The following is a 125,263-nucleotide window of genomic DNA, read 5'->3' as shown; positions in this document are numbered from 1 at the left end:
CCACTTTTACAGCAGCGGATGTGTTCTCATTTCTAATTCCTTGCTTTTAGAATCTGGGTTGGGGTGGGGGTGGGGGTCGGGGGGTGCTTCCAACATTTCCTATTATATGTAGATTCCTTGGGAAAATCATTACAGTCAAGAAATAATTTATAGCTGATAATTAAATGAATATATTTGCCACAGTGGGATTAATAGATCTAAAGGTAGGTGGTTTTGTGTTGCTAAGTAACCCCGGGAGTAGAAGGAATGGGTAAGACCCGCTGAGTGGTGCCTGCCTGAATGTTTGTGTGTAGTGCCCACTGTGGCCAGCAGGCATCAGTGCTCAGTTGATCCACATCGAGCTCTTTCTATGAGAAGCAATTCAATCCGGAAATATCTCAGCAAAGGCAAGGGCTCCTTTCTATTTGAGATCTTTATATTTTATGAAGTAATGTTAATTAGGGGATGATGGCTCACCCTGTAATTGCAGAACTTGGGAGGCTGAGGTTGGATGATCGTGATCAGGAGTTCAAGGCTTGCCCAGGCTTCATGAGATCCTGTCTCAAAAAACAAGGCTGGGCAAAGTGGCATATGCCTTTAATGCCATCCTTTAAGAGGCAGGAGCAGGTTATCTCCATGAGTTCTAGGCCAGCCTGGTGTACGTAGCTCCAGGAGATCCAGGATTATATGTAGAGAGATTCCTTCTCAACAACCACAACAACCCACAAAAACCAAGCAAACAAAATATCCCTCTCCCCAAACAACACCAAAAGTCAAACTAAGATATTTATTTTTTCCTCCATAACTTAGCATTGGCCGCTGAAGCAGGGAACTAAGAAAAATCTTCTCTAGAACCCGGTCATACGCTGGGCATCACTGGCCCGCTGGCCTCTGTCAGGTGTTGGTTTTAAATAGCGATAACTCATGACGCTATGTGGCAGGCTGTGTTCTGAAGGCTTTATACGATTACGTCATTATTTTCACATAAGCCTAGCAGATAACAACTCTTATTTCCTGTGAGGGACACTGCAGATGAGGATGGGGGCCGAGGACAGATGATCTCTGGGACCATCCTAGGGAGGCACAAGGGACAGGGTGGCCCTTTTGGGTTGTCCTTTCAGAACTTACAGCCATTGGACACACTGTGTGTGTGGCCTGAAAGCCCTTCTTCCTCAAATCTGGAAAATTCCTCAGTATCTTTCAGTGTTACCCCTCCTGGCTTCATTAGGTCTCTGCTGTGCCTGTCCCTTGATCTGTCTGTATGACTCAGAGGCAAGTGCCCAGTGAGGCCTCTATCCAGGGTACACCACAGGCCTGGCATGTCAGAGATGCCCAGTGCCCATGGACTTCTGATTGTTATTCTTCCTGCTCCATCTGCTCTCTGCCCCCTGGACTTGTGGGAAAATCATCTAAAAAGCAGACATACCCTATCTTATTTTAATTAATGTATATGTATATGTTGGTGTGCTGGGACCTGAATTCTGTTTCTCCCATAGAGCAGTAAGCTGAGCCGTCTCTCCCGTTCCTCTTTCACATTTTGTTTGGATACCCAGGCAGGCCTGGAATTCACTCTGTAGCCTAGTCATGCCTTGGACTTGTGGATCCTCCTGCCTTAGCCTCTCCAGGTGCTGAGATTACTGACGGAGAGGTGGGAAGACTTTGAAGAGTCAGCCCAAGCCCTCTTATCTGTCTATAACATCCTTTGCCACTTTTATCAGTGGCTACTCCTTTACAGCCCCGTGGTTCTAAAGAAAAACGCCAGTCACCTCAAGGTCACAGACAAGACCATCTGACCAAGCAGAGCCAATCTTTACATTTCTTTCCCCTGTGTGCAAGATATTTTGGTCCAGGATGGATACACCATTCCAGGTGGACCAGTCAGAGTCCTCCCTGCTACTCTGGGATTTTCTCCCCCATCTGTGTTCTTCCTTCTGATTGAAATCCCAGGGCTAGTAGCAGCAAAGTCCTTGACTTCCAAAGTATGAGAGAAAGAAACTGAAAGGCAAAGAGAATGAAAGGGGAGGAGAGGAGGGAGAGGGGGAGGGACCAGATGCTCTGACTGCCAGGCCTGTGACTGTTTCCTTCTGCGTCTTCCTAATATCATTCCTGAAGGCTTTCTCTTCATTGATGCCAGTCACTCTTGGCTTATCTTACCATGGACACTACACGGTAGAGTCTTGCTTCCCAGAGTCCTGGAGACTGAGGCAGGAGGAATGCTGAAAGTTTGAGATCTGCCTAAGCTACCGTAGTGAATTCTAGGCTAGCCTGAGCTACACAGTGAGACCCTGTCTCAAAAAACTAAACCAAAACTAACTCCAGAATACCTCATTGACCCCAAGAGAGCAATCATTAGCATCAGTGGCTTTGGGAGTACAATCTTTATTCTCACCCCAGAACAGGGCTTTACAGAGCTCCCAATAGCTGGGGTTGCCGCTCCTGGATGGGAAGGTCCCATGAACCTTCCTGTCTGTGGTGGGGGTGGGGGTGGGGGTGGTGCCTGGCCATCCTCTAAAGGAGGCCTAGCACTCACACAGCAGGAGCCAGACCAATCCTGTTATTTGCTCGGTCAAACACGGTGAAATACAGCCTTAGGAAAACATCCCCCAGCACCCACATCTCAGGGTCTGAAGAGTCATCTAGGCCTTCTTCGAAGTTGCTGGAGCAGATGTGTGAATGACCCTAAAAAAGAAAGGCACTATATGAACCCAGCAGCCAACTGCTCAGCCTCTTGCCTTTTTCTTTTTCTTTTCTTTTTTTTAGCCAGGGTGTCATGTTGCCCACTTTGGTTTCATACTCCCTATGTAGCTGAGGGTGACCTTGATTTCCTGATCTTTCTACCTCAGCCTCCCAACTGCTGAGATGACAGATGTGCATACCACGCCCACTTTATGCCGTGCTGGGGACAGACCTTGGGGCTTCCTGCATTCTAGGCAACAACTCTACCAACTGAGCTACACCAGCTTGGTGTCCTCCCTTCGTGGAGCTGTGTGGCTCTTCCTGGCTGCTGCTGGTGGCTCGCACAGCTGGGAGAAGAACCACTTGTAGCTCCCTTCCTACACTGCTATTTCATATTGGCCCAGCTGGTCCCTCTGCTGAGCAGGCCTTTCCCGCTCTCCGTTGGGCAGTCTCTGGATGGTGCACAACCATCCTTTTCAGCCACTGCTTCCTGGACTGGCACACTCTCCTCCATGCCCCTGACCTGCAGATCCATCTAACCCAGCTGCTATTTTCAGGATTTGAAGAATAGCCCCACTGCCAAACTCCTCACCTTCCGGATGTAGGCACTGGCTGGCACCGGGTAGGTAACACCATTGATGGTGAAGACAATATCAGGTAGGGTGTTGATGGTGTCACACTTGAGGACATACTGTCAAAGAGGGGAGGCTGGAGGTTAGCCCAGTCACTACCGACTGCATCAGTGTGTGGAGAACCCAGATGGCCCTCCCACGTGACCCTTTACCTCGCCATCACTAGAAGCCTTGGCACCAATGAGATTCTGGATGTTAAGGATCGCATTTCGGGGGCCAGTCAGCAAGGAAGTCCCTGTGTCCATAATACCTTGGCAGCCACCTTCACAGGCAATGACCTCCCCATTCATGGAGATGCTGAGAGGCAGGAGCCAAAAAAGTCACCAGGATTATCATACAGCCCACACTCCCCTTCCGTGACTCCAAAACAGCCCTTCAACTCTCCACACCCACCCTCCTGCTTGGTCACTTTACCTTTTTAAATTTGTTTATGGTTAGTTAGTTATTTAGAATAAAGGCCTTACCACGGTTTCTGAGCTTGTCTCCAATGTCCTAGCTTAGACAATCCCCCTGCTTCGGCCTCTCCAGTAGCTTGGACTACAGCTGGATGCCACCACATCTGACTTTCCTTTCAGTTACCTTGTCTGTTTTTTGTTTTTTGTTTTGTTTTGAGACAAAGTCTTATGTAGCCTAGGCTGGCCTCAAACTCACTTTGTAGTCTGAATGGCCTTATACTTCTGATTCTCCTGCCTCCACTTCCCAAGTGCTGGATTACAGATGTGCCCCATCACACATAGTTTATTTGATGCCGGGTTCAAACCCAGGGTTTCCCACATGCTGGGCACGCCGGCTATCAACTGAGCTCTATCCCCAGCACCATCCTCTTGGATGATGAATGCACTGAGTTGTTCCTTGTCTCAGGGCCTTTGCAATGCCCCCTTTGGCTGTCTAGTTCCTCATCATCTCCCAAGTTCCAGTCTAATTGTCACCTTTTCCAGCTGCAGATTCAACTCAGTTCCTCTCTTGGTCCCTTCCATCATCCCTTATGCATTTCTAACAAATAGTGAGTCGGTAGGCAGTGTTTGCAGGACTCCCCGCTTCATGTCCACTTGCTCTGCTGGATGGCACACAGTGCTCCCACAGGGATGCTCAGTATGTGTATGTATACATGATTAAATGAATGAACCGAGGAAAAAAGGAACAAGGAACACTTGTGCCCGACCAACTCCACAGCTTCGGAACGAAGGCAGGCCCCTGTGGGCATCAGACACTCCACAACAGGGAGAAGAGCCGCCATTTGCTCATAAGAAGCCATTTCTCCAGCAGGCTGCCTCTGCTGATGCTCCCATTCAGGCAGCATCCCAGGAAGCCCACACAGATGGCCAGGCTGCCCATGTCCCTGAAGGAGGCTTAAGCTACCATCTGGTGACTCTATGCAGTCTGCTCAGTTTTTATTTCCATGTGCCTAGGTGTGGCAGGTTCCCAGGTGCCCCGTTCTCTGTCCCGCCCCCTACCCTGCTGCTTGGCTGAGATGTCAAGGTTTCAGATGCAGAATGGAGACTTTTCTCTGCTCCTGTCTGTTCTCGGTGTGGTGATTTCACTGTGGGCCCAGGATTTCACCTACTTTGGATAAGAAGCCCCAAGTCCTGGGCAAACCAGGATGGTGGTCACTTATTGTGATTCTTTTCAGCACTGTAGGTCCATTCTGCGACTACCCCCCCAATCTCACTTTAGGACTTTGCATGTTCCACCTAGCCCACTCTGCGTGGGCCTTTTCCAGAGACTCCTGCCTGTTCAGGTCTGTAGATGCCCTGTCCTTTGGTTAGTGCTCTAGCCCCAGGCCTGACCTCCCTTCTCTGGCTGAGATTCTGAGAGACCTGGAGGGGTTACAGGTGTGTGGCTTTGATGGGTGGATCTGCTGGAGACTGGATGTCAGTGTGTGGCACTGTTTGCATGTTTCTGTGGTTGTACATGTTCAGGCTTCTGTGTTTGTATGATTGTCTTGTGACTTCATGTGTCAGCACAAAGTCAGTGCCTGACTTTGCATATGATTGTATGCATCATTGCAGGTGCAGTCATGCATGGGCATGGGCCTGTGTTACTCCATTTGTGTGTATGTGTGTTTACATGTTGGTGATAGTATTCAGGATCAGGAATCAGGTATGTCTATGTGTTTATGTGTGTGTGTGTGTGTGTGTATATGTTGGAGATATCATCCTGGAGCAGGAATCAGGTATGTGTGTGTGTGTATGTGTGTATGTGTGTGTGTGTGTGTGTATGTATGTATGTATACATGTTAGAGGGAGTATCCAGGAGCAGGAATCATATGTGTGTGGATTGTTTGTGTGTGTGCGTACACATGTTGGAGGTGGCATCCAAGAGCAGGAATCAGGTATATGTATGTGTATGTGTCTCTGTGTACATGTTGGAGGTAGCATCCAGGAGCAGGAATCAAGTGTGTGTGTGTGTGTGTGTGTGTGTGTGTGTGTGTGTGTGTGTGTGTGTACATGTTGGAGGTAGCATCCAGGAGCAGGAAACAAGTGTGTGTGTGTGTGTGTGTGTGTGTGTGTGTGTGTGTACATGTTGGAGGTAGCATCCAGGAGCAGGAATCAGGTAGGTGCTTACCTGTCCAGAGTTAACTGCCAGTAGCTGGGTTTGGACACAGGCACCCAGTGAAGGTCTCCACTGTAGTAGGAGGGGTCCACTCCACCCAGCATCAGCATGCTGCCCTTCTCATCCTTGCTGGAAGGAAGAGGATGGGGAAGGGCTTACTGTCTGGTACAGACTAGTGGGCAGAGTCTCTTAGACTTAACAGCACACCTGATCCTACCAGCATTGCTTTATGTTGCTGGTATACACACACACACACACACACACACACACACACACACACACACACACACACAGCCCTGCTCAACAGGCCTCTTGGGAGTTCCATGAATTCATGGACAGGGAAGTTAAGGCGAGGAGGGCCGAATACCTGCTTTAGGTCAGCTACAGAGCTCACGAGTAGCAAAACTGAGGTCTGAATGTGGATAACTGGCTACAGAACTGGACCCAGGACACCCTGTCATTCTGTGGAGCACTTGGGCCCCGCTGGAACCTTGAGCAACTTTATGGTTAAAACATAATTTGTCAGAGGTGTGTGACTTCTACCTGTCTAGACAGTCATTTTCCAGAACACGGAGGCCTGGGGCAGCTAGGAGTGTGCTTTCTGGCTCACACAGGGCTAGCTTCACCTCAGGGAGCCCCACCTCCACCTCAGGCCAGTTGGTTCTGTCTGATTTATTGTTGTCACAGACAGTTACTCCCCTGGCATCTTTTCCCTTTACTGCCTGCTTGTCTTCTGCTCCCCTTTATCTGTATCCCTACATGAGGTGCATACAGAGAGGCACTCGGTGCCTAGCAGCTGCCTAATGAGAAGTTGTTGAATGAATCATTGTGGAGCAGATTCAAATGTTCACAAGGGCCAGAGAAAGACTGAACTGCTTGCTTAATGCTAGAACTGCTTGGTCATGCCAGAGAGCTGAGATTCCTGCAGCTCAGGTTCCCAAAGATCCCAAAGCCATAGAATAGACACACAGACACACACCTGCCTCCCCTCTAACAGGTGGGATCGACTCCCACACTTGGTGGAGAAGAGACCCTGCCACCTGTGCTTTGCCTTCTCGGCTGCCCTCCTCTGGGTCCTTAGCCCATCAGGAACTTCGATGGAGCTGAAGCGCTGATGGCCTGACTGCTGTCATGGGGAAGAACCCTAAAGGCTGAGTTTGAGACCCGCTTCTCTCAGCACTAGGGCCATCCTGGGCAAAGCCCTTCTCGGAGCCTTAGTCTCCTCATCTCTGACTGAGAAGAGGGACTAACGGAGTTAGCAAGTTTTCTGTAGAGGGGCTAGCTGTTTGCAGTGGAGGCTGTGCACACTGGGAGACATCCACCTCTGCTGAATGACTCAGTGCCTTGCTGCTGCCCCAAAGCAGCCACAGGCAAGACGGAAATGGGCAATCCCATGAAACCTTGTTTACCGAAGCAGATTACGGGCCAGATTTGGAGTCCAGACCATAGCAGGCAGACACCTGGACTAGACTATGTCTAAGGAACCTTCAGGATCAGAGGGTCAACAACTTCTAGATTAGTTTCTAGCCTAGAAAAAGGGCCAATCTGGCACAGGCTCACCTGCTCAAGTAGAAGGCAAAGAGATTCTGGGGGATGAGGCCTTGCAGCCACAGGTTGTCAAAGACAGGCAGAATTCCCTGAAGGCTGAGGTCAGGGTAACCCAACCCCAGGATACCATCGAAGGCCGCATATTCCATGAAAGTGCCAGGCTCCTCCAGGCTCAGGCCAAATGCCTGGGCCACCACCATGAGGTCCCCAATCTGTGAGAGAAGAGGGTGTCTTTACATAAAGCTCTGAAACCGGGGCTATGGTGTGGCTGGGCTTTGGTGGGAGTGGCTGGGGAGATGGTCTGACCCACAGTGTGTAACTGAGTTCTGACCATGCCATGGGCCACTTGAATGTGAATCCCAGGCAGGGGTGGACTGGCAGGTCCTCTCTGGTGCGGTGGGGTATCACCAACCTCCATACCCCGATGCCATCTGATTTTGTACTCTTACCCAAATGGGGAAGCTGAGATTTTGAAGATGAACGGAGAGCAAGGCATTTTCAGGGAACTGCCCATGGTGATCGTCTCTGCACCCTTAGGAGGCAGGTGTTTAGCTGAGTGTAGTTTTGTTTTTAAGACTGAGTCTCACTATATGTCCCTAGCTGTCCTAGAACTTGCTGTGTACACCAGACTGGCTATGAGTTCACAGAGCTCTGCCTGCCTCTGCCTTCTGGAGTGCTGGGATTAAAGGCCTGTGCCATGCCTGAGTAAGCCACCAGGGTTCTTAGGAATATTTGGACTGTGAAAAACGTGTGTGTGTGAGTGTGTGCGCATGCATGTGTGCGTACATATGAACACTCAGGGATCTTGTTAATTCTCAGGTCCTTCAAGGCCTCCCAGGCTAAGAGCCTTTTGGTGGAACATGGCTCGCCTGAATCTGTGCTCTGCTTTTCCTGTCTGGGAGCTCAAGGCCCCTTCCTTGAATGTCCCCAGAGGCCCAGACCACAGGGCTGTCCCCTGAGAGCACTTCTCACTTGCCTGTTTATTCACACCCCAGCTCTTTGGCTTTCCAGCTGTGTGACCTTGGGCAGGCACTTGCTCTCTCTGCTCACTCAACTGGAGAATGAAGCCCTAGCAATGCCTGCCTTGGACTTGTTGAGCAAATTAATGGAGTTATTTTGAAGAATGTGCCCAGGCTATTGTCTGGAACAATGTGGGTCACGCAAGTGACTTATTTTTTATATACTTCTTTTCCTCGGCTACTGGCAGAACCAACTTGTGTTCTCCTTTGGGGAAGGAGCTGCAAATCTGAGCCTGGGACATCTGTAGCTGGAAGAACTCACAGTTAGGGGAAGGTTACTGGGGAGGGGAGCCCCACAAGGTGGGTGGCCAGCTGGAGCAGAAAGGCACTCCCAGATGACGCTGCCAGCAGTGTGCACACCCAGAACCCTGTGGTAGCCCCCGGTTCCCGGGTTACCTTGACAGTATCATAGGCAAGAAATCCTGACATCTCTCCTGAACCGTAGGCGACATTCACAGGTCGGCCTGAGACCAGGAAAGTGGAAGACCGCAGAGGGTTGAAGACCTTGTGGTTAGCTGTAGGACACAGGCAGGAGGCGACCGACCCTCAGGTGTGCTGGAATAGGAGGGGTGATGGAAGGCTGAGCAGGGCAGGGCAGGGCAGAATGCTCACCGCAGGCTGGGCTGGAGCAATAGATGGATGGTACCCATAGGTAGGCAGAACCAGTATCCAAGACGACCTTGAACTCCTGAGGAGGCGTGCCGATGCTGATGATACCAACATAGACCAGCTGCAGGAGAGGAGGGCCATGGCCAGGGCTGGTCTGGCTGCCTTGTTTGTTCCCTGGCTTCTGGGGTGCCTGCCTCCATGGTGAAGCCTCTGCTCACACCAGGGCTTCCTTTTAGGAACACTCCATTCTCTCTCAAAGGTTTTAAATTCTTTCTACCTGTCAGGAGCCAGCTTAAATGCTTCCTCCAGGCTGCCCTCCTGGGTCACTCCAGGCCCCAGTGCTCTTTGCTTTCTCCAAAGTCAAAATAGTCACTACCAAGACCACTCAGCCAGTCCTTTCATTGGGCATTTGTTTACACTCCCTTGCCTTTCCCTCTCTCCCTCCTTTCTTTATGATAGGTCTTCCTATGTAGCTCGGGCTGGTCTCAAACTTTTGATTCTCCTGCCTCAGCTTTTGCTGGGATTGTAGGCACATACCGCCATGCCCAGCTGACATTTATTCTTTACCCATTTCTCTGGCTAGGCTGTAAGTACTGGAAACGGAAACGAAGCTTAGTCAGGTGTGGTGGCGCACACACCTTTAATCCCAGCACTCAGGAGGCAGAGACAGGTGGAGCTCTGTGAGTTCGAGGCCAGCCTGGTCTACATAGCAAGTTCCAGGTCAGCTGGAGTTACACAGTAAGACCTGTCCTAAAACAAAAACAAAAACAACAAAACAAAAAACAACCTGAAGCAATTAGGCTTCGCTTCTTAGAAATGACAGCCTCGTGCTAGGTGACCTAGGTGACCAGTGTCCAGCCCATCTCAGAGCTCACAAACTAGTCACTGGTTGAGATCTGAGTCTGCAGGGGTGGAACTCCTCTACCTGAGATACCAAACTTGATTTGCAATTGTATTTGCTGACATTGGGTTAGATACAGCTCGCCCTTGCTTCGGGCCCAGGGATGTGTGTGAATAAGCACAAAAGTCCAGTTGTTCAATAACTTGTCATCAACGTAGAACAGAATGTCCGTGTGGTAATCACTGGTCATTGCTAGGTGCAGTCAGCCAGCGCAGCCTCAGATGGGGTAGGAATGTGGTCTCCTTGGCGTACGGGATGGGGAGCAAAGGGGGTGGGGCACAGGTCCCTGTTCCTCACCCATGAGTTTTTTCTTCCATGTGTGAGTGTATGGTGTATGGGCGTGTGTAGGTGCAAACAGAGGCCAGAGGAGGATGTCAGGTGTCCTGCTCTGTCTCTCTGCACATTATTCTTTTGAGACAGGATCTCTCACTGACTATGGAACTAGGCTGGCAGGCTACAACCCCAGTTATTCTTTCTGCTCCGCCAGTGCCAGCGCCATCTGCATCTAGCTACATCTAGCTTGTGTTTTACGTGGGTGCTAAGGATTTGAACTGAAGTCCTCACACTTGAGCAGCAGGTGCCCTTAACTGTGGAGCCATCCCAGTCCTGACTTCCCACTCTTTCTGGCTTTAGGAACCCTAGCCCTAATGCAGTATTCCCCAGAGGGGCCACAGTGCTGGGCAGTAGCCCTAGGGGGCACTCGGGAGCCCCAACTCCGGCAACACTTACATCTAGGTAGTTCCTCATGGGCTCATAAGTTACTGCTGGGTTCCTGCGCTGCTCAAGGAGCGCGTGGGCGCGGCTCCGAGGGTACTTCTCCAGGTAATCCTTCAGCATGTCACTTTCCCGCAGGTTTTCTCGCATGGACTTAATCTTCAGCAGAGGGATTCTTTAAATGAGCATTGGGAAGGAAACTAAGTTGTGGGGGGTCAGGGGACACACACACACACAGAAACAGAGAGAGAGAGAGAGAGAGAGAGAGAGAGAGAGAGAGAGAGAGAGAGAGGCAGAGGCACCATGGGGCGCCGAAGCAACACGCAATGGCAGCTGCGCGGTGGGTTTTCCAAAGACCATGACTGGATCAGGCCCGCACAACCCAATGGGAAGCGCATGGCAGAGTGTCTGTTTCCAGTCCTGGTCTGATGTTCTGAGCTTTAGCTTCCCTTTCTGTAAAGAAGATGGGACGTAACTCTCCTCACGCTGACCGCTGATGGGGCTGGAGTGATGGATAGGGGGCACCTGGCATCTGGTAGGTCCTAACAGTGACACCTGTTGCTGTCACTCTTTCCCGAAGCAGCCTGAGAAGACGGATGGAAGATCTGGGCATGTGATACCCGGTTTCCTTTCCTTGTGACTTGGCTTTGGTCACCATGCTGGTTACGGTCAAAGCTAGGCCTAGGAAGTAACCCCCTTTTTGTTTTTCGTGTCTTTTCTTCCTGAGACAGGCTCTTCTGTATCAAACCTGATATATAACTGAGGATGACTTTAAATTTCTGATCATTCATCTCCACGTCCCAGAAGCTGAGACTACAGGCAGGCACCACCGTACACGGGAGGAAGTAGTCCTCTGTAGCCATCTCGGTTCAATGAGAAGTGAGGGATGAGAGGAAAACATGAAATGCAAGGGAGCTAAAGCAGGGGCTCGGTTAGGAAAATGACGAGGCCTGAGAAACAAGAACCCAAAGACAGAGAAAGAGAGGTCTGTGGACAGAGACACTCAGAGGTGGGAAGACTCAGGGAAGATCTGTAGACACAGCCATGCATGTTGAGAGAGATCTAGAAGACGATGGAGAAGACACACCCCTACAGTCGCACAAGTTGCACAGTGAAAGATTCCGGGGAGTGGCATCCATAGAGCCCACAACGTGACTGGTACCTTTGGAATTGGGTATCCTGAAGACTTGCCTCAAGACTTCTGGGCCCTTCCCATGCTCTTGACAAACTATCACTGATGAATGGACACCTGAACTTTATGAAGGCCAGGGAGGATTTTATTTCCTTCTCCAGCCCGGGATGGGCAGGAGACCAAGAGGGTTGAGAGGGAGCCCAGGGGGACAGCTGCTAGCATTCACCCTATACTTACTTGACCAAGCACTCTGAGAGGGCCACAAGCCAGAGGACCCCAAGCCACTTCATGATCCCTTCCCAGGTTCAAGGCGCTTGGAAGAAGCACGTTCTGGGCCTGAAGCTGTGTGAACCGCTTGTTAAATAGGCCTGGCCTGCTCGAAGCTCTAATCAGCCCCGGAGGGCCACTAATGGGGCTTGATAAGAAACGCAAACTTCCCCAAAGCATCTTTACCCTAGTAGGGGCTGAAAATTCTCAGAATCCAGGGCGTTTAGAGGCTGAGAATGTAGCACCAAGCCACCCGACTTCACTCTTGCTATCTTGGTGATAAAGACACTGTGAGTCAAGTGGCAAAGTAAATGCCAGGTGCCGTGTCTGCCCTTCAGGTCCCACGCAGTCCCCAGCTGGCCATGAGGTGTGTACCGCTGTCTCTACGGTCCTCATTAGAGAGCAGGTTGCTGAGAGGAGTAGAAGGCCAAGTCTGACAGCCCGAGCTGGGTATCCAGGACCCACATGGTGGGAAGATAGAACTGACTTCCACAAGCTCTTCTTTGACCTCCGTACACCACTGTGGTGGCACTCAGATGCCCACCCACCCACCCGCAGAAAATACGAAACTGTAACATTAAAAAAATGTAAAATGTATTCATGATAAATGAAAGACTTTTAAAAAGTTTAATTTTCTCCAAAACCAAAGAAGGACAGGCAAAGCAGTCCTTGACTTCATGGAGCTTACAGTCTGGAGCAAGGTGGGCCTGCTCAGGACTTAGGAGGTAAAGTGGGTATGAGGCTGGGTGGCCATGCTGGGCATGATGCTGCATTGTCTCACCACAAGGGGGCAGCCTTGAGTCAGCTCTGACCTGTACCTGCCAGGCTGGAAGGAAGTCATGGTGACAGGTTGGGCACATTTTCAAGAAAAGTCAGAACCTGGATATTTATGTGAAATTCCTGCTCTTTAAATGTTAACTGTTGGGATATTATGATGGCTGCGCTTTGGTTTTCATACACTGTTCCCTGCTCCTAACTTCTTCCCTGCAAACAGGTGACAAGATACTCTACATCCCAGCTCCACACACAAGTGGGAAGGATTTCTGCGGGGCACCATGAAGAATGTGTTAGCCGTAGCGCTTACCCTTTCTGTTCTGTCACATTTTTTACACTCTTTTTTTGTTTGTTTTGTTTTTTGTTTTTTGAAAAAGGGTTTCTCTGTATATCCTGGCTGTCCTGGAACTCAATCTGCAGAACAGGATCCAACTCACAGAGATCCGCCTGCCTCTCCCTCCTGAGTGCTGGGATTAAAGGTGTACATTACCACTGCTGGGCGACATTTTTGACATTCTTGTTGAGGCCCTCGTGGCAAAGTCTCCATAGAAAAGCAAATGGGCAGGCTTTGGGGGAGCTTATCAACTGGTGCAGGTACCTGTAGTGTGCTGTGCACTGCAGACTCTGACTCTGAAGCTCGCCATTTCCAGGGGATCCAGTGCCCTCTTCTGACCTCCGTGGGTACCTCCCCCCCCTCCCGCCACACGCAGAGAGAGAGAGAGAGAGAGAGAGAGAGAGAGAGAGAGAGAGAGGAATAAACAAACAACCTCAGAAGAGCTCGCAGGAGCCCTGACTTCTATCAGCTGGGGAGAAGAACAGAGAACGTAGCATGAGCTGTGGGCTGGCGTCCAGGGCACAGTGCAGCCTGGGCCTGAGCCTCGCTGTGGAGTCGACGGCAGTCTGCAGGTTAGACAAACCCATGACTTAAAAAAAAAAAACAAAACTTCTGCTTGATGAGCACCTATTGCAACTCCCCCGAGAGGACGCAGGTTTGTCTGCACATCCAGACATGTAAATAGGAATCTATTGTCTTTTTTAAGCATTTTTGTCAGAAAAAACACCCCTGGGAGCTTTTGGCCTGGCCTGGGAAACACATGCTCACCTCCTTAAGCTGGTACTGTAGTATAGACCATAGAATAATATGGCCCCACCCCCAGGAGTCCAGAGCCCTTGTGCTCGTCACGGATCCTGGGGACAACACTGGGCGGGAAACCCAAACAGAGAATGGATCCTGAGTGATGTTAAAGGTGATGTTTGGGGCTGGGACTGTAGCTCAGCCGAGTGCTTGCCTAGCAGCACCCTCCGTGATCCACCTCTGGACCACACATGCTAGGTGTGTATTGAAGATCAGTAACTGGGGGAGGGAACATGGAGGGTCAGAACTCCAAGGGCAGCCTGGATTATAAAGTGAGCTTGAGACCAGCTTCGATTATATAAGATCCTGTCTGAAAACAAAAAATAACTGAACAAATTAAAATTGAGCCCAGGTTGGAGGTATCCATGTGTAATGCTAGCACTAGGGAGGCTGAGGCAGGAGTCTGTGGCCAGTCTGGGATCCATAGTCAGTTTTGGATCAGACTAAGCTGTGTAGTGAGTTCTGCCTTCTCTTCCCCTGGTAAAAAGGCAAAAGAAGTGACAAATAAAAACCCCAACAATCCTCCCATACAAAGTGTAATGTTGCTTAGAATAAGAGAGGTTGGGGTTTAGGTACAGACATTTTAAGAGCTCCTAGGTCCTGAAGATGAACAAAAAGCATTTATGGTAAAATAACACTCCTGTTAAAAAAAGTCTGATTAAAAAAGAGATAAACATTTTAAAAGGGGGAATATAGGGCCTGGGGGTATAGCTCAGCTGGCAGAGTGAATGCCTAGCACACATGAATCTCTAGCACGCATGAAGCCCTACACACATGAATCCCTAGCATATATGAAGCCCTGGGCTGGAGCTCCAGCACTGAATTAAAAAACCAAAAATGCCCCCTCAAAAAGCCAGGTGTGGTGGTGCACACCTGCAATCCAGGCAGTTGAGAGGTAGAGGCAGAGAGCCACAATTTCAAAGTCACCCTAGGCTACCTGGGGAGTTGGAGATCAACCCAAGTTACGTGAGATTCTGTCTGCAAAAAGAGGAGCGTGTAGCTGAGAACCTGACACTGTCATTATTCCTGCTGTTGTCATGGGATACCAGTAAGATCGACTTTTAGGTTTGAAATTCTTCCGTCATAAGTTGAAATGTTTCCTGTTTTTGGATTTTTTTTGATTTTGTTTGAGGTTGGGTTCTGTAGACTGACTTGAAACAATGCCATACAGGCCAGGCTGACTTCAAACTTGTGATGGTCCTGCCTTGGTCTCCTAAATGCTGGGATTACACTAATGTGCTGCTACACCCAGCTGCATTTCCATCAAGAAGTCCTTGTCCTCAGTGATATGTCCAGAGGTCCAAGAAGGGAAGACTTGGGCATCCTGGCACTGGCTCTGGAATCTCCCTGTGCCCTGCTCCATCACCCCAGGGCTACCTAACCCAGTTTGCAACTTTGATGAACCTAGGGCAGAGCTTAGAAGTAGGAAAGATGGGGTGATTTTGAGAAATAACAAATTGAGGCTCTTTCTCTCTTTGGTTTTCTTGCCATTGAGATCATCTGCAGGGTAAGGGAAATCAATCTGCCTATGGAGGGAGAGCCCAGACTGGAGCAGCAGAATGTTCTGGAGGGTGGTGGATACACAGTGAGTAACAGAGAGGAGAGAGTTGTTGGTGTGGGATACAGGAGGGATCAGATGGGAAAGGGACCTTGGAAGGGAAGCAGGGGTTTTCAGGGTAGGAGAGGTGGTGAAAGGGTCACTTAGGGTAGTGTGGGTCACATAGGGTGAGCCAAGGGCTTAAACAGCTCACCTGGCCACAAAAAGCAGACCTCAGACTGCAGCAGCACCTACGAGGAGTCTGTCCCACGTGTGTCTTCTGGGACACGGGTGCTGGAGGCTGGATCTGATTCTTTATGCTCCGATTCCTGCTTCAGATGAGGCAGCCTGAGACAGTGGCTGCCCCTGTGGGACAGGAAGGGGGACAGTTGCGCCGGTGGCTCTTTGATGACTCTGAGTATTGAGGTCACCTCAAAAGCTCTGGACACCTAGAACATCTCTCATCTTAGAATTCACCTGCCCCTCACTGGCACGCCTGGAACTCAGAGTCCTCTTCCTGTCTTCCATCCTTTAAGGGAGGTGACTTCTCCCCCGGATCAAGTTTCTATTGAAGAGTCCTCAAATTTCCCATTGGTAACTTCTGCTTCATGACATCTCATAGACTCCAAGTGGCAGAGTGTCCCATGGAACACAAGGGTTCTTTGGTTCCTGGTGGCAGGTAGGTTGTGATTTGGGTGGGTGGCGCCTTGTCTGCCTTCTTCATCCTGAGTGCTAAGCAGACATCACCAGTTGATCCCAGCACTCCTGGCCTCTGGATGGAGCCACAGGGTCCTGAGTGGCATAGATCCTCTTCAGACAAATGTCCTACTAGGCAGCGTTGGCTCTTGGATGGGAGTGACCGAAACTTATTTCCCAGGCCTATCTCCTTTCTTTGGAAGAGGGAACACTGAGACCTGCGGCATGTGACTTACCAGGATCTTGAAGGTAAGGCAGAGAAACCTGGAATCCAGGGCTTCTGGGCTTGGGTAGTCTCTTCCTAGAGTGGGGTTGGGGATAGATGCTGAGCGCCTTGAGAAGGGGAGACAGAGATGCTCAATGATATGGGCAGCTCTCAGGGGTTTGCAGCTGCCCCACATTGAGGTTCTTTGCCTGTCTCCTCAGTTCCAGCCTCAAATCTGTATCACTAGATCCACAACCTTGGAGCAGCGGGAGAGAGTCAAGGGGCCAAGGACCACAGGGGCAGCTGCAGCTGAACTGGCAGCAGGAAGCCACAGGTGGTACAGGTTAGCGCTGGACCATGCCCAGCCTGGTAGCTCACAGCATTTCCTCCTCTCCTATGTTAGTACGGCACTGGCTCATAAAGTTACAAGCGCCTTCTATCTGGACTTTGCCAGCAGGAACCGATGTCCTATGAGGCGTGCAGCCCAATACAAAATTGTGAACTTACTCAAAATGTTACAAGACTTTTTTTGTGTGTGGTTTTGTTGTATCGTTAATCAACCATACAGTTCTTAGGTGTGAACTTTGAAATGACATGTTCATTTCATGAACATTTGAAATGACATCATGTCACAGGGTTGGAAGCACATTGTAGTCTTTCTCTGGGGGAACCCATGGTTGAGTTGAGCAGCTCAGACGAAGTTGAAGTCCAGGGCTTTTTGTTTCTGCTGCTCGAGAGCATCCTTGGAGCTTTGAGTACCCTAGAGAGGGAAGGAGACCACACATGTTTCTTGAGGACCTTGTTACAGGGATCTGGTTGGGAAACAGGACAGGCCACTGGAAAAAGCCAGGCCCTTCTCTGTTCCAGTGTCTGCCAGACATAGGCCTTGGAACAGGAGCTGATGAGAGAGAATGCAGGAAGCAGGAGCTGCCAAGGGTGGGGCCATCATTGGGTGCCACATGGTTACACTGGGGAAGATTAGATAGAGTATTTACTCTCTTTCTCTCTGGCCCTATCAGGGCCTGGGTGCACCTTCCAGAAAAATGGGAGAGGGCAGACAAAAGCAAACCAAGAAGGCAGAGCCACTGTTACAGGTAGACGTGACATCGTCAGTACTGCTGAAGATAGCCTAGCCATGTAGCCTGAGCCCAGAGTAAACTTGGCTTTGTTGACAGTCCTGACTACCCTAACTCAACCACACACAGACTTTCACTCTGAGCCAAGAAATCAAGCACGAATGAGGCTTTAGGTCATGGTGTATAATGAGGTACAGAGGTCCCCTAGGTGATAGTGTTATGTTCAAGTACAGAGGGAAGGCTACAGGTGCGCAAGCAGCCATTTACTGAGCTTTGCTATCTCAGGCCCTTGCAATTACAAATCCCCTTCTCTGGAATGTTTTTCCAATTGTGGTTTCTTTCTTTCTTTGAAATATTTTATGTTTATTTTTACTTTTTAAATTGTGTGCAGAGTGCAGGTGGCTGCAGAGGCCAGAAGAGGGCATCAGGTCCCCTGGAGCTGGCGCTGGAGATTGTGAGCTACCTGACCTGGATACTGGGAACTGAGCCTGGGTTCCCTGAAAGAGAAATGCACACTCAACTGCTGAGCCATCGCTCCGGCCCCACCATGGAGTATCTCGAAGGAGGATGAGTTCTGGGTCTGTCCCTGGTATGACACATAGGGATCAGAGTGCTAGAAAGCAAAAGGGACTGGGTCAAGGTCAGGAGGTCAGGATGCTTTAGTGGCATAGCATGAACTGGGACTTGGAACTGGTCCTGACAAAGAATCTTCCATCTTCCAGCTGTGAGGTTGAGTTAGTAGCTGGGACTGGCCATCTGCAGAGTCGAAAGGATGGCTTTGTGGCCTCCAGGCCTAGTCTGTGGATCCAGAGGTTTCTTGACCTCCAACTAGTCCTGGGCTGCTTTGGGGATTCTGCGAAACCAAGTCGAGGCATCTTTCCTAATGCATCATCTCCCAGGAGACTGTTTTCTGCCACCAGTCCCCCCCCCCCCCCCCGTCATACTCGAAGTTGGTTACTCAAACAGTCCCCACCATGACTTGGCACTGGGGCAATGCTTGCAGAGAGGATGTAGCCTTCCCCCACACCATACTTCTGTCCAGTTTTCAGGTTCTGGTGGCTTGGGGTTTAGCTTAAGGAGGTTCCAACACCTGTACACCAATACCATGGTGCACAAAATGGAGTCTCTGCTTGCCAGCTAAAAATAAAAATTAAAAATCACACAGGATAAGAGTTGACAAAGACAGTCAAGCTCACCTGCCCCGCTGGCCCTCCCGACCCTGGAGACACAGCATCAGCCTGGCTTTCTGGAAGCTGCTGTTAATAGCCCTCACTCTGACCTTATAAGACATTTGCAAAACAAATAGCATTGAGTCCCTATGAGGTTGGCTGGCACCGAAGAGTGGGCAGCACCTCGCATAGGTAACTGACTGTCTTCTGTGCTGATTCCTTCTGCAGTAACTGTGCTCCAGGCTGGGGATGTGGCTCAGTTGGTAGAGTGCTTGCCTAGCATGTATGAGGCCCTGGCTTCTACTTCTAGTATGGCATAACACTGCGTGCATGGCAGTGCACGCCTGTAATCTTAGCACTTGGCAGGTAGAGGCAGGAGGTCATTCTTGGCTACTTTGACTTTGAGAGTTCTAGGACAGCATGGACTACCTGAGACCTTGGAAAGTATGTCTCAAAAAAAAAATAAAATAAAAGTGACTGAGGAAGGTGGGTTACATGACCGGGCAGCCCATGAAGTAGTGAAGGGGAGGGTGCTCTGCCCAGTGGGAACAATGAGGATTATCTTAAATCTAGAATCTGAAATAACAAATTTGGGAGCTCCTGTTGAAAATGTGATGGCACAAAAGAGAAAAAGATGTGAAATTGAAGTTGCCTTAAAAAAGGGGGGGGCTACAAATGTGTTTATAAGGCTGATGAGTGATTGGCGCTTCTTGATTGCAGAGTTGGAATGCTGCAGGCAGAGGGTCAAATTGTCTCAGAATTATCTCTAGTCTCCTTGATAGCCATTGTTCACCTCTGTGCCTGATCTCACATCCTTGTGATTGTCAGGTAAAACCTTTTGCAGTTCGTTAACCCAGCAGACCCTAGCTCCACTGACTGGAAAGTGAAAATGTATCCAACAGCTCTCCTACCCAAGCAGAGATTTCCCCTGATTTGCTGTAATCCACTGATGCGATGTTCCCAGAAATGTATTTGAAAAATGCCTTGATATATGACTTGCTTTTGTTGTTACAAACTTCATGAAAGCCCTTTTACTTTGGAGGATGTTATTTAAGGCAACCTGACTCTGTGTCCCAAGCCATGGTCACTCTTACTTGACTCAGAACAAAATGTCTTTCATTCCCTTTGAGATGAGCGCTGTTTTGTGTGGCCAGAACTAAGGTTCAAGTGAAGGAGCAGGAGGCTTTGGACCAACCACACTGAGCCTGTTGTCAAAGCCCTCTGGACTTTCCCCCTTAGCATGACCCAGCAATTCGTATTTTGCAGAAGCCGGTTTATGCTGGTCTCTGACACTAGCAACGAAGGTCTAATGTAAAGCAAAGCGTGGCATCCAGGTGTCATGGCTTTCTTAGGCTGGAAGTTATATCTACCAGGGTCCCCATCGCCACGACTGCCGAGAGGGCAATGGGGAATGGCGTTCACTTTTCAGGGCTGGTTTGTTCTTCCATGCCGTCCTGGGGCGTATCACTCTGGGCAAGTGAGGATGAATCAGGTCCGATGTTTATACAGAGCTACTCATCTACAGAGGACTAAAGTGTAATCTAGGATCCTAACAAAGGGTGACTTTTAAGAAACCGACTCAGCAGCTGTTTACTTTTAGGAAATAGATTCATCTGTTTGCAGAGTCTGAAGGGGACACTCGGGACCGCAGTCCTTCTAATCCTGGGGCCAAACTATGAACATAAGTGTGGGGGCAGGCCAGGGGCGCCGCAGTACAAATAAGTAGCCCTTATCTGGGCCTCCCTTTGAAGATTCAAAGGATTTAGCACTCAGGACCCTCAGAGCAGTTTGAAATGCATGCCTGCAAGTCTGCGCAGGCGTACTCGCTATGGGCGGAGTCCGACCGCGGGGGCGGGGCACCCCCGCGCGGGCGGGGCCGAGTGGCCCTCCGCGGGTGTGGCTCTCGACTGCAGTCAGCGTTGTGTGTCGGTATCTCGGCAGCTCCGAGGCCCACGAGGCGGGACGCCTGAGGCACGGCGGAGGGCCAGCGCGGCCGGTTCCCGGCGCGGACTCGGGAGGGAGTCACATCCGGCGGGGGCGGGGCTCGAGGATCCCGGAAGTGCGGGCGGCGACTGATTGCCCGCGGTGGCGGCGGCCCCGGCAGGTGAGCGCCGCTGGGGAGGGTCCCGGGCACTGGTGGGCAGCAGTGGACGGTGCTGGAGGCGTTGCCGGCGAGCTCAGAGGCCCCCTCCGCCACCCGCCTGCCTGGCGGAGGCTGGCGATTGGGCGCAATGGGCGCGTGACTCCCCGTGGGCCTGCGCCCCTGCATCGCGGTGGAAGGGCTGGAGGGTGGGAGGCTGTCCTCTCCGGTCGCTTCAGCTCCGCCCCCTCCCACCTATCAGCTAACGCCACGCAGCCCTTCACCCTCTGTAGGAGCATCTTGTGGTCAGTGTGTCATTAAGGGCCACTTTGCTCTTTCTACGGATGGGGAAACTGAGGCCCGTGTGATCTGACTTGCCCTAGCGGCGTAGTGGCGTTAGAGGGACTCTGGCCTTTGACAGGTGGCCTGTGTCTTTCCCCAGAATAGCAAGAGGTTGGAGTTCTGTTCTTCCCATTTCTTCTGACCCCCGACTTGAACTGTCCAGCGTGGCCGAACTGTTCCCGTTCCTGAGCCTTCTAGGTGCAAAGGACAGCGATGTATGGTCCCAGCATGTGCCTAGTTTTCCTTTGTTTCCCACCTCACAGCCGGTTAGGGGTGTTCTTCCACTTTTCGGGTGGGGGAAGGCGTTTCCCAAGGATATACCTTGTCTCTCATCCTGGGATTGCTCACCTTGAGCCAGGGAGCCTCACAGAGGCCCAGGTCTCCTTCATTGCTCCCTGCCTCTTATCCAGGAGTCCACTCAAAATGTGCCACTCCACATTTAGTGACTGTCAGCCCTAAACTGGAGATGATGGTGACATAGGGACTTAGGAAGTACTCTTATTGGTTGGGGCTCAGGGAGGGACCTGATCTGGGCTGCTGGGTGCAGTACTGAACTCTGAAATGAGTCTTTGTTCTTGGCCTTCATAGTGCCCAGAAAAACCCTTTTTTTCCTAAGATTACCTTGGAAATCTGGCCTAGTGCCTTTGTAATTTCCCCTCCATAGAACCCATGATGGGCTGCTTCAGGGGGTAGTTTTCCATTGCTGTCCTGCCAAGCAGTGGTTCTGATTGCTTGTGTGGCTGTCCTGTGCTGGGTACTGTCCTTGGGGTGTTTTGAACATACTGTACACAGAGAATACCTCTGAGTGACTGGTGATCCCAGTTTATGGAGTTGTTGAGATGTTAGGTCATTTGGCTGGTATCAACCAGTGAGTGGGTAGCTGAGTTAGGATTTTTAACCCTCTTGTCTCTTTTCAAAACAAATACATTTAACTCTTAATACTGCCTTCCAGATGCGTCAGTTGCCCTAATGTGTTGGAGTTTAAGAATGATATATGATAATTTTTGTTGAAAATACAGACAGAGCCCCATTTCTGGAGTGTTGTGATGTTATTTGGAGGGGACCCCAGGAGTCTGTTTTTAATACACACATTGGGTGATTCTGATCTTAATGCAAATTTGTAGGTTTTCCGGGCCACTGGAGCTTGGAAATGATGGTTACCCAAGATTCTTGGTGCCTTTTGCTTATTATTTTGACATATGCTAATGTTCCATTAAAAGGGTTTTGAGGTAAATAGATACTTGAGTCATTCCTGGACACTGTTGGCTAGTAGTAGTGGGGTTTTTCCAGACTGACCAAGGAGGTCATTGAAAACCTGTATTAGTGCAGTTACTTTGCTATTGTGGGGGAGTTGTGTTAGAAGTTTCCTCTTGGGATCTGGAGTTTCCAGAAGTTTCTAACCTGTCCCCACCCAGCTTGCCCTGTAACACAGATTTCAGTGATGGCCACAGTCTTTAGGCATGATCCACATATCTGTCCCCCCATTCTCTCCTCTCTGTCAGCTTCCCCTCACTGTCTGGAAGACAAGGAATATCAAACAGGTTTGCCTTGATTGAGCTAGGGCTGACAAGTGAGGCCCTGGGGCTTAGGTTGGGCCAGGGACGGGAGAGTCTCCACCGTGAACTTCAAGACAGCTAACTTCAGCAGAGTAGGCCTGCGCATTGAAGCCCCATGAATATGTTAACTCCCACGGTGAGGTGTCTCAGCAGGTTCCTCAAGCAGCTGGAGGAGCAGACAGGATTGTGCTGCTAGTTCATCCTACTGCCCATGACCAGCAGCTTCCTATTTGATGTCCCTGTGAACGGAGCCCTCCTGTGTTGGTGCTCTTCTTGTTGCCGTGCTGAAAGGAGAAGGGGTCCGCTCAGAGTCCAGGATACATACCTTTCTTGTAGGGACATGCTGGGGACGCAGGAGCTTGAGGTGGCACTGTTATCAGGAAGCGGAGAGTGACGGATGCTGTGCTCAGCTCATTTTCTCCTTTTGATTCTGTCTGGGACCTCAGCTTATGGTGCTGTCCACAGTTGAGGTTGGAAGCCCCACCTCAGATAAGCGAATCTAGGTAATCCCTCACAGGCGTGCTCAGGGGCATGTCTCCCAGGTGACCAGAGTGCCTGCCTAGCTGACAGACCATCACGATTACTTTTCATTTAATTATTTTTAGACTGGGTCTCATGTAGCCCAGACTGACTTTGACTTGCCATGTAGCAGAGGGACCTTGAACTCAGTTTCCTGCTTCTACTTCCCCAGTGCTGGATACAGGAGTGCCCCACCACACTGAATTTACGTGATGCAGGGGACCACACCCAGGGCTTCATTTGAGCTGAGTCGGCACTCTGCCAACTGAACCAGGCCTTAATTTGAATTGTTTTAGATTTGCCTTCTATTGTGTCAAGTCCATCCTGTTGGGAGTGCGGGCTGCTTGTCTTCTGGGCCCTGCTGACTTTCTCTTGTTGTCTCGGAGAGAGGGCACCCGTCACCAGTCTGTTGGTCTGTTGAGGCCAAGGGTTCTTTTGCTCTGATCAGATGGAAATTGAGAGCGGGTGAAGTGTAACTGGTTCCTTTTGGCTCAGCTGCTCTGAGCTTGGGGTGCCTAGCACCCCTCATTCTGAGTGTTATAGCTTTAGGTGAGTGACCTAGTGCCCACTGTCCTGTGCGACAGCTCTTAACTCAGGGTGCGGGGACCCTCGGCTCTCAATGTTACTTCTCCGAGATTTTTCTCAACAGCAGCAGCTAGCAATCTTTAAACTCTCCCAGCAGTGAAAGCCTGCAGCCTTCCCGCAGTCCCAGCTCCATTCTCTCGCCTTTTGTCGTTTCTGTTCTTGCTCTCCACAGCTCTTGACCCGCAGTCTGCTCTGCACTGCCCGTCACCTTCCCCACACTTCCCCAGTTCTTCATCTTTTCTCAGTCTCTGTTCCTGGCAGGAAGACTCTTCTGCCACCTGCTAAGTGCTGCTGGGTGTGGGATCCGGAAACCCCGGGAGTCACCTGTTCTTCATACAGTCAGCTCAGCTCACTCTGCTCCTGGGCAGTAAGACTCCTTGGGGCCTATGCTGCAGCATGCATGGACAGCACAGGGGAGCCAGCTTTCCCAGACTGCTGCTAGGGAGGGAGAGAACAGGCTTTCTTAGCTGGCCAGTCAGTCTCACAAGCTTACTAGCTGTCCTGGGTTGGGGCAGAGCTTCTCCTTGACTGGGTTGAGAATTTGCTGCAACGAGGTCCCGTGTGATGAGGTCAGAGTAGTAGCCATGGACTTGGCTATCTGGAGGGCAGCCCTTGATGCTGCCTTGGCCTCAAGAAGCCAAGCCTCCCCAAGTAAAGCCTTTGATGGGTTAGTGGCTTTGACAATTGTGTGATTCCTTTTGGCGAGAACCAAGTCCCCGTGGAGTGACTGGGTCTGGCTTGGGTCTCCTACAGGAGATGGTGGCTAGATTGGAGTCTTGCCAGCCATAGGGTTTTAAAACAACTTGATTGTCAGCTTACAGAATTGCAGAAGTGACTACTTGATTGGCAGCTTATGTAATTTTTATGAAAATGGGTGCTGCCTAAGTGACTGTCCCTGGTGAGACTTGAGGAGTGGAGGAGGCCTTGGTGTTCCTTCCTGACCACCCCCATCTCAACCTGGGAACAGGAAAGATTGACAGTAGCAGTTCCCATCCTCCGCTGTCCTTGCTCAGCCTAGGGCACTTGTCCAAGCACCACTCTGGGTAATTGCATCTGTCAACTGCTGGGAAGAAGGGTCTAATGGCCATCAATCAAATCCTACTCATGTCTGATAGCTTCTATGATTTAAAAGAAAAAAAAAATAAAGGATGCTTCTAACAAAGATCTCTTCTGAAATTAACACTAACATCCTTTTTTCTTTTTCCTTCCTTCCTTCCTTCCTTCCTTCCTTCCTTCCTTCTTTCCTTTCTTTTCCTTTCCTTTCCTTTCCTTTCCTTTCCTTTTCTTTCTTTTCCTTTCCTTTTTTCTTTCTTTTGAAACAGGGTCTCTCTATATATCCCTGGTTGTCCTGGAACTCACTGTGTATTCCAGGCTTCCCTTGAACTCACAGAAATCCATTTGCCTCTGCTTCATAAAGCTTGGGATTAAAGGAGTGCCCCACCATACTCAAAGTCTTGTGTTTTAAAGTTAGGGTTAGTATAGTTGACTTAGACTGCAGAGAAACTCTACAACCCAGTAACAAAAGCAGCCAGGTCGAAAGTGGATGGAGTACTTGACCAGTATTTCTCCAAAGAATATACAAATGACCAAAAGTACCTAAAATGATATATCAGGGAAAGTAAGATTAAAAGTGTCAGCACGGCACTACTCTACTTGCTGGATAAGCATTAAAAATAGGAAATAGCCTGGGTGATGACTCAGGCAGCAAAATGCCCCCCATTGCAGCATGAGGACCAGAGCCCCAGAACCCATGCAAAGACTGGGTATGGTGCTGGAAGCCTAGATGTGTGAGGTAGAGACGGGAGACTCTGAAGCTCATTGGTCAGCCAACCTAACCATGTTGGTTTCAAGTTCACTGAGAGACTTTGTCTCAACAAAATAAAGATGGAGAGCCATGGAAGAAAGATGCCCAGGTCAACCTCTGGCCTGCACACATACACGTGCACATGCCAACAAGGATAAATATCACACTCACCACACACATACACATGCGTGCACACACTAAGTAAAAATAGGAAATAAGTGGCAAATCGAAGGCTTGTGTGTTTTTGGTGGGAATAGGAAGAGCCTCAGCCACTATGGGAAGCTGCCCAGTGATTCCTCAACAAGTCAGTTAGCTGTATGACACAGCAGTTTCTCTGTATCTATGCAGAAGAAATGAAAGCAGGAACTGCAGTAGCCATTTGTGTATGAATATAGTTGCGTTGTTTATGAGAGTCCAAAGAGCCACGCCCACAGAGTCCATGAACTGGTGTGTGAATGCCCGGAGTGCAGTGCGTATACCAGGCAGCCAGAGTCCACAGTGCCACATGGATGATGCCCAGACAGCATGCTGTGAGATGTGATGGACAAAATGTTGCTTTGTTTTGTTTTTGTTTTTGTTTTTTTGAGAAAGAGTTTTTATGTGTAACAGCTCTGTCTGTCCTGAAACTCACTCTGTAGATCAGGCTGGCCTCCAACTAACAGAGCTCCGCCTGCCTCTGTCTGCATGTGCCGTCACTGGCCCTTCCTTCCTTCCTTTCTTTCTTTGAGACAAGGTTTTACTGTCTCGCCTACGCTGACCTGGAATTCACTGTAATCTTTCTGCCTCAGTTTCCCAGAGTACTGGGATTCCAGGCATGAGCCATCACACCTGACTGTATGGGTTGTTTTTGTTTTTTCCTAGGTTAGTCAGATTCATTGGTGGTGGTTGCCAGAGTGGGGACAGGGAGAATAAGGTGTCAATATTTAATGGGTGCAGTGTGGGATCATGAAAAGTTCTGGAGATACAACAAAGTGAATGTATTTAAATGTCAAAAAATGTGTACTTTGCTAGGTGATGGTGGTGGTACAGGCCTTTAATCCCAGCACTTGAGGAGTGGGGTTGGGATGGGAGGGTTGGGGGTGAGTTGGGGGTTTTAGAAGCAGGCTGATTTCTTGATTCCAGGCCAGCCTGGTCTACGTAGTGGGCTTCATGACAGCCAGGGCCGCACTGAGAAGCCCTGTCTTGAAAAACAAAACAACAAACAAACAAAAACCTGTACACTTCAAAATGGCTGAAACCGGGCTGATGAGATGGCTTAGTGGGTAAAGGCGCCTGCCTCCAAGCCTGACGTCCTGAGTTTAATTCCCAGGAGCTACTTGATGGAAAGAGAGAACCAACTCCTGCAAGTTGTTCTCCGGCCTCCACACATGTGCTGTGACACACATGCACCCTATACATACACATACGCACATTAGAAATATAATGAAAATTTTAAAGTGAGTGTTGTAATTAGAGATTAAACCTATGGCACAGCTTTAAAATCTTGTAAACTTTTTATATTGAAAATGGATTTCTCATAGGCAGCATATATAAGGGTGTTGCTTTAAAAAAATCAGTCTTAGAATCATTGCCTTTAAATTTTAAATTTTATGTGTGTGGGTATTTGGCCTGCATGTGTGTGTGTCTGTGTACTGCTTGCATGCCTGGTGCTCTTGGTGGTCAGAGGAGGGCATCAGATCCACTGGGACTGGAGTTAGAGGTGGCTGTGAGCTGCCTGCTATGTGGGTGTTGGGGACCAAACCTGTGTCCGCAGGAAGAGTAGCCAATGGTTTTAATTGCTGAGCCATGCCTCCAGCTCCTATTTGTTGCCTTTTAATTTGGGTGTTTAGTCCATATTGCTGTGGTGGACTCTTGCTGTTCTTTTTCTACCTGTCTACATTTTTTTGCTCTTTTCTCCCATTTTTGTGACTTCTAAGGCACTGAGTAGTTTTCATGGCCTTTCATTTGCTTGCTGTGTTGGTGTAGAAGAGGAGCATTTCTTTTTAGCAGTTGCTTTAAGTGTGCAGTGTGCAGTTTTCATGTATCAGCCTGTTTCAAGGGCCCTGTGCATCTTCACCCTCAGGGCTGAACCAGGAGCGCTTAGAGTCATCCCCCAACTTTCCTATTCCTTTTCTCCTCATTCCTCTTCATGATTTATTTCAAATAGTTTCTGTTTGGATAATTTTTTTGCACTACAGAATCTAACCTGCCAATTGTCTAGTCTGATACACATTTAATCTCATACAGTGCTTTTTATCTCTGTTTATCTCTTTATGAAACCATTGTCCAAGTCTGTATTTCCTGTGCTTAACCTTTTAGAACCTGTGCTTTTTGAACACACCAAATAGAAATCTTATTAGATTACACCACACACATGAAGTATGGCTGCTATGTTAATGTCATCGCTTGCCAATTCTGTCACCTGTATATATGCGTCCATTTGTATTGATTGTTCCAGGTGCTGTTTCAGTCTTTTCTCTGGTAAGTTCGGATTGGAGATCAAATGTCAGTTTTACCTTGTTGGACATCATGTATGTTGCCACACATCTCTGGATTGTTTGCAGGCATATTGCCATTTGGAACAGAACCTTGAGAGAGGCCTGCTAAGCTTTGTTAGCTGTGATTAGACAGCTTTTAGAGCGGAGCTAGGCTCCCCTACTACTGAGATAATGCCTTCTGTGGAACTTTAGCAGCGGCTGTAAGTGTGAGGCCTTCCCATTGCACTGACCATGCTAGTACTGATTATCTTCAGCAGGGATGACTGGGACCTGGGGGATCCTCTACACATTTCTGGGATGTTCTTTGTATGTAACTGCTTGTCCCCCTGGTTCCCTGCTCTGTGAGTGCTGGCAGCATTGGCTTTCCTGGACTTCCAAATCCCTCTTTCCAACTCCCTGTGCCACCTTGGAGACTGTAGGAGTAAGCTGGGGAGAACTCCATTTGTCTTGTTTCCCTGAGCATCATTCTTCTAGGCTGCCTGGTATCCAGTATTGGAAAGCTGTTCTGCATTTGTCTTGTCTAGCTTTCTAGTTCTTTGAGGTTGTATGTGCATGCATGTGGTAGGATCTGGTCCATGCTCCGAAAGCAGAATTCCCTTAAGCACTCACTGAATGCCTGGTATGTGTTCATCAGTGACCCGCATTGTGGGATGCAGATGTGAGCGATGCATAAAGATCTTAGATTCTTGCTGGACAAGCATGCTATTTCCTAGCAATAAATGCTGCATGGCGTTTTTATAGAACCATGAGAGGTATGGATTCTTTAGGAGGAATGAGCAAGAAAAGCTTCATAGAGATGTTATATTTGAGGGATAAGCAGGAAAAAAGGCGAGACTGTGTGTGCTGTATGTACAATTTCTGGAGGGCTGGATCTGGGTCTCGCTGTCATTATTTATTGAGTGATGAGAAGTGTGTTCTGTGCTGGGAGGTTAGGCAGGGGGAGCTGGGGTGAGCAGAGCAGCTCATGGGTGGTGAAGGCCTCAGGATTAACTGGAAAGGGAAATTGAGGGTCAGCAGATCATCATGTTCCAAGTCAAGGAGCACAGAGTTGAAACACGACACCAAGACACTAGGGAGCCAAGGAAAGTTTCATAGCAGGGCCGTGAGAACTCTGAGTATTCTCTTGAGGTTTCTGGGCATGTGGAAGAGGGCTGAATCCTTTAGAACCCAGTAAGTCGCCTCTGGAGAGGCTGGTTTGTGGCCACAGCCACCTTCCAACTTGGGTAATGGCCTCCATCCATCCTTCCAGAGTCAGAGGTGGGTATGAAGAAGCTCTGACTCAGTTTCTCGTTTTCTGTGCCTTTCCCATTATCCCCAGTGGACCCATCTGCCTGCTTATGACTCTGTTCATCCCAAAAGTTTATGTGACTGGACTTAGCACTGGCTAGAGTAGGCTCTGCAGCCGCCCTGTGTCCTACCAGCCTGGGATGGCCACTGACCAGCCATAGAAGTAGTCCCATTGTTGTGGACTTTGAACAGAGGCACCTCACAACCCAGATATGACCTCCATCCTGATCTTTCTGTAAGGGATGATAGATGGTTTGCTCAGCTCTGAGCAGCCTGAGGTGTGGGGTGGGAAGACAGACAACTGCCTTCATGGCCTTCAGAGACAGTGGTCCGGACACAGCCGAAAGGGCTGGAAGCCTGTGTGTGGTCATTGAAAATGATTTTCTTTTGTCTCTGAGCCACAAAATTAGGAAAGGAAGAGAAGGAAGAGGCCCTGACAAGTGTCTGAGTATCTCTGTCAGCAAGTTTGAAGGACTGGTTGCCTATTTAGACACCTGTTTCTTGGCGGTTCTGTTGACTGACGATGAATGCTATTGATCCAGTTAGAATCCTGTCATCCGGTTCTGGCACTCTGTTGACAGGAATCCAAGTTCCTGTTTTCAGCATCCACATGGGGAGTGCTGAGGGTAGAGGTATGACTGTATAACTGGGCACTGTGCCAACGTAGCCATGGTGAGCCCTGTCCAAGAGCAGGGTGGTAGCCCTTTCAGACACTAACATTTCATTCTTATTGAAGCCCCCTCTAAGGGAAGAAACTGAGGCATGGGGAGATTGTATTGCTTGTCCAGGCTCCCCAGCCAGTGAAGGCTGCTAGCCTTCCAGATGCTAGTCCTGCCCCACAGAGCTGATATATGGGTGCTCTAAGTGGCACCACGTCTCTGGGCACTATGGCCGTGGCTGAGGAATTTGGACTTTAGCCTGAGCTCTGTCTGGTAAAGGATCGCAGGTCCCATACTGTGTGTGTTGAGGATTGTGTTGAGGGTTGTGAGGCTTCTGAACATAATCTAACAGGCCTGTTCCTCGGGGCCTGTCTGAAATCTGTCTGTAGTAACCATCCTTTATTGAGTTTGTCCCAGACACTGGTGTACAGTCATGTTGAGGTGCATAGAATATGTGAGAGTGTGGGCTAACTCCTTGGCTGTCCATGCTGAGCCACAGTTCCTTCTTGTGAGGCTGTGGGAGGACACAGAGTATGTTGTAGCCATGTTTTCTCCTCCACAGAAAGAAGAAGGGCCAAGGCCACACCATGGTTTACCAGATTGCCTTGGATGGTGCTTTGTACCCAGTGAGCCTTTATTGAGAGCTGTGGGGACTGGCATCAGCCTGTTTTGCTGCTGAACTCATCTTGCGGTTCTAGAGAGGAAACAAGACATAGATGGTTAGCCCAGTATGGCCCCCTCTTTGTTCTCTTGTAAGATACCACAGCCAAAGGGAGCAGAAGAGTGGGACTTGGGACGGGGAGGGTCAGTATCAGCAGATGGGGTGAGTTTAGGATGGTGGTCTCCAGGCTTCTTCCTGTTTCCAGCAAGAGAATGGGAAGGAACGGCTGGCACCCAGTGGATGCCAGTGGGACCCAGTAGGCTTAGAGAAAGATCAACCCAAAGGGGCTGAGCGATGATGGAGAGGAAGAGGCTTTGGAGATGGAAAATCATCTCGGAGGGCAGTGGTGACTGGATAGTGCTCTTCAGAGACTTAGGAAGACACTTAGACACTGACTAAAGGAAGATTGGTGGTTGGCTATTGAAGGTGAGTGCTGTCTCTGGCCTGAAGTGGCCCACCCAGGCATTGGGGTGACTCTGAGAAGCTGATTTAAATAGATGGTGGCTGGAGGGAGAGAGAAGCTGGAGTCGGGCATCTCAGAAGTGTAGGTAGAACGCAGCAGCTTTAGGAGGCTCTCTCTAGCATGTGGGCTGGGTCTTGAAAGGAAAGCAGGGAGTTAGCCAGAGACTACAGGTTGCCTTTGTTGGTGAGGTGCCCAGCCAGCTGGTGACAGCCTAGGAGTGGGCAAGCCTGGTTGGTATCAGAAGTCATCTGCCGTTCCCAAGGGCTGGGCTTACATGGGTAATGCCTTACATGGGGGCCCTGTCTTAGTCAGAGTAGGGAGTTTTTCCAGTGGGCCTAAGCAACAGTGGGCCACTGTACAAATATACATACAGGAGGTCTTATCCTGAGGGATTGCCTTCCCCCACTTGATGTGTCTATGTGCTTCTATTTGCAGACTTGTATTTGTGGGCTTTGGTTCACATTGATGTGGAGCCTGTTCAAGAAGGCCACATTTGGTTGCTTTGCTTTGATGTGCGAGCTGGAGTCTTGGCAAGGTTGAGAGGCAGAGTTGTGTAACCATAGGTGTGAAAGTGTGTGTTGAAGTTATCGTGACCCAGTGGCTGCCTAACACCATCAGAGATTGTTTTCATTCTCCTCAGGGCCTTCCAGTCCCTTGATGTTGAGAAGCTGGAGAAAAAGACGGGATAAGCAACCAGACAGGCCCAGCTGATTCAGGTCTATGTATGCTTTGCCATGATGCTCTGATCTCTTTTTGGGACTGGAGGCTGGAGAGAAACCTTCTGCCCGCAGTCTTAGCACTGCTTAGAAAAAGTGAAAAGCTGGGCAGCCAAGATGGTTCAGCAGGTAAATAGGCTTGCCACACAAGCTTGGTGACCTAAGTCTGATTTCTGGAGCGCACATCAGAGCGGAAGGGGAGAACCAACTCATGAAGTTGTCCTCTGACCCCTCCCCCACTCTCACACTAATAATAAAGTTTAAAAAGTAAAGAGTGAAGATTAGGCTGGGGCTGCTGCTCAGTGGTAAAGCTCTCTCCTAACTTGATGGTTCATTTTGATTTCTGTCCTGATGGGATTTAAACTTGCCACAGAAACACATTTCTGGGCTTGCCTGTAAGGAATTATCTAGACTAGGTTAATTGAGCTGGGAAGACACACCCTAAATATGGGTGGTGCCATCTCTGTGTCTTTAGCAAGGATGCCTCCAGCTCCTGCCACCATACCCTCCCTACCCACAAGGGACCATACCCCTGGAATGTGAGCCAGCAATTCTTCCTTCCTTAAGTTCCGTCAGCTGTGTTATCTCGGCAGTGACACAACTAACACACCTACTCATTGGGAGGCCTTGGGTGCCATCCCCAGAGTGGTAGAAATGGCAGTGACTACCTAAGCCCCCAGGGGTCTCCCTTCTGTGACTTAAATTCCAGCTTTTCAGATCATAGGGAGGATCATTTCCACTTTGCTGTGGGTTATGGAGATGCTTCTCTTGTCTCCCCTGGGAGGCCGGGACCCCCATACTTGGGTCCAGGGCTGAAGTCATTCTAGAACAAGACATTAGACTGCAGGATTAGGAAGGTCTCCAAAGCAACAGAAGGTGTCTTTGCTATTGGGGATAGGACAGGTCTAATTCCCTGTAATATGCACTTTGTAGGTTGTTATGGTAGCAACTTCTTCCCTTGTGTTTGGTTCTGGGGAAAATTTATGGGAAACTGAGGGGCGTCAGCTGTCCTTGCAGTGTGATATTAGGCTGGCAAGTAATGTTGACTGGGGAGGGTTGGAAACTGAGCCCACAGAACCTCATCATAGGAAAGAGTTAGGATTTAATGATGCCAGTTACTTGCTTCTCTTGCATCCCAGGCTTTCAGGAGTTGCCCCTCACCATTACAGTACCTTCAAGAGGCAGAGTGAGCCCAAGGGGGTTAATAAATTTCTGCCCATTTCCCAGCTGAGGTTCAGAGGCTTGATGGAGCTCACGTAGCAAAGACTGGTGGGATTGAAGCAGAACCCCAGGTTAGCTGTCCCTAGTTCTTCTTTTGTCTGAGTCCTGTGGAGGACAAGCTGGCATGAATCTGTGAGAGCTGGGGGGCAGTTGTACTTACCAGCCCTGCTGTGTGCTGCTGTATGATCTGAAAAGAGCTATGTGCTCTGCATGGCGCATTTTGGTTTCCTTCCTTGAGTTTGTTTAGGAAAGGACCCCAGGTTGCTTGCAACTGTGTTTGTGCTGAGCAGTCATAGCAGAACTCCTGGAGCGAGGATTGCAGTGTTGTTGTGTTGTTGCTGTTGGGGACAGATCTGTTGAGCCCACCCAGCACCCCTGTCTGTGCCTTCTCCCTGAGCACTTCTCCGGCCACCTCTGCCGGAGTGGGGTGTGGCCACAAACAACAGCCAAGTTGGCCCAAATCCACTGGTTCTAATCTGGCCGATGGCCTTACTATCTGGGTCATATCGTGTTGCCGTTGTTCAAAGCATGTGGGTTGGTTTTGTCAAGATAGGAAGTCACAAAAAGAAGGTAAAACCAGCTACAGGGCTGCTGGCCAACAGTAGACTACAAGGCCAAGGTCCCCAGGAAATGCGCCTCCTGGGTCTCGAGTTCTTCACTCTCTGTTCCCATCCCATCCGCACTTGGGGCACTAGAGCATGTGAGGTGGCTTGGGTCTCCCTCCTTCCGTCCCCCTGCTTTCCCACCCCTCCACTTTTCTGCGATCTGTCATCTGCACGTGTATGGACACTAAAGGACATAATGTTAATTTTCAGTTACAGAACACAGCCCTGGGTTTTGTGGCCCACTCCAAACGGGGCCATGCATCTTGACTGGGCCTTGTAGCTTTCCTGGGAGCTGGCTTGGCACAGCCATCACCCTTTCCTGTAGGAGGGTCTGGTGCAGGGTCAGAGTCTGTGGCTTTACCGGGGTTCGTGGTCCTCATTCCATGCTTGGCCTCAGACTTGTGGGCCTGGTCTCTTCATACAAGGGTGTAGTTGTGACCTCTAGCAAAGGTAAAAAGAACAGAGGAGGCAAAAGTTTTAAAGAAAGAAAAAGGCAGGGATAAGATGGGAGCGGGGAAAACAAAACCAAGCCCTATCCCTTCTTAGCGCAGGCAGCAGGGACCGGTTCTCGCCTCCCTCCCTGCCTCCCCCACCACTGTGGAGAAGAGCAGCCTGGCTCCTGTGCTGTTACTTTCCCGCCTCACTGGCAGTCTGGTCACCTCTGAGGTGTTGGTGTCACCCTCGGAAGACCTGTTATCCCTCTGTACCTGTGACTGCTGTGCCGCTGCCTCACTTGCCACCAGCTCCCCTTGTAGGGTTTGCAGTGGCCCCCACAGGGCCTTCCAGATGAGCTCCTCTCTGGCCTTTGCTGCTCCCAGCTGCCATCCTTCCCACCTCCCTGTCTCCACCTTGCTTCACTGGTCTACACCTCATGCCTCTTCTTCCCTGTGTTCATGTGTTCATAATGACTTATAGGACAAACTGAGTTCTAAGAGAGGAAGAAGAAAGGTGTTTTGTTTTTTAATATGTCTGCTGAACCAGGCTCATAAAATTCAGCATATTTACGTATTTCCTTCTGCTGTGATGTGTATATGGTCTTGCATATAGTAATTGTTTAATAATGCCTATTCCATAAAGGGATGAAGACATGAGGGAAGGCTTGAGCAAGTGGGAGGATGGGCTGTTCTGCCTCTGCACCTTGTTGAACTTGTCCATCATCTGGCCGACCTGGTGTTTCCCTTTTTTCCTCCACTCTTTCTGGGCTCTTTCTGAATTGCCTGTGAGCAGGTCTGTGCCAGGAACTGGGAAGACAAAGATGAATGCCCAGGGCCTTACCAGTTCTTACATTGCCCCCAGTTCCCTTCCCCCAGCAGTCCCTTGCGCTGTCCCCAGGGAGTCACCCGGTTTCTCAATGCCATAGCAGTCATGGGAGGGAAAGTCAGTGTCAGAGCCCTGGCCCCAAGGCCTGAGGAAATTGGACTTGCCAGCTCTCTAGAAACAAAAGCCTAAGGACTTGTTCCCTAAGTAATGTGTTACCAACCCCTACTTCTCTCCTCTGTGACACCCCTGCTGGTGGTTTTGGTCACTCTGAAAATCTGTCTGCCTTGTTGTCTGGCTGGTGGTAGTTAGATGTTGCTAGCAGCAGAGGCCCAGGCCACAGGGCCACAGTTTTAGATAGCTGCTGCGTGGATCTCCAGTAGTGTCCCCTTCTCACCTTTTCCAAGTGGTGGTCCTGAACAAGTACGTGTTGCTCTAGGCTCTCTGGGTGGCTCTAAAAAGTAGGGAATATCTGACTTGTGAGGGACCAGCCCCTGTAACATCCAGTGGGTGATGCTGTGAGGATTCTTGCAGAGCAGTGTGTGCCTGCTGGGCCAGGGATGTGCTGATGATGGTAGGAACCATCTCTGGCCAAGAGGCAGGAATGGCAGCCCTGGGGTAAGCAGTGCACTGCTTTTGTGGGTTTATGGGCTTGTGGTCTCTCCCCATTTGGGGCTTGGTCTTCATCACACTCTTGAGGCACAGCAAATGTGCCAAGGAAAACCTCAGAAGACAGCCCCAAGAACTCTCAGCTCTGTGCAGGGCTCTGCTGAATGGACCTCTTTGTGGGGAAAGGTCCTGGTGCTGCTGGGGTTGCTCCAGTTGGCACTGCTGACCAGTAGTTTGTGTGTGGTTAGCCAGCTGCCATCCTGGGCCCCCAGGATGTAAGAGCGGCAGGCACTGAGTTTAGTGGGTGGGACTGTGCTAAGTGCTGCCGTTGTGGCCCAGTGAGTACTTAACTGAGCCACATAGGAGGCCATCGTGATCCTGCATAATTTCTGTGGTGTTGAAATCTTTGGTCAGCATTTGTTCTGGTGCTGAACATGGATCTTGTGCATTGTGTCACTGAGCCTGGGAGGGAGGTGCTGTCATTCAGTCCATTTTACAGATGAAGAACCTGAGGCTCCCGGAGCTTCCATTTGGGTGATATAGCTGACAGATGAAAGAACTGGTCTTATGCTAGGTCTACGTTACTAAGTCTGGACTCCATGTGTCTAGGTGTATTCAGGTCTTTCACAGTTTTGAGACTGGACTTGAACTATGTAGTCCTTGCTGACCATGAACTCCTGATCCTCTGGCTTCTACCTTTCTGGAGTACTGGGGTCGCAGATGTGTGTCACCATGCCAGGTTTTATACGGTGTTAGGGACGGAGTCCAGAGCTGTGTGCCTGCTGACAAGCACTCTGCAATGACGCAAACTGTGCTACCATCCTCAGCCGTTTTTTTGTTTGTTTGTTTGTTTGTTTTGTTTTTGTTTTTGTTTTTTGAGACAGAGCTCATAGAGCCCAGGCTGGTCTTGAACTCCTGATGTCCATCTTTCAAGTGCTGGGGTTATGGGCATGTACCACCATGTCTAGTGAGTCTCAGGACCTTTAAAGTGCTGTCTTCTTCACTGCAGGCGCACTTGGGTTTTGGTGGAACAGTATTATTTCTCCTCAGAGCTATGGTCTAACCCATGGCCGCTGCTCCCATGCTCCATAGCAGCATGTTCTGGCTGCTAGACCCATGATTTTGGGTAGCAGTGTGAAGTATGCACACAGTCCAGGATGGGATTTTTGGTTCCCTTCCTTTGGGTCTTTTCATTGTAAAGAATCACTCTGTAAGAATTTCCTTCCTTCCTCTCCTATGTATTTGTATGTGCATGTGGTATGTGTGTTCACACATGTGTGGATGCACATATGTGTACATGCATGTGTGGGCGTAGGTCTAAGGTTGATGTTCAAAGTCTTCCTTTACCTTCCTTCCTCTCTACCTCATTCACTGTGACAGGGTCTCTCTTAAACCCAGAGGTAACCATTATGACTAGTTTGACTAGCCAACTGGCTCCTAGATCCTTTGACTCTTATCTTCAGAGCACAGGCCAGCAGCCATGCCAAGCCTGAATTTGCATGGTTTCTGGGGATCCAAGTGCCTGGGTGATGCAGTGTAGGTCACACTGTAGATGCCCAGAATCTGTTGCCTCCTGCATGATATAGTAAGTCTGGAGTTATCCTTTCTTAGACCAGCTGCATCCATGTCCCCAGGACGGACTGTGGGCTTCTGGTGCTGAGGCTTGGGTGGGGTGGGCACTTACCTCATGATGAATTTCCATGTTATTTAGAGGCTGGGCAATGTGGAGCCCTCAGGAGACGATGGCTAATACTACTGCCCCACTTAAGTAGCTCTTCAATAGCAGGGTGGCTATGTCATTTGTTCTTTAAACCAGGACACTTGGAACATAAAAGGAGACAAGTCAGGCTAAAGCAGGGTGAGGACCTTGACAAGAGGAGCTTGCTATCATTGCTCATTTCTTTCTCTCCTCACCTAGGGATGCCATACCCTTCCCATTACAGATGGGAAACAGACCCAGAGAAGGATGCTTCTGTTACCTTGACTCTTAATTTTCAAAAGCCTTCTTGGTTGAGTCAACAGCATGGCCCCCAGGCAAACTCTACAAAAGGAGGGGAGAAGCCTCGTGGTGGTAGCACTCGCCTTTAATCCTAGCACTTGGGAGGCAGAGGCAAGCAGATCTCTGTGAGTTCAAGGTCAGCCTGTTCTACAAGAGCTAGTTCCAGAACAGGCTCCAAAGCTACAGAGAAACCCTGTCTCAAGACAAACAAAAAACAAACAAACAAAAGGAGGGGAGAGGGCCCTTTATTTCCTCAGAGCTATAATTTTCTGGAAATAGCAACCTTTATGAGATCACTCAACGTGCATGCTCTAAAACCTGCATATATAGGAAGAATGAGAAAACGTAAGCATCAAGGGTCCTTTCAGCAGAAAGAAAGAGGATTCCTGGCTGCCCCAGACTTTCCCCCAGGCCAGGCTGTGACTTGTCGTACAGATGACAGAAGGCCTTTGGGAGAGTGATGGGGAGGACTACTGACCCCGCTCTGCCAGAGTAACCTCCTGTCTGGGCCAGTTGCTTTCTTTCCCTTATGACTGCCCATGAAAGTGATTTGATGATGATCCTCCCCACCCCATTCCAGTGAGGACGTAGAGGTGGCAGTTTGCTTTTGTGACACATGGAGAGGACTGCAGTTGCAGAATCCGTAGGGAGACCTGAGATTGCTAGAACACTAAATATAGCAAGCAGGGACATAGTTGGGCCTGTAGTGTTGAGGGCTGTAAAGCCCTGTGGTGGGGGATGGGTAGGCAGCAGGGGTGTTTAAATCAGGTTCAGACAAAAGGAGTCATGTACCAAGGCCTGGAGCTAAATTTTGTCTGTGTCCCTGTAGCCTGGCCCCTCTCCCGCCTTTTCCTGTTAGCTCCATGCCATCTAGTCTTGGCTGTCAAGTAGACAGATCTCTCATCTGTCTCAGGGTTTACCGGGGAGCAATGGCTGGGGCTCCAGGAATGTGTCACAGGCACCCTCACATCTCCTTGGGCTCCTCCTGTAGGTGACTTTCCCTTAAACTGGGTGTTGCTTTATGTTTCCAGGGGAAGATGGAGGGGCTGAAAGATAAAACCCTGCAGGAGCTGGAGGACATGCAGAATGACCCGGACGTCATTACCCGGCTGGCCTTGGAGTCTCCTGAGGTACAGGGAGGCCGGCAAATGCTGCTGTTGCTGTCCCTCCTTCCTCTTCCTCTTCTTTCTGTTCCTCCTCCTCTTCCTATTTTTTTTAAAGTAATTAGTCACTTAATGTCTTCAGCAAATGTATTTATTTTACTTTATGTCTGTCTGTGTGTGCCTGATGTGTGTATGTGTACCAGACACCCATAGAGGTCATCCATCTGGAGTGACTGTGAGCTGTTGTGTAGGTGCTGGGAACTGAATCATGGTCCTCTGCAAGAGCAGCCAGTGTTTTTAACTGTTGAGCCATATCTCCAGCTCCACGTAAGGTGTTTTAAAAATTTCATTATATTAAGAGTGTGTGTGTGTGGTACAACTTGGAAGAAATGATTCTCTTTCTAACAAATGGGTACTAGAGATTGAATTCAGGTTGTTAACTTGGTGGCAAGAGCCCTTACCCACGAGCCATCCCACCCACCCTATCAAATGCATCTCAAGGATGCTTGCTTAGTGGGAGCTTGAGCCAGGATTCACCTTGCTGTCCACTTCATTAGAGGAGCCCTGAGGTTTCAGGCCAGATCCTGGATCCTCTGGGAGCTTAGGGAGTGGTAAGAAGTTCAGGGCCCACCTTGGACTAGGAAAGCCAGGGACCCAGATGGCCCAGGAATCTTCATACTGTTGTGGCCTGAGTCTAGAGACAGCTCCCTGATACACTAAGGAGGGGGAGCGAGCCCATTTTCCCCCCCCCATTGCCTGTGAGACCCTGTGTTCTCCTATGACTCTTGGACTGAAGAGATTTTCCTTGGCTGGCCAAGATTTCTATTGCTCACTCATGTTTTATGTTGTTCCTCATTGTAGCCAGCACCCCATCCCTCAGCTCCTAGTCACAGGGCCCCTCTACAGAGCTTGACTTGGCCCTTCCTGTCACCATCCTCTGTGACCTTCCTGTGAAATGGAGGTCAGGTGACTGGTTGTGGCCACCCAGCCAGAACCCCCACAGGTGCCCCAAGAGTGGCTGCAGCTGGCTATTTGCCTGGAAATGCTGTCCTCTGCCTCTGTTTGAGGGAGAAAAAGGAGCACAGGTAATGGTGGGCTCCTCAGATTGGCACTCACGTCTTCCCTTCTTTCCCCCGTGAGCAGATGTGGCATGTGTCTATGAACTCACAGGAAGTTGCCCATCCAGCATCCCCATCCGTCATCCTGGAGCCCCTCCCCTGCTCCACAGCCGCACATACTACATGGCCCTGTTCCCACCTCTGCTGTGCTTTCTGCTGCCATCTGCTTGCCCGCCCTGGTCAGGCCTCTCTGCTGCCCTAGAGATGACCCAGGGCTGGGTTTGAAAGGCCTCCTGCTAGGCAGGGAGTAGGACAGGTCTTTGTGTGGCTGGTCTCACAGCCCTGAGGCAGGAATGACCCTGTTTTAGCAGCATGAGAGCTCTGACCTGGCACATTCATTTGTCACATAACAGGCTGAGTGTCCCTTACACCAAATGCTTGGGTTGAGAGTATTTCAGATTCCTTGGATTTTGAAATGTTTGTATATATTTACTAGTTAGGTATCCCTAATCCAAAAAAATGTTAAGTCGGAGACATTCTGAAATCCTGAACTTCGTGACTGTCACATTGACACTCTGAAATCCAGAACGCAAGAGTGTCATTGAGAAAGGTCTGTGTCTTAGATTTTGGGGTGTTTGATTAGGGATTCTCAGCCATCAAATTCCAAAAGTCTTTATTTTATCCTCTGTGCCACATCACAAGTGTGGAGGTCAAAGGACAACTTTCAGGAGTTGGTTCTCTCCCACCACTGGGAGCCAAGGGCTCAAATTCAAGTCAGTCAGGCTTAGCAGCAAGTACCTTTACCCACCAAACTATCTTGTTGGCCCCAAAGTGCTTCTTCAGTTAGTGAAAGCAGCAGAATGTTAAGGGAATTCCCAGGCTCTTTCCTGAAAGGAGTGGAGCTTAGCCAAAGCAAGTCTGTGCTAAGTTCTTCGTTGCTTCCAAGCTGAGCAAGTTTTCTCCCTATTGGAAATGTGAGGACTGCAGCCTCCTGGCCAAAGGGCAGATTGAACATGACTGAAGAAGAGAGTTGAATTCTCTGAGGGGTAAAATACTGTGGGATAGGCAGAAGCAAAATAGGGCAAACTACTTAGATTTTCAGAAAGCCTCTGCCCGGCGGGAAGGCAGCAGTGTGTCACCGTGGGGAGAACCAACAGAAAGAAGAGAAAGGTAGTGGGAATGTTTCTCTGTAGAGAGAGTGCAGGGGCTGCAGCATGGGGAGCTCTGGGGAGCTGTAGAACTCCACTGGCCTCAGAGTCATGATTTGTAAGAGGTGGACTAGCAGGGAGACGTGGAAGTGTGTAGTCAAGCTTAGGGAGGGTGGCATGGCATGGATGTAATGCTCCAGACCCAGGGAAGAGTCATGGATGTGTAAGGATACCCAAGGGTGTGTGACCCAGAAAGGGCAGGCTCCACTCTGAGTTCACCACACAAGTAAACACAAGTATCCCAGGCTTTTTTTCTTTTTAACAATGTATTTTTTGTTATGTGTATTGATGTGTGTGTAGATCTGTGCATGTTTGATGCATTGCCTTTGGAGGCCAGAAGTGTCTGTTGGATACCCTGGAGCTGAAGTGGCAGGTGGTGGGAACCACTTGACGTGGGTACTGGGAGCCAAACTCAGGTCCTCTAGATGAGCAGTATGTGTTCTTAGTGCTGAGCCAGCCTCTAGCCCCCTTGGCTAACATTCAGACTCACCAGTTTCTCTGCTCCAGTGCCAGTGAGCTTGTCCAGTGGTGTTTCTGGGTGGACAGCAGACAGTCTAGGTGGAGGACTTCTAGACCCGAGCCCTGGCAGCCTTCTCAATTGGGGGATAACTGGCAACATCCCTCTTTCTAATAGGCAGCAGCCTGCTGTAGGCTGCAGGGCTTGAGACCCTGAGTAGGGATCAGAGCAGGGTCGTCCTTCTTGAAAGTCCTTATCCAGGATGCTGCCTGGCTCCCTGTGGCTGCTGTAGAGTAAGTCCATCTGGTCTGGTGTGCCGCAGCTAGTGGCCAAGGTGGAGTTCTGTGTTGGAGGACCTTTTGTTCCCCCGTGGAAGCTGGTCTTGCTAACATCTTTCCTGATTTCTGTGGCTAGTGCTGAGCCCCCTCTGCTGGTGTCAGATGGTATTGTGATAGGATGGTGGCCTGTTTCCAGCTCTCCTGAGTGAAGCAGATACCTTTCTATGTTAGGCCTGCTGGACAAGGTTCCAAGGCTTCTGCCTGCCTGGCATTTAAATAGGGGCCTAAATGAGGGCTCAGTGATGCTGACATGGAAAGCATTTCCAGCAGAAGGCATTCAGGGAGTATCTATAGTTCTCTAGACCGTGGATGACCTGGGAGGCAGGGTTGTCTGTCCTGGCCCAGAACCCTGCCCCCACCTCTCCCTCAGTACTTTTGGAAGTTCATAGCGTTTTTAGCTTGTGATCTGGCCCGGACCACCTGAGTTCTCTCTAGCAGCCTCTTTGTGTGCATGTGTGCATAGCGTGCGTGTTCATATGTCTTCTCACTTTGAAGCTTGGGGACCAATGACTGGGCCCTGGGCCCTATTCCTTCCTTAGGAGTGGACCTTCCTTACCTGTGTCCTGCCCAGCACAGAACCACCTACAGGTGCTTGTTCTTTGAGAGGCCTTGAATAGGTATTTAGCCTCAGTGCCTATTTCCCATGTGTCAGCCTCACAGGCTCCCTTGATCACAATGTCTTGTATGGAGTTTAAACCCAGACTCCTGTGACTGTGGTTGAGGGCCGAGCACCAAGCTGCGTATCCCCAGGTGAACATTGAATCCAGAAGCTTTCCACCCCTGCCCTGTAAGGTGACCAGTGACAGTTATGTTTATTGTCAATTGTCCTACTTTCTTTAGGTTCAGGACCTGCAGTTAGAACGAGAGATGGCACTAGCCACCAACCGGAGCCTGGCAGAGCAGAACTTGGAGTTCCAGGGTCCCTTGGAAATCAGCCGCTCTAATCTTTCAGACAAATACCAGGAGCTGCGGAAGCTTGTGGAACGGTGCCAGGAACAGAAAGCCAAGCTGGGTAGGAACAGCTGACATTGGGCATGCACTCTGGGCATCTCCCCTGCTGACTGACACAGGGTTCCTGTTCAAGGAAGGGCAGGGTGGCAACTGGAATAGCATGGAAGTATAGATGCCCAGGACAGGAAAGGGCCAGCAGCTGTGTAGCCCACTGTCCTCCGTGCTCTGGGCAAAGTGCTTTGCATACTTTTACACAACAATGTGGAAAGGTGTAGGTCCTGTGGTTAGTCTAAATTTTTGAGTATTTATATTTTATTAGATAGCTTGGTAAAGTGTGTGTGAGTGTGTGTGCGTGTGCGTGCGCATGTGCATGTGTGAGTGTGTGTGTGTAAAGTGGTTCAGATATTATAGATGAGGAAAGCAAGGCCTGGAGAGATTCAAGGCCTTGCCTGAGGTTGTGCCTCTAGAGCTGGGTGGAGTTGGGATTTGCAAGTCTAGCTTTTAACAGCTGAGCATCTATCCAGCCCTGGAATTGGGATACAAATGTAGGCGGCCGGTGTCTTTGACTGCCTTTGCCAACTTAGCCATCTTAGCCCCGAGCTTTGCAGAGCTAGCCCTGTGGAGGTAGGAGAGCTCCTTGGACAGTTGTGCCCATAGGGAGCGACTTGGCCATGACCTGGGCTCTGACCTTGAGCTCTTCTTTACTCAGGACAGCAAATGCCTACAGGAATCCAAAGGGTCCCACAGAACCAGCTGTAGGGACTCTCTGGTGGGCCCTGGTGTGGCTGAATCCCCAGTGCTCTCAGAACCAGCTGTAGGAACTGTCTGGTGGGCCCTGGTGTGGCTGAACCCCAAGTGCTCCCCGAATCAGCTGTAGGAACTCTATGGTGGACCCTGGTGTGGCTAGACCCCAAGTGCTCCCAGAACCAGCTGTAGGGACTCTCTGGTGGGCCCTGGTGTGGCTGAACTCCCAGTGCTCCCAGAACCAGCTGTAGGAACTCTATGGTGGACCCTGGTGTGGCTAGACCCCAAGCACACGGAGGGCATGTCATGTGCCTTTGCTGCAGTTGGAGTCCTCAGATTTAACTAAAGCAGTGCTTTTGATATGTTGACCTCTCTCCCCTTCCTTCCAGAGAAATTTTCCTCAGCACTGCAACCTGGGACCTTGTTGGACCTTCTGCAGATCGAAGGCATGAAGATTGAGGAGGAGTCTGAGGTGAGGTGGGGAGTGATACCCTACTCCCTTAAACAGGGTGGTAGCCCTTGGAGCCAGGTCTCATGGTAGGCCCAGGAACCACAAAGCACAGAGGTTTGGAATGTAGCTAGAGTAGATGGCACCTGGAGTCCCAGTGGCGCACAGTGTAGGGACACATTCTAAGACCCCTGGCAAGCACTTGAGACCACAATTAACACTCACTTCTGAGTAGACAGTACTGTTTTTCCTGTACATGTATGTCTGTGGAAATGTATAGTTTATGAAGCAGGCTCAGTGAGCAATTAGGAACAGTAACCATGGGCTGGGGATAGCCCAGTCGATAAAGTGTTTGCTACACAAGCATGACATCCTGAGTTTGATCCTCTGTACGCATAAAAAGCTAGGCTAGGTGGTGCACGCCTGTCTTCCCAGTGCTGTGGAAGAGATGGGCAGATCCCTGGGGCTCCCTGGCAGGCAGGCCAGCTGAACTGGTGAGCCTAGAGTAGAGACCCTGTTTCAAGAAAGGGGGTGGACAGATCCTGAGGAACAATACCTGATGTTGGCCTCTCGCCTCCACATACACACATGTGTGTGTTCATCCATACACAACCACACCAGGGCCCACCAGAGAGTTCCTACAGCTGGGTCTGAGAGCACACATACATTCACACATAAGAATAGTAACTAATAATGGATCAGATATAACAGTATTTTATAATAAAACTACTTAAAACTTATAGATTATTTCTAGAATTTTCCATGCAATGACTTTGGACCACCAGAGGATCTCTAGTAACTGGAACCGTGGATAAGGGGGTATTACTATACCAGGGCCCCAGGTGAATCAGGGATGGGTGACTGACAGCAGGCCCCAGGGAACTTGCAGATGTGGGTGGATGATGGTACAGAGGACACCACAGCATCTGAGGCTAGGCTCCTGCTCCTTGTCTCTCTTGCTGCCTCCTCTTTCTGGATGTCCCTTTTGTATTTAGGGCAGAGACTTCTTTGTGTTTTGGATGGAGGCAGCTTGCAGGTGTTCAGCCTAGGAGCCAGCAATCAAGTCACTTGCTTAGGCCCAGCTGTTGAACAGACTTAGAGTGGCCCCCAGGGGCCTGGCATAGTGTTGGGAAGGGGACAGTGTGACCATGGAAGACATGGTCTTGACATTGAGGAGTTGACATTCTGGTGAGGGAGCCATTCTGAAGGGGGCCGGGGAAGGTTGTGGAAGGTCTCTGTTGCCAACAGGTCTTGTGTCCTCTAGGCCATGGCTGAGAAGTTCCTGGAGGGTGAGGTGCCCTTGGAGACCTTCTTAGAGTCCTTCTCCTCCATGAGGACACTGCTGCACCTGCGCCGAGTCCGCGTGGAGAAGCTCCAGGACGTGGTGAGGCGGCCCCGGGCTTTGCCGGAGTTGGCTGGAGATGCCCCTCCACCACGTCCACCGCCCCCACGCCCAGCGCCCCAGGCGACGCCCCCTGTGACTGACGAACAGCCTCCACAGCCCTCTGTTGTGACTCCCTACCCTTTGCCCTACAGCCCATCCCCAGGCTTGCCTGTGGGCCCTACAGCCCAGGGAGCCCTACAGCCAGCCCCCTTCCCTGTGGTGGCCCAGCCTTCCTCCTATGCTGGGCCTCTGGGTCCTTCTTACCCAGCACCTCAGCCAGGACCTAGGGCTGCTGCAGGCTACTCTTGGTCCCCACAGAGGAGTGTGCCACCCGTGCCTGGCTATCCTGTGGTCCCAACTAGCACCTCTGGTCCAGGATACCCCTTAATGGGAAGCCGAGCTCCTGCTCCTGGGTATCCCCAACAGTCCCCCTACCTACCATCAAGAAGCAAACCTCCCTACCCAACACAACCTCAGCTCCCAGGCTTCCCAGGACAGCCACAGCCTCCAGTGCCCCCTCAACCTCCATATCCTTCTGGGCCAACCCCTCCCTATGGCTTTCATCCCCCGGGACCTGCCTGGCCTAGATACTAGCCCTGATCCCTGTCCACCTTCTTCCTTCCATCTGCACCATGACCTCTGGCCACCATCTGCTGAGATTCGAGGTTGACACTGGAAGTGGGGCCAACACTCCCTGCAGAGTAGGGACACAGAGGCCCCTGAAAGTCCCTGGACAGTGCAACATGGGTCCTTCTGGGAGCTCCTTTTGCCAGGGACCAACTCAGCACATCCTGAGGTAGCCTGGTATGAGCCCAGGGCTCTCCAGTGTCTGCATGAGCAAGTGTGTTCGACTATGCACAGCTTCCTGCGCTTGCTCCCTGCCATCTGAACCAGTGCAGAGTGATCTTGATGACAGGCAGGCTCTCCCTTAGAACTTGGCGTGATTCATGTGGCACCAGGTGCCAAGGGTCACAGCTCTGTCTGTCCATTTAAGGATGGTCTATCTCATTTATCACAGTTGGGTCGAAGGAAGTAACTGTCAGGAAAAACAGGGACTTTGAGTCCTAAAAGCCATAATTTAGCTGCTGTGCCAGTGTCAGGCTAGTATGTTCTGTGTCCTGGTTGGAACCGCAGCAGCACTGATGAGGGAGCTGGGGAATGCCAGGGGAAACCCAGGCCTCACTTGTATGCTTGGATGCCCTAGGGGTCACCCTGAAGCCTCTGGCTGGTGTTGAGGACCCGGGTTACCTCCCAGCCACCATTTCACTCCTGGGGCCCTCTACTTCTGGCTGGCTTTTTCTGAGGTTCACCCATCCCTTCACTCCTTTAGTGCCTTGAATCTCATTTACTAGTAGCCCCTCTATCCTTGTGTAATTTCTTCCTGTCCCCAATGTTCCTGCCCTCACAGAATATCCCAGTGGTGCTCCCAGGCATCATCACTACATTGGGGTTGATTGCTCTACACTCTCTTGTCTTCAGAATGTAAAGGGCAGGGATTGTGAGTGCAGCCCCAGTACTTGGTGGGGGCCAAAGCTGTTTAGTAATAAAAGTGACTACAGTATCCCAAAGGGGCTGCAGCAGATGATGCATCAGTGTGGCTGGTCCAGATGTGAACCAGGTCTCAGGGTGGCCCCTGGAGCTGTCACATGTTTGAAAGTTGTATGTGCCTTGAAACATCCCCTGCCTGGGTACCCAGCCTCTGGTGGACCAAGGTGCTGGGGGTCAAGAAGGAACCCCATCTTCTGGTGCCACCCTGCCCACAGGCCACTGCCCAGGGGTGCATTACCAACTCTGTTTGCTTCTCCTAAGTTATTTATAGAAAGGAATCACTAATGGAATCTGGTTGACTGCTGCTGAACTGAATGAATGGCCGCCTGTTTGTTTGCGTAATTGCCGTAATAAACGTTGATGAGTTCCCAGGTGTGTGGTGTCTGATGAGTTTGAGAGCAGCCGCCGCTGCTTGTGGGGCAGTGACTCCTGCAGCCTTAGACTATAGAGCGCCTTCTTTCCATGGCCACCTCTTGATTCCCCCGCCCACCCCACTCTGCCAAAGGACTTGGCTCTTTTTAGCATTTTCTTCTCTGGTTTTCCTTAGCTGTTTCTTGAAGCCTGGAATGCTTGCTTTGTCCTAGGCCACATGCATGGCCACTCAGTACCACCAGGGGGCACCTGTGTCTCAGTCCCGGTTGGGAGATAAGTGTTCCTGTTACACCCTCAATCTGGCTGTGGTTTATCGCTTTCTTACCAGGGTTGCAGAGTATGCTAGCAGGGACAGGGGATGCCGAACTGCTTCTGGGACCAGGTAGCCTTCTATGGACTGGGCTGCGCTCTTTACAGCTTCCTCCAAGCGCTGTTACAGGGTGGTTACCCTGAAGCCGCGGAGAATGTGGGAGATCAGGTTCCTGACGGTTTCTCAAGTCAGTTCTCTGCCTTTTCTCCCTGGCAAGGTGACAGAGGTAGATGCCTATGGCACATGCCCAGAGGTGCTGACAGTCACCAGGAATATGGCATGTATCTCCTAGGATCCTTTCCACAGCCATCTTAGCCCTCCTAGCCCCAGTTTTAAAGAGGAGGGAGACCTTGGAGTGGTGCAGTGACCAGGTTGCACATGGAAGTAAGACTTGGTTTAGATCCACACAGTCCCAGCGCTGCAGGGTTCCAGCACTATGCATTTGTGGTGCTAGAAGTCCCCAGGACACACAAGAGTCCCCAACTTCAGTTTGACTTACTTCCCTTCACTGCCAGCTATGTTTGAGTTGCCTGGCAGGAGCTGGGGCTGGGTGCACAGGATGTCAGGGTGCCGGATGATGTCAACAGCTCTTCAGGAATAAGTTGCAGATCTCATTGTAGCAGTTAAGTCCCCTGCTTTGGGCTGTACCAGAGTGGTGGCAGCTGGGGTGGGGGATTAAGACAGGACTTGGAGAGCCGTGTGGTCTGGTCACTGCACAAGGCATTCTGGTTCTCTTCCCTTCCCTCGGGCTGCAGAACTGAGAAGGCCGCACACACTGCCACAGGCCCTCCCTACCTCCTGTGAAATATTTACCACATCACATAGGCCTCTTGCTGTACCGCAACAGTGACAGGCCCTGGGGACAGAATGTGGCTGGAAGAGATCTGGCCTAGAGACTGCTTCGCTGGCTGGGGAGAGCTTTGGAATGTCCTAGCTCTGAGGCAGGGATGCTGCTTGGTCATCTAAGGGACTACCTGTTGGCTTTTAGTTTCTTTGACTTGCTGTGAGAATACACTAGGATTAGCTTGTGCACAGGGTACTTCAGAGGTTGTCCAGTAACACTTAGAGAAGTGGGCAGGAAGATAGGGGACCGAGGAGTGGGAGGGCCACATCCTACTCTGTTCCAGTGGGCTGCGATGTATAATGGAGTACCCAAGGCAGCCCAGGTCACAGCAGGGCAACCTTGGTGACTGAGGGACATGTTTGACATGAATTTCCCAGTGGAGGAGCAGTGCTGGCCTGGGGACCTGGGGGTCAGACCCTCCAACTGAGCCTAGAACTTGACCAGAGCCGTAAGGAATGATACAGTTTCTACTTGGCTGTGTGACCGAGTAGGTCTTGCTGGGATATACCACCCAGGCCCACAAAGCTTGCGAGTTTTATTGTGTGTTCCTATGTGGAGAGCAGAGGTTGACGTCAGGTCTTCCTCAGACATTCTCCACCCACTTTTTGAGACAGGCGGGGCCTCTCCCTGAACCTGGGCTCACTGAGGTAGACCACCTGGCCAGGGAGCTCTAGGGAGCCTGTTTTTGCCTCCTCTGTGTGGGGATTTGAGATGCTCGCTGCTGAGCCTAGCTTTTTGTGTGGGAGCTAGGGATCTGAACTCTGATCCTCATGATTGCATGACAAGCATTTTGCCGACTGAATCATCTCTGAGTCCCACAAACAGTTTTCTAAAGAGTCCTTTTTATTAAACTTTTTGGTGTGTGTGTTTCCTGTAAAATAGGCTGTGGAAGCTTTGGTGCCACTAGGAGGCAAACTAAAGAGCTCTTACAAGAAAGACACCGGTGGGGGGTAATGGTCGCCTTGGATCCCTCTTTCTAGTTACAGCCTCATAGCTCCCTTTGATGGCCCCCCCTTCCTCCCACTCTGTGTGAGCAGGTAAGTGGCAGACCCCGTTTCTGGGTTCCTAGCAGATATGTGACTGTCCTGTTAGAACAGAGGCCTACGGCTGGAGAGATGACGCTGACTACTAGTGTATACCGCTCTTACAAGTGAGCAGAGTGCAGTTCCCAGTACTCGCATCAGGTGACCGTCCAGTTTCAGGGGATCCGACCCTGTACATTTCCACACAAAGACATGCCTATACAAACTTAGCTAAAATGAGAAAAAACAAACGGAAGCCTGGGTGGGCAGGGGGTGTTGTAGGAAGGGCAAATTACTTAGCAGACTGTTCTTGAATGAAGGTGCCCCTAGCTCCCTGGTCCCCCTCCCAGTGTCTTCTAGTGACCCCTCTTTGCTTTCCCAGAGTTGTCTGCTGTGGATGGATCACTGATACGTGTGTGCCTGAAGGCTTCATGACTGAGACAACCTATCCATGGGTTAGACCTGGGGGCTACTAGGTAGATGCCTTCCCTTGCCTGTAGTCAGGAAACCTCTAGAGAATGTCTTAGTTGAAGGGAATTACGTAAGCCCTAGGAACATACCCAACCATGTTCTCCAACTCCTCAGTTTGAAGGTTAGCTGAAAATATCCGAGCTGGGATTTCTAACTGTTGTGAGGAATAAGAAGTCTAGTGACTGAGGATTGGCTGGGTGCTCCTTTATGCTGGGCTCTGGTGGGGGCAGGGTACCAGTGCCTTGCTAGCCAGCAAGTCTTGCACTCTGGAGGGGAAGATGTGTTTGGATGAGGGCTGGAGAAGGTGGAAGGAGGGAAAACAAGCGTCTCTTTGGCTCAGGTGTGCAGCCTGAGACTATGGTGGCTACACAGGACTCAATAAGTCTCTCATGAGAAGGATCTGGAGGGTAGGGCCCTGCACACAACAGACTGCAGTACTCAAGTTCTTGGGAAATAGAAAAAAAAACATTATTTACAAAGAATATATTAAAAATACACTTGAGAAGTAAACTCCCACACAGGTTTGTGCTGCCTTGTCATTCTTTCATGGCCTCCGAGGCCAAGGAGAAAGCTGACCCCACTGGTCACTGCTCCCCAGAGGGTGGGAACCCCCTGGATACTGGAGTCTTTGCTTGGAAGGATTGGTTGATTCGAGGCTCTGTTGAGTGTTGGCTCTTGGCAGCCAGGCTGTCATGGCTCTAGGGGGAAATAGGAAGTGGCCTGCCGCTGCAGGGCCCAGGAGCTTTTCCCAAGGACCTTGGCCTCTGTCCAAGTGCTGGCTGAGGTGGAAATAGGGGTGGTGCTCCAAGTGGCAAACTCTTCCTCAGGACAGAAGGGACCTACTTGGCCTTTTGTTGCTGGTTCTGAGATCTGTGAGGTGAAAGGACACAAGTCAGAGCATAAACGTGGCCAACATGGGCTCCGTGGAGGGGAACCAGTGACGCAGGGGTGTATCCTTGCCTCGGGCTCAGTTTGGGAAAGCTGCTGTCCTGTGCCTGGAAGTTATCACTGCTAGAGGCACGGCGGGTCTGAAGGGTGTCACTGTCACGAGCCCTTAGGGTCTTTGTGTGTGTGTTATGGGAGTACACGTGTGCACTTGCCTGTGGGGCTCAGAGGGCCACATCGGGTGTTGCTCTGGAGGCACCTTCTACTTTCTTTTGGAGACAGGGTCTGCCATTGGCCTGAAAGTTTGCCACATAGGCTAAGATAGCCAGCCAGCAAACTTAACAGGGCTGCCTGTCTCCACCTCCCATCACACCATGGCTAGGATGGCAAAGTGCCTACCATGACAGCCACTTGTTTTTGTTGTTATTGTTGTTTTTAAATATGGATTTTGGATGTGGAACTCAGGTCTTCCTGCTTGTAAGTCTCTGCTATACTGGCAGCTCTCACCCCAGCTCTCTCAGGTATCTTTCTCGGTGCCTTTTCATGATGGAACTTTCCAGGATGGCTTTAGGATTGATTCTTCTGCAGTTTGCCCGGATGGCTCCACTGTCTAAATTGTGGGGTGGGATGGTATGGGGTGGGTGTGGGGTTGCTTGCTTGTTTGTTTTTTGAGACAGGGACTTGCTGTGGATCTCTGGTTGGCCCAGAACTAGCTATGTAGACTAGGTTCACCTCAGACTTGTGACTCTGCCTCTGAAGTGTTGGGGTGACAGACCTAGCTTAATCTTCCCCTTTATATGAAACAAGAGGCTAGGAGGCGCTATTGTGGACAGTGGAGAGGCTCGGTCCCCAGGGCTGGATGCAGGTCCTATGCAGGTCCTGGGTGCCAAGCACCATGCAGGGGCAGACTCACCTTTTACAGTCTCTGAGCCACTTGCAGGTCATAGTCGCTATCAGAGGAGTTGTCAGGCTGGGTGGAAGAGCGGTGTAGGGCCCCTTCCAGAGCTAGAGAGAACAGACTGATTAAAGAAGTCCGGAGGCTACAGGAGCTGAGTGGGTTGCAAGATCACAGAGGCTCTCTGAATCGGTGACAGCCCTGTATCAGTTTTGATCAGACTGGCCAAGTGTTCGCTAATGATGCTAAACTCCAGACCCCCTGGGACTTAATTGTGAGTGCCTGTGAGAAGCCAAGTATTGGAGGCTCCTGTGGACCACTTAATGGCTCTGTCCTGGCTCAGAGAGATCCTAGGGGCTCATTTATCATCCAGTTCCTCAAGGCCTGCAGGCAAACAGGCCCATTAGGTCACAGCAAGGCTGGGGTTAATGGCATCTATCCAACTGCATTCTTCTCTCTAGATGAATGTTTCAAGGTCTCCAAGGGACAGCAGAGACCTGTGAAGGCTGTCTTCCTGCCGCCACCCTGCTGGAACCAGCTGTCAAGCAGGCAGTTTCATCCTCTACCCCCTGGAGCCTCCCTTTCCCTCTTTGGACAAGCACAAAACTTCAAGGTTAGCGCTTAGCCTGCTCCCTCCTCCCCCAGCAGCCCCCTGTGGCTCACCTGGGTAAGCTGACAGGTGGGAGTTCCTGGGAGGCTGACTGTATTCATTGTCCACACGAGAGACTGTTGGGTTCTCAACCTGGGACCTTACAGTTGCGGTGTGGCTGCGGTGGAAAGACACTAAACAGACACGGGAGGCCATGGCATTGTTAGAACCGAGGTGCTGTCCTTCCCGAGCAGGATCCCATAGCTTAGCTTCCTGGCTCCATGAGGTCATGGGAGAAGGGTAGTACTTTCCAACCCTTTCTTTCTCTCTGGGGAGATTCATGCCAGCAGGGGCAGCCTCAGACTGTCAGAGCAGTCTGATTGGTCAAGAGAGCCTCCAGTTGCTCAGTGGATCATGAAGCTTTTACCTAGCAGGCGGCTGGAACATGGATGCCAGGGAGATAGGGAGACGTACGTGCTCCTGTGCATCAGGAGCTGCAGGCCTTTATAGTACTTAAAACCAAACAAAACAGAGAATCTTTTAGAGAGATTTGGGCCTGGACATGGAAAGGGGAGAGGAATAGAGGGCATGTTCTGTCTGTTAGTGTAGCCCCGAATACGGCTGGAAGGAGAGAATGAAGGTTAGGGGAGGACTTGGGCTAGCAGAATCAGTATCTTCTAAAACTGGCCCTCTGAAGTTGTTCTCTGCTTAGAACTGGCTTGACCAGTCCTTTGTCCTGCCTTCCCACTTTGAAGAGGAGCCACACAAAAGGTTCTTGTAAGTTCTGAACTAAAGAACAGTGCACGGGCTTGCTTAACCCTGCTTGACCATGGAATAAATAATCCCCATGAGCATCTGTCAGTCATCAGGTTGGGGAAGGCTGCCCAGAGGGTGAAGGCCGTGGGGGCCCCCGACTCTGCTTAAGTCAACCACAAGTCAAGAGAGCAGAAATACCATGGTGTCTGAGGCTCAAGAGGCAAAATGCACAGAACCGCCTGCCCCTAGAAGAAGCCTCAGCCTTCTGTGGTGTGGGTACGTCTGTTGGCCACAGTCACACCTTGTGAAATGTGGTGCAGAGCTGAGTTCTCTAGCCACTGCTGTTCAGTGTGCTCAGCAGATTGACTTCTGTGGCCTAAGTCCTAGGGCTGAGGGAGACCCGCCTCTGGGAACACTTACCGTTCTGGTTCACTCCCGTGGGGCCAATCCACTGACGCTGTTTCTTCTGACGGACTGGGCAACAGACAGGAAGCTCATGAGGGCCAGGTGATGATTAAGGAGGGGGTGGGGGAAGGGAAGGCACAGATGACCTAAAGGTAAGACTGATGGGTATCACTGCTATGGGCCTTCTGCCTCATTTCCTAACTGCCTAGGGAGGGAGACTGGAGCCACTGGGTGCAGGCAGAAATGATCACAGGGTTTGTTTAGAACCAGAATTGCTAACCCAGTGGGTTAGCGCAAGGGACCCAAGACTGCATGCATGCCTCTGTTCTCACTCATCCTCCTTTGCCTCTGGACAGTTTCTCTAAGGTCTGCAAGGCCAGGGAGGCAAGCCCCCTCATTCATAAGGTATGCAGCTGTTCACTTAGTAAATGGGGAAACTGAGGCTCAGATAGAGGCAGCAGCACAATCAGTGCCACTGGTAGCTATGGAGTTGGACTTGGGTCACATCTTGTGACATCAGAGGCTGTACTGATATGTGACCATGGCCTTTATCAACTGCAGTAGGATTTTGCCTAGTCCAGATAAGGACCAATCAGAGAGTACAATTTGTCCTGACTTTCTGATACTTGGGCAGCAGGGAGAACTGGGTGGTAAAGGAGAAAGGCTGGAGTTTGGCACTTACATTTTTTCACCAGCTTCTTGTAGATCAGAGGCCCACACATGACCAGCAGCACCACCAGGAGGACAAGGGTCAGGATGATGCTTGCCACAGTGCCTGCGGCCAGGCCTGCTGGGTTTGGGTCTTGGCCTGGACAAGGGAAGTCTTAAATCAGTCCCAGCCCTGGGGAACAACTTAGAGGGCAGCAGCTGCCTGGATTTCCCTGGTACCTTGGCACCTCCTACCAACCCACCGGTGTGTTCAGAGGGGAGCTGTCTCTCCGGCCATCTCTAGGAGTCTTTAGTACCCATACATTTGTCTACCATTTATTGCCTTCAGTGACCATCAAGCTACTGTTTGCCACTCTTGTTATTGACTGATAACTTTCCATCTTTCCTGTTATGACCAAACATATGACTTATGCAGTCATCTGTCTACTCATTTGTCTGTCTGTCCATCCATCTATCCACTGACCCATCCATCCATTTATACATCCACCCCCCCCCCATTCATGTTACCCATCCATGTACCTGTCTCTCTTTTACCCATTATTCAATTGCCACTTGTGTAGTAAATATGTCCCATCCATCCCCTGGTTTTCTAGCTTGCACCCTGGCGAACAGGAGCTAGAAGGGAAGAAAGAGTTCTGGCTTCTGCTAGGGGCCTGACAGTGATCTGCTTGGGCCTCGCCTGTTCCACTTATCGTTGCTCCCAGAACCCCATTTACTGTTCCCTTTCCAGGACCTTTTATCTGCCTTTCAGATCTGTCCTCTAGAGATGTGCTCCCTGACCAGGTCCTGGAGGAGAAGCCTCTAACTGTTCTCCACCCGCCAAGGGCTGCAGTCAACTCACATGTGACGAACACCCTCTTGCAGGTGTTCCTTTTCTGAAGCTGGTAACACCGAGACAGCTTCTCCTGGGTACAGATGAGCCCAGGGGTGGTCCTGTCAGCATCCAGCGCACGGAAGGAGAGGAGGTTGCCGCACTGCTGCTCTTGACACAGCTCCTCCCACCGCACCCGACCCCTGGCCATAGAACTGTCACACAGAGCAGCCCACTGTGATCCCTGGCGCACTTCAGCGATGCCCTCACACACGCTGCTGCCTCCCACCAGGCGGCTCTGAACCTTGGGCTGGAAACCTGCAGAGGGGAAGTGATGATGAGGTGCAGGCTGACCTGGGGGCCCTGGCAGTGATGAGCACTCCAGGGAAGATGCTGTCCTTTTTAAGAGCCCTCCTAGTATCCTCCTCAGCCATTCCCCTGAGCAAGCTCTGGTCCCCAGGAGCTCTGGGCAAGTGGTGGCAGCCTCCTCAAGACAGCAGTGGCAAAGAAGCTGACAGGGTGGCCAGGCCTTCTTACTCTCTTGCTGTTCCTTAGGAAGAGGGAGAGCTTTTTAGAAGGAGGAAAGTGAGACCTGGGAACGAGGAGGCGCTAGTACACTCCACGGGTGGGACAGAACCCAAAAGTTTTACTGCCTGGGGCCCTGAATCCTGTTGATTAGGTTTTTGGCAATGAGGCCAAGTACCTAGTGTATTCATGCCTGCTAACCGGGGTGATGCTTGGGAATCTGTGGCAGAAACAACTGTGCTTGGTTTAAAGTCAATAGTGAGCTCAACAGCTTAGGCTAGTTTCCATGGCAACATCCACCTTCAAAGCCCTAGTGAATCTTGTATTTAGAAGAAACTTCAAAGCAAGACCCTGGGCACAGCTTTTGCAGGTTGTAGCCTGCATGAGAGCTCAAGAGCTCATAGCTGAGGGGTGGGCGGGACTGGAGTCTGCCATGGGCCTCTCATTCTGGTCAGAGAACCTTGGGGGCTGCTTCTGCTTCTTAGACCAATTTGTATCAGCTGTCCAGAGGAGTAGGCTGTCCTGCGTATTCCTTATAGTTCAGAGCCACGCATCCTATATTTGGGCAAGAATCCTGAGGATCTGCTGAACTGGCTCTTGCTGGATGCGTGAGGAGTGCTAAGATTCTCTCCAGGTGGCATGGATGGTGCCCGTCTAGGACCTCACCTTGAGTGGTTCAGGCTTAGAAAATAGGCTCTGGATTGACCCTGCTGGAGGGCAGATCTCAGCTAGTGCTCTGTGATACTGGGAGGAAGCCTTGGAAAAAGAGAGTAACAGTAGTTCCCACCTCCCAAGGTGGGGATGAAAACTGAAGGATGCCAACACCAAGCAGTCTGTTAGGGACAGAACACAGAATGCAGCAGGCACTTCTGGTGACATGGACCCACCCCTTCCCTGGCGTGGGGGTTATTCTGCCTTGCTGTGAACTGTGGTTTCTTCTGGTCTGTCCCCAATCCTGATTTGACCCCATCGAAGTCCCACAGGTCAGCGTTCCCTCTCTCCCCACTTCAACTACACCAGCACTGCCCCATCTCTTATCGCTCAGGACCCAGGAAGAGCATCCTCTGTAGCTGCTGCCTCTGTAGCTGCCTCCTCTGTAGCTGCGCTCTGAGCCGGACATTAGGGACCTCCCATACCTTACCATTCCTCCAGCCTCCTTTCTAGAGATTTGAAAGCTCCCAATTGGTAAAGGCCACCTCTCCAGTTGCCCCCCAGGCCTTTCCTAAGCCTCACTCCCAAAACCTTGTTTCCTCTTCCTGCTAGGATCCCAGCTGACTCCACTTCTCCGAATGGTAGCTCCTTTGGGCTGGCAGGGGTTGTTTTGTAGATGCTTGAGACTCCCCTCATCTAACTTGTCCTATCTTTTAGAGGAGGCCATGGGCTCAGGCTTCAACTTCTCTTTCATCCCTCTCAGGCCTCTCATAAAATCTGAACATCTACCAGGGGACCCCACATCCCCACTCTAAGGCAACAGATGGCCCAATAGCTTGTGCTGAGTTTCCAGCTCACCGGAACAGATGACCGAGAGTGCCCGGCTGCCCTCCTGGGGCGTCGTTTTCTGGAAGCACTGCTCCAGCGAGGCACAGCTCGCATTCTGCGCCTCCCATCGAACTGGCAAGGGCTTGGGGCCCTTCGGCTCTCCAGGAGCTGGCGTTCCTGCTGCCTCTGGCCCCGACAGATGTGTCAAGAAAGATCCACACTGCAGAGCATTACAGATAAGGTTCCCCAGGCCCAGCGGCCTGTCCTTGGCCTCATAGAGGATGGTGCCACCTCTGCTGCCATTGTAGAATTCCACCACACCCGCGCACCTCAGGCCCTTGTATCCCGGCACCAGCTGCAGTCTGGGAGGAGCTGGAAGGGGAAAAGCATGGCAGAGTTTGAATGATTTTTCAGAATGCCTTGCTGCTGAGCACCAACACACAGATACTTGGGAGGTGAGGGTCCCAAACATTGCATAGGACACCCCTGAATCTTTCCCACTGGGATTTAGATGTAACTGGGCCTCTTGGTTGTTGTTTGTTTTGGTGACTCAGTGAATTTAATTAGGGCCATTTATAGGGACATGGGTACCTTACCAGTGGCCACAGCACTGAAGAAAATGCCCCCCCCCCCATTAACTGCTTATGCTTCTTAAGGGAGGAGTGAGGTCTCATGGATACCTCCTCCCTCCATCAAGGAGTGTTGACAACCTAATCTTGTTCAGCTAACCACAGCTCCTGTGAGTTCAAGGGTGCAATGGCTATGTCATACCGGGTCCTTGGGTCTTTATTGTCTCTTTCAGTCCCTTCCCTGTCCTGCCTTCCATGAGGCCCAAGAACCTTCTTACCTGTGGGCTCCGGCATGGTGGTGGGTGGAGCAGTTGTGGGTGGAGGTGTCATCCTTAGGGGCTCTGCAATGAAACACACAGACAAGGGTGGGAAGTGGGGAGTGGAGAGAATAAGGTGGGGGGACCTGGAGTGCTGGCAATGTGACAACACAGGGCTTGTGACCTTAGTACCACTTGTTGGTAAGCTGACTTGCCCCCGCTCCCTGGTTCTGCCTTTCAACTCCCTGAGAGTTGGCAGTCCCACATATCCCAGACAGAAAAATGGAGACCCAAAGGACAAGGCTGGCATTTGTCAGATCCTGCTTTTCAGTCTTGCCAGCCAGTTGCAGCACCTTCTGACTTACCTCTTACCCAGTCCTCTCTCCTGTCTATAGCCAGGGCACTGTACCCTGGGAAGCCCTCTTCATCCCATTACCCTCCCAGGCCTCAGCCCAGGGTGCCACACAGCATCACACACCTTGGCAGATCAGGGTCAGTGGAAGGCACCTGGCTGGTGAGTTTTTGCTGCAGTTGGAGAAAGACCCCAGGGGTCCGTGGCAGAGGATCTGGTGCTGGGATCTGTTCAATAAAGAGAAGTGGCCGAGGACCAAGGGGTCGCCACATCCCAGCTGCTGGCACACTCCAGAGACTTGATGGGGATTTCTCCAGAGGTCCTGCTTCCAGCTCCAACTGAAACTGCACACAGTCCTCCACAGGCCTTCCATGTGAACCTCCAGTTTACCCTGACACTTGGAGTTGAGGCCACTTAGTGTCACCTGGAGACCTGGAGGGCGGGTCAAAGAAGTAGTAGGTTTGTCAGGTGGTGGAGGAAGAGCTCTCCTCAGGGGCTCAGCTCTTGCTTCCCCTTCTGAGTTTCCCCCTTTTAGAGCACCACAGAGGCTTCCAGAAACTCAGGCAGGGTGCTATGTTGGCCCTATGTTGTGGCTCAGATTGCTGAGCTGAAGGGAACCCTGGGGCTGTGGACAAGATGTTCTCGGCACTTTCTGTCCAACAAAATCCAACCAATCTTGGAAATTCAGTTTCAGTAGGCCTGAAGTGTGGCCTGATGTGGTTTTGTGTGTGTGTGTGTGTGTGTATGTGTACATGTGTGTCAGGGATCAGAAATGTTGTTCCTCAGGAGCTAGTTGTCCATCTTGTTTTGTGAGACATGGCATCTCACTAGGAGCTGGACTTAACAATTTAACCAGGTCTGCTGGCCAGCAAGCCCTGGGAGTTTTCCATCTCTTCCTGCCTAGCAAGGATTACAGTGTCCTGGTTTTTTCTTCCCTTCTAATGTGGGCTCTGGGAATTGAACTCAGGTCCTTATGTGCAGGCACTTTACTAGACTGAGCCATCTTCCCAGCTCTTTCTCCCAGCATCTTCTGTTTTAACATTTAAAATTAATTGTATTAGCTGGGTGTGCTGGTGCATGTCTGTAATTCCAGCACTTGGCTGGTGGAGGCAGGAGAAATAGGAATTCAAGGTCATTCTCAACTACATGGTGAGTCTGAGGACAGCCCAGGGTGCAGGAGATTCTGTCTCATGAAACAAAACATCAAACATCGATTTTATGGAGGCACAGTTTTCATGCAGTGGAGCACACTCATTTTAAGGGTTCTGTTCTGTGAGAACTGACAAGCATATGCAAGCACACAGCCACCCTGTGACCCAGATGCAGCGTCTGTCCATCATCTGGACACTGCCTGCTTGCTCCCCAACAGCTGGTTCATTTCCCTGGCTCCGGCCTCAGGCAAGGACTGCCCTGATTTCTGCCGTGAAAGATTAATCTTCAGGGTCACATAATTGAAGTGAACCATAGAGCATCATTTGCTAGGGTCTCTTGTCCTCTACATATATTTGAGGCTTACGTGTGTTCTGGTGTGGATCAGTAATTTACGTCTTTGGGTTGTGTGAATAATAATATTTCATTGTGTGAATCTTCCCCCATTTCTTTCCTATGTATCTTATGGATTGTTCTGTTGGCTGTGAATCAAACTGCTGATGAATTGACATGTGCAGGTCAGCATGTGGGGTTGTGTTTCCATTTCCCTTGAGTTAATACCTTACAGTGAAATTCTTAGGTTATAGGCAGGCTTTTGACTTTGTTACTTTATAAAGCTCCATGATGGGAGAGAACAGATGACATCTAAAGGTGACCCTCGGCACCCGTGGAAAGTGCTCCGAGGACCGTTCGGTGTTAGAATCCACAGATGCTTGTGTTCCTCGTGTAAAATGTCTAGGGCCAGGCAAGGTGGCACACGTCTGTCGTCCCAGCACCCAGGAGGTGAAAGACAGAGGATCAGGGTTCAAAGTCATTCTTGGTAAGTTTGAGGCCAATCTGGGTCACATAGCTTTCAAACAAACAATCAAACACACAAATAAACACGCAAACAAGCTGCCTCCCCAAAAGGGGTGATGGGACTGGAGGTGTAGCTTAGTGGTGGAGTGTGTGTTTGGTTTGGACTTTGTGTGTGTGTGTGTGTGTGTGAGAGAGAGAGAGAGAGAGAGAGAGAGAGAGAGAGTCTCTGTGTAGCCCTGGCTGTCCTGAAACTGACTATGTAGACCAGGCTAGCCTTGAACTCAAGAGATCCATCTGCCTCTGCCCCCCACCCCCAAATTCTAGGATTAAAGGTGTGCACCACCACTGCCAGGCTCTACTTTTTCTTATGCTTGTAAACATCTAAACATATCTTCCCAGAATCTCTTTGTACACAGAGAGAGACATGGGCAGATACAGGGACAGAGAGAGACAGAGGACACAGTATCTGTGGCTTCAACCAAGTAAAGATCAAAAATGAAAAAAGACTGGGCAGTGGTGGCACATTCTTTTAATCCCAGTACTTGGGAGGCAGAGGCAGGCGGATCTCCGTGAGTTTGAGACTAGCTTGGTCTATAAGAGCTAGTTCCAGGACAGCTAGGACTGTTAAATTGAGAAACCCTATCTCAAAAAAAAAAAAAAAAAAAGACAGTCTGGGGAGACGGTTCAATGTGTACAATGCTTACCTTGCATGCAAGATGACCAGTGGTCTCCAGAATGAAAAAAAAAAATCTAGACATGGTGGCATGCCCTTGTAATCACAGCAGTGTGGAGGCAGAGGCAGGCATACCCGAGACTCACTGGCCATCTTAGCCTGCTAAGCTCTAGGCCACTAGGGAACCAACCCTGTCTCAAATATGGACAGTGTGAGGAAAAGCACCCCCTGCTCCCGACACACACACACACACACACACACACACACGCACACGCACACGCACATGCAGTCAAACCTGTCTGTCCTGGATTCATTCATGCCTTTCTTGTCAGTGTTCCCTGAACACAGTTTTGCACGAGGTTAGGATTCTAAATAATCTAGGGATGACAGGTGTGTAGAGGATGTGTAGGTGAGAGGCAGACACACTGCCCTTTGGTTTGTTGTTATGCACTGGGGCTGGAACTCACAGCCTTGAGCATGGTAAGCCCATACTCAACCCGAGTAGTAGTGCAACCTAACACAGCTTTTCCCACAGCCTATCTGAAGTGTCCATGACCACGGAGGACCAGAGAGGAAACAAGACTTTGCGAGGCACATTTGTGGGTGGGTATGCTTCCTGCCCACAGACTAGGGTGGGGGGCACGCTAGCTAGCATTCACGTGGTGCTTTATGGCCACAAAGGGTGCCACCCGAACATGTACTAGTATGCTGATGTCTCTGTGTTCGCAAGAGATGGGGTTCATAGTGATGGAGGAGGCAGGTTTTGAATAGGCAGATCTTCCTGTAGCCCGTGAAGCTGCTGCCTGGCTCTCTCCCCATCCCACTTCTCACGGTCTTCCTTACCTGAGTCATCCAGTCGGGACTGACCATGGCAAAAAGCAACTGTGGAAAGGAGAGAAGGAGGTCAAAACATGAACCCCTCCCTTTCCCTCTGCTCCAAGGGCCTGCAGTGGCCCTGACTGGCTGTGCCTTCACCCCGCTGCCGAGGAGAGTCTACGGCAGGGATTGTCATGCTGTAGCTTAGAACCCGAAGTGGTTATGGAATCCATTTTGTGGGCTGCAGCCATTGATTTTCTCTTTTAAACATTTATTTTCTCAATGGATACACAAGTAGAATTGATTCACGTACCACATGCATGACCTCCACCCCCATCAAGAAACACGCCAGCTCCATCGCCCCCAGGGACTTCTCACTCTGTCCCTTTATAATGATGTAAGCATTCCTTTCTTAAAAAGGAAATGGAGCAGAATACAGGACAGCACAACACGCCGGCATTGGGAGGGTGTGAACTGCTTTGGGGACAGCAACGCTGCGGACATGGCTCGGTCAGGAAAGAGTTTGTCTTGCAAGCACGAGGGTTTGTTCAACCCCAGAGCCCATGTGTAAACACCAGACATTGGGCATGCCCTTGTGATCCTAATCTTAATTCTGGGGAGCTGGAGACAGGCAGATCCAGTTGGGCCTCAGGGAGATGTGGGCAAGAAGCCTAGCTACAGGGCAAGAGAGAAAGCAGGAACCCTTTGCTCTTTCTCACCTCTGACCTCTCTCTCAGTCCTCTTTCTTTCTGGTTCTGGCTCCCCCATGGGGACTGGGAAAGCCACCATTAGAGGACCACTCACTTGGCAAAATCACGAGGGTTGAGGTGCTTAAAGTGTTGGCTATGGGAAAAGGAGACACTTAGGTCTGCCCTTTGCTCCTGTGTGACGCAGGGCTGATTTTCAGTCCTAGAGGTGCTCTGGGTTTGAGGGTCTGCTCTGTTGTTTCTGCCTGTGCACATGGGAAGCAGGGTCTCCTATCTTAACCCTTAAAACCTCAGTTCCCCCATCCACAGTGTGGAGATTATGCTGAGAGATGGAGCTGTACCCCTCTATGTGAAGAGCTTAGCCTAGCGCCTCCCAAGCCCATCTCAGTGCTCATAAATGGGGTTACTGCTGTTTGGGTGGGGCAGGTGTGGCCCCAGACCTCTGGAGAGCTTTCCCCGTGGGAAGATTCAGAGGGTTTGCCTCGGAAGCGTGGAGGGCAGGCCACAGGGCTCTTAATCTGCTGCACTCATTCTGAATATCAGACACTTGGCTAGAGATAGTCAGGGTCTAGGTTGTAGTGGCCTCTGGCTAGCTCTCAGCTACTCAGCAGCCACTCCCATTCAGAGACTACCAAGCTTGAGCTCCTGACCCTGAGCAGCCAGACTTAGAAACCCCTGGGCAGGACTGGGTTTGAGGACCCCAGGCTCCACGGCTAGACACCACACAGACAGCATTGGTCCTGCTCAGAAAATTTCCTTTAGGAAAGTCTGAAGAGCGGACACCAGCCGCTGTCCTAAGAAGGAAAGCAAGGTAAAAGGGGTGGTTAAGCAAGCCTGGTGACTTGAGTACGAAGTTGGGTGAGCTGACGCTCATCTGCAATCCCAGCACAACCACGGCAAGAACAGCAGACACAGAATTGCTCAGCAACTTAGGGTCCAGCTCGCCTGGAGTTCACAGTGCAGCAGCAGAAATGAGAGATGTCGCCTCAATAAGGTCAAAGGAGAACTGATGCCCAAAAGTTGTCTTCTGACCTTTGTGGCACGCGCGCACGTGCACGCACACACACACACACACACACACACACACACACACACACACACACACCGATAATAAGGAAAGCAATTTGTTAAGAGAAGGTAGCTATGCATTCCAGGGCATGGCTCATTCTGTTTGGTCCTCACATGAACCATGTTTCCCCTTCTCTCTCCATCACCCTCACTATTACCATGACCACTGTCGTCATGTAACTACCATTAGCATCACCATCAGTGCTGTCACCATTACTCCCATGGCCACCTCCGTCTCTGCCAGCATCACTATTATCACTACTGCCATTATCCTCACTGTTCCCGTCTGCACCATCATCACCATCACTATCGCCGTTGTTATCACATTATCTCTATCACTGCTGCCACCACCGTCACTTGACCACTCCTACCATTACTACTACCCTCATCTCTGCCACCATCACCGTCATCATCACTTCGGTCATCAGCATTTTTAGTTTTCAGTCTTCTGGGAATTTTTCGCTTGAATCTCTCGATTCTGTCCACTATGCCATTTGATAGGTATGATTAGGTTTGGTTCCTGTTTGGTAGAGGAAACTAAGAGAGGTGAATATTTTGCCCATACAGCTAGTGGCCAAGAGGCTGGGCTCTTCCCCTAGGCCAAACTGTCTGCTGTGCTCTGTTACATCAATTCCTGCGTGTTTCAAGCAGTCAAGATAAGCAAAATGTACCACGGCTAGACATAGCACTGAATCTGCTGTGTGATGTTGGCAGCTCTCTGGGCTCTGCTCACTGGTCTATAACGTGATAAAGTTCAGTTCCATAATCCTTCACTTTTCTCTTGGCCTAACGGTACATAGTCTCCAGCCTGTGTTTCTAACGAGTCTTAAAGGTGTCTGGCAGAGCAAGACTCGCGGCATGCTGCTTCTTTGCCTGTCCAAAGACACTCAGGCTTTTTTTTTCTTTTGTCCACAATCCATTTCCATTCATCTGCCACTCTCACAGGAACCCACGAACACGTTCCTAGGCCTGAGCCCCGCAAGCTGTGCTCAGCATCTCCCTGACCTCTTCTGGAGCCACACTTTACCCCTGCCCAGTTCCCTCTGAAACTCCTGTAGCCAACCCCAACCCAGGACTCTGCTCAGAGACCCTAGAGACTGCATGGAAGCATTACCCCATCTCACCCTCTGCCACCCGCACCTCTCCTCCAAGCTGCTGGAACAACACCTAAGGATTCCACGGCTTTTTCTTCCCTGGCCAACATCCTGCAAGCTCCCACAGTGTAGGGCTTGAACTGAGCAAGTCCAGACAAAGACCTTGGCAAAAGAAGTCACTGTTCCTAGCCCAGTCTCTTGTCTCCATTGATTAAATCCAATAATTTTGAGCCTGCCAAAGCTGACAGGGCTCAGAAAGGGTCAGAGGAATCCCCGAGAGCTGCTCTGAGGTGTCTCCCCCCTTCCTTCTGCCCTGAGCAAGCCTGTGATGCTCGCTGTGGTTTTTTGTGCTGCATCCACAGGCTGCATCTCCCCAATAGTGAGTTTTATTAGCTCCGGGCAATGCTTAACGGTTTTCTTTTCTTCTTTCTTTTTTCTGGGGTGGGAGGGGGAAGGGTGCAACTTTTAAGACTTTGCTTTTAAAATAAATCTGATGAAGCTTCAGATGGTTTTGAAATCAGGCCATGGGCTGTGACGCCATCACCAGGGCCTCGGCCAACAGTCTCTACTTTTGTCTTTTCATTTGCTGGAACCGAGGGTTCTGCCTTCTCCCTGTGTCTCCCGAGCCCTGGGTGAGGCACATGATGCTGTCTCCAGTGAGACACACACATTCCCGCCCTGAATGGGATGCATCCGGATTATAAATAGCCTCCCAGGACTTCAAGTTGTCGTCTTGTAAAGATCTGTTTGCCAGGAATTTTAAGTATTTTCTGGATTTTGGAATGGCTAACACATGTTCATGGCCCTGTGAAATGGATCTCTTACTGGTGGCCAGGCTGTCACAGTTCGCAGGGCTACCCTGTAAAGTACTCTGCAGGACAGAACCTCTCGGCAGCTGGCGGCAAAACTAAACTCGGTCCTCTGCCTCTGACCCGTCCAGAGGTCCTGCCTGACGTTTGCAACCTGGAGATACTGGTTTAGCATCTGGTAGGCACCAGGGGTCAGAGGGAGGGGCTGAAATCTTGGCAATAACAATAGTGGTAGGCCCCTTGCCAGCGATCTTCTCTCATGAAGACCCATTTCTTGCCTAAACCTAAAGCCTCAAATGAAGATGCTACTATCTTGCTCCATAGAAATCAGGGGATCACTGTGTATGGGGTAAAGAGGCCACTTGATTTCGAAGTTACATGAAAGTGATGGGGGATGGTCCTCACTATTCTCTTCTCTCTCTCTCTCTCTCTCTCTCTCTCTCTCTCTCTCTCCCTCTCCCTGTCTTTGCCCCCCCCCCCCCAGTTTCTTTTTCTTTCTTCTGAGACAGGGTTTTTTTTTCTCTCTGTGTAGCCCCTGGCTGTCCTGGAACTTGATTTGTAGAGTAGATTGGCCTTGAACTCAGAGATCTGCTTGTCTCTGCCTCCTGAGTGCTGGGATTAAAAGTGTGCTCCGCTATACCCAGCTAAAACTCACTTTTCTGGAATACCAAGCCAAAACAAACATTTATCAGTGGGGTTGTCCCTCACTTGAGACTGTCAAAGTTTTCTGGAAATAGAGGTCAGAGAGAGAGCCAGGATTTGGGGTCTCGGGTAGAGTACCCAATGAAACCTTTGGTTATAGCTGATGCCTTTTGCTATGACCAGTGTGCACACACCACCCCTATCCCTGCCCTTCCGGGAGCAGCTTGGGAGATGGACATGTACAAAGGGCAGTGGGTTTAGATTGAGGCAATAATCTCACCATTTTGCTTGCCCCTGACAACCTCCCCCTTCTTTTTGTGTGTGTGAGAGAGAGAGGTGGTTTATGTAGCCCAGGTTAGCCTAGGCCTCATTATGTCTCAGAGGATGGCTTTGAAACTCCTTGATCCTCTTGCCTTCCTCGCTCCAGTGCTGAGACTGCAGGTGTGCTGACCTTCACATATTTCAAAGCTCAGCGCTGCAGTCTGATCTTGCCATAACAGCCCTATATAAATGGACTGGGTTTGCCTCCACATTCAATTTCCCACATTTGGGAAAACCAAAGTTCCGATAGGAAGATGACTTGGCCAGAGTCACATACTTAGCTGGAGGTAAGCAGTACTGTACCTCACACCCACCATCTGACACAGCATGTGGGGTTCCTGTGGGTCCCCTATAGCCTAGGTGTCACTGCAGAAGTGGGCATGTGTTCTGTGACCCAGCGCTGCCCCCAGACCTCTTCAAGAATATGAGAAGCTCATAGCTCATATAAAATGAGGTGTCAACATTTGGAAAGCTTCTGGATTCTGGAGCACATCTGGCTAGAGATCAGGATGAGGCCTCATAGTCTAGAGAGACAGTTCTGTTCTCCTACCTATAGGATGGAAGCTTGTCCTCCAGGAGGCTCCGTGGTCTCCTTCTCTCATTCCCTCCATTGGACCTACCGAGCCAAAGGCCCTCTGCTGGATCCCCCAGGCCCACCCAGTGCAGGCTTGCTCACTTCCCTTGCCTGTCTGTGAACATCTTCTCTTTCTGTAAGACCTCCCTTATCTATTGCCAACCCATGAATGACCTTCTAGCACCCACAGATATTCTCTCTTTGTCTCAGACCCACCGGGGTAGAGATCTTGTCTCTTTGTTCTCTATGTATCCCCAGCACACAGTAGGTACTCAACCAGTGTTTGATTCTGAGTGAATCCCGCGGAAACTACCGCTATTATCCTTTGAAGCACAGCTATGGGCTTCTGGTGCTCTGTTCTGTTTCTTGGTTTTTGAGACAAGTTACTCACTGTGTAACCCAGGCTGTCCTGGATCTTGTGATCTTTCTGTCTCGGTCTCCTGAGGTCTGGGATTACCACCATGCCCAGCTTAGCCCTGTGTTATAGATGAGGAGACCAAGGGCCAGAAAAGTTCTTGTCACTCTGGGTGACTAAAAAGAAAGAAAATTAGATCCTCCTTCCCTGCCCTGCACACCAACTGCACACATGCACCTGCAGACACATAAACACAGAGAATCGATGTTCCTCGCTGTCAGACTGAATTCTTGTCCTGGTCACTCTAGGAGATCATCTGACCTCTTGATGGAGCCATGCCGAGTGACCACGGGACTAGTACCATCCCCTGGCTTCCAGAATCAGTCAGAATTCTGATCCTTTGTGCTTAGAGCCCAAGACATCCTCGGCTGTGTATCCCGGGACAGCAGCTAGCAGCCTGCTCCTGGCTAACACATACCCAGCCCCTAAGGCTCTTCTTTCCCCATGGCCTTTACCTCTACCTAGCCGCTCTTCCCTCCTTTCTCTGCCTAGCTGGTTCTTCTTATCACTTGTGTCTCAGGGTGGCAGAGGTCATGTCATCCTCTTCAAAAGGTCCTGTGCCTGCACAGCCAGGTCTCTACGCTGAGTGAGGGGCCCTCTCTTGTGCCTAGGCTTCCAGACAGGTCTCCTCTGAGCTGGGCAGGCCACGGGCTGGGGCGTCTGCCTTGGCTCCCGCTGCTGTAAAGAACTGAGTATCTAAGAGATGCTCAAAACAGATTTGTAGATAAATGAGTGAGTGAGTGAGTGAACATGTTCATGAAGAACGGGGGAGAAGATCTGCGGTGTGGCGAGCACCTGATAAGACCCCTCCCGACTCTATCCTGCCTGGCCTTGCTTCTGGATGACTCTGATGTCTATTGTGCGCTATCTCCACTACGTGCAGGCTAGACCTGCCGAGAGTCAATTCGTTTAACCGTACGGTACTGCTACTGCTTCTGACTACAGTGGAGGAGGCTTACCAAACCAGCCCATGGTCACCCAGCCAAAAGCGACAGAGTGGAACTCAAATTGGGTTTTGGAGTCACTGTACGGTCAGTCGGGCTGTGCAGTGCCTGAGCCATGTCTCCAAGCCACTTCAATGATTGGGGCTCAGAAAAATTGTAAGGGGGCAGCGTGGGACTGATACTCCAATGTAGCCAGGCTGTACCCGTCTTCGTTTCTCAGGCCTTGTGCCTTGACCTCTGTGTGCCTGCTGATGGAGGCCTCTCCAATAGCCATGCTCTGACGTGTGGGAATGGCTTCGGGGAACTATTTCTCCTGTGGAGGCAGTGGAGCTGTGTGAGGGCAGCGTGTCGGGCCAGGCTCTCCATGCTGCCTACCATCTACTCCACCTTGGGCTTGTCACTCCTGGGTCTCAGTGTTCCCTCAGTAGAAAATGGGGTGCTGGGCCCACATCCTGTATGATTTAGAAGCTTACAGAAAAAAAAATGGCTTCAAAAGGATTTCGTGAAAGTCAGGCCTGGTAGTACAGGCCCTTAATTCTAGCTCCTGGGGAAACTGAGGCAGGGGAATTGTAAGTTCAAGGCACTGCTGGGATGTGGAGTGAGTTCAAGGCCAGCTGGTCATTGTATGGAGAACCTACCTCAAAAAACTGAGGGCCAACAAGATGGCTAAGTGGATAAAGGCGCTCTCTGGCAAGACTGATGAGCCAAGTTCCGTCTTTGGGACCACATGGCAGAAGGAGAGAACTGATGCTTGCAAGGTATCCTTTGACCCAGTGGCACAAGTGCACGCACGGGCACACACACACACACACACACATGCACGCACGCACACTCACATGCACACACACAAATAAATGTCTAAAAACATTTTTTAAAGTAAAAACTGGCAGGATGTTGCTCAGTGTTAGCTTGCTTAGCATGTAAGGCCCTGGGTCCAACCTAAAACCATAAAAATAAAAATAAAATTGTGAGCTGTGAGTCTTCTCCGCTTGCCCCCAGCACCATGGGATTGCTTCCTACCTATAAGTTCTAATTGCACACAGGGACCATGTCTTCCCCAACCTCCAGATGCTGCTGCTACGGTTCGCTCCTGGACTCTGGGTTCTGTGAGGCTGGGGTACCTGTTAGTCTTCTCAGGAGCTCATTCCATGCCCAGTGGGGGTCCTGGGTGGGTCTTGCCTCCCTGTGTGTGGGAATGAGGCTACAGGGGAGGACTGGCTTGTGTGGGGGTAAAGGCTTGGCTTTTGGGATTCTAGGGACCAAAGAGGCCACAGCAATGTTCTGGTAGTGTCCAGGAAGTGAGTCAAGGCTTGTCAAGAAGGCGCTTTGTACCTCTTGTTGTAATATGGACAAGGGATGTTTGCATGGGCATCCAAGGCATGGTAACATGGATGAAGAAGCCATGTAGTAGCCAGGAGAGTACAATACAGTTCTCATACATGCACACATTAAAAATGTGTACATGCTCTCTCTAAAACATGTAGTATCCAAGAGAGTACACATACAGTTCTCATATATATACACATTAAAAATGTGTGCACGCTCTCTAAAACACACACACACACACATACACACACACACACACACACTACCATTCAAACTTACACATCCCCACACTCACTCATTAGCAGTTGTAGGTGAAGACTGGGTATCTGCGGCCTCAGCCCCTTCTCTGCAAAATAGAACGCCATCTCTTCCTCCCTGCCACACCTGGCATCCAGCAGCCCTCTCCCTGCCACACCTCTTTATTTATACCTCTTTATACCCCTACTCCGACATAGCCGCCTTCTGTGTATGGGAAGATCTCATGATCAAACTGAGAGCCCAGGGCTTGGGCCTCGAGGCCTAACTCCCACAGCACACCTCTGGCTAGTCGAGCCAACCTCCCCTCTCCTGATGCCACTGATGGCCACTGTCAGAGCCTTGGGTCTAGGGCAAGATTCAGGAGTTGGGGACTTCTTTAGGACGGACCCAGGGCAGCTGTTGGAGCTTGGCATCCGCTCTTCCGCATCCTTGTGAAGGAGCCGTTCCACCCGAGCATCCTCAACCCCAGCTTTCTCCCTCCCTGGAGGTGACCAAATAAAGACCAGGCATGGGCGGCACACTGCAGCGGGTGGCTGCATAGGCTGTGAACTAAATGCCCTGACTTGTAGCCCAACAATACAGAGAATCAGGCTGGGCAAGCAGAGCCTAGCTGCACCTGGGAAGTTGACCTGGGCTCTGGCCCTAAACCTCCCCGATATTGCACATGGGCCCAGAGTCTGACCTGGGAGGAACTGAGGTCTCCTCCCTGTACCCCACGGTGCTCAGGTATCCTGTCTGGCGGAACCTGGCAGAGACTCACCCAGGATTCCCAGCAGGTACGCAGCAGCCAGCAGCACTTGGTGGGAGTCCATGGATGTGGCCTTCTGCTGCCTCAGCCTCAGTGAGCTTGGTAGTCAGCCTGGAAAGGTGTCTGGCTCAGTGTCTCGCTCTCTGGGAGGGAGGGGGCATGAGCAGAGGTGGAACGGAGAAGCAGGCAGAGTGGGCCTGCGTCACTGCCACCTTGTTTGAAGTTGAACTGTCAACTTCCTCCTGGTGAAACCACCTGCCCCGATTTGAATGGAGGCCTGAGCCTGCCGGCTTCCTGCTTGAGATGCTTAGAGCTGTGATAGTGCCCATCGGCCGTGCTCATGCCTGGACAGAGCCAGGTGTCCTCGTGAGATGCGGGGCAGGGATAGGCTGGGCACCCAGAGAGAGGGTATCTGAGGTGAGAAGGGTGGACCGGGCAAGAGCGCCAGACAGTCTTCTGAGTGGGGCTGGGTCTGTGGGAGGTGGGAAGGGGGTACACTTCAGGTCTAGTGGGGAAAACAGACATGCTAGCCTTGTCAAGCCCCTCTTTCCCTCCACCCCCGCCATGGTGGACCACACTGAAAGTCTGTAGTCTGCCTTGAATCCCGATGTCAGTATTTTCAACCTTCTTAATGCTGCAACCCTTTAATACAGTTCCTTATGTGGTGACCCCCCAACTATAAAATTATTTTTGTTGCTTCTTAACTATAATTTTGCTACCGTTATGAATCATATTGTAAGTGTCTGTGTTTTCTGATGGTTTTAGGCAACCTCTGTGAAAGGGTCGTTGGACACCCAGGAAGTTTGACCCATAGGCTGAGAACCGCTGCCCTATGGGGAATTAAAACAAAATAAAATGGCCCCCACAAAAAACCCAGCCCCAAAAAACAGGGTCTTGTTAGGTACCCCATGCTAACCTGGAATTTATGGCAATCCTTCTGCCTCAGCCTCACAAGTGCTGGACTTAGAAGTGTGAATTAACTATGCCTAGGAGTCCATGAGTGATATTTTACTAGTAAGTACAGTGAGGAGAGTGTCTTCGTGAATGTTGGATTTGCACCAGTGTGGTTAGGCACAAGTGTGTATGTGTGTATGTGTATGAGAGAAACGGAGATCTCTTGTTGGTGTGAAATCCCCATACTGGGTGTATGATCTCTATGTTAGGTTTGAGATCTTTATGTTGGGTATGCGATCTCCATATTGTATGGTTTTGAAAATCTGGACTCATTCATTCATTCATGTATTCATTCGTTCATGTATTCATTCGTTCATGTATTCATTCGTTCATGTATTCATTCGTTCATGTATTCATTCGTTCATCAAACATTTACTTTATGCAAGATCTAGAAATGCAGCCCAGTGGTGGTGGCACACGCCTTTAATTTGAGGCTAACCTGATCTATGAAGTAAATTCTAGTACAGCCAGGACTATCACACAGAAAAACCATGTCTCGAACAAAACAAAACAAAGCAAAAAAAAAAAAAAAAAAAAAAGAGAAAAAAAGAAAAAAGAAAAAAAAAACAAGCAAGCAAGCGAAAAGAACTAGAAATGCAAGGATGAGAGAGAGGCACAGTCCCTTCCTGCTGTGACCAGGGGACTCTTAGGACTTAGGGTTCCTGTTTGACGGTTGGTGCTGGGGATGGAGCCCGGCCTCTCGCTTATGGGGCAAACACTCTACCAACCGAGCTACATCCCCGGCGCCCCTTTTCTATTTCTTTAGTGCCCTTCACAGCCTATTCCCTCACAGTTTACAGACAGCAGCTGGGAAGAACTCATCTTCACGGTCCACTGACCCCAGCCAGGAGGGATGGCCTCAGTCAGCATGGGAATGCAGCTTCCAGTCTCACACACGTAGAAATCCAACATCCCCCTTCAGAGCCCCCATACTCTTTCTTTTTTATCAAAGGCAACCCAAAACCCGAGCTTTAGGCTTATTTTCAGTCTTGCCCTCCGCAGGTGTGAGGGTCATCTACTAAGTGGCTTCCATTCTGTGTTCCATCCTTTGTAGAAAACTGAAAGTATTACCCCAGTTACTGGCGGCTCTGTGCCTGCGGAACCCTCGTGGTACGGTCCCGCCACTCCCGGGTCTGTGGTCCTCTTGCAGCCCCTGGCCCCTCCCCCTACAGCCCACTAGTAATTACCCCGCGAGGTGGTTCCGCCCCTTGCATCCCTCCAGGACCCTGGCCCTGGTGCCCCCACTCAGGCCCCAGATCCCAGGCGACAGTTTCCTGTCCTAACACCCGCTCTTTCCATGACACAAGAGGAAGTCAGCTGAGCTGGTTGGGTTTTCCATGCCGCTGCTCGGTGGAGGCCGAGGTTGGGGAGGGGTGGGTGAGCCCCCTAGGCCAGTGTCAGAGCCTCCGCGGGACAGACAGACGCGCCCTATTGACCGGGCTACACCAGGTAACCTCCCGAGAGCTGGAGAGTTGCTCGACTCCTCTGGTTTGAACCACTCCTCAGTGATCCCAGACACCTGTCCTTTTGGAAAGGGGAGTGGAGGGAGTTGGCAACTGGACACTCGGAGTGTGGGGGAAAGGGGTGGAGTCGAGGGTAGAAGGAGAGCTGGGAGGCTGAAGGTGCTTAGAGCAGTAGCTGGAATCGCCTTCTGTACTTGGCAGCTTTGAGCATAACCAGTGCAGACTGGCTTTCCAGTTTCCCTACACAGCTTCGGGAGTGCACCCCTCCTGGCCCAACTTTGCTCCTTCCCTGGGAGTGGAGTGTGTGTGTGTGTGTGTGTGTGTGTGTGTGTCTGTGTCTGTGTGTCTGTGTGTGTATGTGTGTATGCACACGGAAGGGGATGGCACCACGCTCCCCTACTGAAGGGACTGTCTGTGTGAGGGAGGGCTGCTGGCCCTCCAGCACCTGCCATTTGAAGTGTGGCCTTTGCTCTGGGACCTTAGGTGAGTCCTGTCATGCTGGAGTCCTCAGTTGGTTCCTGTGTACCATGAGGATGACCCTGAGATCAGCTGTTTTCTAGACACCTGCCTGTCTCTCTCTCTCTCTCTCTCTCTCTCTCTCTCTCTCTGTGTGTGTGTGTGTGTGTGTGTGTGTGTGTGTGCCAGATGCCCTCAGAGGAGGGGCTTTCTCTGTTTGGGGACCTAGAGGATTTACATCTTGCTGGTGGGAGGGCATCAGCTTGAACTTTTAAGCAGATGTAGAGAATCTGGAAGCAGGGTACTTTTCCTGGGCCCCTAGAGGGGCTAGCTGCTCAGTAGGCTCCCTACTGCCTCCTTTGGGACAGAACCAGACGCTCATATCTATGGTGAAACTGAGTCACTTAATGAAGCAAATTACCTAAATCCCCCTTGTGTGATGTGTTTGAAGAAGGCTACCCTGTGATATGCCCCCAGGCTCAGAGGGACAGGCGAAGAATCCATGGTTGTAGGCTTCCAATGACAGCTTTTACAGTTGGATAGAAACAGACTTGGGGTCTAGAAGCCAGCCTATAATCTGTGTGGGATCTTAGGCAAGTTACTCCCCTTTCTGAGATCCATCTTCTTCCATCACAGGGCTTCTGGAAGCTTCTGTGGTGATGACACACAGGGCTAGTGAAGCACAAAGTGCCCCAGTGTGAGGCCAGGCACCTCAGGCTTGTTCCATGCTGTCCCACAAGGGGTGCTATGTGGAGGCTATTGGATGAGGGGCCCAGCCTCCCACCCCCACTGTCCCCACAGCTAACCCACAGCTCCAATTCACACTTTCTTTCTCTTATGAGTGACATTGAGCTTGTTTGACCACAGGGTAAACATTTGAGTGGAGAAAACGTGCCTCAGGACACAAGCCCATGGGCTACCTACTTGACCAGTGAGGTTAGGTGAATTCCCCAAGGTGCACAGCTCACCCACAGTGAGGTTTGAAATATACCTCCAGGTCACCTAGCAGGCGAATGTCCCCTTTTCACATGCCACTTGACTTTTATTTCAGGTGAGTGCACCCATTTGGACAGGAACTCTTGTGGGTTATAGTAGAGATACCACTGGGAGACCACAAGTCTGCAGATCCTGCTATGATCTTGGTCTGGCTGCCGTCTATAAAGCAGGTGGACATACAGAGCCTGGGTTGTGAAGTTGAACCAACACACCTGTAGGAATGCTCCTAGTGGGCCCTCTAGATGGTGGAGAGCCTCATGGGGCAGGGCGGCAGTCCTCACTCTTAGAGCAGTGGACAATCCCAGCCCCCTGGAGCAGTGTTGTTCCTGAAACTCGTTCTGCCTCTTTGATCACCCAGCCTAGACTTGCTCTCCCAAGTACCCGGCCTGGGGCACAAACCCTGCTCTTGAACAAATGAAAGTATGGGTGGTAGGGGATCATGCAGCATGGGTACACACAGCAGCCTGGACCCTGGGAGTTCCCGCCAACGTGGCAGTCTCTCCCAGGAAATTAGGATTGCCTGTGGAAAGGATCAACCTGAGGGCACTGTGGAGAAGATGTAGCGATTGGCACCTGTGTGGAAGTCAGGGAAGGTGGAAGGGTTTAGGTGGCAGGATGGGTTTCCTGGACTGAGGGAAGAGTGAACAGAAAGACTTCTGGGTCCTGCTAGGTAGTAGCCAGTGTGGGATAGGTGAGAAGGGCAGAGGTAAGGAGGGGACAGGTGAGAAAGGCACAGGTGAGAAGGGGACAGGTGAGAAGGCACAGGTGAGAGGGCACAGGTGAGAAGGGTATAGGTGAGAAGGGGACAGGTGAGGAGGGCACAGGTGAGAAGGGCACAGGTAAGGAGGGGACAGGTGAGGAGGGCGCAGGTGAGGAGGGCACAGGTGAGAAGGGCACAGGTGAGGAGGGGACAGGTGAGAAGGCACAGGTGAGAAGGGGGTAGGGTTGAGTCCTGAGTCAGGACTCAGTCCTACCAGCGGTGTGTCTGACATGGAGGCTGTCCCTAGACCCCAGTTTCCCTGAGATACAAAGGACCTTCTCCATCCAGCTGGTCATTGAGATTCCTCGGTCTATGACCTCACGGGGTCAGAGTATCGTTTAGAAAACTGGTCAGTACCTGAGCAATCTGTGAAAGTTTTCTTAAAAGAACCAGATGTTGAAAACCATAATACTCTTATAATACTCTTTCAAAAACTCACTCACAGGGCCAGCGAGATGGCTTAGCTGGTAAATGCCCTAACTACCAAGCCTGACACTCCGAGTTCCACCTCAGAAACCCACATGGTACAGGCACACGAGTGGCTCCTGCAAGTTGTCCTCTGACCTCCTTCCCTGAATGCTCTCATCTCTCCCACACTAGCTACTACCTATCAGGACCCAGAAGTCTCGCTGTTCACTCTTCCCTCAACCCAGGGAGGAGTGATGTGCACACACCCAAACATATACAATAAATACATGTGACTTAAAACTAGGTGATAGTTTTAAACGGTAGGAGGCTCATCCACAATGTTTCCTTAGAGAAACTTACTGGGTGGGAGGTAGGGTCCCATGGAAGGGTATTTCAGCCACTCAGAGGGAAGGGAAAGAACAGGAGAAACAAAAGGGAATTCCAGCCCTGCCACACTCCAGAGCCCTCAGAAGAGGAGACAACAGGCCTGAAGCTGTTACTGAGGCTGAGGCAAGAGGATACAGTTAGTGAGACTTTGTCTCAAAGACAAAAAGTGAGATGAGGGCCTAGGATGGAGGTCAGCGGCAGAGCGCTTGCCTAGCATGGGGCAAGCAATCCTTGCGCTGAGCAAAGAAAAAGATAAAAGGCCAAAACACCCTGGAGCACTGATGTAGATGTGACCAAACTTTATAATGGTTTGTGCATTGTCATCTATCTGAGTCAAATACGTATGAAATGTGTAGCTAGACAGGGTTTCTATAGCCATAGAAAGGATTTTGCACAATTCTGAATTAAGGATGATGCAGTAATTGTGGGGTGGGCTTGAAAGATATGGAAATAGGCTTGAGCGTGGGTAGGCTTTTGCTTTTGTGGATGATGCCTACATTGTTTAATTATTTTCAAAGCAAACATATATCTTCCAGAAATCATTTAGAGATAAGTTACAAGGCATCTGCAGAAAAGCTCTTAATGATAATCGTTGATGTGTTTGTGCAATTGTCCAAAGCATTTGAGATCTTTACAGCATGGTTTTCCTTGCTAAAAAGAATAACTGATGCTGACTGAGGAAAGTCAACAAACACAGTGGAACACAAAGTAAAAAGTAAGCGAAACTGCCCACAATCCTACCATCCGCATATAACCACTGCAAACGTAGTAGGCCGTATGTAAGTTTGTTTCTCTTTTTTCTGTTCCTAGTTACAATCATTACATTAAGTTTCAAAGTCGGCAGTGTATATAAATGATATATAATATAATCTTTTATATTTGTATTACACACATATGCATACACAGACACAAGTAAACATAAATATGTATTTTTTTTGCAGTGCTGGAGATGCATGCAGGAACTCACTCTTCTGAGCTATAGTCAAGCTCTTATTTAACCTTTGAACCTGCCTTGCTAAATTTGTTTGTTTGTTTGTATTTGAGTGTGAGTGCAGGTATGCCTCAGCACCAGCATGCAGGTCAGAGGATAACTTGTGAGTCGGTACTCACTTTCCAATTTGTTGAGGGAATCTCCCTCTTGCATTTATTACTGAGACAGTGTCTTCACTGTGTAGCCCAGGCTAGCCTTAGCCACACAGAGATCCACCTGCCTCTGCCTTCCGAGTGCTGAACTTATAGGTTTGTGCTGCCATGCCCCGCTGGCAGGGTCTGTCTGATTTCTGCTGCGCTGCATACTCCAGGCTAGTAGGCCTAGCAAGCAGCCACTGATTCTCAGGTCTCCTCCGCCTCCCCTCTCACGGCAGAATGCTGGGATTATAGATGTGCACTGCTCCATTTGATTTTGACTTTCGATGTGAGTTCTAGGAATAGAGTTCAGGTAATCAGGTTTGAGTCACAAGTGATTTTTACCTGATGAGCCATCTTCTCAGTTTGAATCTTATGCACACACACACACACACACACACACACACACACACACACACACAGAGAGAGAGAGAGAGAGAGAGAGAGAGAGAGAGAGAGAGAGAGAGGAATTCTTATTGTGGACATTTGCGGTTATTCTTTTGTGCTTAAAATAACTGTACTATATTTGCACAATAATTTTTTCAAAAGATCTAAGGTCTCTATTTCCCCTTAAACAATATTATTTCAATCAAAGGTTCTGATGATTTTAAACAGCAACATTTTTAATATGTGAGATGAATGGTGATATACTGGACTTACTTAAAAAGGGGTGACCTGAGTAGGTTTGTAGCCACTGCTGGGATCATTGAGGGTATCCTGAGCATCCCAGAACTGTGAGGAATGGATCTATCTGGGGATGAATTTCAACCAACCCTGATGGCACAAACTTGTAATCCCAGCTACTCAGGGGGTTGAGGCAGAAGGATCACAAATTCAAGGCTTGTCTGGATTACAGAGTAAGTCTGGGCTTAGCTTGGACTGCATAGTGAGGCCCTGTCTTTAAAAGTGGAAGGGGCCGGGTGGTGGTGGCACACGCCTTTAATCCCAGCACTCAGGAGGCAGAGGCAGGCGGATCTCTGTGAGTTCGAGGTCAGCCTGGTCTACAAGAGCTAGTTCCAGGACAGGTTTCAAAGCTACAGAGAAACCCTGTCTTGAAAAATGAAAAAAATGGAAGGGAACACATGTGCATGTGTTGTGATAAGAAAGAAAGGAAAGGAGGAAGGAAGGAAAGAAGGGAGGGAGGGAGGAGGGAAGGAGGGAGAAAGGGACAGGCAGACACTTTCTGTGGCGTGCTGAGTGGCAGACTGCAGTTCCCTTTGGTCGTCACCCCCCTCTGAAGGTCCAGGTTGTGGTCTGTCAGCAACGAATAGGGTGAAGCCTGTGAGGAGCCCTTGCCTTGGCCCGGTGGTAGTGGGGGACTCAATGTGGCATGGAGCGTGGGACTCTGCTCGGAGCTCCACACTTTCCAGCACCCAATCCTTCTGGGAGGCCCTGTGTTTCTGACTTGAATCTCTGTGTAGCTCAGGGTCGTGTCTGGCTGGCTGTAATGGGTGATGCAGAAATATATATCTATTGGTTTTGCATGTATGATATTCGTGATGATGATGATGGGGGGGCAGCATCAGAGGTGGTGATGATGTCCTGAAAATGGTGCTGCTGTTGGTGCTGATGATGGTGAGGATGGTGTTGGTGACTATGACAGTTACAATGGTTTTCATGGTGCTAGGAGTTCCAGGAGGGCTTGACTGGAGCTGAGGTGGACATTTTAACCTTAGTATTATGACTTTGCTCTAATTTGTCCTAATTCAATACACTAGAAATCAAATTCTAAACATACCAAAGTCACGTTTTACCAAGTGATAGCAAGTTTTGTTTTTAAGTCAGGCAAGATGGCATGTACTTATAATTTGAGCACTTGAGAAGTGAGGCGGGAGGATTAAGAGTGGGAGGTCATTCTTGGCTCTGTAACAAATCTGGACTACAGGAATCTTTCAAAGAAACATTTTTGAATTATTTATTCATTTTTGTTGTTGTTTGAGAGAGAGAATTTTGATGGTGTTTACTTAGACTATAAATCCACTGAGTTGTTTTAGCCAAACATCACAGAGTGAGTAACAATGCTAATGCTTGGAGACAGGAGTAGAAACATGAGGTCCACTGACGGACTCTGGCCACCCAATAATACCACAGAGCGGGAGCTTCTCATTCCTGCGACTGACGTCACAGATGTGCAACCACGGAGCTGGCACTTAGGCACAGTGCCCACATTAAGAGAAAACTACTTAAATATAGATGCGTCCAGAGAAGTGCATATACCATCACTGACCAGGTGACTTCACAAACAGGGCACACCCGTGTGAGCAGTGCCCACAAGCCCCACTGTGTGCTTGTTCCCACTTGGTGCTTGTATCCATGTGTCTATTAGTCTTTTGACATGTTTGACCTGTTCTTGAATTTTCTCTGAATGTTATCAGCCTGCTTGTATCCTTTTTCTTCTGAATTTACCCATGGTAGTTTGTGTAGGGGGTGCTCTTTCTCTCTTTCTGCTTGTATTTAATGCATGGTCAAGCAACAGTTGGTTGGTACACTCTACCGAGACGGGTGCGTGTGTTGTGCAAATGCACACTATCTACCCCGAAGCTCTGCTGCCACCCACAGATTGCACATCACAGAGTAAATAGGGCTTTCAGAGAGCTGGAGATCGGGGAAGGTGTAAAACACACAAAGCCACAGCGGCGTCAGAGACAGTGGCTTTTCTGCTGCAAAGTGGCCTTGAGGGTGGGGCGAGCTGTGGGCCCGTTGGTCCTGGTGATTGGCTTTCGCGCTGCATTTTTGTACAATGCGTTCTCAGTAATGTCTCACGGCTCAGCCCTGGCAGGTGGTGGTAGTACCTCTTCTTAGGCTAGAAGTGAGGGAAATAAGCCCAGGCTAGAGGAGGTGACTCCAACACCCCACAGAGAGACAGGAAAGCTCAACTGTCTTCTTATCTGGGTCCAGCTGCCTGGAGACTCTAGGGGACTCTTGCCTGGGTTTAGGAGCTCTTCTGTGTCTCCTTCCCTGGGGACTTACAGCTTAGGGGTTTAAGCCTCCCCCTGAGAAAGATTTAAAACTTGAAGGTAACCCCAACTTTTTGACATAGCCCAGTACATTGTCTGCTGGATATGAACTGCGAAACAGAAAAAAACGTAAAGACAACAGCAACAATCGCTTTATAAGGTTCTAAGTGGGTTTATGGTTTTGTGTTGAGCCACATTCCTCGCTGCTCTGGGGCCCTATGGGTATTATTAAAGGGAAATGAATTTCTTTTGCTGTTTTGGAATGAGACTCCTCTGCCTTCCCCTGAATATCTTTTTATTTCAATTGCAAATGAGGACGGTCCTTGCTGCCCTGCCCAGGAAGAACATTGGTTACCCTTAACAACAGCTCCTGCCTATTGGAGTCAGTTGCTGATGGTGAATTTTTACCGTGACCTCTCTAGTCAGTGTCATTTTCACAGCAACACAAGATAGCCAGGTAAACTTTGTTTCACTTCCTAGGGAGGTGAGGTGGCCCATCTGTGGTCATGTGACAAGCTAAGGAACCAACAGGGACCCAGGATGCTGATTCTAAGCCCTGGGGGTGCCACACTGGGCACTGCCCACTAAAGGAAGTCTTCTGTTAGGACACACCCAACTCTGCGGCCTTGCAGCATGAAACGTAGGTTAGAAGGGCCAATCGTGTTGGGGGATGTTTCCTAGACACACAGGAGGATGGTCAGGTCGGTGAGAGCCCTTGGCTCCTTTGTCTGGCCCTCTTCAGGACAAAGCTGGGTGAGGAGGCTGGGAATGAGGAAAGTAGGTGTTGATGGAGGGCCTCAAGACACGCTTGATCTAGATGCCCTGTGAGGCCTCAGGGTTGACTCACCTCTGAAGCGGTTTCTATCTTCTGGGAGACGGCCCCTGGCCAGTCTGGAAGCTCCTTTCTAAATGAGGCAGGGGCACCAGAAACCACCTCTTGGAGAATCCTTCATGCTGAAAAACACTTAGTGACCTTGAGGGTAGAAAACTGCTTGGTGGGGAGGGTCCCCATTAGCCACAGATTTCTAGTTATGGATTACTCTGAAGGGAGACTTCTGGGGACTTGTAGAACTGCTTTTGTATTGTGCAGAAGTGGGGGGAGTTTAGAGAACTGGGGAGGGGGGTTGATATCAAGTCAGACAGGGTTGACTGCTGGGAGCCTCCCGGCCCGTAGCTCTTTTCTGCTTCTTCTGAGGGCTGCCTCAGGCTGGGAACATTTCCAAGGTTCCCTCAACCATGAGTGGAACCTTAAGGGCCTGCTTGCATTCTGGGATTCTCCTAGCTGCCCGGCAGTCTGTGAGTGCAGCGTTGCCTTTTTTTTTTTTTTTTCTACATGGGAGGCTCGAGCTGTGAGCTCAGGCCTGTTCTGCCCTCACACCCAGGAAAGGCTCTGTGAGAAGGGTGGGTTTGTGTTTTCTTGGTTTGCTACAGAAAGCACATTTGCTCTCTGCTCAAGAAACTGCCAAGCCCTGTGAGCCATCACTTGCTCTCCCAGAGGTGACAACAGCCTGGATTTCCGTCCCCTCCCCAGTGCTGTGCCGAAGCATCCCTGGGTCTGGCTGCTGCGGCCTGTTTTATTCCTGTTCAGGGCTGACAGGCAAGAGGAAGCCCCCAAGGTCGTGTGCCTGGGATGTCAGATTCTGGCCCCTGGGTCCTTTCTTCCTATTATCCCCCAGTCTCAGCCTTCCTTGTTGCTGTGACAGCAACAACCAGAAAAACCATGCTAGAGGAAGTTAATATTTTCTAGTACTTTCCTTGCAGCGGCCACCTAACCTATTGTTGCCTGTAGCCCTTGAAAGCGCAGGGAATCTCATCTGGATGTTAACAGTTCCGTTCCTTGTCTGACCCCAGAGAATGTGTGTCCTTCCTGCTCATCTTGTTCCCTTCTGGGAAAAATGATTTTATTATTTAAGACAGGATCTCATATATTCCTAAGCTGGTCTTTGACTTGCTAAATAGTCTAGGAGAACTTTGAACACCTCACCCACCTGCCTTCAAATCATTAATACTGACTGGGATTCTAGAAATATACCACCGTGCCTGGCTCAGGGTCTAACTCAAGGCTCCTAGACACTCGGCAAGTACTCTGCTGACTGAGCTATCCCCACCCTCACCGCGTTTCTGAACCACCTGCTCAGACCCCAGGAGTAGACCACTTCTGTGCCAAGCCAAGGTCTACCTCCAGCTCCTCAAAGTGTGAGACAAGAACAGTGGGTCTTGAGGGCTAACTCCCACACCCTGCTCCAGCTTCAGGTGACAAACAAACCTGAGACACTAGAGAATTTGAGGATCCAAGCAACAAGAGGAATTGGACCACAGCTTGATCCGCTGGAGGGGCTGGCCCGCTCTGTTCTGAGAAGTGTTTCTTCCCCTGAAGTGGGGGCCCCTTTTGTGGTACTGAGGATCGCACGCAGACCCTCATATGTGCTGGGCAAGTGCTCTAGCACTGAGCCACACACCCAGCTCCTTATCTTTTTACCTTTTTTTTCTGGAGACAGAAGCCCACTAGCTTTCCCAGGCTGACTTTGAACTCTGTGGCTCAGTCTAGTCTCAAACACATGATTGTTCTCTGTGGGCTCCTCAGGGCTGGGATTATAGGCCTGTGCTACCAAACCTTGTGTGGCATTCTTGATGTTCAGTGCCTTTTCTTTGTTTCTAGGGTCTTAGGGCCTGGAGCATGTGGGCTTGGGAACTCTTGTCTTGCTCGACCAGATAGAACTCTTAGGGTATCCTGTGGGCACCAAGGGGGGTGGTACAGGCACCCCAGGTTCTCAGAGGAAACAAAAGATCTATAAGTGACAGATAAATGCCATAGATTGCTTATCAGCCACACACGGCAGAGCGGATTCCTCTCCAGTTTGCTCCGACTGTGAGAAACAATTCGCTGACTGTTTATCTGAAGGCTATAAAATAACAAGCCTTACTTTCTGTGAGTGGTGGGCAATGAGGCTTAAATGGGAACTACAGAGACCGGCAGGTGGCTTAGCAGGCAGGCTCCATCTTTCTGTGACTCTTCTTTGGCGCTGAGACACCCTAGCCCTCAGTTCCTGTCGGTAGTAGACTCAGTGTCCCTCATAGACCCGAGGACCTGGAGTTCAGTTTGGTTTTTTTGTTTGCTTTTTGAGACAGGGTTCATGTAACCAGGTTGGTGTAGGATAACTTTGAACTCTTGATTCTTCTGCTGTGTGGCCTGCTGCTAGGATTTCAGGCACATTCCACCATATCCTTCATAAGCTTTCTTTTCTTCCTTCCTTCCTTTCTTTTTATTTTTTCTTGTCTTGAGATAGGATTCTTGTTTGTTTGTTTGTTTATTCGAGACAAGGTTTCTCTGTGTAACTCTGGATGTTCTGGAGTTTGCTTTGTAGACCAGGCTGACCTCGAACTCAGAAATCTGCCTGCCTCCCTAGCGCTGGTATTAAAGGTGTGCATCACTACACCAATCCAAGCTTGGCTTTCTTAATGCCATTTTTTTCCCCTAAAATTTTTCACTAGCCCTTGGAAAAAGTTTGAAACCTACATACAATTCTTGGGGGAAAATGCTTACTGATATCCACATGTCCCCCACGGCCATTCTCTGTCCCCCACGGTCACTCTCACTACAGCGCTGGCTGTCCCCCACAGTCACTCTCTGTCCCTCACGGTCACTCTCACTACAGCCCCTGCTGTCCTCCACGGTCACTCTCACTACAGTGCCGGCTGTCCCCCACAGTCACTCTCTGTACCCCACGGTCACTCTCACTACAGCCCCTGCTGTCCCCCACGGTCACTCTCACTACAACGCCGGCTGTCCTCCACTGGGCTCTTCAGCTTCCCTCCTTTCAAGCTTTACCCTTCTCCTTCTCTTTTTCTTGCACTGCAAAGGCGTCATGTTCCTTGGGCATGATCTTTTCTTGTTTCTTTAAGCTAAAAAAGGAAACCCTTCTTCCCACCTCCCTAGGTAACCGCTGTTTGAAGATTGGAACCGCTTCCTCCTGTCCTTTTTGGAGGTTTTAAAAAGCATGTCTTTCCCCAGTCAAGAACCTACTGTGCTGTGCACTCTGGGCCCAAGTTGGCCACGCACGTGTGCAACACAAGCATTCCCCAGTTGCTGAAACAGCAGCTCTCGTATCTCCCAGAAGGGCTGCTGTGTACAGGCCTGGCTCTTTGCCAGCCTTGGGTTAGGGAAACGTCTCGGTGCCTGGTGAGGCAGGTGGCTGCTATATGCTGAGCCTGCAGGTGAGGAGACCTGGATAATCCTGCCTCTGCCTGTCCCCCACTCAACACACACACACACACACACACACACACACACACACATTCAAAAATGCCAGGAGTTATGGAACACACCTATAATTCTAGCACTCTGCCAGGAGGATCTTGAGTTCAGGTGAGCCCCCCTCACAAAGTTAACACACCGCCATTGCTGAGGAGCACACAATTCAGAATCTGCTCACCAAGTGATACTTTCCTGACTTCTGATTTTTTTGTTTTGTTATTAATTAATTAATTAATTAATTATATATATATTTTTTGTTTTCCGAGACGAGGTTTCTCTGTGTAACAGCCCTAGCTGTCCTGGAACTTGTTCTGTAGACCAAGCTGGCCTCAAACTCAGAGAGATCAGCCTGCCTCTGCCTCCCCAGTGCTGGGATTAAAGTGTGTGCCCACCGCTTGGTGGCATTTATTTATTTATTTATTACTGTTTAAAATCACTTTATTTTTTATTTTATTTTTTAAAATTTTTTAAATTGTTTTCATTGAGCTATACATTTTTCTCTACTCCCTTCTCTACCTTTTCCCCTTCCTTTCTACCCTCTCCCGTGACCCCTATGCTCCCAATCTCAGGAGATCTTGTCTTTTCCTTCTTCCTAGTAGATTAGATCCATGTATGTCTCTCTTAGGGTCCTCTTTGTTGTCTAGGTTCTCTGGGGTTTTGGCCTGTAGGCTGGTTTTTCTTTGTTTTTTTTTTTTTGTCTAAAATGAGTGAATTTCTGGGTCTGGGTTACTTCATTCAGTATATATTTTTTTCTAGATCCATCTATTTGCCTGCAAATTTCAAGATGGCATTACTTTTTCCTGCTGTGTAGTACTGCATTATGTAAATGTACCACATTTTCTTTATCCATTCTTCTGTCGAGGGGCATTTAAGTTGTTTCCAGGTTCCGGCTATTACAAACAATGCTGTCATGAACATAGTTGAGCACATGTCCTTGTGATATGATTGAGCATCCTTTGGGTATATATCCAACAGTGAGTGGTATTGCTGGGTCTTGAGGTAAATTGTATCCTAATTTTCTGAGAAATCACCATCCTAATTTCCTAGGAGACTGTACCAGCTTGCACTCCCACCAGCAATGGAGGAATGTTCTCATTACCCCACATCTTCTCCAGCATAAGTTGTCGTCAGGGTTTTTGATCTTGGCCATTCTGACAGGTGTAAAATGGAATCTCAGAGTTGTTTATTTTAAAAAAAAGTCACTATATTTTTCTGGCTGATGCTGTCCTGTTAGTTTTGAATGCCTTATTGTCATGGGTGGCATTGGTTTCGTTTTGAAAAAGAACCTCGTTAGTTTTCCAAGGTCAGTCTGGGACTTGTTATGTAGCCCAGGTTGGCATTAAACTTGCTGTCCTCTGGCCTCAGCCTCCGAGAGCTGGGATCACAGGCTAGCACCATCAAGTCCCACTGCTGTTGCTTTTCACACGGAGCCTTATTTGAGTACATTTCCCAAGTTATTAACAATTCGGGCAGATCAGAGGTTTATCGATTGCTTGCCTGCCTACTGACCTTAATGACAGTCACACTTCCCTCAGGTCGGATTTTCGGTTTCAGGGTAGGAAGGTGGTCTCTGACTCTATAAATAATTCGGGGATAAATCAGCTCCTGCATAAGACTGCTTTCCTAAATTTCTTTGGAACTCCTCCCCAGCTGGTCCAGAACTCAGTCTGTAGACAAGGCTGGCCTCGATCTACCTCAGAGATCCACCTGCCTCTGCCTCCCGAGTGCTGCGGCGCTGCCACAGCCCTAAGTCTCTGTAGCTCTCGGTGCACACTGATTACTGATTTCTCGGAGGGTCGATATCTCTGTTCTGCAGTTTAGCATCTGGTTTATCCCGAATTAGATGATCATTTGCATTACTTATATTGTTTGAGAATTGAAAGTTTGCATGTGTTGAGTGGTTGCCTATGCATCTGTTTTTGCCGAATTATCTAAAACTGTGCTTTTAAATCAAACTTTATAGTATATTAAAAATGGTCTAAATCCACATCATCTAGTAACTACTAGCCAGATTCTGCTACAGAATATGAATTATTAATTTAAATGTAGAATTAATTCATTTAAGCCTTGAATTTAAATCTAAATTTGCATATTGCACTATGGCTAGTGGCTGTTGTCTAGGGCACTGCAACAACCCTAAGTCTTTTGCCTTGTTAGATAGTGAGGTCTCAGTGGGTGGCTTTTATTGATTTGTGTGAGCTCTTTATTATGGATATTCATCTTTTGTCACAACTGTCACAAATATTTTCCTCAGGTTGCTGTTTGACCTTTACTTCAAAATGTTAGGCAGCCAAATCAAGTTATCTTTTTTCTGTTGTTGTTGCTGTGGTTTCTGATGCAACCTTAGGAGTTCGAAAGGGTTCTCTGACAGAAAGCTCTGGTAAAGGTTTTCACCAACTTTATGCAAGTCTTTCTGTGATTTTTTTCTTACCCCTTTTATCCCTGTAATCCACCCAAAATTAATTTCTCTGCATGGTATGAAGCACGTGTGTCTGTCTTCTCAGGGTCTTGCAGAGAAGATGGGCTCCATAAACGTTGTCTTAGATGGCGTGCCCTGCTGTGGTGATCAGGAACCAGATAAGGGGATGAAATTTAATGGCACATAAAATACTGCTATTAAAAATTGATATAGTTTTTACATTTTATTTTATTTTACTTTTACTTTTGGTTTTTCTAAGACAGGGTTTCTCTTTGTAGCTCTGGCTGTCCTGGAACTTTGTAGACCAGTTTGGTCTCAAACTTAGAGATCCGCCTGCCTCTGCTTCGCTAGTGCTGGGATTAAAGGTGAATGTCACCACTGCCCAGCTAGATCTTTAAATTTTAATACTTATGAAGATTTAAGGTATTATTTTTATATTGTATTCATTTATTTTGCGTTGCCTGTGTGTGACTTTCAAGAGTGAATTCTCTTCTCCTATGTTTATCTCCCCTTAGACTTGGTGGCAGGTGCCTTTACCCTTGTGAGGCATGTCACCAGCCCAGTTTATGAAGAATCGAATGACCTAAGAAAATGATTGCTGTAAATTAAATATATATATGTATATATGCATATATACACATATTTGCACATCTACGATAGTAAATGTTTTTAAAGATGCTATGAAAAGGTCTGGGTTATATTAAAGGGTGGTGTTTTGTCTGGCATGTATAAATAAAGCTCTGGGTTCAATTTTCAGAAACATGTAAACACAGAGGGGGCAGTGAGTAACACAACTATAACAGAAAAATTCCAAAATAGTGATAGGAATTACCCCAAGGTGTTGGTTAAGTTTTCCCTGCTTCTCAGCAATATTGTGTGCATTGTATGGTTACAGCACTGGCATGAGCAGAAATATTCTTAAGGACAGACCTTGGCTTGCTCTCTAGCTCTCCACAGCCCTTCATCACCTAGTCAGTCAGTTCTTCAGGTCGGTGGGTGGGCTGCCGAGGGGAAGGACACTGGGACCCGCCTTCACCTCTCACAGGGTGTGAGTTTCTTGGGTAAACCAGGACTGTCTTCTCATTTCAAAAATAAAAATAGTCATGGCTTTGCCCTGGGCCATGTGGTTAATCATGCAGGCGCACATACAGGATATGTATATACAGAATTGCATGCACCTTCAAAGCACACTTAAAGAATAACAGCACAGAGTTTTAAAAGCTGTGTGTTCCCACACTTCACTGCGTCCTGCTCACCTCACTCCTTAAATGCGTCTGCATCTGTCTGGCTGTTTGTTCCTTTCTTTGCTTTGTGAAATGGATCATACCTTAGATATTACTATATGAGTGTAACTCTTTTCTCTGCTTTCTGATAAATCATGACTGGCTTTTCCTGACAGCCCTTGAGGACGTGTCCTTTCTTTAGCATCAGAGTAACTGTCCACATTTGGGGCCTGCTGTGGCTGATTTGATCCTCCTTGTACTTGTGACTGGTTCTGCTCCATTGTTCAGGGTGGGGGGCACAGGACTTAAAGCAGCATTCTAGCATGATGGGTGCCTCGAGGGGAATTTCATCTGTGCTTTTGTTGGAGGGACTGAGCAGTTAAAAAATCTGAAAGACAACTTCTAAATAGTTCTAAATTAAATAGTTCTAATTGAACCCGTAGACATTATAGGAGACCCTTCAAGGCCCCACCTCAATTCTGGATGCCACCTCTGTTTTTAACTTTTACTAATAGTATAGATCTAAAATATAGAATTGTATTTTAAATTTGAATTTCTTAGTTGCAAGGAGCTTGGACGGTTTTCGAGGCTGGAGAGCTGTTTTCTTCACTGTCAGTCCTATGCCCCATTCTTTCCCCGGCTGTCTTTTGCATTGTTCTTCTCTTCCAAGTCGATTTACAGGTGCTCTTTCTGCATGGCGGCTGTTATGTCTTTATCTTCTGTTTGCCTCGCAAGTGTTCTGTCAGGCCTGCTGACTTGTTTGCAACTATTTACTTGGACGATTTTTCCCGCTGCTCATAGATTGCAAATTTTAAGTGGTCATTTTTTTTTCTCTGTGTAACTTTTAAACTAAAAAAATAATCTTTAGCCATACTCTGTAAGTGTACTTGTGTTCTAGGGTATGTGTGTGGAGGTCAGAGGGCAGCCTTCAGGAACTAGCTGTTTCTCTCCTTCCACCTTTACATGGCTCTAGAGACTGAACCCGGGCCACCATTTGCTAGGCAAGCATATTTAGCCGAGGAACCCTCCCACCAGTCCTTACTTTCAGTTTTTGTAACATACTTGGGATGGGCTTCTACATGCTGAAATAGTAAATATTTCCCCCACAATTTTTCTGGGTCTTGTTTTATTTTATTACCCAAAAGTCTTTAATCTAGCTGCATTTTGTTTTTTAGCATGGTGTGAGATGTGGCTTGGTTTAATTATATCAAGCTATCTTTGAGGCTTTTACTTTTTTTCCATAGGAAAGAGAAATTGCTTCAAGCCCACTCTTTGAACATTTCTTTCTCCCTGTGGATTAGAAATGTATCGCAGGAGGCTGGGGACCAACTCAGTGACAGAGTGTCGCTTAGCAAGTTCAAGGCTGTAGGTTCAATTCGCGGTATTGGGGGATGGTGAGGGATGGGGGAAGAGAGGTAGGGAGGGTCATACTACATCTTTGGATTCCTTTTAAGTGATGTGAATTTTCTCTTGTGGATTCTCTCTCTATTGATTAATCTGTTCCTAAAATGGAGGTCGCAGTTTCTGCTTCCTGTAAACTTTACACTTAACTAGGCCCTTAATAATGTAGAAGACCATTATTTTTATTATTCTTTCATCTCTCCTGACTATGGAAAATCACCCTGGATTGATTTATTCATTTATTGGAATTTTTAAATCACATCATATGTATGTTTGTGTGTGCATTGCTTCAAATAGAGGGCAGAGAACAGCCTGCCAGATTTGATTCTCAAAACAATAGCAAGAAACGTTTCTCCTGTCCACTGTGTGTGTGCTAGGGATGGAACTTAGGTCGCTGGACTTGGTTCTAGGACCCAATGGCATAGAGGACACTGGCTCACAGACATGGGGCATGCATCCCAGAATGCTCACGGGGCTTTCCATGCAAAGCAAAGATTCAACTTGTGTCAGGACCAGGGAAGAAACACATTGTGAATACGTTCCCGATTTGTGTGCAAAACTGGATGTATGGCTAAGAAACTAGATGGGTGGAGGAAGCTGCAGCTGTGGGCTGTGTTAGCGGCACTGTCGTCATGCTTGTGGGGCCAGAACCTTTCACTGTGCATGTGTGTCGGATGGGGAAAAGTCTCAGAATGAAGCCTCGGCTAGCCTTGAGCTCACTATCCTCCTGCCTCAGCTTACCAAGCATGTTAGTACAGTCATATGTCATCTGGCTGTTTATTATTCCCAGTAAAAAAAAACAAACAGATGACTTTAAAAATAAAAAAAGAATTAGTAAAAATGAAGTTATGCAGCACTTGTAATATAAATGTTCAGTCCAGACATCTCCTTTTGGTGGCTTTCTATAATTAATAGTCTTACCTAGCATGGTGATTCATGCCTTTAATCCTAGCACTCCAAATGCAGAGGCGATTGAATCTATGTGAGTTCAAGGCCAGCCTGGTTTACCTATTGAGATCCTGCCTCAAAAATGTTTTTCTAAAATTAATACTGTTGCTTGGCATGATGGCATTCTTCTTAAATTCTGAGACATAAGAGGCAGAGGCAGGAGATCACTGCCAAGTTCGAGGTCAAACTCGGATACATAGTGAGACATTGTCTAAAAAAGGAAAAACAAATAAACAAATAACAAAAACAGAAAACGGGTCTCGGAGGGGAAGGAATCTGTCTAAGGTCACATGATGAGTTAGAGCTGGGTACTCTGTGCTTTGTCCTTTTCCTTGTGGGGGTGAGGACACTCTCCTACCTGAACAGTGCTCACCCAATGCCAGGCTGGGTAACCAGAAGGTCTTGGGAGTGTAGAGAGAGGGACTGCCCCCTGGGGCAAGCAGATACCACATCCTGCTGAGGTGGGCCTCTTGGATGCCCTGACTCTAATCTCCACAAGTCCTCATGTTGCCTAGCACCTGAGTCAGTGGCCCTGGCTTCCTTCTTGATTGGATTTCTGTCTGGGACCCTCTACGACGTGGGGACCAGAGCAGATGATCTCAAGTGCCCATCAGGATCCCCTATAGCCACACCGCAGCACAAGCTCATTTGCATTTTGTAGCCAGAGTCTGCCATTCTGCATGTCCATCCTATGGACATGTGACCAAGTCAGTGTGTGAGGGGGTGGGGACTGGGGACTGGCAGAGGTCATGGTGCCAGTGTAGAAGATCAGGGTGGAGCGACATGGCAGATAGTGTCATTTTCACTCGAAACCAGAGGCCTGTTTCTGTCTGGCACCAAACTCCACAGGGCAGGCTGTATAGTCCAGGCATAGGCTCACAGAAAGCCCGAACAGCCAGGCCCAGTAGCCTAATCTGAGCTGCCCCTGATAGACGACTCCAATGCACAGGCAGAAAGCCAGGGAGAGAAAAAGATGGCTCCCAAATCACCCGTGGACTAGTTCTTATCCACGAATGGCAGGAATCTGAGGCCTTGCACGCCATTTCTTTCTGTGGGACTGCTCTAGTGAAGGCCTAACTTTGCCCAGAAGCCAACTCCCCATCTCCTTTTGTGTTTGGGGTGGGGTCCTGGCTTGTTTCTGTAACCTGGCCGTCATTGCCTACTCTGGGCTTCCTTTTTTTCCTTGAAAACACAACTTCTTCCTTAGGTCCAAAACTCTAGCATATAAATGGAGGTCAAAGAACAGCTTTCGGAAGCCAGTTTTCTTCTTCTATCACATGGGTCCTAGGGAGACTTGGGAGTGAGCCTCCTTACCCACCGAACCACCCCGCTGGTTCCCTTATCCCATGTATTCTGACCCTACCCAGGTGGGCGGCTTTCTTTTGGAGGTGATTGTTGGTTGAGTCTGGCAAACTTCTGCCAGGCTGCCAGACAGCTGCCCAAATCCTCCTTGGAGACAGTTGGGGATACATTTGCTCTTTCATCAAGGTTCCTCAGGGTCCGGTGCATGCCTGGGGACTTATCACCTGCAGGTCTGGTCCACCTGCCACCCAGAGAGTTGGGGTGGAATGTTAAGAGGGCTTCACTTTAGGTGGGTGTCTCTCCTCCCCCACTGTTACCCCCAGCCCCACAGGAAGTGGCTCTCTCTGTTTTTCCCCTCTGACACCCAGCAAGGCGCTGCATGCACATTCTCCCATGTTGAATGTGGGCCCTGTTTCAGGCTGGGCATTAGCCAGCAGGTCCACAGGAAGCCTCTGGAGGACTGAGCTTTGGAAAAATGGGTGCAACTTTTGTGGTTAATGTGCTAACCATATTGGTAGATGCCAGTTGTAAAATTATTTGTATCATATAGAAAAGGACAAGAGAATGCCTCCTGCAGGTTCGCTGCTAGGGCAAGCCCCCGTGCGCTTCTGCGGCGTGTCTTTCAGGATGATTTCTACACACACGCAGCAGTTTTAAACAAGGAATAGCTTGGGGGAGCGTGTGAGTTAAGGCTGCTATCCCAGCCAGCTTCCTGTCTGGGAAATGCAGCAGATGTTCAGTGCTTGCGGGGACACTTGCCATCTCCTGCCCCTTCTCTCACTGGCCCTTCTATGACAAGCGAGCATCCTTGCCTTATCTTGTGCACCATGCCATGAAAGCTTTGCGCTAAGTCTTGAGACCAGGGGTTACTAGGTCACAGCAATGAGCGTCACAAAGCCAGAGGTACTGTTTCCCGTGCCGTGAGCAAGCTCTGCTTTAGGCTGGGGGACAAGCTGAGCACAGTGGATATCTAGGGTGACACCCAGACCTGCTTGAGTCCCCATGCCCTGTGCCATCTATGTCCTCTGTCCAACCCCTTTCTCCTGGATCCTCTCCAGCTCAGTTTCCCTCAGGGACCGGGCCTGCCATAACTGTAGGTAGCAAGTATCCGAGAGACGGCAAAGCTGAATGACAGCTGTCTCTGGGTTTGGGACAAGGGGTCCTGGCCCTTATAGTGTTGCATGGCTTAGGCTTTAGTCATAGCTTTGCACTGACCCCTCTCAGACCTCTGTGGATCGTAAGTGGGACCTGAGGGAGAAGGGGCAATGGGGCCTTTCCCTCAGTGCTGCTGTCCTCTGGGGAAGGTATGGGAAATACAGCCAGGAAGCAAGGGCAGGAAGCAGGAAGATCAGGCAGGAGAGATGCTGGGCCCGAGCGAGTATTCCCAGTCCTGGTGTGTGGATGGTGAGTGATGGAGGATTTGAGGTGACTCAGTGGATTTGGGGAACAACTCCTCTGAAGATACAGAACCTTGATTGGAAGTGGGGGTGACCCCTTTTCCTGTGCCTGTGTCACACCTTCAATGACTGACTGGGGAGTGTGGGCTTTTGTCATAAGAGAAATCCCAGCTGGGGACAAGTTGGTGTCATTACTGTGGACAAGAAGGGCATGGGGCTTGGTACTCTGCCACTAGGATCATGTGACATCATGATTTCTTTCCCCTTATCTGTGCTTCAGTGCAGAAAGACAGACATTTGTCTGAGCCCACCCAATGCTGCCCGTCCCCTGCTCCCCAGCCTTCTGTTTTTAGGTCCTTGTTGTCTGCTGTGACTTTTTGGGAGGCTTCTATTTTGGGCTCCCTCCAGCCCCATTGGCAGAGGAAAGAGGCTAGGAGCCATTGAAAACCTGTCCCAATGACAGGTCTGAAAGTAGGTCGCCCCCAAGCCTGGAGCTTAAACACCATGTCTGTCATTGACCACATATCCAGTTTCCCGCAATGACCTCATGGGTTATATGTGGCTCTGGTAATCCCATAGTCCCTCCTCCTGAAGCCATGATAGATGAACAAACAGTAGAAAGGGCTTGTTCATTTTCCATGGCTCCAGAGACAGCCCTGCACCTGGCTGGCAGGAGGACTGTCCACTGAAGACACTGGGACATACAGATGGACTGGCAACATCTCTAGTGTCATATTTCATAGGACAGATCGACAACTCCAATCAGCCTGTGTGGGAATGCTCTGGGAACATAGACAAGCATGGGTCAAGACTAAAGCACAAACCATCTTTTAGAGTGTTTGTGTGTGTGTGTGTGTGTGTGTGTGTGTGAGAGAGAGAGAGAGAGAGAGAGAGAGAGAGAGAGAGAGAGAATGTGTGTGTGTGTGTGTGTGTGTGTGTCTGTGTCTGTCTGTCTTTTGTCTGTCCATCTGTCTGTCATGCTTTGGAGATCAGAGAATAGCTTGTAAGTGTGATTCTCTCTTTTCACCATGTGGGTCCTGGGGATTGAACACAGGTCAGACTTGGTGGCAAGTGCCTTTACCTGCTGAGCCATTTGTGGGCTCCTACAACCCTTTCTGTTTTGTTTTATGCAGTTACATAACCACTACCCAGCACAAGAAATAGAACATTTCTTCCTTCTAGAAGGTTCCCTGGGCTCCTTTCCATCTACTAAGAGTACAGCCTCATTTTGTCTGTTATCACTGTTGGTCAGCTTTACTTATTCTGAATTTCAGACAAAGGGAGCAATGGAGTGTTTGTTCTTTTGCATCCGGCCTCTTGGGTTTATCATTCAAATGTGGATTCACCTGTGTTTTTTGTGGAGCGTGGTTTGCATTGTGCTTTTTTGTTTTATTGCTCCAGTGTCGCATTGCATCAGTACACATTATTGATTTTGCTCTGAGCAGCATGAAGGCCTCAGTGGAGTGTCTTTTTCAGAGCGTGGCTGCAAGCCTGGGCACAGCTTGTTGAGTGAAAGAACGGGTGTGTACCTGGTTTCTGACCATTAGTGGAGTTTAATCAAGGCTGGATTTTAACCATATAGTGGTCATGATGTTCATAGACTGCTCTTCACTCTGGGAATCTCTGTGAAGAGCATGCAATCATCCATGAAGACCTCTGGGCGGGACCTGGAACCCACAGTATTTCCCCCTGGCAAACTTAGTCTAGAACAGGGCCCATAGCAGTCAAACAGTGATCACAGCCCTTGTCCTCCATGCTGTGACGTGACCCCTTGGTCCTTCCCTTGGGAGAAGGAACGAGGACCCATCTGCAGCAAGTAGCCTAAGACAATGCTGGCAGTAGGAGGGACATGCCCAGGCCAGCTTGAGGAGCCTGGATCTCAGAGCTTTGTAGTGTGCCCAGGGCCATACCGCTGCCCTTTCGGGAGTCCTCGCTTCCCATTTCTGTGCTGACGGACTCTTGTTTGCCTTTTCCAGAGGTGGTAGTGGGAGTCCATGGGAAGGAACAAGCAGGTGGCAGTGCGGGACGGCTGCTTTGGTGGCTGCTGGAGCCTAATTCTGCCATCCCAGAATGGCTTTTTGTTTGGGGGAAAAACTCAGCCCAGCTTGCTACAGAGAAAGCCAACCTACACACACACACACACACACACACACACACACACACACACACACACACCTCTGCTGCCCTGGCCCCTGTCTTTGATGGTAACATGTGAAATCAGGAAGCGGCTAGCTCTTGAGTGAAGTTGTATCGAAATGAATCCATCAAGACAAATGGGATCTTGATTTTCTCTCTGTTTCCTGGTTACAGTTTCCTGAGTGGAAGCGTAGATGGTGACAGCGTGCTTTCAAGAGAAAATGAAGTGAGATGGGTGTTGGCATGCACAGAAAGTGCGAGTGTTGGGCCAGACTCTTGGTGCGCGGAATGGCTCTGCCTGAGGACTTGTTATCACAAGAACTGAGTGTCTTGTTTGGCCACACCATAACAAAATACATAACGCACATAGAATGGCTCCATTCCTGTGCTCCCGACATCACTAATCAATTAATAATTAATTGCTGTGCTTATTTCTCCAGAGTTCAGCTATGGCTCAGACCTTGTATCTGAACTCACCATGAGTGGTTACTATCACTTCGTCTGGCATTTTTGTGAGCTCTGCTCTGTGCAAAGTGGAGGCCTGGTAGCTTCTACACATCGGCCCAGGTCTTTGTTTGGCTCGTTTTTAGCTTTCATTTGGACTGTTCACCAGTCTGGATTTGAGAGCCCAGAGACACCACTGTCAGAGAGTGCTCTTTGGAAGTTGGTGTGTTGGGACTAGCACTATAGTTGGTGTCCTGGCACTCAAGAGGATGAGGCAGGAGGCTCATGAGTTTGAGCCTGGGTCACATAGCAAATTTGAGAACAGCCTGATATATTTGACAAGATCCTGGAGAAGGGGGTAGATTGATTCTTCGGTACTCACTCCAATTTTTTTATTACATTTATATTTATTTATTTGCATGTATGTCACAGAGAGAGAAGGCAGGGAGACCGTAGCGTACAGCCTTGTGTGTCGTTCTCAGGTGTCGTCCACTCTTTGTTGTTGTTATCTTATTTTTAAACCGGGTCTTTCACTGATGAGACACTCACCCGGGAGCTCGCCTGGCTGCCACTGAGCCCCGGGGATCCATCCGCCTGTCTCCCCTTCTCCAGCTATGGGATTACAACCATTGTGCCTGCCTATTTGAAAATGGGGACTTTGAGGACTGTGCTCAGGTCCTCATGCTCCGAGGCGAGCACGCTGCTGACTGAGGCATCGCCTGGTCACCGTCCTTATTGTTTCAAAATGGAGTTTATTTTTATCACCCAAACCGAGGACAGGTTGAGCTGGTCTGGACTCGCATTGTGTGACAGCCATCCCTCCTAGCAGTTCCCCTCACTCATGGAAGCAAAGCAGCAGGAAGCGACGTGGACCCACCCCGACCACCTTTGTCTCAGGTCAGATGTGAATAAAGGGGGTCCAGTTCCCTCTTCCTCCCAGATCTCAGCCCTGTGAGTCATGGTGCGTCATCCTTCTTGGATACATATTTCCCTTGCAGAAGCTCAATACCCTGTTGCTCTGGGCTGAGAAACTTGAGTACCGAATGACTGTGTCCCAAACAGGATGGTGCTCTGAGTGTCTGGTAAAGTACCTGGGAGTTTTCTTTGTTCCCAACGGGGTCGGAGGTTGAGCTGTGGGGGCCTTTCAGTGATGTTATGGTCATATATAGTAGCGATCCGGAATCTGTCAGCCCTGACGAATCACCCGCCTTTGAACTAAAGATTAAAAAAAGACAAAAGCTCTCTGTGGTCGCAACCAAGATGTGATGATAGACCGAGCCCCGAGAGTCTCAGCCAGCCCACTGGCACGTTCTGAGGGTACTGTGAAACTCAGCTCAGCCACCCCTCGTCATAAGAGAACAAGCAAGTGGGGGTACGAAAGGGAGACCGGCGGGTTCTGTTTCTCACTGGCTGTGCAAACAGGCGCTTGCCGGAAGCTGTACAGTGGGAGCAAAGTCTTATGAGTCTGTTAAGTCCTTTCTGGGAATGATGGTGTGTGTGTGTGTGTGTGTGTTGGTTTTTGTTTTCTATTTTTCCATTTTCTCATTTTCCATGACTCTTAACATATTTATTACCTGGGACTTTTTTGGGTGGGATTCTGACGGAATGTTAGCGTATTCAGTAGTTCTGGTGGGAGTTGGAGGTTGGCAATGGGGTAAATCTGAAACTTGCCCCAAATTTGCATTCTACTCATCAGTACAAATTCCATACATCTTCAACGTTTGTTTAAAGAAGTACATGGTATAGGGCTGATAAGATGGCTCAGTCAGTAAAGGCGCTTGCAGCCAAGACTGAAGATCTGAGTTCAGTCCCCAAGACACATGGTGAAAAGAAAGAGCTGACTCTTGTAGGTTGTTCCATAATCTCCACACACTAAATAGATAGGTGGATAGATGATAGATAGATAGACAGATAGATAGATAGATAGATAGATCGATGTGCAGGTAGGTAGATAGATGATAGATAGATACATGTAGGTGGATAGATAATAGATATAAGTAGGTAGGTAGATGATAGATAGATAGATAGATAGATAGATAGATAGATGTGCAGTTAGGTAGGTAGATAGATGATAGATAGATAGATAGATAGATAGATAGATATGCTGGTAGGTAGATAGATGATAGATAGATAGATAGATAGATAGATAGATAGATAGATAGATAGATAGATAGAATAAATGTACAGGTAGGTAGATAGATGATAGATAAATAGATATAGGTAGGTAGATAGATGATAGATGGATGGATGGATAGATAGATAGATAGATAGATAGATAGATAGATAGATAGATAGATAGATAGATGTCAGGTAGGTAGATAGATGATAGATATAAGTAGGTAGATGATAGATCGATAGATAGATAGACAGACAGACAGACAGACAGATAGATAGATAGATGTAATTTTTAGAGTGATATGTGTGGCAAGGCTGTAGGTCTTAGAGTTAACCTGGCTCTTCACAGGCAGCTAGGTTAGATGACCTACTTGACCTGATCCCTCACCTTTGATCATGCGCCTGTGTTCTGGGATGGTGGGGAAAGAAGTGAGGGGAGAGCGTGATGACAGGTCCGGCCAGAAGGACCATGGAGCTAGAGAAGGTCGGTCTCAGGGTGACTTACCAGCACAAGCCTTGCCTTCTCTGGGTTGTGTACATGTCTGTTCTTTGAAAGAGCTCACCCAGAGGGAGGTGAATCTCTGTGGGTTCGAGGCCAGCCTGGTCTATAGGGTGAGCTCCAGGACAGCCAGGGCTACACAGAAAAACAAAACAAAACAAAAAAGAAAGAAAGAAAGAAAAGAAAAGACAGAGTTCACTCACCTGTTTCAACCGCACCTATAAGCTTTATATTAGTCCCTGCTCACGTATCATAAAAAACCAAGACCTGGCTTTGAACATTGTTAAAATGCAGGCTTTACCTGCTAATGCCCAGATAGTGACATCTGTCCATCTTGTTTAAAGATATGACGTATGAACGTATGGCAGCTAGTCTCCCTAAGATCTTCAGATGGGCTACACAGTTCTCCCACTTTGTGGCTCAGTTTCTAACTCAAGGGTGGTCAAGCCCTTTCATTTTGCCATCACCAGAACCAAGGGTCTTGCCCAAACTCAAGTTAGATTCAGATGAGCTCATGAGTCCGTGTTGCTTGGAAATTAAGAAGGCGAATGAAACACTTGCAATTGGATGTACAGTTTTATAGTTAGCCATTAGTTAGTGATCTGGGATCCTCGTAATATCGTTTCTTTGAATATGAGGAGGCTGGGGTCCAAAGAGCCTAGCCAACTTGAGCACTATGTTGGGTGATCCGTCACCTGAAATAGTCTTGACTCATACTGAGTGTCTCGCTATCATTATTAATTCTCTCTAGAATGTCCTGGCTCAGGGCATCCATCACAGGCTGGATCAGAGGTGTGGAATGGATGACCAACCTCAGGCCCCTGTGTGGAGATGCCTTGCTCTAAAGCTCTCTAAGTGCTTTGCAGCCAGCACCATTCCTTGCTAGGCTTTGATGATGAGGCATGGCCTGAGTAACCTAAGCGTGAGTGGCTGGGTGCTGCCAGCCTACTGTTAGCTGGGGAGTATGCTGCGGCCTAGGGCGGCTGGTGCTCTGGCCAGCCAGGCTCTTAGGGGCGGGGGTGGGGAACTTTGTGACTGCTTGTTTCGCTGAGGAGGTGTGTTTGGAGTTGAGTTGCTAGTGGGGTAGGCCGGAGGGAGGCTGTGGGAAAGCCTGGGATCAGGACTAGGTGTTTTCCCAGGGACTATGGAGGTGTAGCCAGGCAACAGAGAGAGGAAGAAGACAAACAAACGGAAGGTAGTCATGCCACAGGGTGCTTCCCAGAAGAGCCAAGACGGGACAAGAGCCTAGATGTGGCCAAGTTGTAGCTCCATGTAACAGTGCTGAACCCCAGTCTGGATTTTTTTAGGTTCTTGGAGTTCTCAACCCCAGCCCTTCTTGAGAATTCTGGGGAAGGGTGTCTACAGGTAAAGAAAACTCTCTCTTTGAGGGTGGACCTCAGACCCTGGGATGGACAGCTGATCAAAGTATTTTCTATTCTGTCCTGCCTGGGCATCAGGGGTGTTGGCTAAGTGGGGAAAAGTACCTTTGGGTTCTTTAGGATCCCAGCTAGAGCTCGCTGGCCAGAACTTGCAGGTCCATAGCTGGAGCTAGGTGGCTAGGGCCATCAGGGACCACCTACCATCCCCTCAGTTTCCCGCTCTGTGCATGAGGCTCTGCATGAGGCTGTGAAAAGTTGTTGTGAGGGTGCTGCTCGTCACACTGCTGGCTCAACTGCACAAACCCAGAGTCAGAGGAAGTGGAGGCTTCATGTCTGTTGTGATCCGTTGGCCAGGCAAAGTAGCGCTTGGTGCTGATCTCAGCCCTCCCTCCAAGTCTCTATCCCTCCCCCTTCCTTTCTTTTATAGATACTGTGAGTTCAAATCCAGGCAAGCTCTACCACTGACCTAGGTCTCCAGCCCTCCACCTGTGTTTCTGTATTTATTTCTGAATTATTTGGGGGTGATGTTTTCAAACTTCTTTACAGGACCTTTTTTTTTTTTTAAATAATTCTGAACAGTTTCTCTATTTCAGGGCCAAAGAATTGTTTCAGTTTTTCTAGTGTGGGGCTAAGGGCCTACATTTTTAGTAATGCTCTTAGTGTAGCCTTATCTGGGTGTTTCTACAACCATGATTGTGTGTGTGTGTGTGTGTGTGTGTGTGTGTGTGTGTGTGTGTAGGAGCAGAACTTCCTTTGCTCCATCCTTCAGCCCAAGTTTTCCCTCCACTTACACTTCTCCGTTGGGTCCTGGTACTTGGGCTTCGCAGAAACAGATGGGGTTTGACTCTTGCTTGATTATTTAGAACTGTGTGATGCAGGAAAAGTTGTTGCATCTCTGAGCCCGTTTCCTTGGACTCGAGGCAGGAGGCACATTGGACTCTGTACACGTCAAATAGTCTTCTGTTTCTCGGTGCTAGACAGGTAGGGCTCTGTGTAAAAGCTCACTCTGCCGTACCCTAGTGCTACTGAAGACAGCTCGGCCACGGGGCAGCTTGAGCCTCAGAGCCCTTTCCCAGGTGCTCTGGAAAACAGCTCTACCCAGGAAGTCTGCATTCGATTCAGTCAAGTGGGGCTTTCTTTTTAGCACATCTTCAAGACTACACAACCCAGTTTCTTGACACTTGTATTGCTTACTTGGAATCGACCACCCCCCTTTCCTATGTGGCGTTGTTTAGGCACTTCTGTTTCTCTTCCCTTGGCTCATGCCACGGGTTCTTCTGTGCTTGGTGTACTGTCCTGGAGGCCATCCTTGCTGTAGTAGCTTTCTCTTTTCTTTTCTCCCCCAACCCTGTGCACCCCACCATCTCTCCCCTGTCTTCATCTCCCTTCGTTTCCTTTTATTAAAAAACAAAGAAAAAGAAGGTCTCATGTAGCCCAGGATAGCCTTGAACTCTGTATGGAGCCAAGGATAACCTTAAATTCCTTCATTATCTTAATTAATTCCTTAGTTACTTGATGAGTACCCCAGCACTTCAGAGGCAGAGGCAAAGGGTCAGAATACTTGGAGCTTTTGTACCACACGACAACAGTGTTGTCCGTTCCCCAGTTGGTGGACAGTTAGGTATTTTTAGTTTGCCCAGCAGGTTCTTTTGCTGGTTGACCTGACTTGAAGTGTCAGGGCCTCTTTCCACGCCCACTCCATGGTCTCCTAAAGCAGCCTCCCTCCCTCCCTCGCCCTTTCCAACAACAATCCGGACAGAATCGTTCTCATTTGGGAGTCTGCTCTCATCCCTCCAACGTCTCTGCCAAGGGACTGCCGCCAGCCAGCCGTGGAAACCAATTTAAATTGAATAGCGGCTTGCTCTCTCCCAAGAGGCAAAGTAATTTTCTGCCATGGCGAGGAGGACAATGATGAGCGGCTTGGGTTTGACCTGGCTCCCCCAGGACGGAGAGCTGGGAGTGCTCAGAACTCCACTGTCTCCGGTGTTAATTAAAGCAGCTCTTAGGTGTGAGGAACTAGAGGGAAGCCAGCCGCCATGGGGCCCAGGGCCTGCACGTTCTGTTCTCTGCTTCCCCTTCCATTGTGTCAGCGAGACTATGCTTGCTGTTCAGGGTGCTCATTGTTAGCAGTGTGCCCTCTGGGACGTCCACCTTCCGTGTGCAGCCCGTATGTCCCTGTCCCTTCTTAGGCTCAGGCCAGGGCTGGGGCCCCACGAGAGTGTACCACTTAACTCCCTGTACCTATGTATGTGGGCGTTTGAGAGTTGATGGAAGACAAGGCTGTCTGTCTCCCCAGGTTTAGAAAGCCCGAGATGGGAAGATGAGACATGCCCAGAGCTACCCCTGGATGGTATCTGGCCCAGGAACAGACGGGAACAGAAACATTAGGTGTGAAGTGACTGAGCCTTTGACCTGCGTGCCGCTCATTCAGAGCAATTGCCTAGGATTTAGGACACTCATTCTCTTTGGGACCCTTGGGGTTGGGGAAGGCATTAGATGGGTTCTGCTGCATCTGCTGGCATCCTAGCTCTGTCACTTATCTCTGGGACCCTGGTCCTTCACTCTGCGGAACCTTGGTGTCCTTTCCCTCCCACGAATGTGTTCTAGGTCTCGTTCATTAGGCATGAGTACCCTGGAATGTGATTTGTGAGGCATAAATCCCCCCTCGCCCATTCCTCCTATTCCTTTCCGGGCCCCAGGAGGTGGTCACTGTCCTTGCCCACAGGATCCAGAAGAAAATACTTCTGTTCAAGCTCTAGGAGTACATATCTCACTGTTTGGTTCCCTCCAGAGGCGAAGCATTCGTTTTAGCTGATGTTCATAAATCAAACGCCGCGATGCTCAGGAAGCCACTTTACAGACACGCTAATGAAGCCGCGTGAAGCTGGACTGGAAACAGCTTTGGAGGGCCCTGCTAACCTGGCTGTGCTTTTATGATGTTGAGAAGAGCAGTTGGCTCTGTTAAAAATAAATGATTCCATTTAGTGGGGATGCCTACTAAACATGGGCTATGACCAGCCTGCTTCATATGAGATAGTAATCACAGTTTTATGTCCTATTTTATTAATTTGAAGAAGAGCTTTCATTAATGTTTTTCTTTGACAGTTTCACACATGTGTATAATGTAATTGGGTTCCTTTCATCTCACCCTCTCTTTTCTTTCCTAAGTCCCTGTCAAGACCCCTCCTCCCTACAAATCCCTTTCCTGAATTTTGTGTCTTTTTGTTTGGTTTTGTGACTCACTGAGTTTAACCTGGGCCGCCTGGGTGACCATGGGTTTGGAATTGTCCACTGGAGCCTGGTTACATCACACATTTCAACTTGTAACTTACTGATTGGTACTTTAACCTATAAAACATTAAATATATATGATTAGATTATATTTTAATTCATAAGATATTAGCTACAGAGGTTTACTTCGGAAAACGAAAGCTTCTGTATAAACTGATGCCATTGAATGGATGCCAGCCGTGGCCAGGCTGTGTGCAGCTTTGCTGTGCCTTTTTGTTTGTGTAAAACAGGGTCTCGTGTAGCCCAGGCTGGCCCCAAATTCTAGATGTAATGGAGTGTGACCTTAGACTTTGATCTTCTTACCTGCTGTCATGTGCCACCACACCTGCTACACAGACCCTCCACCAGCCGGGCCACATCCCCAGCTCATACAGAGTCTGACGTTATAGAGACTTGGCAACAATCCTGTGGAGCAAAGCCCTCTCCTCACTGAGAAGGTTAAGTGACACACCAAGGTCATGCACTCAAGGTCACGTAGCTGGGAGGAGAGGCGGCCATCTGGTATCTGCGACTCTGTTCCCCCACTCGCTCACACTGTTCTGTGGACGTAACTGACTTGCGAATTTGCAGAGTGGGGAGTTAGGATGAGTGATGGCGAAATAAGGCATTTCTGGTCTCGAAATTAGAGAGGAGGTTTATAGGTAATTCCTATGTTCTTGTTCATATGTCTGTGCGTTTTCTAAAATGTCAAAACGTGACTCTGCCGGAGAGGTAGGTTTTTGTTTTGTTTTATTTGCAAAAGATCTTTTTCTTTTATTCTGTCTTTTTTTTTTTATTCAGCAGCCAGAGACCAAGAATCAGGCAGAGAAAAATATTCACATCAGAAAAATTGTATTTTTCATGTATGACTGGAAAGCAGTAGAAACCACAGAAGGGGTGAAACCTGGGGCGCACAGAACGCTCTGGGCAACAGCTCTGGAGAAGGAAGTAGACGGGGCTCCAGGACCAGCTGGTTGTGGTAAATATGTAGGAAGAGAAATGAGCCCTGCAGATTCCAGCTGAAGCCTTGTCCATTGGCAGGCATTGTCCAGTCCCCAGTGGTGCAGAGTGCCCCTTCCCTCCCTGTGGAGGGTAGAACATGTAAAGGGACACCTTTACAATTGGAATTCCTTTTATGAAAGGAAGTTTGCACCCTGCTGTAAGGCAGAGGAGGTTCGACTCAAAGCTGCCCCCATGTCATAGATGCACTGGGGGGCATATCTGAGGTGCTTTCATTGAATACTACATTTAAACCAGGAAAAACATGATTACACTTCTTGCTTTAAATGTACTAGCTGAAAGAACTCAATTTAGAAGATAAAAACGTATGGGTTTAAAATAGCTCACTCCAGGCTTCTCTGTTGGGTACAGACTAATGTGTCACTTAGAAAGGAGCTAAAAGAAAAGGACCAAACAAAGAGCCACTTAGATGAAACTGCCATTGAAAATAGCAGGCTGAGAGCTGGGCTATAGCTCACTAGAAAGAGTGCTTGCTCTGTGCACACAAAGACCTGGATTCACAGCATATCAGCCAAGCTTGGTGGCCACACCTGCCATCTTAGGATGCCAGAGATGGATGCAGGAGTATCCTCAGCTACATAGTGAGTTCCAGGCCAGACTGGGTTACAAAACAAAATAAAGCTCCCACCCCAGTAGCAGGCTAGATGATTACAGATGACAACCAGACATGAGGCAGAATCCAGGGAGGCTATATGGGGAAACAGAGACATTCGGCAGGATGAGGGACTGGGGTCAGGGCAGAATGGTTTGTGGGAGACGAAGAGCTGTGAGTGGTTTCTCTCCCCAGACTCTGATGTTTCATTTATTTTTTAAAACCACTTGTAAGGAGCTCAGTGAGATGGTGGCCCACAGAAAAAAGTGCTATCTGCCAACTCTGATGACCTGTCTTCAATCCGCAGGTCCTAAAAGTTTGTCCTCTGACCTCCACATGTACATCATGAAGCATCTTCCTTCTCCACATGCAGGCGCACGCGCGCGCGCGCGCACACACACACACACACACACACACACACACACACACACAGGAAATAAGAGGAAAAACACCTAGAGGGGCAGGGATAGCATAGCCAGAATCAGCCCATTCATTCTAAGAAAAGAAAAAAAAAAAAAAGAATTCGGCTAAGGTAATATCCTATCACTGTAGAGCAACATCTCTCTACAAAATAAAACAGAAAGGAAGGCAAAGCCTTTTCTCTCCCCGTAGTGAAACCGTGGCGTTTGTATAAAGGAGACGGTTCAGCAAAATGTGCACTGACAGCGTGTGAACAACAGACGGGCTTTGGAAATTTAGACAAAGTGATGGAGCCAGACGGCACCGGCTGTGACTCTGGCTGAGTCCTGTCCATGCTGAGCACTGTCGCAGTAACTTGATAATCATGCCGTTATCCATGCCTGGCATTTGTATGTGACTAACACCCCTCAGCACAGCAGAACGACAGCCACCCAAGGAGGTGGGGAAACAGAAAGAAGGGAAGTAAAACCTCTAGAGGCTTGGGTGGGCTCAGTGATCCTCCACACTTCATGGGATAAGAGAGGGAGGCCAAGTCCCCCTCCAGGTACCAGGGGCATTCGCAGTAAACATCGCCCATGTGATCTCTGCGATTGCTTCTTGGGAGCCATTGCTTCGTGTCGCTGGGCTGGGTGCTGGGGATGATCTGAACATGGACTCATCACAGACAGTGCAGTGTGGGGGACTTCTCCGTCCTGGTCCCAACCAGCTCCACAGCTTTCGCGGAACATGGCCTAAGAGGGAAAGGCTACATGCAGCCAGGCAGGAAATGGACGGTGATCTCTCTTGAAACCAGACTAGCATTTCAAGAAGCAGCATTAGTGAGGGACCCGGAGGTGGGATGCGGCATGGGGCAGAACAGTGCTGAAAGGCTGAAGGAGGAATGGAGTGGAAGAAGAGTGGCCCTTCCCGTTCTGGATGCTCAGGTCAGTGAGGGCAGTGGAGGCAGGGACCAGTGCCGGAGAAGGAGGCAAAGTCAGATGTTTAAGGTCAGAAGGAGGGTGCTGGCTGTGCCCCGTGATGGGAATGTGTGCCTGATTTGACCATCTTCCTTGTGCCCTTAGATTCCTGTAGGTCATGAATGCCAAGTTCTGGATTCACAGAAGCCAGCTTATCATAGATCAGACTGACTTTGTCGCCTTAGGCAAAGGTCTGTTTTAATGGATAGGAATGTGCAATGGGGGTGCTGGGGGACAGCACAGTCAGTAAAGCATTTGTCTTCAAACAAGAGCATCTGAGTTTGATGCCCAGAGCCCAGGTCAAAATGATGATCTATGTTTATAATCCCAGTACTGGGGAAGCGGAGACAGGAGACAGGAAGGGTTACTAGGGCTCACTGGCCAGCTGGCCTAGCCTAATTAGTGAGATCTGAGCCAGTGAGAGGCCCTGCTTCAAAGGAGGCAGACAGCCTTCCTGAGGATGACACCAAGGTTGTCCTCTGACATCCACTTGGTAAGGGGTTGAACATGGGATTGCTTCTGCACTTCCTGGTAGGCAAAGCAAAGAAGTGACCCCAAAGCCTGAGAGCCCTCTCTGCTCTCCTGAAAGGTGGTCTCAGCATCTCCATGAGCAATAAACAACAAGTTTCATGGACCCATTTCTTTGAAAAAAAAAATCTCTCTGTGCCTGGAGCACAGTCTGCCTCAAAGCACAGTCAAATGAAAGCCTCAGAAACGTGTGAATAGATGTAACTTTGTCGTAGCAGGAAATTTCAGCAGACTATGTCTTTCTCTAATTTAAAATCTTCCTCTATTACCCTATGTAATGTGTGTGTGTGTGTGTGTGAGTGTGTGTGTGTGTGTGTGAGTGTGTGTGTGTGTAGGTGCACTTACCCATGTGTGGTGGCCAGGAGTTGATGTAGGTGTCTTCCTTTACACATTTATTCTCTGCCTTGTCTTTAAAGACAGGGTCCCTCACTGAATCTGGAGCTCATCATTTCAGCTAGACTGACTGGCCAGCCTGGGAGCTGCCTGTGCTGGGTTATAGACATGTATCGCCATGCCTGACTTGACACAGGTGCTGGGGATTAGAACTCTGGACCTCATGCTTACACAGCAAGCTCCTTATCTGCGGAGCCATCTTCCCAGCCTTGAACTCCGTTCTCTTGCTTGCTGTTCAGCCTCAGAGGCTCTTTGCTAAGAAGTCAGTGTTCTGAACACTGATGGGGCCTGGCACAGTGTTGACAATAGGTAGTGTGGAGACAGGTGCCCTAGAACCAGTTCAAAGCTTAGGGCACCCTCCGTCTCTCCCTGTCTCTCTGTCTTTGTCTCTCTCTGTCGCTCTCTCTCTCTCTCTCTCTCTCTCTCTCTGTGTGTGTGTGTGTGTGTGCGTGTGCATGTGTTTGTAAAGCAGAGGCTACACAGCTGTGCTTCTGAACACAGGGATGCACCCGGCATGTTTAGGACTCAAGAAGGCACCGGAAACCACCTAGATGCCTTGTAGATGGGGAGCCATTTAAGCCCAAGGGTTGGCACAGCCCAATTTTACAGATCAAGGAGATCTTTAGTTTACTCTCGGTTACGCAAGCACTCCTTCGTATTGCAACACCCACTCCCGTTGTTGGTCGAGGCTCTGATGTGGGAATTAACCGGGTAAGATGATAGAGTACAGACTGGCTCTCCACCCAGGCCACTTATCGATGTCTGTGACCAAGTAAAATACTTCAAATATGGATGGGCGTCAGTGAGAATATTTGTCAGTAAATAATGGGACAGTTGTACAAAATGGAAACTTTTAGTGCGGACCATTAAATAAGAATGAGGGAGATGGGCGGTTATCATGTGTGGGGGGATGTCTACGGAATAGTGACAAGTGAAGAACAGCTTGCAGAATGTGGAGGGAGGGAATGAGGGCAGCAGGGAGGGAGGGAGAGAGAGAATGAGAATATGTAGATATATACACCCACCTGTCATTGTACAAGGTAGGTATCCACGGTGAACTTTTAGATTGTTTTTGCCTTCTCACTTAGATTTCATCAGTGTTAAAGCTTTTAGTTCCTAGACTCTCTCTCTCTCTCTCTCTCTCTCTCTCTCTCGTCTGGGTGTTTTGCCTGCACATATGTATCTGTACCATATATGTGTCTGGTGCCCAAGGAGGCCAGAAGCAGGAGTTAAATCCCCTGGAAGTGGAGTAACAGACATTTGTGAGCTGCTGTGTGTGTACTGGGACTCAAACAGTCCTCTGGAAGAACAGCCGGTGCTCTTATCCACTGATCATCTTTCCAACCCCTAAATTCATTTAAAAAACAAAACAAAAAGCTCATTACTTGGATCATTTAAGATAAGCTACAAGAACTCATCAAGGAAGGCTGGGTGTGGCGACTGACGTCTGCAATCCCAGCATTTGTCAGGTAGATGCAAGAATGGCTGCACAGTGTGAGGCCAGACTGGGCTGCGCAGTGAGAAATGTTTCCCAAGTAATCAAGCAAACAGGCAAGCAAACAAAACAGGTACCAAGGGAACATGGTTGTGGTCTAAAACTTGGAAAATTATTTTTAAAAACTGGAAAGCCAGACCCACATTCTGTACAATTAAGATGCCCTTAAAAATTAGTAAGTAAGAATCCCATCCAGTTCTATGTTGAGAGCCTCATAGGCAACGCTCAGATAAACTTCTTGTCCATTCAGCTGAGGTTTTTTTTTTTTTTTAATGTAACAACCAGAGTTCCCCTTCCCTCCCCTCCTCCCGCTCACCCTCCACCCTGCACCTCCTCCTAACCCACCCCAATCCACTTTTCAGAAGGGGTAATGGGGAGTCAACAAGTTCTGGCACATTCAGTTGAGGCAGGACCCCTCCCACCCCCAACACACACATCAAAACTGGGCAAGGCATCCCACCATATGGAATGGGCTTCAAAAACCCCACCAAGTTTTTAAAGAGCATCATCTTAAAGCTGTATAAAACCTCTCTGCTTTCCATGCTAGAGTGTACTGGATGGCTTTATAGATGCTAGACACCTGGTTTCTTAGCAGTTTCTAAATGTCATTCTCCTGGTGAAACCACACAGGGTAAAGCCAGCTCCTGGAGAAAAATAGAAACGGAACTTAAAATTTGAAGTCACAAAGCAATATGAGCTCAAATTTAAAACCCTCGGTATACGTGTTCCAGCCACTTCAAACAACAGCCCTCTTTCCAACTGCCAGCATGAGAGGGCACCCGTGTTACCCACGCTCATCAGCTAGGGGACTGACTTCTTTTACACCTTTTCTAACTGGGCTGCAGTGTCACTCCCTTGGTGGACTGTTTGCCTAGCGTGCATGATGCCCTGGTTTCTTTCCCAGCACCACGAAAAGAAGTGTGGTGACAGATGCTCAGCAGGTCGGGCCAGGAGGATCAGAAGGTCAAGGTCACCATCAGCTACGGACTGAATTTGAGGGTAGCCTGAACTATGCAAGATCCTGTCTTGAAAACAAAACAAAACAAGCCACAACAACAAAAACGCAACAAAAAGAGGTGGCTCAGCAGTTAAGAAGAGCTCACTGTTCCCACAGAGAACTCAGATTCAATTCCCAGCTCCCACATGGTCTGCTGACCTCCAGAGACTCCTGGATACACATGGTACACAGACACACACAGAGACACACACAGACATATACAGACACACAGACATACACACACACACACACACACACACACACATACACACAGACTAAATAAATATTAAGGCAAGACAAGGACCCTTCCTTCACTAATCATTTAAGCAAGCATCTTTGAGCTTGTCAGGTTGATACTCAGAGGCTGTCCCGGGGAATGATAAATGCTGGAGAGCGTGAGTTCCAAAGCCTGCAGTCACTCCATAAAGACCCAGGGAGCAGAGAGGAGATGTCAAAAGAATGAAGGTACCCTGAATACCAGACCTCAAGGCTCACTGGTCAAAAGCAGCCTTCCGTAACCCAGATAGTTTCGTAGACCATGATGGTGGTGCTGATGGTGCATTTAAATAATTCAAAGTTAACCAAAGATCAATTGGTAAAATTTACCAACGATGTTTGTTTATTGAGTTGGTCTAACTATGTAGCCTAAGACAGCCTTAGAAACAGAATCCTTCAGCCCCGGTCTCCTGAGTCCTGGGATTACAGGCATGCATCACCTTGCCTAGCTCTAAGATTCTGCTAAAAAAACAAGAGAGGCAGGCGAAAGGAGCTTCCACTCCAGGCATTAGGTTTCAGTGCCAGGGCTGGGATGAAACCAGTGGCCCGGGGCTGGCCCTGCACGCATGAGGCTCTGGGCTCCATCCTCAGGGCTGTGGTGCTATAGGCGGTGTTTATCTGAGTCAAGGCAAGCTCCAAAAGAAAAATGAAATAGATATTAAAATTCTGCAAACCACGAGCGATCTGAGCAAACGTTTCAGCTGTCTGATAAGAAAGAACAATAGGAAAAAGGGTTAGCGCCTTATCTGCGCTCGCTCTTTTAACCTTCGCTCAGAGCAGATGGGAGTGGGCACTGCCGTGAATGTCGGGGGTTCAAAACCACGTGCACCCTTGAAAGACAAGCACCTCGGGGCAGATAAAAATGTAAGCAGTTTCCAAAGGAAAGGATTAGAAATAGAAAAAAATAACCTCCCACCCGAAGAATTTACTCAGTAGTGAAAAATATTTTTCCCTTTTTAATTATTTCAAAATTTTAGAACAACCAACATAGTATCATATTTCTTTAATTCCTTCAATTAATATGGTGAATTTAACTTAACAACTAGGGAAGCAGAGGCAGGAGCACATGGTGGAAGGAGAGACCCAACTTCCACAAGCTGTCTTCTGACCTCCATGTGTGCACCACGGCCCATGCGCGTCCAATGCCCCCATAAAATAAATAATAATATTCTGTTGACAAATGATGAAAACTCTCAGTATTTTTCAAGACTGTATGTGTTTCAAGCAGTCGGTGTTCATATCGCAGCGTGTGTCGGGTTGAAGGGCTGAACGCATTTGAGGCATTTTGGAAGAGTGAATTATGTATTGTTAGCTTTGAGAAGGAATGTCTTATTTCTGTTTTTTTTTCCAAGTTTTTATTTTTATTTGACTTTTCAAGACAAGGTGTCAAGTAGCCTAGGTTGTTCTCAAAGTTACTATGCAACCAAGGTTGACTTTGAACTTTTTGATCCTCCTGCCTCCACCACCAGAGTGCTGGATTTACAGCCTACACTGCTATGCCTGGTTTAAGTGGTGCTGGGGGTGGAACCCAGGGCTTCTTTAGGCAGGCTAGGCAACATCCTACCTTTGAACTGCATCCTCAGCCCCACTTACCTTTCTAACTTAATTTTTAAATATTACCGTGACAGGTCCTGTGCCTGAAAATAAGGAGGGTGTTTTAGGAAGTGACAATAACCCATTAAAAAAAAGTGCATTGCATCTCATTAGCCACCATTAAGCACACAAACACCCGGCAAACAATGCCAGGGAATTTCACACCTTGATGATTAGGATCTGGAGCCCTAATTTGATTCTTTTCAGTATCTTCTATATATACAGTAGCTTTTTTATAGCCAGGTGTGGCAGTGCATGCTTTTAAACCCAGTCACGGGGAGGTAGAGACAAGCAGATCTCTGTGAGTTTGAAAGTAAGTCTGATCTACGTAGCAAGTTCCCTGCCAGACAGGGGCTACACAGTGAGACCTTGTATATGTGTGTGTGTGTGTGTATAACACTTACATATAAAGACACTTATAAATAACACATATATAAACACTTATATATACACTATATATATATATATATATTTATAAACACACACACACACATATATAACATTTATAAAATATCTTTACCACCCCAAGGCTCAATGTGTCTTCCTTCAACCTCTTCACACTTTTAAGTGAAGTGGTTCTAAATTACAAGCTACGGTTGCAGGGGAGGGGGTGGTGGTGCAATGAATGATCACAGTTTGACCCAGTGGTTCTCAACCCTCTTAATGCTGCCAAACTTTACTGAAGTTCCTCATGTTGTGGCGACTCCTCCCAACCTTACAATTATTTTCATTGCTACTTCATAACTGTAATTTTGTTGCTGTTATAAATCGTAATGTCAATATCTGATACACAGGATATTGGCTATTTGGCCCCTGTGAAAGGGTCATGACTCCTAGGTTGAGAACAGCTGGTTTAACCTCGTGTCCAGACAGGTATGCTGCATGTGACTGCTGCAAGCAAAACCAGAAACTGCACGTTGAGCACGCAGCTAACTGTAATGTGCTCCCACTCCGGGAAAGCTTCAGCAGTGTCTTTTCCTTTCCCCCGGCCCTCTGGCCCCCGACAGGTTTTCTCAGTGTAGCCCTGGCTGTCCCGGAACTCGCTCTATAGACCAGGCTGGCTCCGAACTCAGAGATCAACCTGCCTCTGCCTCCCTAGTACTGGAATTAAAGGTGTGTACCACCACCTGACCTCATTTTTCTTTTGTAACAACACAATATATTTTTAAAGGTACATATGTAACCAAACAAAAAAAGTACAGAAAAAATGTAAGCACAAAGCTGAATTTATTACATAATTATTTCCTCTCGATGTCTTTTTTACTTGTCTTTTGACTTTTTAAATTGTTTTTAAAAATTAAAATGTATTTTATTTTTATTTGACATCATCTACACAATATATCTTGATCTCATCCACCCATAGGTCCCCTATCCCGCCCTCCCAGGTACCCCCAGCATGTCAGCACACCCTCCCCTGTTCACGTCCTTTTGGAATGCTGCCGGATCTTATGCAGGCAGCTGCGGCAGCGTTGAGCGGTGCATGCAATGGCTGTCACCAGAAGACAGCATTCACCGCTTTCCTCCCTGTCTTCCAGCTCTCGCATCCTTCCTTCCCTCTTTGGCAATGAACCTGAATCTCCAGGGAGGGGTTGATATCTACGTCCTGTTTGCAGCATTTTGACCAGTTCTGAGCCTCTGTGTTGGCTGCTGCCCACCACAGAGAGAAGCTTCTCTGGGCAGGGTGAGGACATCACCAATCTACAGGCATAAATTAAGTCAGTTAGAAGGCAGTTTGACGGCATGTCTGTTTAGCAAGGCAGTGACAGTAGGTTCTCCCTAGGATTGGTAGTTTCTCATGTGGTGAAAACATTTTTTCTATATCGCATTTACCCAAGAGAAACAAAATCTCAGGTCCTACAGGCTAGAAGTAGGTGTCGAATCCCCTGAAGTTGGACCTACATGTGGCTGTGAGTCTCCCAATGTGAGTGCTGGGAACATCGCTTAGATTCTCTAGACCAGAGGGTGCTCATGACCACCGAACCACCCCAACCCTCATTTGCTTAAGTGGATGCCTTTTATTGCATATAAGTTACATGTCAGCCAAGTGGATTTTTAAAGTTTTTCCCAGTGTAGGGCCAGTTACATCATTAAGATGGTGGTAGAGCAAGAAATGCAGCAGCCAGGAAACAAGGGGTCGAGTGAAGCAGTCTGCACAGGTCTGTGCCCATGCTGGCCCCGGTGCTGTATGCTGGTCCTGGTACCTCGTGTGTGTGTGTGTGTGTGTGTGTGTGTGTGTGTGTGTGTGTGTGACAGACAGACAGACAGAGAGAGTTCACTTGACATAATGCAGTTTTTCTATCCATGCTTAGCTTACCTCATTTTTTAGCTTGATGATGGTATGCTGGGTCCCCTCTCCAAGCGAGTGAGTCAGGCTCCCTACCTATAACTCCTCACAGAGTGTTTCATGGAGGTCATGACACCCCAATTAACCCATCTCCCCATCAAACTTTAGGATGTTTTCTGCTTTGCACGTGTGTCAACACTCACCCTCCCACACAGCCTCCCTCTCAAAAACCTGAAAAGAAATAAAGATGGATGCTCCGTAAGGAGCTCAAGGACAGGGGAGTGCGCGACGTGCTGGCGAAGGGGGAGGCGTCACAGTTCTGTCCCACTAAGTTTATTCTAAAATAATGATGTAAGTGTTCTTTTCAAATTTCAGTCTTGAAAATATGATACTGGGCGCGAGTTATGAATCACATCCTGCTCCCACAAACCTTTGACAAGATGAGACTCTGTAGAAAACAGCTTCCCAGCACGAGGGCCCGTGTGCTGCTTGCTGTCTGTCATTCTCGGACGCCCTGTGCCAGGAGCAGCTTCCCTCATTCGTAAGGCGGGAAAAGAGGACTGATGGTCGCATCCAAGTGATTCGAAATTCATATTTTTTAGGAGTCTTAGATGAACTGGGTTAGAGACAGCGTTATTGCGTGGACTTCAGTAGCGGCTTTTTATGGTACAAGGGCCAAATGGACTGTCGGCCTCAGTGCTGGTGCAGCCATCAGATCCTAAGGTCATGTGGCCCTGCTCCTGGCCAATGGCTCAATCTGGAAAATTACATCGTTTGGACAACGTGGTCTCTGTTTCAGCTCTAAGAATTTAAGAACGCCGAGAAAGCAATTCATGCTTAGATATGTATGACTGGTACCTGCCAGGAGAAGCCGTCTTTTTAAATGACTGTTGAGACAGCAGGCATCTTAATGAAGAAGGACCAGGGGCTAATGGCAGCTCCATAAGTGGTGTGGTTGGCTGTGGACCTTTTGGGGAAGGAGCTCTTCCTGGCGGAACAGACAAAGTTTGTATCAATCCATCTGTTCACTCACAAACACCCTGCAGTGTTCTAGATGCCTTTCATGGCCCCTTCCTAAGTCACAAACTTCCTGGGCCTGTGGAAGCCTCAGGCAAGGCCAGGCAAAGCAAACTGGAAGAATGCTATACCCATGCCAGTCCCACCCTGGTGGGTGCTTGAGGACTGTGGTGGCACATATCTTTGACACCCATTCTGTGGTCAACTTGGGCAGTCTAATGAGACTCTGTCTCCAAAAACATAAAAATTTTAAAAATTAAGAAAAGGCTATGTTTGTCTGGCATGGGCGGGGCCGTGGGTTCATCCTCACCATTGCAAGACAAAAGCTCATCTACAAATCAGATTGGCCTCTGGATGGCCGGTTTGGGGCCTGAGAGAGGGGAGGGGAACGTCTCATCTCCAAAGTTAGGCAGAGTCTTGGACTTTGCCAGCCATCCATGGGCCTCCCTCAGTCCTGCATTTAGTGAGAGGAGAGGGTTATGTGTGCAAGGGCCAGTCCTTACAGCACTGCTTTGCTCTGGTTTGGGCATCTTGGCCATGGATTCTGGTGATGCTGAGTTGAAGTTAGGTCAGGTAGTTATAAAGCCCCGATGGAGCTCCTCCTTCTGTCATGCCTGAAAGTGAGGGCTGGACCACCTGGATTGTGTGCCAATGAGCACTCTTCCCTTGACTGCATTAGATGCTGCCAAAGGTCCTTTGTAATTCCCCACCCCCAAGGAAGCCTCTCAGACCGGAGGTGTACCTACAGATCCAGATCCTGGGGAGGGGGCGGCTGTGGAGATGGCGGCGATGATAAACTCGTTGCACACACATAAAGCTTTGCTTTCTGGTTTGTGTGTGGGTGCTGTCCTAGTGGAGGAAAATCAGATGTCCTTGAATGGATGGAGCAGAGTCTAGCCCCACCCTTGGTGCCGGAAGAGAGGCTAACGGTGAGAGAGAAGAAATCTCACAAACAGTGTGGGCTGGGTTTGAGTCTTCCTGGGGCCAGTAACTATGACTGTCACTGTTACATGAGAAAAAGGAGCAAGTGAGGGGCAGGAAGGATGAGGAGCCCTTGGACATGAGCAGATTATATATTGACAAACGGAATGAAAACCATGAAGAATGTGAGAGCGGGGTGGGGGCTTCCCTTCTGAATGAGAATAAAAACCATTTCTCAGCTGAATATGGTGGTGCAGGCCTGTCATCCCAGCTCTTAGTAGGCCAAGCCAGGAAGATGATGAGTTAGAAGTTAGCCTGGGATGAATAGCGAGATCCTGTCCCCTTCCCCCATCTCCCTCTGCCTTTGGGATAGCAGATTATGATGCCCACACTGCTCCTTTGGGATAGCAGCTTACGATGCCCTCACTGCTCCTTTGGGATAGCAGCTTACGATGCCCACACCGCTCCTTTGGGATAGTAGCTTACGATGCCCACACCGCTCCTTTGGGATAGTAGCTTACGATGCCCACACTGCTCCTTTGGGATAGTAGCTTACGATGCCCACACTGCTCCTTTGGGATAGTAGCTTACGATGCCCACACTGCTCCTTTGGGATAGTAGCTTACGATGCCCACACCGCTCCTTTGGGATAGTAGCTTACGATGCCCACACTGCTCCTTTGGGATAGTAGCTTACGATGCCCACACTGCTCCTTTGGGATAGTAGCTTACGATGCCCACACTGCTCCTTTGGGATAGTAGCTTACGATGCCCACACTGCTCCTTTGGGATAGTAGCTTACGATGCCCACACCGCTCCTTTGGGATAGTAGCTTACGATGCCCACTCTGCTCCTTTGGGATAGTAGCTTACGATGCCCTCACTGCTCCTTTGGGATAGTAGCTTACGATGCCCACACCACTCCTTTGGGATAGTAGCTTACGATGCCCACACCGCTCCTTTGGGATAGTAGCTTACGATGCCCACTCTGCTCCTTTGGGATAGTAGCTTACGATGCCCACACCACTCCTTTGGGATAGTAGCTTACGATGCCCACACCGCTCCTTTGGGATAGTAGCTTACGATGCCCACACCGCTCCTTTGGGATAGTAGCTTACGATGCCCACACCGCTCCTTTGGGATAGTAGCTTACGATGCCCACTCTGCTCCTTTGGGATAGTAGCTTACGATGCCCACACCACTCCTTTGGGATAGTAGCTTACGATGCCCACACCGCTCCTTTGGGATAGTAGCTTACGATGCCCACACCGCTCCTTTGGGATAGTAGCTTACGATGCCCACACCGCTCCTTTGGGATAGTAGCTTACGATGCCCACACCGCTCCTTTGGGATAGTAGCTTACGATGCCCACACCGCTCCTTTGGGATAGTAGCTTACGATGCCCACACCGCTCCTTTGGGATAGTAGCTTACGATGCCCACACCGCTCCTTTGGGATAGTAGCTTACGATGCCCACTCTGCTCCTTTGGGATAGTAGCTTACGATGCCCACACCGCTCCTTTGGGATAGTAGCTTACGATGCCCACACCGCTCCTTTGGGATAGTAGCTTACGATGCCCACACCGCTCCTTTGGGATAGTAGCTTACGATGCCCACACCGCTCCTTTGGGATAGTAGCTTACGATGCCCACACCGCTCCTTTGGGATAGTAGCTTACGATGCCCACACCGCTCCTTTGGGATAGTAGCTTACGTTGCCCACACCGCTCCTTTGGGATAGTAGCTTACGATGCCCACACTGCTCCTTTGGGATAGTAGCTTACGATGCCCACACCGCTCCTTTGGGATAGTAGCTTATGATGCCCACACCACTCCTTTGGGGTAGTAGCTTACGATGCCCACACCGCTCCTTTGAAGCATCACTTCTAATTACTTTTCACTGGTTCATCTTGCTTAGTTAAAAGGTGATGAACTCGGGGACCCTCGTGTCCAGGCAGGCCACTCCTAGCCCTGGTGTGGCCTGAGCACCTACAGGCTGAAAGACACCCTGGTGATCCAGCAAACTAAGAAGGGGGCAAGGAGGTGATGGGGGGGCGGTGACACCGGGTTCTTATTTTAAATTGGGGCAGGAATGAAGGATGGCAGTGACACCCATCTGCAACTTTTGAGAAACCTTTGTGGGACACAGATGTTCAGGTGGAAGGGCAGCCTATTTATAGAAACACACGTCAAAGGAAGAAACAAAACCAACAGAGAGAGACAATTAACCCAAGAGCTGCCCTGACTGCACCTACGGTGGGATCCATGCCTTGGAGGAGGACCAGATGACCCTGGGCAGCCCCACATGGAGACTTGTCTGGGTTCTCTATCCCATCCCTTCCCTGTGGGTGATGAGGGTGCCTCAGGGCTGAATGTGGGCGATCTTCTGAGAGTCCACTGAGTGAGGCTGGCCGCGGGCTCATGCTCAGCTTTCATTGAGTGGGGTCAGCAGCACCATGAGAGCGTTCCTCTGCTCCAGCCACCAGAATTAGCTCCATCTGTGTCTCCATTTGTCCTCAGAGCAGGGCTCTCCAGATGCAGTTAGGAAGGTGGGCGGCAGGCCTCAGTGTAGACGCCCTTTCATCTGCAGATGTGGGCGACTCAGATACAGCCCCTGTAGAGCTGCTGTTCTGCCTGTCTCCCCTTCACAGGGGACTGTGCTCTGAGGGGCAGATCTCATCCGTCCAGGCCGACCCCAAGACCATGCACTTGGTGTTCCACGAAGATCGCTCAACCTTGGGAGCAGCTGAGGACTTAGCACCCCGTGTCACCTCTCCAAGATAGTAAACATTCATAAAGCGCTAGATTGCTTTGTAAGACATTTTGATAGATGTTGGGAACGGGACAGAAAAGATAAACAAACCAACAGGAAGCTCAGGCTTTGCTTCTCAAAAGTCTATTCATCTTTTTTCTTCTTGTTTTTTGAGACAGGGTCTCACTATACAGCTCAGGCAGGCCTCCAGCTCATTGTCTCCTTATCTCAGCCTCCTGAGTGCTGGGGTTGTAGGTTGGCACTACCATGCCCAGCAATACTTTATAATCTGAATGAAGGAAATATGGAAATATAATACAAAGTAACACGCTGGATGGAATGACTGGTTGGATGGATGGCGGTGGCAGGAGTCAGGCTTCCCACTCTTGGCATGGGAGAAGGTTACAAATGGAAGAGAAGGCTAGAGACACATGCGCTGTTGTGCTGGATTAGCACGGGGCAGCAGTGTGCATTTAGTGTGGAGCTGCAGATGGAGATGTACGAACGTGTTTATGGATTTGCGCATACACCCAAGGAGGTGCATGCACATGGATGTGTGTATGTGCACACGCACACACATACTTTTGGTCAGTTGACATGGCTTAGACAATTTCGTCCTAGTGAACATCGAGCCTGCAGAACCCAGACCTTGTTTTCTATAGTTTGCCAGGAAAAGGAAGCAGGCTTCCCTGGAGAAGTGGCCAGTTCTAACGCTGGGACGTCTTTCAATTGTCCTGTTGTAGCAAAATACATGTAACATAAAACCTGCCACTCTTTGGACAGAGTCTCACGCGGTAACCCAGGCTTGTTGGGAGCATAGCACGGAAGGTCCTTGAGCCCACAGCTCTCCAGAGAAACCAGGAATGTTAAGCACACAGGACTGTCTTTCCTATGGGAAAGATGAAACACTTGTCCTTCCATCCAGAAAGCTGGAGACTGGAAGTGATTAATAGCCTGGTGATCTGTGTCATCTGTAGGGCCAGGTCACATCAAACTCCTAGAACCAGGACCAGAAGTCACCAATCATCTAAATGACCCTTACAACCAGGGGCTCCCCGAGTCCCACAACCAGGACCAGAGGTGGGTATTAGTTCAAATGATCTCTACGCTATCTGGATGACTAGGACCAGACCAGACTCTTCCTTAGGCCCTTAATCTAATAAGGGTAGCCTAACTCTAGAACCCAAATAGCCTGTACCCTGAGTTGAGTTTTAATTATGCTTCCTTATGCACCAAGGATTGTACAATACCAGGAAACTTACCCCCCCTTCCTAATTGTAATGGTCTTAAATATGCTAGGAATGAACCACTTGATACCAGACTCTTTACAATTCTTGATCCAGGTTGATGAAGTCAGTCTGAGCAGAGTTTTCATTCTCATCTCTTCCCAGTTCACATCTCTGTCTGATACCTGCAGAGACCCCTCACAGGCTGGCCTTAGACTTCTGTCTGTCCTCTGCCTCGGCCTCCCAAGTGCTGGTGGTACAACCATCAGAGCTGACCAAAATCTAACGCCTTAAAATACTAATTTTGAAACACATTTCTTTTGTGTTGGGGGCAGGCTTGTGTCACGGTGCTGGTGTGAGGGTCAGAGGATAACTGGCGGGAATCAGTTCTCTCCTCCCCCACGTGGTTCTGAGGATCCAGCGCAGGCAGTGAGGCCTGGCAACAAGCGTCTTTCCTCATGGAGCCAGCTCACTGGCCCAGCCTTCCCTTGCTAAGTGTGTAGTTCAGTGAGGTTAAAGACGCTTGCAATCGCCTGCAATCGCCACCGCCACTCATCTGTGTGTCTGGGGAACGGAAACCATGTCTGTTAATCAGTTTGCCCCCTACACCCTGGCAATCCCTCCATGCCACCAGCCACGGCACCTGCCTCTGGACCCTCTCTCTTCTCTTAAGGTCTTACCTTAAGACCCCTTAGGCATTTGCCTTTTCCTGCCGCTCCCATTTCTCCTATAGTGACTTCTTCCAGGTTCCCACAATTGAACCATTCATTCAAATCCCCTTTCCTTTGAAAGCCAGAAGTATTTTATAGGGCCTGAGCCATAAGCGTTCAAAGAAACCTGCACAGCGTGTGAAACCGTCCGAAGCAGCAAAGGGAATACTCTGAGCCTTTGTGCAGCAGCTCTGTTTCCTGCAGATGCACACGGAATGGAATCTTTGCTGTGCGCTGTGAACAGCTAGTTCCTCCCAGAGTGTTCCAAGCAAACAGGACGGGAAAACCATAGCTTCACAGTGGAGAAAGCCGACCAAGGCAACTCAGGCAGGCACACAAGGTCAGCATCTGCCATGGCGACTGACTGTGTGTGCTGCTGACGGCAGTCATCTCTTGGTCTTGGACCAAGACTCTCAGTGAAGGGATTGCAGAAAGAGATCAGATGTTTTTGCTATTAACCTTGAATTCTCCACCCTGCCCCTCACCTCCTCAGCTCTGAAGTGCTGGGTGTCTAGGCTCATATGTACCACCATGCCTGGCTGCTATTAATTCTTTTGATTGTGATAAATCCATGTTGTTTATGTAAGTGCTTCATAATGGAGAGTGAGCTCAGGGTGTAAGGAAATTCTCTGTACCGTCTAGGAAACCCTTGTTTTTAAAGGAACTATGGCCCCAGGCAGATGGAGAGAAAGCTGCGCTGGCGGGCAGAAGTGGGCAGAGCCAGCTGGGGCCAGAAGTCAGGGCAAACTTAGGAAGCTCAGTTTTCTTGGGTGTGATATGTGAGGAGGGCTGTCCCCTTGTCTTCTGGCTCTGATGGCTTCTTCTCTTCCTCCCCAGCTCTGAGCTAACCCCGCTCTGCAGGCACACTCCTCAGATATCTGTTTTCTCTCAGGTTGACACCCTGAACTTCTGGGACCCCAGGAATGAGGGATTCAGAGAGGCCAGTTCCACTGGAGACACAGCTCCACACCTAGGATGACTTTCTGAGGACATGGTCCCTGTCTTCTAAGTGCTCGGACTTCACATGGAACCCATGCTAATGGCACTGCTGAGCATTCTAGAACCCCACCGCCGTGGGCCAGGACTCTAGTAGAAAGGCCGTGCCTGTACACTTGCTTGCTTGTCTGTCTTTGAGACAGGGCCTCCTGTCATCCAGGCTGGTCTTGAATTCACTATGTAGCTATGGAGAACCTTGAATCTCTCATCCTTCTGCCTCAGCCTCCTGAGTGTTGAGATGACTGGTGTGTTTTCTAAAAGCAAGACTATTTCTTTACAGACTTAACATAGTTCAGAGTGTGAGATTGATCCTGATTGCATCCTGCTATTCGACCTGTGGACTTCTCCTGTTTGTGCCTGCCATCATTGCCTTCCTAGCAAGGAAAACTCGCGTTCGGAGACTTCCCCTCGATGGCTCCTCTGACAGGAAGCTGCTTTGGAGTCTTTATATTTTGTCTTTCGAGAAGTGCGTTTGGACGCTTTGTAAAATGTCAAAGATCCCCTTGAAAATAAATAGATCTTTATTTTATTTTCTACAAAGTGAGTTCATTTAAAGAAAATCTTGTAAGGTACCCAGAGGAACCAGCAGTCCACATATAAAATCGTCAAGACCCACAGGGAAAATGGGCCAAGGAAACGATTTGAATCAGCGGTGCTCTGCCCTGCATTCTCACCCCACTGGGGTGGCTGACAGTGGAACAAAGAGCTGACCCTAAGAACGCCCCAGACTAGCGGCAAGGAGCCCACCCCAAGGAGCGGAGTACAGCACTAGGTTCTCCCCTAGGTGCTCGTGGGAGGGGGGGCAGGGATGTGCTCCTGAATGGGTGAAGGGTTAAGATGGACGTAACCAAGCCGCTGTGACATCAGGCTTGGAGCCAGACAAGCGGAGAGGACCAAGTAGGGACAGGCAGCTCCCAGGACCCCTGGTAGGGGACTCAGGATCTTCACAGACCAGGGCCCAGAGCCAGCGCCACTGCTATCGCCCTCCCTAGATTCCCTAGATGGCTTCCTACTGCCAGAGCCTCGGCAGCGCCCATTAACAGGGTAACCTGGCTGCTGTGGCTCTGTCCTGACTGTCCCCTCTGTGTGTGTGCGCATGTACACACATGGCTGGCGCTAGGCCCTAAGAGGGTTCGTCTGCTCTTGACAAAGGATCTATAGTCCTGCAAAGGGCAGGCCTCCCTGTTGGTTGTCTGAGGGTCTGTGATTGCCCTCCTGACCCTCCCCACCGCTGCTTCAAGCTGCAGAGAAGGTGGAAAGAATGAGGGCCAGAAAGCACAGAGCCAAGTTTAGGAAATCAGGATGCCAGACAAAGGTTAGGCCATAGGTGTGGGGGAGCAAAAGGTGACCATTGAGGTCATATCACAAAGCAAGCAGTAAGGGTTGGGGGTCACTGTGCTGTGAATATTTTAGAACCTCATTCTCAGAAGCACAGTGGCTACATACTTGGAGGTCAGGGGAAGGGCAAGGGGAAGGATGGAGGCCAGGGGGGTGGTGGAGGCCAGGGGAAGGGTAGAAGTCAAAGTAGAGATGAGGATGGGGAGGGGGTGGAGTTCAGGTGAGGGGCAGAGGCTAGGGGAGAGATGGAGACCAGGGAAATGATTGTTGGACCCAGTAACGGAGCTGCAGGGCAGGGTTGGGGCTTAGCTGCAGCTCTGTGGACGGAAGCCTGGGTCTCTGGAGGGATGCTTGTGTGGCCATGGAGGAACACGTGTTTGTTCACTCTGCTCACCTCCGCGATATGACACGGTGCAGAAAAGCTGCTGCCACGGAGAGCGGTGGCAGAGGTCGGAGGTATTCTTGGAAGCTGGTGGCCTCTCAGAGGCAAATGTTGAGGCAGAGCCCTCTCTTTCCTCAGACTTAGGGGGTGACTGGGGTCAGGTGGGCCTGGGTTGGGCGGGGACCATCCTCCTGCAGCTGGGATGGTTGGGCTCTTCCGGGTCATCCATAGCCCTGACCCACGCAGACCCACCACCTGACCCTTGGCCCCTCCAGCCAGTCCTTCCCACTCATCTTTTTTGCCCTGGGCAATAACGTGTGGACTGAATCAGGCCCCAGAGCCCCACCTAGGTGGCCTTGACCTACTTTGAAGACTTTTCTGGGCTTCATAGCCCTGACTAAAGACAGGTGAGCCAGGAAACTGCAGGCCTGGGGTGAGGACTCGTCAAGGCTGCGGGATGTACCTTGCCCGTGACATTCTTTCTTTTTCTCTGTCCCCCTCCCCAGCTGCTATTTTGGTCCTTCCTCCATGATGGTGCGGGGTGAGCCTCTTTTCATGTCAGGATGCCAGGCCCCCGCCACCCTGTAAACAGCTGAAGGATGTGGTAGGAGACAAACTTTCCACTAAGATGTCTTTGAACCGGTTCCCTCACACAGGGGCTCCCCAGCTCCTCCCAGACAAGGGGACCCTGTTCTGTCTCACTAGGCCAGGCCAAAGTATCAAGGTCATCTCTAGAGGGGTCCCTGTGGAGGAGCCACAATCCAGTGTCCCTGCCCACCTTGAGGACCCTCACCGGGGTCTTCATGAATCTGCAGAAGTGGCAACTGCCTATCAGGAGGATGGAGGGAGAGCTTGTCAGGTCCACCCTGCAGTGTTTGAGCCCTAGAGCCTGTGGTCAGCCTGCCAGGGAAGGAACTTCACTACCAGGACTATGCTGACTCTGGCTAGGCAATCCTTTCAGCCTTTCCTCCTGAACTCTGTCCCATCCACTGGGACTTCTCCAGACATCTCAGATGTAAAAGAACTGGGAGATTTGCAGAAAGCCATGTGGCTCTAGGCCTCACTCTTACACAGTAGCAGACAGACAGGAGCCTTTAACACGGACCTTGCCACCTTCAGGAGGCCACTCAGAGTGTCAGCCAGAGCCTGGTCACACTGTCCCAGAAAGACTGGTTCCCAGCCTCAGTTTCTTCCACCATACGGAAGGGTTGGTGCCCAGGAATGTGTGAGCTCAGGACTGAAGTTCCCATTATCAAAGTCACTGTCAGCGTCTCTGTTAAAGCCAGAGACTGGTGGATAAGAAAATCACTCCACACACCAGTGAACACTCTCTGAACCCCAAGTCTTTCTCCAATTTCTCCACTGTCCCCCATCTCCACTCCTGGCCTTTTGCTCCAAAGTCACCTCCCCAGTGGTCCTCAGACAACCTCTTTTCTACAGCAGAGATGTTTCTGAAGTTCCCTAAGATCAAATAACTCCCCAGGAGCCTCAAGAACAGTGAGCAACACCCTGGGGAAATGACACAGGCCTCCAAGACACTTGCAATGGTTTTTATTACCTGGAGACTTGTTCCCAACTACAGGCGGCGCAGCCCAAATTTGGATGCCTCTATGGATATTTTCATTTTCTTATTCTGAAAACCCTACACATTCTTCAATGGCCAGTTCAGTCATCCCCTCTTTTATCCTATTTTCTCCTACCACACCCTTTTAGACACTCTTAGCCCCTCTCCACCATCTCTGTTCCCACTGTTACTGTAGCGATGTGGTGATAACGTGCAAGGTGAAGATGGTGTGTTAGGGTGATGTCTGTGCTTCAGGATGACGCTTACATGAATATTGCTCAGTGCTGGCTTCAGTCTAGAAGTTTCTCCCCAAAGCTTCAGATCAATTCAGTAAAACAGCTAGTTTGTTTTAGAGCATCACACGTGAGAGCCGAGTCTTTAGTAACTAAGTCTTCCAGTATGGGGAGAAGTCCACATGTGTCCAGGGTGGAGAGTCTGGGAGGTGGGGGAGCAGAAAAGCCCTGCCTCCTGTCTTAGCCCTCCTAGGCTTGTTTGGGAGCAAGGGGGTGCCAAGCAGATTCACTGAGGTTCCTGTGGCTTAGACATGATGTGAACTCACCATGTTAGCCAGTGGCTCCACATCGGGTCTTTTGTGTTAGAAGCAGATTTGTGCTATCGGTCATGCGGCTTCTGCCTAGCCACTCATGCTCCCTGGCCTCGGTTGCTTTGTGAGTGGCGCAGACGATCCCTTCTCAGTGAGCCGTTATCACGATGCCATGAAACCACATCCCCTTGGCAAACGCTGCTCCCCTCCACTGCTTGTCAAGTTTGTCATCACCATTCACAACCCAGGCTGTGAAGTCCCCAAGAGTGACAGCCAGCTTCCATTCCTCTCTATGCACTCAGGGCCCAAGCACAGAGCCTAGCTCCCTGTGCATGCTGTGTCCCTGAGCTCCCTGTTAGGGTATGTGCCCTAACAGGGAGTCTTGTGTGCCCCTCACCCGCAGCTCAGGGCTCCGGAGTGAGGCAGGAGGCCCTGCTGAGCCTGGCCCTATGGTTCTGACCACACACAGACAGAGCAAGTATGCAGATTACTGCTCAGTCTCTCAGGAGCCAGACTCATGCACATCACCTTTTAGGGGTGTGGCCTGGGGTGTGACACTGAACCTCTGTGAGCCTTAGCACTCTCACCCACAGAAGAGGACTGGCTTGAGAACCGGACTGTCCCCAGCCTCAGTTCCTTGGTGTCATTGTTCATGTCTAACGTAGGTCCTCCCCAATGTCACTGCCAGTGCTACCGATCCTGCTGGACCTGCTC

At 49.5% G+C, this 125,263-nt stretch overlaps 3 protein-coding genes and 1 long non-coding RNA gene across 7 annotated transcripts; 2 read left to right on the top strand and 2 right to left on the bottom strand.

Annotated features, from left to right (window-relative positions):
• Window positions 1-2,468: 2,468 nt before the first annotated feature.
• Window positions 2,469-12,141, bottom strand: LOC125415892 (pepsin A-5). The gene is made up of 9 exons (XM_087907630.1): window positions 12,001-12,141; window positions 10,647-10,806; window positions 9,020-9,137; window positions 8,804-8,922; window positions 7,401-7,600; window positions 5,853-5,969; window positions 3,440-3,584; window positions 3,248-3,346; window positions 2,469-2,658 (listed from the first exon to the last, which is right to left on the bottom strand). The coding sequence occupies exons 1-9, from the start codon at window positions 12,051-12,053 to the stop codon at window positions 2,506-2,508; spliced, it is 1,164 nt and encodes a 387-aa protein (XP_087763756.1). The 5' UTR covers window positions 12,054-12,141; the 3' UTR covers window positions 2,469-2,505.
• Window positions 12,142-20,528: 8,387 nt separating this feature from the next.
• Window positions 20,529-47,074, top strand: Vps37c (VPS37C subunit of ESCRT-I). 3 transcript variants are annotated; one of them, XM_048458095.3, is made up of 6 exons: window positions 20,608-20,726; window positions 31,696-31,900; window positions 38,494-38,592; window positions 42,467-42,638; window positions 43,711-43,793; window positions 45,034-47,074. In XM_048458095.3, exons 2-6 carry the CDS (start codon window positions 31,889-31,891, stop codon window positions 45,745-45,747), a joined length of 1,080 nt encoding a protein of 359 aa, XP_048314052.3. In that variant the 5' UTR covers window positions 20,608-20,726; window positions 31,696-31,888; the 3' UTR covers window positions 45,748-47,074. The 3 variants fall into 3 exon arrangements, with proteins under 3 accessions (XP_048314053.3, XP_048314052.3, XP_048314051.3); XM_048458096.3 differs by lacking the exon at window positions 31,696-31,900 and having other exon boundaries at window positions 20,529-20,726; XM_048458094.3 differs by lacking the exons at window positions 20,608-20,726; window positions 31,696-31,900 and adding an exon at window positions 26,017-26,038.
• A 3,089-nt stretch (window positions 47,075-50,163) lies between these two features.
• Cd5 (CD5 molecule) lies at window positions 50,164-70,406 on the bottom strand. Of its 2 annotated transcripts, XM_087908117.1 has the most exons (11): window positions 70,267-70,406; window positions 61,376-61,414; window positions 58,039-58,344; window positions 57,582-57,644; window positions 56,765-57,106; window positions 54,761-55,048; window positions 53,933-54,058; window positions 53,266-53,319; window positions 52,164-52,283; window positions 51,519-51,610; window positions 50,164-50,590 (listed from the first exon to the last, which is right to left on the bottom strand). In XM_087908117.1, the coding sequence occupies exons 1-10, from the start codon at window positions 70,316-70,318 to the stop codon at window positions 51,522-51,524; spliced, it is 1,479 nt and encodes a 492-aa protein (XP_087764243.1). In that variant the 5' UTR covers window positions 70,319-70,406; the 3' UTR covers window positions 50,164-50,590; window positions 51,519-51,521. The 2 variants fall into 2 exon arrangements, with proteins under 2 accessions (XP_087764243.1, XP_087764244.1); XM_087908118.1 differs by lacking the exon at window positions 61,376-61,414 and having other exon boundaries at window positions 70,267-70,391.
• Window positions 70,407-70,541: 135 nt separating this feature from the next.
• Window positions 70,542-114,384, top strand: LOC148121413 (uncharacterized). Its single transcript, XR_015738376.1, has 2 exons — window positions 70,542-72,657; window positions 113,478-114,384. It is a non-coding gene; the product is annotated as an uncharacterized LOC148121413 (long non-coding RNA).
• Window positions 114,385-125,263: the final 10,879 nt, after the last annotated feature.

Source organism: Myodes glareolus, chromosome 7 (genome assembly GCF_982192425.1).
Source record: "Myodes glareolus chromosome 7, mMyoGla1.1, whole genome shotgun sequence".
Taxonomy (NCBI): domain Eukaryota; kingdom Metazoa; phylum Chordata; class Mammalia; order Rodentia; family Cricetidae; genus Myodes; species Myodes glareolus.
Note: the sequence above shows the minus strand (reverse complement) of the source record. Positions and strands in the feature narration are given on the sequence as shown.

Excerpts from the sequence above, each read along its gene's own strand:
- LOC125415892 (XM_087907630.1), bottom strand. The coding sequence starts at position 12,053 with ATGAAGTGGCTTGGGGTCCTCTGGCTTGTGGCCCTCTCAGAGTGCTTG. Across the intron at positions 10,807-12,000 it reads CTCTCAGAGTGCTTGGTCAA|AATCCCTCTGCTGAAGATTA; the intron begins GTAAGTATAGGG and ends GCTCATTTAAAG. Across the intron at positions 8,923-9,019 it reads TTGCTCCAGCCCAGCCTGCG|CTAACCACAAGGTCTTCAAC; the intron begins GTGAGCATTCTG and ends TGTGTCCTACAG.
- Vps37c (XM_048458094.3), top strand. The coding sequence starts at position 26,018 with ATGATGCCCAGACAGCATGCT. Across the intron at positions 26,039-38,493 it reads TGATGCCCAGACAGCATGCT|GGGAAGATGGAGGGGCTGAA; the intron begins GTGAGATGTGAT and ends TTATGTTTCCAG. Across the intron at positions 43,794-45,033 it reads AGATTGAGGAGGAGTCTGAG|GCCATGGCTGAGAAGTTCCT; the intron begins GTGAGGTGGGGA and ends TGTGTCCTCTAG.
- Cd5 (XM_087908117.1), bottom strand. The coding sequence starts at position 70,318 with ATGGACTCCCACCAAGTGCTGCTGGCTGCTGCGTACCTGCTGGGAATC. Across the intron at positions 57,645-58,038 it reads ACTGACCCTGATCTGCCAAG|AGCCCCTAAGGATGACACCT; the intron begins GTGTGTGATGCT and ends GTTTCATTGCAG. Across the intron at positions 57,107-57,581 it reads CACCATGCCGGAGCCCACAG|CTCCTCCCAGACTGCAGCTG; the intron begins GTAAGAAGGTTC and ends TTCCCCTTCCAG.